We start from the raw sequence: 144,179 nt of genomic DNA, 5'->3' as shown, positions 1-144,179 counted from the left end.
ATTACCGGTTATACTACTTTTGTTCATACTGATCACTCGGCCATTAAATATTTAATGAACAAATCAGTTACAAATGCTCGAGTTACCAGATGGTTATTATTATTACAAGAATTTGATATCACAATTATAGATCGACCAGGTAAAGAAAATGTAGTTGCCGATTTCCTTTCTCGGTTAAAAACTGATGAAAATATTCCAGTAGATGATTCTTTTCCTAACGAATATTTATTTTCTGTATCTGCTCACTCACCTTGGTATGCAGACATCGCCAATTACTTATTTGCAGGGAAACTACCATCACACCTATTGCACAGAGAGAAAATAAAGATCGTTAAGCAAAGTGCTAGGTACAGCTGGATAAGCAGGTGTCTTTTTCACACAGGACTCGATCAAGAAATTCGGAGATGCATCAGAGAAGATGAAGTTTATGATATATTGAAGGATTGTCACGTTGGCCCTTGTGGAGGGCATTTTGTGGATAAAAGAATAGCACACAAAGTTCTTAGAATGGGTTATTATTGGCCCTCACTTTTCAAGGACGCAAAGAAATATGTTAGGGTCTGTGATAGCTGTCAGAGAATGGGCCAGCCTAATCACAGGGATGAAATGCCACTCAACCCCCAGGTAATACTTGAACCTTTTGAAAGATGGGTGCTAGATTTTATAGGTCCCATCAATCCTCCATCCAATCCAAGAGTTTATATACTGGTTTGCACAGATTATATGACTAAATGGGTAGAAGCTAAGGCACTCCTCAAAGCTAATGAAGAATCAATGTTAACCTTTTTATTTGAAGAAATATTTGTTAGGTTTGGTTTGCCTAGAGAGCTAGTCACATATGGAGGACCTCCTTTTAATTCCCATGGCTTCAAAGATACACTCCAGAAATATCACATTAAACATAAAATGACTACACCTTATCACCCGCAGGCAAATGGGTAGGTGGAAAGTACGAATAAAGTCATAAAAGCCATTTTAACAAAAACAATAAAGGAAAATAGAAGGGTCTAGTTTCAAAGGTTGCCTGAAGCATTATGGTCTTACAGAACTACTTGGAGGAACACTATGGGTTTTTCACCTTATGAATTAGTTTATGGTAAAAATGTTGTTTTTCCTGTGGAATTTGAAATCAAAACCTTAAGGACTGCTTTAGCTGTTAACCTTGACTTGACTGATGCACAGACAACTAGGTTGCAGCAGCTTCAGGAATTGGATGAAAAGAGGTTGGATGCCATCCATCAAACAACCATGATACAACAACAAAGAACCAGGTGGCATGACAAAACTATTAAGCATAAGCAGTTCCAAAAAGGTAATTGGGCTCTACTGTATGACTCCCGTTTTGAAAATTTTCAAGGTAAATTAAGAACAAGGTGGCTAGGACCTTATGAAGTAGATACTGTTTTTCCAAATGGAACAGTCAGACTCCTAACGATTGATGATTCTAGAACACCATTATTAGTGAATGGGTATCGACTCTGTTTGTATCAACAGCCTATTTCTAAAGAAGATTTCAAAGCTACTTGCATGACAGACATACACTATGCCTTTTTGGGGGAACCTGCTATCCCTCAATGCACTTAATTTTTTGTTTATGTATTTATTTTTAGATTAGATTTCTTAACTAATAATCCTTGTCAAGGGTTGCCATGTTACAATTAATTATTTTGCAGATCTTAGCTTCGGAGGGTGGCTGAGAAGAAAATTTCCAATATAGGAAGAACTAATTTGCGGCTTGGGAAGCATTGCCATGTCACTTCGGATCATAATTCATTCCCTCTTACATTTTTCTCCACCATTTCCCGTTGCCGAAACACCATTTACCGTTGCTGAAACACCATTTCCTGTTGCTGAAACACCATTTCCCGTTGCTGAAACACCATTTCCCATGGCTGAAACACCATTTCCTGTTGCTGAAACACCAAATCCCAGTGCTTAAACACCAATCTTTTCCATTTTTCCTAAAAATCACCAATTTCCCCATTTTTATTCCCGAGAATGAACTATTACTCCGATAAGAACATATCATTCTTCATTAAAGGAATCAACCATTCATCCTGATAATTATGTTCCTTCACTACTACTCCTTGTGAATAATGAAAACCTTGTGTATAAAAACCCTCATACTTTACAGACCCTTTTTATAATGATCATCGACCTATTAAGGATGAGATAATACTTTTCGGCGCAACAACCAAAGGTAGATATAAAGGTATGCGTGTTTAAGTGTGAATATTAAATTGTAGTTAATGAGGAGATAATTGATACGACTACCGAGAGCGTCGTACCACCAACCATATCATTCAGTCGTAGTTGGTGGGGATTACCGAAATATTGTAATCATTACATGACATGCCAATCACCGCCATCTCTATTTCTCACGGTAGTATCTAAGCCACCTCGTATGTACCTTATCATGTCATAATTTCATTTGTAACGTTCTGCTCTGTTTCGACCTCGGCAACTTGGCTTTGCACTTTGTATTTTGTCTGAACCAATAACTATGGGAGGAGATGCTGTTAGACATGAACCTAGCTCGACGACATTACTGGAACTCTACCAGGAGGCATACCAAATATTTCTACAAGCAAGATGGGTGGATCACTTCAGAAGACTTCCAGATTTTGATTCACAGCAAGTTCTGGAATTTGCATGCAATTTGAGGGAAGGATACTCCACTGTCCAAGGGGTGCGAATTCCAGTAACACAGGAAGACATAGCGCAAGTTTCAGGACTATCAACCAATGGTACTCGCTGGTTCAATAGGAAACACCTCATTCTCAATGCACAACAGGATTTTCTATTACCACGGGATCACGTTGAAACCAAAGGCAGGGGTGTTGCACTGCGATCACTACCAACACCATGGCCAAAGGTTGCAGAATTTGTTAAGCATTATTTCACATGCAAGGTCGTTATCAGGTAGTCTACCAACATGAATTGGTTTTATTAAATCATTTGAGGCATGGCCGTCTAATAAATATGCCATATTATCTGCTTGGTTGTCTAAAAAATATGGCACACTATACCGTGAACGCAAGGCACCAACTCCTCTGCCTCACACACCATTGTTTGGTCTAGCTCTTAATAAATAGAGGCTTTGCCTTGCACAATCCACCTCCCATCAATAACCCCCCTCAGCAAGCTGAGGAAAATCCTCAGCAAGACGAAGAAAATTCCCAACAATCCGAGGAAAACTCCCAGCTAGCTGCCGAAAATCAGAAACCAGCAGCCAAAACACCGCAATTGAGCACTAAAAATTTGCAGCGGACCCCACCCCTTAATAAAACCGAACCATCCACTCCCATAGTCCATATCCCTAGAGATGATTCGGATGACAATACCCTCATTACTTTCCTTAAGAGGAAAAGGCAACAGAAAGCTGCAACCCCACTAAAAAGAAGAACCAGGGCCTCAGTTAAGGAAGCCACCATTTCTGATAATCCCCCTACCCCGAGGAAAAGTGCTCGTAAGAGAAAAAATATTGTTTTTCCTAATTCCCTACAATGGCAACGATCAAGGTCGTCTGTAGCAACTAAGGCCATTATCCCAAATTCCCCACCTATCATTCTAAATTCTCGTATTCCGCCTAGCCCTAAACCTTCACCTTCCTCACCCTCGGGTGCCGAAATGCAGAGCGTTCACGATTTTGTGACATCATTTTTTTCAAAATAGGCAGCTTCTCCACAAGAGCCAGCTGTCGATACATCTAAAGTAGACACCCAAGATGATATAAGGCATGTGGCTGTTATACAAGAACCAGCCACTGACCCAATAGGTGCCACACAAGAACCACCTGTTGGAGAACAAAAAGAAGATGACCTAGATGCGGCTGATACACAAGAACCAGCCACTGACCCAACAGGTGCCACACAAGAACCACCTGTTGGAGAACAGAAAGAAGATGACCTAGATGTGGCTGATACACAAGAACCAGCCACTGACCCAACAGGTAATACACCAGAACCACCTGTTGTGGACGCAAATGATGAAGTTGATGCCGAACAACAATTATCTCCTCCATTGGAACCTGCAGCTACAGAAGCCCCGGTTACTTTAGCCTCCCTGCAGGAAGAAAATGAGTTTTTGAAATCGGAAATTAAGGCTTATCAGCAAAATTTAACAATGGCTAGGGAAACCTATAAAAAGGAACTCAATCTGTACATGTTAGCTCAGATACCATCTGCAGCTGAAAAGAGTGCAGAAAAGGATCAATACAGTCAATACATGTGCAGTGAATGTGGTGATGTCTATACTTGAGTAGGTTATAAGATAGTTGAAGTTTCGTTGTCTAGAGCGAGTCCTGTTATAGTAAAAAAGGAACACCCTGCTGTTACACAAGAACCAGCAGGGTCTTCAAGAATTTTAGAGGAAGAAAAAAAACCACCCCGGCCTACCCAAGTTGTTACAGAACAGAAACTAGTACCAAAGTCTTTTACAACTATGTATACACAGACTGAACCTTCTTGTGTCAGCAATGCTTACGCACAGATTTCCAGTTTTCAAAAACTAAGTGACACATGGAAGACAGAATATGAGCTCTCACAAGGAAAGGAATTTTAGCAACATAAGTCATTATGGCTCAACTATGCATACAAAAATTGGGAAGTGCTTGAACAGTCTCATGCACAACATAAGGAGAATAAGAAATTAAAAGCCAGATTGTTCCTCATCTTTGACTTGGTCCAGCGATTACTCGCTACAGAAACCCTCTTTTAACTATTCTGTATTTTTGAGAGAATGCTTAGCGTTCCTCCAAATAAAAGCAATCAAGGATGGAAGACCCCACCAGGTCTCTACACCGCAGCAATTTATTGAGACTTACGCAAAAGCACCAAATAGTGACCAGAACTTGCTGTGTGAACTCTATCTTCACAATGAGGCTATGCCTGAAGATAGAAAGATTAGTTTACTTCCTCTTGTTGGCAATATCCAAATAAGAGCCTTTATTTCCTTCTTGGCCAATTAGCTTAGTTGGTAGAATGCTTTTATGTCGGTAGCACACAATGAGGAGAATTGCCTTCTCTGGATTCGTTTTGAACCACAGAATGCAGCTATCTTCATTGCAGAACATCAACGAATTCTATGAGAACCAGGGATGACTGATCATATCAAGAAACTACAAGCAACAACCTTGGAAGACTGCCAATATCATGTGAAAACTAAAGGAGCTCTGGCTATAAAATCAAATAATCTATTCTGGGAACACTGTCGTAAACAAAGACGGGAATATCATCCTTATAATCCTCTCAATCTTCAGGCGGCAATCTCACGCATACCTGACTATGTTAAATGCATTAGACAGTGTGCTGAATGATGGATTGGTTACCACTTTCATTTCCCTCTCTTATGGCTCCCTGGATAGCAATATAAGGCTCAATTTAAATTGACCAAATAGGAGGAGTTGGCAGCATGGCAGAAACTTCAGAATGTCCATGGGTTTAGAGACATGGTTGATAACACCTTCTACAGTTACTGCATAAGCAATTTACACTGTTCATCCAATATTCCGACTCAGATTCAGAGTAGACGTTGCATGCGAACATGCAATCTTTTCAATTGGGGGGATGTTAGGACCCCATATTGTCTATTTTTGACCTTATATTTTGTCATAATATTACCCTCTTCAACCCGTAGTTGAAAGCCTTTGCTAGTGTTTTGACTTAATCATTCCAAAGGTATACAATAACTCTCCTCATTGCTATATGTTTAATTATTCAACGCATAATCATGCTATCTTTATAATTGATCCTTGAAGTTGACTAAGTTGCTGAACAATTGTTGAAACTGTATAAAGCTCGCAGGACCATATTTTCCAATTGCTGAAACAACGGAAACAGCACGAACCTCGAAGCTGAAACGGCAAGAACAACATGAACCTCGAAGCTGAAATAGCAAGGACAGCATGCGAACCTCAAGGAGACAGTTGAGATTTGCGTATCAGATCTGCAACAACAAAGGAATCCGATCGATTATTACATTGGTCATAACGATCATGATCCACATTACTGTAACAACATTCTATTAACGGGAATTGATTTCCCTATTTTTGGTACAAAGGGTCGAACTAGAATGTATAATGAAAACATTTTGTAATAGATGTCTCCTTTATAAAGAGGAGACATCTACATTAGAAGGGATATATATGGGGGAGAGGATGAACAAGCTGTAACAGAGGAATTGTAGTGGAGGGACAAGACTGAATCTTTCTTGTAATATGGTATATTGACAGATGAATAAAGTTCTATTTTGAGTATTTCATTTTAGTTTCTGTGTCCTAGGGAATCTTGTGAGAAGGACAGGGCCCACCTTCATCACAAGATTCACCCATCTTCTTTCTGTTGTGTGTTGTGTTTGATTTTTGTTCATACCTTATTCACGAGTATCACTTCTGATGATATTTTACTTTTGCGAAGACTCTGTTTTTCTTTTAATCGATTGATGTTGTATATGAGTGCCTCACCGGTGACTAGGATTTACAGAGTGTATTGGCGAACTGGATAACAAAGGTAGGTGCTGAATGTTCCTACTCTGGGGATAGGGCCCTGATCCTTTGTTACAGGACAACCATCACTTCCTTTTGCAGATTTATTCTCTTTAATTAATTATCTGTCCTTATTTCATTCCTGCAATAGACTATAATTGTTGTAACACAGAGTAAGGGTTTAACAGAGAATGAATTGTTTATACTACAACTTTTAATGCTATTAAAATCGAGTACATACAGTACGTAGTCACCTTTGAAATAATAGAACTTTCCCGGGCTGACAATTTATGTGGCACTCGACTGTTTAATTAATAAACAATTAAAGTGACCAATAGAAATAACTGTGTTTTTGTGGTTGTCGACAAGCTCTTGAAGATGGCCATTATGTTGGCTTGTAAGAAGAATATCACAGCAGAAGCCACTGTTAAACTCTTTTTTGAGCAAGTGTGGGTACACTTTGGGATCCCAATGTCTATCATCTTAGATCAGGACAACATGCTCCTCAGTACATTTTGGTCCAGTCTCTGCTCGACGCTCGACACTGAAATCACTAAGTCCATAGCCTCCCATCCCTAAACTGATGGCCAAGTAGAGATTGTCAACAGGATGATCATACACATTTTGTGCATGTACAACTCAAATAATCCACGGACATGGGATAAGACCCTCCCCTATGTTCAGCAAAGTTATAATCGGGCTCTCCATAGCTCGACTGGCCACAACCTTTTTAGGTGGGTTTGGGATTCTAGCCACTATGTCCCATTGATGTGGCCATGCCATTTGCAGCTACTCAGGCAGATTCGGCTCATGTTTAACCTGAAACAGATAAGGAAAACAACTTAATTGAGCACATCTGACATATCCACGATTAGGTCCACAAAATTATGGAGAAATCAAATGCCAAGTACAAGTAGCGACATGATCAACATCGAGTGCCACACAAATTTCATGTGGGTGACAAATTCTGGTTGCATTTGCAAAAGGAACGCCTTACTGGAACCTATCAGAAACTCAAACCACTTTGATATGGTCCTTACACCATTACCAAGGTTGTGGGAGACAATGCATTTGAGCTCAGCATTCCCCCATTACTTGGCCTACACCCAGTGTTCAATGTGGACCGCCTTCGGCCATAATTTACACCATTACTAGACACATCCGACATTTGCAGAACAACTAACACCAACATAGCTAAATCCAGATTGCATGAAAAAAGGTGTAATTGATTGGGTCATGGACATGCAGATCAAGCACACATTCCAGCAGAAGATCCAACTATATCGAGTTGTCAAAGTAGGCCCACTCTTCGCTAGGGCAAGTGGCTCATGAGGGACCAAGTTCAGCAGAAATTTCCTCATCTCATGAAGGAACTCAATGCAATGGGGAGCATTGCATCCTAAGGGGGGAGGAATGATCCAGGTGCATATTGGTGGACAACTACCAATTCCGCTTAGAGCCCCACCATAGTTTCTTTTAGTTTTTTAGTTTCCTTAATTGTGGCATAGTTTACTATTTTTAGTAGTTTTTTGGGTCTTAAACTTTGAGAGCCGTTTTGAGGCCCTAACAGATGTTTTTTTGGCAATCTACTGCCAATAATTTTTTATTAAAATTTTCCTTTCCATCGTAGTCCTCATAGAGATCGTTCCAACGGGGTGTCATGCACGTCAAATGGAGATAATATGACCAAGTCTTGACCCCGACAAGTTGGCTCTCCAACTAACCCCAACGGGGCCCATAAACTCTTAGTGTTACATCTCCTCGGGTTAGGTTTTTGATCGTTTATGGTTTTCTCTTATTGTTCAATAATAAAAAAAGGCCCTTGAGCCTCATTGTAAGGCAGCTCAGAGGCATGTAGCCGCCACATCTCTTCTTAGGGATAAGTTACCATCGCTCGAGCTAGTTTATTTATGTTTCTGTTACTAGGCATATTCCAGTATTTTACATTAATTAAATGAAGTATTATTTCTATTGCATCTCTATATTTATGTTTATATCTGTAGTTTCTTGCGTTGTTATTTAATTCTAGATCGTTATACCTTTAGGAGAGAGGTGGGGTGATGTAGGGCCTTAGTCCCAGAGTTACAAATATTTCGGAAGGGTCCATAGGAGAGTAGAAACAATTGGATCATACTCATCTCAAGGATCATTAGCCTTGCTATAGGGGAACGATATTATTCAGTGGGAAGAGAATTAGTGTCATTTGATGTAGTTAGATCTTAGGCAATAGTTGTAAGCTAGTAGAATTCAAAGACTCAGGAGACTATTGTACCTCAAATAAATAGATGATTCAGTATTTTCGATGCTTCTTGGTTGCAAATTTTGTAGTAGCAACAACGAAAGTGAGAGGGAATTGTCTTACAGTACATTCCTACAAGAGCATGATTGGGGTTGTGCAGAACCATTTTATTGCTAATAGGGAGTGCTGAAAATTATAGCAAGAAAAGGCTTTATTTGGACTTTCCTTAGTCAAATGGAGAAATTTGATTTTCCACATCAACAGGATGACTTGGATTGAAGTTAGCTAGAGTGGCACGGCCTTGTCTACTAGTGAAGTTAGTAAATTAGATTTTGTAGGATAGAAGTGGGATTGTGCATGAGTTGATTGCTAAGATCTAGTAATCTAGTTGAGTTATTGTTAGTTGAACTTAGTTAACTGAGCTCTACTCATTAGTTGAGTCAGTTTAAGGTTAGTTGATTAGTTATCATTATTGTTAACTCATTGATCTCTCGGTCAAATAGTTAATTACCTAAAAATAGACACGTTCCTGCATGGAATTAGTCATGTTAGTTGAATTTCAGTTGAGTAGTGTTGGGTCCCTATAATAGTAGTGATTACCCCATTACTATTGTAGTTATACCCCTTATTTATATTGTTGTGCCCCTATTACCCCCCATATTGTTATTTCTGTGCCCCATAGAATCCCCCTATTGTTATTTGTGTGGCTTTATATTATTATTGTTAGGTCGGCTGGATTATATTGTGACTCCTTAGACTCCTATATATAGAAAGGAGGTTTTGTCATTTGTATCATCCAAGAATTGTTCATTTATGTAATGTAAAGGAGGTTGCCCCCTCGAAGAGGCTGAATTCTAAGGCGTGGATCTCTCTTTTCTATCTTTTTGTGAGCTGGTTTCATAACATTTGGTATCAGAGCTTTGGATTCTAGGGTTTCGCTGCTCCAAACAGGTCATCGTGGCATTTTCGCTATAATTTTTTTTCTGTGACGTTTTAGAAGTCGCAAAAAAAACCCATTTGAGAAGAATTGGCGCTGAACCTTGGGTCCGAATTTCAGAGCTTTTTGCACGATATTTTCGGAGATATGATCTGAGGAAGTTGGCCTTTTTGCAGACTCCTGAATTACATTCAAAACAGGTGACCTGGGAAAAATCGTCATAACTCTCTCTCTGAGGATCGGATTGAAATTTCGTAAAAAGGTACAGAAAGAGGACGGACTGTAGTTTCTTGTGTGTGTGTTTCAGAATCAAAGGTTGAAACAGTGACTCGTGGCACGTCGTACAAGTTCGCTCTACTGAACTAGTCTAAAATCAAGTCACTGTGGGAGATTTCACATAACTCTTACTTGGAGAATCCAATTTGGCTCAGACTTGTGGCATTGGAAAGAGGACACAAAAGGATACTACAGGTAGTAATTTCAGAACTGGATGATTCAAAATTACAGAGATACATCAGAATCAATATCAGGCTTCTATAAAGTGAAAAAAGGTGTGTAGTTTTTTTAAAATTTTTATGTAAGCTTGGTTTAACGGAATTCAAAGGGCATAGTAAAGCATTATTATCGGTAACTGATGCCCCGAGGAAAGAAAATGCAAACACCTAGTAAGGAACCTGAAAGCTCTAGCATGACTCATGAAGAAGAGGAAGAAATGCTACATGATATATCAAAATTACAAGAACAAGTGCAACAAATGTCACGCTCACAAAAGCTAACAGAAGCTAAGATAAGTGGCGTGGAATCTAAGATAAATGGTGTGGAATCTAAGATAAATGGCGTGGAATCTAAGATAAAGGGCATGGAAGCTAAGGTGGAGGATTCGATGGTAAATTTGAAGATAGATTTGAAGACAGACATGGAAGAATTGAAGAATTTGCTACAAGAAAGGGTCACTAATGGTGAAAAGGTAGTAAAGGAAACTCATGATGAGAACAAAAGAAATGTTAATCATGATTCCATAGACTCTAATGTTGGATCGAAGACTCACCATGTTCCAAAAATCGATATGAGGAAGTTTGATGGCAAGGATCCCGCCACATGGATATTACAGATGGAGCAATTCTTCGATCTCAATAATGTGCAAAACACACAAAAGGTACGTATGGCAACTTTATATTTGGAACCAAATCAGTTTGTATGGTATCAATGGCTTTGTTCTCGTAAACAATTTATCACTTGGGCAATTTTTACGGAAGAATTGATAGCACATTATGAGGATACAAAAAGCAACACTTTTTTTAGCCAATTGATAAGTCTCAAACAAAAGGGTTCAATAATGGAGCACATTGAGGAGTTCCAAAAATTGAACATAAGGGTAAAAGATATTCCAGAGGAGCATAGGATTGATGTGTTCATAGGGTCTTTAAAGGATAATATCCAACATGATGTGCGCCTTTGGGAACCTGATTCATTAGAGAAGGCATTCAGGTTAGCAAGAAAAATGGAAAGCAAAATTATGGCAACTAGGAAGCATACCATTCACAACTATAAAGACGGAAGTGTTGTTGCCCATAGTCTTCCACAACCTACAAGGTTGACACCACAACAATTGGAAGAAAAAAGAGCAAAAGGGCTTTGTTACAATTGTGATAGCAAATACACAAAAGGTCATAAGTGTGCTGAGAAGAAATTATTCTACATAGATTGTGAAGAGGAAGAAGAAAAGGAGCAAGAAAGGTCAAAAGAAGAGGATATATTCCAGGAACAAAGCCTAGATGAAGAACAAATAAATCCGACCATATCTTGTAATGCATTGGCGGGAATTACCACTCCTCAAACCATCAAGATAGAAGGACAAATCAAGAAGAAAAAGGTAATAGTGTTGATTGATTCAGGAAGCACCCACAATTTTATTCATTGTAGGGTAGCAAAAGAATTGAATTGCTTCCTATATCCAGCACCAGAGTGTCAAGTGATGATTGCAAATGGAGGAACAATAAATTGCTCTGGAAAGTGCCATAATATCAAGCTATCCATGGGAGAATATGTATTGACTAGCCCAATGCTTTCCATTCCAATGGGAGGTGCTGATGTTGTACTAGGAGTCCAATGGCTACAATCCTTGGGTACAATAGCTTTTAATTTTCAAGAACTTTTCATCAAATTTTCTTCGGAAGGAAAGGAAGTTGAATTAAGGGGTATTGCAGGGAAACCAGGAAAGATAATCAGCTCTAATGGTATGACAAAGCTTCTAAAAAAGGAGCAAAGAGGTGTAATTGCACAATTATGTTCGCTAGATGTTTCCACATTGGAATCATCTATTTCTCCAGATCTCCAAAAAGTCTTGGACAATCATTCCAAGGTATTTGAGACTCCCAAAGGTCTCCCACCTATGCGTGATCATGATCATGCTATTCATCTGATTCCAGGAAGTGTTCCTCCAAACATCAGGCCGTACAGATATCCCTATGTCCAAAAAAGTGAAATTGAACGTATGGTTGCAGAAATGCTAGAGGCTGGTATAATTCAACCGAGTCAAAGTTCTTTCTCAGCTCCAGTAGTATTGGTGCACAAGAAGGATGGATCATGGCGCATGTGTCCAGATTATAGGGAGCTCAACAAGCTCACTATTAAAGATAAGTTCCCCATTCCTGTTATTGATGAATTACTGGATGAATTGCATGGATCAATTTACTTCACCAAGTTGGATCTTCGTTCGGGATATCATCAAATCAGAATGAAGATTGAAGACATTCCAAAAACAACATTTAGAACTCATGAGGGTCATTATGAATTTTTGGTCATGCCTTTTGGCCTTACCAATGCACCTTCAACATTTCAAGGTTTGATGAATTCAATTTTCAAACCATTCCTTAGAAAATTTGTGTTAGTATTTTTTGATGATATACTAATCTACAGCAAGTCTTGGAAGGATCATGTTGAACATGTTGACAGGGTGCTACAACTATTGGAGGAGAAACAATTATATGCAAAAAGATCCAAATGTTTCTTTGGAGTCCAGGAGGTGGAATATTTGGGTCATATTGTATCTCATGAAGGAGTTAAGGTAGACCCTAGCAAAATTAAAGCCATTAAGGAATGGAAAATCCCCACATCCATAAAGCATCTGCGAGGATTTCTTGGGTTGACAGGGTATTATCGCAAGTTTGTTAAGAATTATGGGAGAATAGCAGCACCTCTAACAACATTATTGAAGAAAGATTCATTTTCATGGACTCCGGAAGCAACAAAGGCCTTTGAACATCTTAAAGAGGCAATGTGCCAAGCACCGGTCTTAGCTACACCGGACTTCACAAAAACCTTTATTGTGGAATGTGATGCTTCAGGAAATGGAATTGGTGCTGTTCTAATGCAAGATGAAAGACCCATTGCTTTTGAAAGTCGTCCAATCAAGGGAAAGTTTTTAAGCAAAGCTATTTATGAGAAGGAAATGTTGGCAATACTCCATGCACTTAAGAAATGGCGACCCTACCTAATGGGAAGACACTTCAAGGTAAAAACGGATCATGATAGCCTTAAATACTTTTTAGAACAAAGATTATCCTCTGAAGAGCAACAAAAGTGGGTCACAAAGATGTTGGGTTATGACTTTGAAATCATCTACAAAAAAGGGAAGCAAAATGTGGTGGCAGATGCACTCTCAAGAAAGGATGAGGATGTGGAAGCATTGTTGTGTGCCATTTCTATTATCCAACCAGATTGGATAAACGAAGCAAGGGAGGAATGGAAGAATGACGAAGAAGTGTGGGCACTTATTCGAAAGCTACAACAAGATTCCAGTACTTCTGATACATTTAGCTGGAAAAATGATTCGTTATGGTACAAAGATCGCTTATACCTCTGTAAGAATTCCCAGCTAAAACAAAAGATTCTTATGGAATTGCACACTTCTCCCTTAGGAGGGCACTCAGGATTTTTAAAAACTTACCACAGGGTTAAGAAGGAATTTTTTTGGGATGGCCTTAAATCAGATATTCAAAAGTTTGTGGCGGAATGTTTGGTTTGCCAACAAAATAAAGTTGAAACAATTAAGACACCGGGTCTATTACAACCTTTATCCATTCCAAGCCAACGTTGGGAGGAGGTTTCAATGGATTTTATCACAGGTTTACCCAAGTCTGAGGGAAAGAGTGTCATCATGGTGGTAGTTGACAGACTTACCAAGTATGCACACTTTTGTGCATTATCACATCCATTTAAAGCCAGTACAGTTTCTACTGCATTTATGGAAACAGTTCAAAAGCTACATGGAAACCCAAAGATTATTGTAAGTGACAGAGATCCCATTTTCACTGGAAATTTTTGGACAGAATTATTTTCTTGTCTTGGTACTCAGTTAGCTCATAGCTCATCTTATCATCCTCAATCTGATGGGCAAACTGAGATAGTAAACAAATGTTTGGAAGGATATCTTCGTTGCTTTGTATCTGATAAACAGACACAATGGGTCAAATGGTTGCCTCTGGCTGAATGGTGGTATAACACTTCCTTCCATACAGCAACAAAAATGACCCCATTTATGGCACTTTATGGGTATCAACCACCATCCATCACATCATATTTAAGAGAAAATTCTAAGGTTCAGGCAGTGGAACATCACATCGAACATCAACAACAAGTCCTCCAACTCTTAAAGGATAACCTCGTGTTGGCACAAAATAGAATGAAACAACAGGCAGATCAACATCGCAGTGAAAGAAGTTTTGATGTAGGTGATTGGGTATTCCTACGGCTACAACCATATAAGCAAATGTCCCTAAAGCAAGCTAAGAAGGATAATAAATTATCACCAAAGTATTATGGTCCGTACAAGGTGTTGCAAAAGATTGGTACTATGGCATACAAATTGGAGCTTCCTGCAGCTTCTCGATTGCACCCAGTTTTCCATGTTTCATGTTTAAAGAAGGTTATAGGTGACAAGCTCCCAATTCAAACAATATTGCCAGAACTTGACGAGGAAGGAAAAATTATATTGGAACCGGAAGCAGTCACAGAAACAAGAACTCGACAGCTACGAAATCGATCAATTTCAGAGTATCTTATCAAGTGGAAGAACTTATCCGCTGAAGATTCCACATGGGAGGATGAGAATTTTATGCAGAAGTATCCAGAACTACTCAAGCGTTGAGGACAACACTTTTTTGAAGGAGAGGGGCATGTTGGGTCCCTATAATACTAGTGATTACCCCATTACTATTGTAGTTATACCCCTTATTTATATTGTTGTGCCCCTATTACCCCCATATTGTTATTTCTGTGCCCCATAGAATCCCCCTATTGTTATTTTTGTGGCTTTATATTATTATTGTTAGGTCGGCTGGATTATATTGTGACTCCTTAGACTCCTATATATAGAAAGGAGGTTTTGTCATTTGTATCATCCAAGAATTGTTCATTTATGTAATTTAAAGGAGGTTGCCCCCTCGAAGAGGCTGAATTCTAAGGCGTGGATCTCTCTTTTCTATCTTTTTGTGAGCTGGTTTCATAACAAGTAGTTATGACTATTGTTAACTCATTGATCTCTTAGTTAGCTAATCAATTTACTAAAAATAGACCCAGTCATGCATGGAATTTGAATTGGCTAGCTGAGTGGAGGGAAAAGGTATAATTGTATTTATTATCGTACACTATTGAGTGTACAAAGTTTGTATGTAGAAGATGAGCTAATTTCCTTAGAATCGCGCAAGGAAATAGGTGTGAATGTAGGAGCGTGAGTACCGTAAGGGTGAGTGTAGGAATGAAATCATAGGAAGTGCGAGTGCAGGCTCAGTATATTCCACAGTAATCTCAGATGGAGGAGATAAATATTGCAGTACAGGTTGAGCATCAAGGATTGAAGTTGTCATTGTAATAGATCAATTGTCTCATCTCATATAATACAAATAGAGGAGGGTATTTTCCTAGTTGGCTTCCTTAGTTAAAATATTTTGTTCACTGTGATTGAATTTTTTCATGTGTCCCTATTGTATGTTTTCCCTTTCGCCGATTGAGTACAAGAAATTTGTCTCTCTTGAGTTCGGTTCAATTTCATTAATAATAGCAAATTTCCTGCAATTTCTATGAATTTTATTTGCTAAATGATGTTTTTTGGTGTAAAACCTCCCTTACATAAGTGTTAGACATCACACCATTTTTATACACTCAATGAAATTTCCAATGGTGCAATAATAACATCAATAACAGATTTTATCGAAAATGCCTTCCTTTAGGAATTTGACCTACCATGTTTAGAAAACATGGTATGAGTGCATTGTGTGCCATTCATGAGGGGCTAGATAAGTGGTGACTATGAATAAAGTACATATGGCTTAACTTTGTAATTATATTTGAGAGTTGAAAGAGTAGTGAAGTTAGTAAATTAGATTTTGTAGGCTAGAAGTGGGATTGTGCATGAGTTGATTGCTAAGATCTAGTAATCTAGTTGAGTTATTGTTAGTTGAACTTAGTTAACTGAGCTCTACTCATTAGCTGAGTCAGTTTAAGGTTAGTTGATTAGTTACCATTACTGTTAACTCACTGATCTCTCAGTCAAATAGTTAATTACCTAAAAATAGACACGTTCATGCATGGAATTAGTCATGTTAGTTGAATTTCAGTTGAGTAGTTATGACTATTGTTAACTCATTGATCTCTTAGTTAGCTAATCAATTTACTAAAAATAGACCCAGTCATGCATGGAATTTGAATTGCCTAGTTGAGTGGAGGGAAAAGGTATAATTGTATTTATTATCGTACACTATTGAGTGTACAAAGTTTGTATGTAGAAGATGAGCTAATTTCCTTAGAATCGCGCAAGGAAATAGGTGTGAATGTAGGAGCGTGAGTACCGGAAGGGTGAGTTGTTGTGGGGAAAAATGCCTATGCAGGACAATCCTATCCACCTAAGGTGTGACAGTGCCTTAGTAACAAACATAGACAATTATTCTAGTATTCTTCCTTTATGAATTAAGAATGAAGAGAGATGGATGGACTAACCGGTGTCTTCCGTTTGTCCCTCGATCCAGTTTACCTACTCTTTGAGAGTTCCCAGCTACTTGCCTTCTCGCTCGCCCAGCTTCAATAGGTCTTTGCAAGATCGCAAGAAGAGAACACTACACAAAGACATAGATTCATATTCATAACTAGTTCAGGATTAGAAATAAACTAAACATACTAATGCAACCATACATCAAAGATACATCAGTATATAGGAGAAACCAAGATAACTTTATTGATGAATAACAAGGTTCAGGAAGAGATACAACCCAGAGGGCTCCAATCCAGCATCTCCTTCCCAGCAAATGGAATTCCGATCTTCACCCCCTTCAAAGCATTAAGCACCCAATGGTTCCAATCTCAAACCAACAGCAATTCTTTGCAATAACAAAATTCCAGCCTCTAGATCTCATGGAGGAGAGATCCATATATAGATGTTTGGAGAGAGGATGAGTCAGCTTGAGATCTGACTAGTGTCCTCTCCCTCTGTCAGTTCTTGATTCCACTTGGAGGTTCTTGCTTCCACTTGGAGATTGGGAACCTCTTACTCATCACTAGTCGAATTCACTGAGGCAAGTGTCATTGAGGAAGATTCTGGAAGCTTCCTGGATGTTGACACCTCTTGGAATGAACTTGCCATTTCTCAATTCCCACTTAGCGCACCCTGGTAGTGCTTCTACCTGCGTTGCAGTGTAGGTAGCCAGTGTTGACTTTGCATTTCAGCGCAGACAGCTAGTGGAGCCACTGAATTGATCCTGAATTGACTTGTTTTTGAGCAGTTTCTGGTGGAGAAATTCTGTGAATTGCTGTGGTTTGTTAGCCTTGTTCCTCTAGGGGTAGGAACAACATGTTTAGGGACTTTGGATCCCTTAGATTATTGACATTTCATGCTTATAGCTGTAAGGCACAAAAATGTCTATAATAGTTGCCCCCTAAAGTATGAGGCCGTTTATCGGGTGAAATGTTTTATCAGGAGGATCCGAAGTTCATCCAATGCTGGGAGGAGACCTGTAATAAGATACAATACAATACATTATTTTTCATACTGCTTTCATGATCTAGCTGAGGCGGGCATTCCCATGCTCAACTTTATAAATTCATTTTCCTGTACATAGAACAGACAATCGTCTGATGGTAGACTGATAATTTTGATGCAATTATCATCCTTTGGATAGGATGATTATCTGCTGCAATGATGTACATGTCAATGTCTTTATCTCTCCTGAATATATATTGCAGCCCGGATGGATGAAACTAGATCCGGGGTCTTCAAACTCGTTTGATCTTCACTCTAAGTACAAGTCGATCCATGTGAGAAATGTTCTGAAGTCGAACATGGAAAGACATCGCTTGATTACCGGTCAATGAGGTAAACCGTTAACAAGCGCGAGAGGAATCATCGATAATGATAATGACCCTCAAGGTACTGCAGTACAATTCACGTGGTGTGAATAAAGGACTTCGCGTCGAACACCACGCAAAATCTTTCGGTCGAAGGTCATTGATGTATACCTATCGTCGGAAGTGAGAAACTTGCCATTGAGGCATGCAAGCTTCAAAGTACTGAAGGGGTTGTTCCTAGATCAACTTCTTGGATAATGAACTGATGTCGACAAGAAGCGATCCGTCAAAGGAGGGCCTTAATGAATCCCACATCAATGACACGGAACGGAGCTAATGATTTTGATGGAGGTGAAAACGATCTGTGACATATGATTCAGGGTGGCGGTCATGAAAGGATGAAGGATAATGTACGGCAGTGGATGGGACAGGGTTGACTTTTCTGAACGACTTCTCTTGAACATATGGTGACACTGATGCGATGGATCGGTAGCATTACCCCAAATGTGACTGGTGAATGAAACAACCCAACCCGATTGTGGTACGGAGGAAAAGTGTCATGTTCAAGAGCGACTTGCTACCATCAAAGTTTTCTTGAGTTTCTCCCAATTTTCCCCAGTAATTACTAACCAGTACCTCTTTATTTTTGTCAAGCTTGAGGAGGATAACATATGCTTGTTCTATAACTTGCCCTTCGGGCAAGCCCATCGCTATGTTTTAACGAGCCTAGCGATAGTGAAACTCGTTCTCGTCTAAAGACAAGTTTGTCGCTATTTAATGATTTTAACGAGTCTAATGACAAAGATAACTCAGTCCTTTTCATTTTTAGAGAGTCAGAAAAGGTACATAAAGTTAACTCCAAAAGTCCTTTTTCATCATCTAATCCCTTAGGTCTGAAAAAGTATAAAACAATACAGAAGGGATGAGTTTTCGATAGTTTTAACGAGCCGAATAAAACAAGCGCTCGATCTTTTTGTGCAATAATCCCTCAGGTCCAAAAAGATTAAAATCTCGAAAAGGGATAACACTTCCTGTCCCTTTAACGAGTTGGAAGGCCAAGGACTCGGCAATCTTTTCATATTTTACGAGTCAGATGAAAAGAGCTTAAAGAAGACTCGTCTTTTGAGGAACGAGTGACAAAACGGGTTAGCAGCTGATTCCAGGTATTGGTTGGAATTTTCCAATCACGGCAGTGTCACAAGGATGGCTAGTGAAATCACTCTTCGCAGTTGTTCCTCAAAATGGGTAAACAAACATATGGAGGTGAACGATCGGCCAATGGAAAAGTGGAGGTGACGGTGCAAACACGACCAAGGCTTTAATGGTTGATAATGTTACATTCACAGTGGTTATTTACTGGGATAGTTCATTTTTTAACGAGCTTAAACGTGGGTGGAAACACTTGCTCGATCTTATGTTTATTTTTTAACGAGCATGAACTATGTGCTAAAACTACTCAGATCTTGCGTTTATTTTTTAACGAGCATGAACTATGTGCTAAAACTGCTCGAATAATCCAGTCATATGATAAGAATGTCTCATGTAAGATTCCATTTTTTATGGAGCTTGCGCCTTACGAAATCTATGCCCCACATCCTTTCGTTATGCAAGTTCGGAAACGACTAATCCTACGAGTTTAAAGGGTTAGACCTACAGGTTTAAAGGGAGGACCTAAAAATTTAAAAAATAAATAGCCGCCCCTTGCTTGCACTCCGAAAGGTTTGCATGCCCCCAGGTATAAAACAGAGTTTCAAGGTTACCCCTACTTTAGTCTGGCAAAACAATTGTTTTACCGAGAGAGGCCTACCTCTTCCAGGTTACCAAAGATTGCTCCATTCGCGGCCACGAATAAAACACTTCTTCGGCGATGTCTACCGAGATAAACAAAGGTGAGCGATGAAGCCCGCCAACTCACATAACTTTGACAAAAGAATCTTATTCTGGAACAACCCCTCTTCCACTCACGGACGGGGTATGGACTAGTCATATTCTCCCGCGGAAACCTACCCTATACCCAAAGTTTCCCTGCCGAAGAAGACCAGGATGCATGCCCCCTGGGTTCCAGTCATATCCTTCCAAATTACTCACGCTCATCAGGAGGATGGACCGTGGGTTGAGAAATTTCTTGTGTGAAGAGACCATTTAGGGATGGTATATGACTATTTGCGATGCGTGATCCGGGAAATGAAAGCTGGTCCACGAGCTTGACCACTCTTCCTTCGTGCGGAAAACACATTACTCTAAAGAGTGAGGAGACGATGGCTCCCATGCAATATATATAGTCTCGTCCAAGGAGTAGGTTATAATCCAAGGGTCCTTGAACGACCATCACGTTCATTTGAACGGTCTTCCCTTTCAATGTTATGGGCACATTGGGGAGGATCCCTAAAGGTCGACTGGTTCCTTTATCAAAGCCTGGTAGATTTCTCATTTCAGGCAAAAGCACTGGCGAACCAAGCGCTTTCGAAGCAATAGAGGAAAGGATACTCACAGATGCCCCCTCATCAATAATGGTGCCAGCCATTACCATTCTGTATATTTGAACGATAATTTTGAATGGTATGCTTGCTGGCAAACGGGGTCTGCCTAGTTGGTTCCAGTCGAACGAGACAACTAAGTTGCTTGGTGGTGGGATCGAATAGACAACCGGGTATGACTCTGATGAAGTTCCTTCCTGCGATAAAGGAATGGGCAAATTGCCCCCTTGTTCATCGGAATCTGTGTTGATGAAGAGAATTTGGATGGTGTCGTCTTTATTCTCCCTTGTGATGGTATCATTCGAAGATAGAGCCTCTGAAGGCAAAACCGGGTCAACTGCCGCCTCAACCTTTTGACTTTCGTCAGGTATGGATTCAGACGGTTCATCCTCGATGATAGGTGCTTCGGCTGACCACCTGAGCGGGCCAGCCGGGTTCTCAACTGGTGAAGGACTTGGCAGGAGTTTTTGATATCCAGGAGGAAGTTGCACTGGTAAAACCGGGTGATCTTCCAAAAATCTTTTAGCCTTGTCTAAGAACGAACAACGGTGGATGGCATGGTCGCCTTCACACAGTTTGCAGGGAAATCTAGCTTTCCCTCTCTGTCCTGTGACTTCGCTTTCACTAGTTGACGGTGTGCTATCAACATGGCTATCAGAGGTTGACGCCACCGAATTGTGCAAATGGGGAGACCAGTCCCTTAGTATTCGAGGGATGCAGGGACAATCTCTGTGGAAGTGGTCTCCCTTGCATATGACACATGGCGATTTAGGCCTAGTCAGTGCTGTGTGTGGATTTTTGTCAGACGACACTTGTTTGACCCCAGTCGCTTTTGGCTCCTTTTCTTCTTCTCTTTCTTCTTCTTTTCCTTCTTCTCCTTAGGAACTTGGTTTTTTGTTTTACCAATTCCGTCAAGCGAAGAGGAAGGAGGAGAGGAAGAATTAGATGAAGTAGAAGGCTGGTGGGTAACTCTGGTCTGGTCTAACTGTTGACTCGACTGTTCAGGAATAGTGGTGTTCTGAACGACATTGGTTGAAAAGAGCCAGACCGGCAAGCCAATTGTCAGTCCTGGAAGCGACAATGTGGCCATATGGGGCGCACCAACATCTCCCCAAGAGGAGAAGGGACTAGGATTTCCACCAAGGGGAATTCCTTGGTTGGTGGGCTCCATTTTTTCAACCTAAAGATCAACACTGGAATAAAGGGTGATTGTTCCGTTTAAAATAAATTTAACAATGCTTTAGACACAACTTGTTTTTTCACTTTTAAAGAGTTGAGAAAAAGCTAAAGATGACTCTAGTCTCCTTCGATGTTTTAACGAGCCCGAAGTGACAAATGCTCGGATGGACTTTTTCCGTTATAGAGTCTGAAAAAGGCCAAAAGGAACTGCTCTGGAGTTCTAGGTAGAGGGTGTGCCAAAATTTTCGCAAAAACGCAAAATACTTTTTAGGGTACGGGCGGTCGATATTCCTGAATGTTGTGTTCAGTGCATTGCGATCAGTAGGGCGGCCGACACGGCTTCCTAAGGATAAAGGGTTTATGGCTATAGGGGTCTCCCAATATATACGCGACGGTACGTGGGAGCACAATCCGTACTGACGCTATCGTCCCTCAGGAGGAATCACCCACCATCAACGAGATCGACAGTCACCAGGCTTTACGACGTCGGAACACGTCTCTAGCCTAGACCTCTATGTTGTGCGTTATGTTGCAAAGCGTTGTTAAGTTCATTCAATTTATTTTAGGTTGATCTTTTTAGAAGTTTGCCTTTTGAGGTTCACCACGAGATGTATGATACAATTCCTAAATGCAGTCTAAACATGATAAGCAAGCTTTATATCTTTTCAACTTATGAAAATCCTAGCTACAAAGGGAAAAGAAAGACACCATCTTTTCTCAAAGAGCAATCAGCACACTCTAATGCACTTTTCCTAAATCAAACATGCAAACTATCAAATGCAAATGCACAATGCAGATGTTTGTTTTCCGCTTTCTTAGTATTGATGCCTACAAAGAAAGCTTTTTGTACAACATTGAATTTGCTTTTAAATGACAAATACAAACAAGTTTACTTTTTCGAAATCAGAGAGGGTAGAAGAGATTACAACACTTAACGATTTCCGAAATGAATACTTATTTCGACACTTAAAAGAGACAAACTCAAACCAAAAGCAAAAGTAAATGTATAATCTACTACAAACAGCTAATGAACTCTCTTCTAAGATCACAATCAACAGATCCGAATCAAGGGCTACAGGATGACTATTTCACTCTTGCAAAGGAAAACTGCAAATGACGCCACAAACACATAAAAACACTCACAGTCTTTTTGTACAAAAGGAGGCGGAATTTAAGCAGAGAAAAGGAGTTATCAAACTGGTACCTATGCTGGTTACAGGCTGCAAAAATCAGAGATCAAAACAAGGCAAAACAGAGCAGAGAACCCCAGTTGCACAAGGCCTAACTGGATCAGCGCACCCTCAACACAGAGGTTTTGACATTCAGCGCAGGTAGCCTTCACGGGACCTGCGTTGAAATGCAGAACCTCTTCACAGGGTCTGCGCTGAAGGAGAAACGAGAGTTTCTCACTGGGTTCTGGGTCACAGTTTGCTATTTAATCTACAGTTTCAGGCCAAATCAAAGCAAAAAGCAAGGTACAATCAAAGGGATGCTTTGAGGAAGGGCTAATATCTATCACAAACGATCATCAAATAATTTGTGAGTCCATTGTTCAGATCATAGACAAATCCAGTGATTGGATCAAAGCAGCAGCTGTCTACTTTGCATTTGAGAATAGCAGATGCAGTTCGATTGTTGCTGTTGAGTCTATGAAACAAACAATGATGGAAACACAAATAAAATGACTAAACAGATCTCCCCAGTGGAGTCGTCAATTTTTCGTGGGGAAAAATGCCTATGCAGGACGATCCTATCCACCTAAGGTGTGACAGTGCCTTAGCAACAAACAGAGACAACTATTCTAGTATTCTTCCTTTATGAATTAAGAATAAAGAGAGATGGATGGACTAACCGGTGTCTTCTGTTTGTCCCTCGATCCAGTTTCCCTTCTCTTTGAGAGTTCCCAGCTACTTGCCTTCTCGCTCGCCCAGCTTCAACAGGTCTCTGCAAGATCACAAGAAGAGAACACTACACAAAGACATAGATTCATATTCATAACTAGTTCAGGATTAGAAATAAACTAAACATACTAATGCAACCATACATCAAAGATACATCAGTATATAGGAGAAACCAAGATAGCTTTATTGATGAATAACAAGGTTCAGGAAGAGATACAACCCAGAGGGCTCCAATCCAACATCTCCTTCCCAGCAAATGGAATTCCTATCTTCACCCCCTTCAAAGCATTAAGCACCCAATGATTCCAATCTCAAACCAACAGCAATTCTTTGCAATAACAAAATTCCAGCCTCTAGCACTACAACAAAACCAGCGATTTGCGCCAGATTTAGCGCCGGATTTTAGTGCATTTTTTTTTGTAATTGTGATGAGCAACCTGGCGCTAAATCTGGCTCTATTGTACAATTTTTAAAGCGTCCTTTTTTGCACCTGATTTTTCATCCTTTTTCACGCTAGATTTTGCATCATTTTTTACACCAAACTATGCATCATTTTTTGCGTCAAATTTTGAACCAAGATTTGCATCTTATTTTATGACAGGTTTTGCTTCTAGTTTTGTGTCATTTTTTGCATCTATTTTTCATTCTCTTTTGCTTCCTATTTTGTGTCATTCTTTGCTTCCATTTTTGCACCATCATTTGCATCAAGTTTACACTGTATTTTGAATCCAATTTAACGTCTTTTTATGCATCCATTTTGTGTCAGTTTTTGCATCTAGTCTTACACCAGGTTTTGTATCTAGTCTTACACTAGTTTTTGCTTCTATTTTTGCACCAGCTTTGGTGCTTATCTTTGCACCATGTGTTGAATTTGATTTAGCACCAAATTTTGCATCCATTTTTGTGCCCATTTTTGCATCTTTTTTTGGACCATTTTTTACATCCACATTTACGTTTGATTTGTCTCCATTTTTCCCATCTCATTTTGCACCATATTTTGCGTCATTTGTTTCATCCAATTTTGCATCATTTTTAACACCATCTCTTGCATCTAATGTTACATCATTTTGAGCATCCAAATTTGCATTTATATTTGCATCTTATGTTGAGTCATGTGTTGTGTCCACCTTTGCATCTTATTTTGTGTCTAATGGTACATTCAATTTAGAGCCATTTTTTACGTCTACTTTTGTATTTGTTTTTGCACCAAGTTTTGCATCCAATTTTAAGCTATTTTATGCCCCTTTTTGCACCATTTTTTTGTGTCTACTTGTGTCCAATGTTGCACCATTATTTACACCAACTTTTTCATCCAATTTTGCATTTTTTTGGTGTCTAGTTTTACATCGTTTTCACCATCCAAATTTGCATCTTTTTTTGCCTCATTTTGTGTCCACATTTGCATATAATTTTGTGTCTGAGTTCGAGCCTAAATTTTCATGTGATTAGGAATCATTTTTTACATCCAATATGGCATCCTTCGTTTCACCTTTTTTCAGCCCCATTTTGCATCTTGTTTTATGTCTTTTCTTACATCTTTTTTTTTTCCTTTTTTGCACCCAAGTTTGCATCCCAAGTTTACACCATTATTTGCATCATCATTTGGCATATTAATTTGTAACGTTTTTTGCTTCTTTTTAACGCTCAACTTTGCATCTTATTTTACATCTAGTTGTCTTTCTTTGCATCTAATTTGGTGCCCATTTATGTGTCCTTGTTTTTGCCCAATTTGATATCCTTTTGTATGCCATGTTTTGTTCCCTTCTTTGTGTCAACTATTGCACAATTTTTCACTTCTAATTTAAAACACTTTGTATGTCAATTGTTTGCATTTTGTATTAATTCCTAGTTTAACATCCAATTTTACTTTCAATTTTGCATCCATGGTTACATCCGCATTTGAATTCTTATATAGAGTATATTTTTCTTTACATATATGACCCCCTTTATAGATTCATAGTGAAATATATGATAGTTTCTAAATATCATTAAAGCAGATATCACAATTCAAAATCATTTGTAAAGAAATTTAAGAGAAATTGACAACATCCATCCAAAAAAATAACAATGTGTCATTAACAATTTTCAAAACATGTATAAAATAGCAACATAATACTAATAAAATCAGTATTATTTTTAATCAAAACAAGTAAAATTCAAATATGATTAACAAATCAAAATATTTCATGAATATCGTTATTCTACGATAAATTAACAACATACATAAATCAAACTCATCGTATGATTACAAAATCAAAATGTCTCATTGATATAGGGTAAATTCACAACACCCATCTAAACATAACAATGTCATTCTACACAATAATTTCTTCATAAAAAACAATGCATGTGCATGCCTAGCTACCACCACCAAGATCATCCTCATGATCATCTTGACCATCCTCATTACTCTGATCCACATCATCACCATCACCGCAACTATCATCATCATCTCCTCCTTCACCACCATCATCCTCATCCTCATCCTCATCATCTCCTGATATATGTTGAACATAATTTGGATCATCGTCTTGGCAATCATTACCTATAGCATTCTGACAAAAAAAATCAATATTACATGTTAGTATTAATTACATAACACAACACATGTTTTTGTTATACAATGTTAACCATAAAATGAGGTAAGATATAATATCTAATAGTACTAAAAAATAAAATGAAAATATGGTTTAAAAGTATATTGGAAATCCAACTAAGATTACATACCATAGAGTCCATCCAAACAACAAATTCAACCCATCTCTTTTGCTGCAGCACCTCCTTTTCCAAATGATTTGGAGGTCTTCCATATTTTAGTTCCTATCAATCAGTAAATAGGGAGAAATTAGATAACAATGACTTTCTTCTAGTACAAAATTTATTAAAAAAATATCACATGTTTAATATACTTACAAAGGTTGTTATCAGTGCTTTTAAACCTTTATGGCCACTACGATGAGTGACTTTTGTCTTGGTTAACCTCGCCTTGGATGCCTTGTCCTTAAACATAAACCAATTCAATTTATTTTCACACAAATACATGTCTAAGATACTTATAAGTATTAATACATTCTAAATAATGTTTAATGAAAAATTCAATACCTGAATTTTTATTTCATATATCTTATTTATAACATTTTAATGATTACAATAATACTCTTGTTACCAGATATTGTCAGAAGAAATCTTACAAGACCGCTACCTAAGAACATTGGACAATTGAATGCATTAGTTAACATGTTTGAAGAATTCTATCTTCAAATCTAGATCCATATCATGTGATTCCCGTATGTGGTATAAATTGTCTTGAAGGTACCTGCATCATTCGACACAAAGCTATTCAGCACAATCGTTAACAAAAAACATCACAACTGCACAATATGAACGGTGCATCAAAATTGGCATTCACACGTCTAAGGTCTTTTTGGCATATCTGGTGTGGGTATAAAAGGTTTCCATTAAATCTCGTAAGCCTTTTTAACTATTATAAATAAACCACTAAAGTGAAACAAACAAATCAGTTATAAGAACTGAAAACAAAGCTTGAAAAAAGATTAACATTTTCTAAAAGGCAAACACTAGAACACACTTCAAAATACTTTTCCTAAAATACTTCTTCAACCTGGCATCAAATTTGAAGGGCATGGTCATATTTCAATATGAAGTAATATTATATTTTCAACCCTTCTATGTTGGCAAGTTAAAACTAATGTTCCACCAAGACTCCGGGATAGGGAGATGCATGTCTGGGGTGATGCACAGGGGGGGCGTGTGAGAGTACCCTCAAATTTTAGGTAAAATTAGGGGGCAGGGGGATATGGGGGTATATAATTTTTTTAATATATATATATATATATATATATATATATATATATATATATATATATGTATATATATATATATATATATATATATATGTATATATATATATATATATATATATATATATATATATTCAATAATGAAAGCATAAATACATTGATCCGTACATGATTGAATTAAATAATGAAATACACTGATCCATACTCATCATTCATACTAATACATACATCATTCATTCATACACCACGAGATTCAATAATGAACTAGATTGATCCATATTCATCATTCATTATTCAACATTCTAGAATCTAAATTGATTTAAAAATTAAATTCATCATTCATCATTCTAGATTCTAAATTGATTTAAAATTTAAATTCGTGATTCCAGAATCTAATTAGTACTAACCAAAATAGACTATAGTAGATACTTAAGCCTGAAGATTGGAATAGTAAATTGATATAACTCAAACTCAAAAAAAGTAAAGAGTGAAAGTCAAAGAATCAGTCTAAGGTCATCCATATCTAAAGTCAAGACTCGAAAGTTAAAAATGACGATTAAAAATGGCCAATGAGCATTTTAGGAGTGCCATGGAGGAGGAGGTGCAACAGTTAACTGGTAAGTCAAATAGTGTTGCGCAGCAAGCTGAGTAGACATAAGCTTGGTAACTCGAATGAGTGAGTTAGAGATTGCAAATTAGTTTAGGTTTTGATATTTGTTATGTGTTGTTCTTTTTAATTTTAATTTTTTTTTATGGTTGTTTTATAATTTTTTTTAATTTCTATATTACAACAGTTACTAGAAAAAAATTAAGCAGAACATGGCCCCCCTCAAAAGGGGTGCTTTTGGGCTTGGTGCTCTTAATTAAATGGTAGTTCCAAACCCTTATATATAATAGAGCCCAATGGAAACATCGCAATTCGCTCATTCCTGAAATCCTAAAAATTGTTATGTCTGATGCATTTTGAGTGGAATCTGAAATTTACTTTCTCCATATGAAATAAAATGAGGTCAGAACCACTCTCAAACATCTTAAGTCAATTAATAGGGCCCTAGGGTTGAATGTTGAGCTTTCCCACTCATAAATTATTGTTTCAAGCGAAATTAAGGGGGAGCACCTAGCCCTTTTTTAGGGGAGCTACCCAAAAGCACCCCTTTTGGGGAAACACATCCCCACAGTAGGGAAACGTTTCCCCTTGCGTCTCCGTGTGTCTCCCTAAAAGGGGGCGTGGGGAAACGTGTCCCTGAGCATCTTCCCATCCTAGGTGTGTGGAAGCTTGGATACGTGCACCCCACCATAGGGGACACATCCTCATGGAACACTGGTTAAAATAAACTATTGTTTTCTCACAAAAGCAAAAAATGGATCAAAATTTTAACTATTTCGTATTTTATGTTTAGCACAATTGCAAGTCGTGTGGTAGTACTAAAATAGGATAGATAAACAACAGTGTTTTTTATAATCACTACATAGTCGAATTCCTATCAATCTTATGTGGAAATGATGTAGCTTGAAGTATCTAAATGCAGTACCAAAGTAGAATTGATACCAATAACCAAACAAGGCAGTGACAGCACAAACAAAATTTGTTGTAGCATCAAACTACAGAATTGTATTATCTAAATTTTTTCCTGGTAGCACTCTCATTTCCGTAAAATGTTTTTAATTCCAATGAACAAAGACTTGCCTGACTCGATAACGAAATTGTGTTCCTTTGACATCAAGGATTTAGAAAAGGATTTAGAAAAGAATTTAAAAAGAACCAATCATAGTAGAAGGATCATTACAGGATCTAAATACTAAAAAATAATCACCATAAAAGAACACTAAACATTAAAAGTTAAAACTAAAGATTGGAGTATCTAAAGAACAGAACCTAATTATTGACAAAAACTAGACATTAAATGTAGGATCGTGGGATCTATGACCCAGTGCCGATAAGAATACAAAATCAACTTCTGCATTCCCCTCATGACCCATCTGTATATGGACTTAAGGAGACCAGAACCAATCTTAATAGATTAATTACAGGATGTAACTGCACAAGCCTAGTACTCCATGAGTCTATCCCCCATCTGCTTATACTAGATATAAACAACACGTTTGTAGAAAGTTAGAAAAATACATTGTACAATCAGGTTGAACTCAATACAGATTCAATTGGACCTACAACACATTCCAGCCACAAAGCTGGAAAGAGCACAATAAAAATAAAAGCAAACATTGAATCTTATCACTGTTTTGGATTTTGTCCTTATAATGACATGAGACATTCCAAATATGATGCCCAATCTGATATGTTGGCTCTTCTAGCATGGATGCAAAGAGAAAGCAATTACAGTACTTGATCTGTTTTTTATAATATAAGACTATATTTTGCTAAGAAAACAAAGGTATACAAAAAAGCCCACATGCATTACATATCGAATATCATTCCTTCGGGAAAGCCCTAAAAGCCAAGTGTATGTGGAGACTAATATCAAAAGAGGACTGTTATAGACATTTTTGTGCCTTGCATCACTGAGCATGAAATGTCAATAATCAAGGGATCCAAAGTCCCTAAACATGTTGTTCCTACCCCTAGAGGAACAAGGCCAAGTAACCACAGCAATTCACAAAAGTTCTCCACCTGAAAACACTCAAAAACAAGGCAATTCTGGATCATGTCAACTGCTCCACTGAGCATCTGTGCTGAATGTCAACTGCTCCACTATCTACCTGCGTTGAATGTCAACTGCAAAGAAGGCTACCTGCGCTGAGTGAATTTGGACAAGTGGCAGAGTCATTCCTCAAGGTGTCAATGCCCAGGAAGCTTCCAAAATGACACTTGGATCAGGGAATTCGACTGGTGATGAGTAAGAGGTTCCAAATCTCCAATTGGAAGCAAGAACCTCCAAGTGGACTCAAGAACTGAAGTGGGAGAGGACACTAGTTAGTTTTATACCAGCCTAAAGCTGACTCATCCTCTCTCCAAAACTCCTATATATAGATCTCTCTCCATGAGGTCAAGGGAGGCTGGAATTTGGTATTTGCAAAGAATTGTTGTTGGTTTGTGGCTAGAAACATTGGGTGTGTTATGCTTTGAAAGGAGCTGAAGAAGGAATTCCATTCTGCTGGGAAGGAGATGCTGGGTTGGAGCCCTATGGGTCGTATCTCTTCCTGAACCCTGTTACTTTCAATAAAGCTATCTTGATTCTTTCCTATATGCTAGTGTATTTTGTATGATTGCATTAGTATATTTGATTTACTTCTAATCCTGAATCATTTATGAATATGTATATTTGCCTTTGTATTGTGTTCTCCTCTTGTTGCAAGTAGCTGTTCTCTTGTCACAGGTAGCTGTTCTCTTGTGATCTCGTGGGACTCAAGTAGTTGTTCTCTTGATCAAGCGAGGAGGCAAGTAGCTGTGGACACACAAAGAGAAGAGGATCTAGTTCGAGGGACAACCAAAAGACAATGGTAAGTCTGCCGATCTCCTCTCTTTCATATTTCATAAAGGAAGAAATCATGATAGCTACATTCGTTTGTTGCTAAGGCGCTGTCACACCTTAGGTGGATAGGATCGTCCTAAATAGGCATTTTTCCCCACAACAAATTGGTGACTCCACTGGGGAGGAACTAGTTTATTCATTTCATTTGTGTTTCCGTCATTTGTTCACTTCATAGACTTGACAGCAACTCTTGAACTGCATCTTTCCCGGATGCAAAGTAAAAGTTGCTGCTTTGATCCAGTATGTTGGACTTGTCTATGATTTAAACTAGATCCACAAATGATTTGATTGATCCTTGTGATAGTCTTTAGTACCCTATCAAAGCATCCCTCTGTTTATACCTTGCTTGTGTTTCTGATTTGGCCTGAAACAGTTGATTTTTGAGCATTTTGTGACCCAGAAACCAAGGGAAACGAGAGTTTCTCTCTTCAGCGCAGGCACTGTGAAGGCAGTCTACATTTCAACACAGGTCCCGAAGGGGCTACCTGCGATGAATGTAAAACTGACAGTGTTGGACCTGCGCTGAACCAGTGTGGCCTTGTGCAGCTGGGGTTCTTTGTCCTTTTTTTCCCTATTTTGATCTCTGTTTTTTGCAGCCTTTAACCAGCATAGGTGCTAGTCTGATAACCCTTTTCTTTGTCTGAATTCCGCCCCAATTTTTGTACAAAAAGATTGTGAATGTTTTTATGTGTTTGTGGCGTCATTTACAGTCTTCCTTTGCATGAGTAAAGTAGTCTTTCTGTAGCCTTTGATTCAGATCTGATTGAAAGTGATCTTAGAAGAGAGTTCATTGGTTGTTTGTTCAGATTGATTATAGTTTTACTTTTGCTTATTGGTTTGAATTTGTTCTTTTCAAAATATCAAAACGAGTCTTTATTTCGAAAATCGCAAAGTGATTGTAATCTCTTCTACCCTTGTTGATTTCGAAGAAAGTGAACTTGTTTATTTTGATCATTGTAAAAGCAAATTCAAAGTTGTGCAAAAAGATTTCTTTGTAGGCATTTATACTAAGAAAGTGAAAACAAACACCTGCATTGTGCATTTTGCATTTGATAAGTTTGCATGTTGGATTTAGGGAAAGTGCATTAGAGTGTGATGATTGCTCTTTGAGAAAAGATAGTCGCTCTCTTTTCCCTTAGTAGCTAGGATTTTCAAAGTTGAAAGATTGTAAAGCTTGCTTATCATCTTAGACTGCATTTAGGAAGTTGTATCATACATCTCGTGGTGAACCTTGAAAGGCAAAATTTAAAAAGATCAACCTAAAATAAACTGAATGAACCTAACAACGCTTTGTAACATAACGCACAACATAGAGGTCTAGGATAGAGACGTGTTCCGGCGTCGTTAAACATAGTGACTGTTGATCTCGAAGAAGGTAGGTGATTCCTCCTGAGAGTCGGTGGCGCTAATACGGATTGTGCTCCCACGTACCGTCGCGTATATATTCGGAGACCCCTATAGGCATATATCTTTTATCCTTAGGAAGCCGTGTCGGCCGCCCTACTGATCGCAATGCAGTGAACACAGCGTTCACGAAGATCGACCACTCGTACCGTAAAAAGTATTCTGTGGTTTTGCGAAAAGTTTGGCACACCCTCTGCCTAGATCTCCAGAGCAGTTTCTTTTGGCCTTTTTCAGACTCTATAATAGAAAAAGTCCATCCGAGCATTTGTCACTTCGGGCTCGTTAAAACATCGAAGGAGACTAGAGTCATCTTTAGCTTTTTCTCGACTCTTTAAAACTGAAAAAGCAAGTTGTGTCTAAAAGCGTCGTTAACAATTTATTTTAAACGGAACAATCACCCTTTAATCCTACGTTGATCTTTAGGTTGAAAAGATGGAGCACACCAACCAAGGAGTTCCCTTGGGTGGAAATCCTAGTCCCTTTTCCTCTTGGGGAGATGTTGGTGCGCCCCACATGGCCACATTGTCGCTTCCAGGATTGACAATTGGCCTACCAGTTTGGCTCTTTTCGACCAATGTCATTCAGAATACCACCACTCCTGAACAGTCGAGTCAACAGTTAAATCAGACAAGAGTTGCCTCCCAGCCTTCCACTTCATCTTCCTCTCCTCCTTCCTCTTCGCTTGACGGAACTGGTCGATCAAAAAATCGGGTTCCTAAGGAGAAGAAGGAGAAGAAGAAGAAAGAAAAGAAGAAGAAGGAGCCTAAGGCGACTGGGGGCAAGCAAATGTCATCTAACAAAAATCCACACACCGCACTTGTAAGACCTAAATCGTCATGCATCATATGCAGGGGAGACCACTTCCATAGAGATTGTCCCTGTATCCCACGAATACTAAGAGACTGGTCCCCCCGTTTGCACAATTCGGGAGCATCGACCTTTGATAGCCATGTCGACTGCTCACCGTCAACTAGTGGGAGTGAAGCTCCAGGACAGAATGGGAAAGTTAAATTTCCCTGCAGACTGTGTGAAGGCGATCACGCCATCCACCGTTGTCCCTTCTTAGACGAGGCAAAAAGAGTTCTGGAAGATCGCCCGATTTTACGAGCGAATCTTCCTCCTGGATATCAAAGACTCCTGCCAAGTCCTTCACTAGTTGAAAATCTGGCTGAGCCACTTAGATGGTCAACCGAAGCACCTGTCATTGAAGAAGAACCATCTGGATCCATGCCTGACGAAAGTCAAAAGGTCGATACGGTAGTTGACCCGGTTTTGCCTTCAGAGGCTCAATCTTCGAATGACACCATCACAGAGGAGAAAACAGACGACACCGTCCAGGTTCTCTTCATCAGCACTGACTCTGATGATCAAGGGGGCAATGCCACCATTCCTTTGTCATAGGAAGGAAGTTCATCAGAGCGCTATCCGGCCGTATATTCGGTCCCACCACCAAGCAACCTGGTTGTGTCCTTTGATTGGAACCAACTAGGCAGACCCCGGTTGCCAGCCAGTGTACCGTTCAGAATTATTTGTCAAATATACATAATGGTAATGGTTGGCACTATCATTGATGAGGGGGCATCTGTGAGTATCCTTTCCTCTATTGCTTGGAAAGCGCTTGGCTCGCCAGCGCTTTTACCTGAGATGAGAAATCTATCAGGTTTTGATAAAGGAACCAGTCGACCTTTAGGGATCCTCCCCAATGTGCCTGTAACATTGAAAGGGAAGACCGTTCAAATGAACGTGATGGTCGTTCAAGGACCCTTGGATTATAACCTACTCCTTGGACGAGACTATATATATTGCATGGGAGCTGTAGTCTCCTCACTCTTTAGAGTAATGTGTTTTCCGCATGAAGGAAGAATGGTCAAGCTCGTGGACCAACTTTCGTTTCCCGGATCACACATCGCAAATAGTCATGTTCCATCCCTAAATGGTCTATTCATGCAAGAAGTGTCTCAACCCATGGTCTGTCCTCCTGATGAGAGCGAGTAATCCGGGAGGATATGACCGGAACCCAGGGGGCATGCATCCTGGCCTGTTTCGGCAGGGAAACTTTGGGTATAGGGTAGGTTTCCGCGGGAGAATATGACTAGTCCGTACCCCGTCCGTGGATGGAAGAGGGGTTGTTCTAGAATAAGATTCTTTTTTCAAAGTTACGTGTTTGACAATGGTCATTCACCCTTGTCTATTTCGGTAGACATTGCCGAGGAAGTGTTTTGTTTGAAAGAGTAACGACACAATCTTTGGGTAGCCTGAAAGAGGTAAACCTCTCCCGGTGAAACGAAAGTTTCGATGGAATTGAAGTAGAGGTAACCTTGAAACTTTGTTTTATACCTGGGGGCATGCAAACCTTTTGGAGTGCAAGCGAAGAGTGGTTATTTATCTGTTTTTTGGGTTAGTCGTTTCCTAACTTGCATAAAGAAAGGAGAGTGAGCATAGCTTTGGTAAGGCGCAAGCTCTATAAAAAATGGGATCTTTCATGAGACGCTCTTATCTTAAGACTGGGTAATCGAGCAGTTTTAGCATAAAGTTCATGCTCGTTAAAAAATAAACGCAAGATCCGAGCAGTTTTAACGCGGTCTTCATGCTCGTTAAAAAATAAATATAAGCAGTGAGCAATGTTTCCTCCAGAGTTTAAGCTCATTTTTAGCTAAAAAATGAACCTATCTCGGTAAATAACCACTGTGATCGTAAATTTATCAGCCATAAAAGCCTTGGTCGTGTTTGCACCTGCCACCTCCACTTTCATTTGGCCGATCGTTCACCTCCATATGATTGTTAACCCATTTTGAGGAACAACTGCGAAGAGTGATTTCACCTAGCCATCCTTGTGACACTGCCGTGATTGGAAAATTCCAACCTGTACCTGGAATCAGTTGCTATCCCTGTTTATCACTCGTTCCTCAAAAGACGAGTCTTCTTTAAGCTCTTTTCAACTGACTCGTAAAATATGAAAAGATTGCCGAGTTTTGGCCTTCCAGCTCGTTAAAGGACAGGAAGAGCTATCCCTCCTCTAGATTTTAATCTTTTTGGACCTGAGGGATAATTGCACAAAAAGGTCGAGCGCTTGTTTTATTCGGCTCGTTAAAGTTATCGAAAACTCATCCCTTCTGTATTGTTTTATACTTTTTCGGACTTAAGGGATTAGATGACGAAAAAGGAATTTTGGAGTTAACTTTATGTACCTTTTCAGACTCTCTAAAAATGAAAAGGACTGAGTTATCCTTGTCGTTAGACTCGTTAAAATTATTAAATAGCGACAAACTTGTCTTTAGACGAGAACGAGTTTCCCTATCGCTAGGCTCGTTAAAACATAGTGATGGGCTTGCCCGAAGGGCAGGTTATAGAACAAGCATATGTTATCCTCCTCAAGATTGACAAAAAATAAAGAGGTACTGGTCAGAAATGACTGGGGAAAAATTGGGAAAAATCAAGAAAGCTTTGATGGTAGCAGGTCGCTCTTGAACATGACACTTTTCCTCCGTATCACATTCGGGTTGGGTTGTTTCATTCACCGGTCACATCACCATGGTCTTGCCATACCATCCATATTTGGGGTAATACTACCGATCCATCACATCAGTGTCGCCATATGTTCAAGAGAAGTCGTTCAGAAAGAGTCAACCGGGTCCCATCCACTGCCATACATTATCCTTCATCCATTCATGACCGCCACCCTGAATCATATCACACAGATTGTTTTCACCTCCATTAAAATCATTAGCTCTGTTCCGCGTCAGTGATGTGGGATTCATTAAGGCCCTCGTTTGACAGATCGCTCCTTGTCGACATCAGCTCATTATCCAAGGAGTTGATCTAGGAACACCCCCTTCAGTACTTTGAAGCTTGCATGCCTCAATGGCAAGTTTCTCACTTCTGGCGACAGGTATACATCAATGACCTTCGACCAGAAGATTTTGCGTGGTGTTCGATGCCAAGTCCTTTATTCACACCACGTGAATTGTACTGCGGTACCTTGAGGGTCATTATCATTATCAGTGATTCCTCTCGCGCTTGTTAACGGTTTACATTATTGACCGGTAATCAAGCGATGTATTTCCATGTTCGACTTCAGCGCAATTCTCACATGGATCGACTTGTACTTAGAGTGAAGATCGAACGAGTTTGAAGACCCCGGATCTAGTTTCATCCATCTGGGCTGCGATATATATTCAGGAAAAATAAAGACATTTGACATGTACATCATTGCAGCAGATGATCATCCTCCTCAAAGCATGATAATTTCACTAAAATTATCAGTCTACCATCAGACGATCGTCTGTTCTATGTAAAAAAATGAATTTATAAAGATGAGTATGGGAATGCCCGCCTCAGCTAGATCATGAAAGCAGTATGAATCATAATGTATTGTATTGTATTTTATTACAGGTCTCCTCCCAGCAGATGGATGAACTTCGGACCCTCCTGGATAAAGCATTTCACCCGATAAATGGCCTCATACTTTAGGGGGCAACTGTTATAGACATTTTTGTGCCTTGCATCACTGAGCATGAAATGTCAATAATCAAGGGATCCAAAGTCCATAAACATGTTGTTCCTACCCCTAGAGGAACAAGGCCAAGTAACCACAACAATTCACAAAAGTTCTCCACCTGAAAACACTCAAAAACAAGGCAATTCTGGATCATGTCAACTACTCCACTGAGCATCTGCGCTGAATGTCAACTGCTCCATTGTCTACCTACGTTGAACGTCAACTGCAAAGAAGGCTACCTGCGCTGAGCGAGTTTGGACAAGTGGCAGAGTCATTCCTCAAGGTGTCAATGCCCAGGAAGCTTCCAAAATGACACTTGGATCAGGGAATTCGACTGGTGATGAGTAAGAGGTTCCAAATCTCCAAGTGGAAGCAAGAACCTCCAAGTGGACTCAAGAACTGAAGTGGGAGAGGACACTAGTCAGTTTTATACCAGCCTAAAGCTGACTCATCCTCTCTCCAAAACTCCTATATATAGATCTCTCTCCATGAGGTCAAGGGAGGTTGGAATTCGGTATTTGCAAAGAATTGTTGTTGGTTTGTGGCTAGAAACATTGGGTGTGTTATGCTTTGAAAGGAGCTGAAGAAGGAATTCCATTCTGCTGGGAAGGAGATGCTGGGTTGGAGCACTATGGGTTGTATCTCTTCCTGAACCCTGTTACTTTCAATAAAGCTATCTTGATTCTTTCCTATATGCTGGTGTATTTTGTATGATTGCATTAGTATATTTGATTTACTTCTAATCCTGAATCATTTATGAATATGTATATTTGCCTTTGTATTGTGTTCTCCTCTTGTTGCAAGTAGTTGTTCTCTTGTCACAGGTAGTTGTTCTCTTGTGATCTCGTGGGATTCAAGTAGTTGTTCTCTTGATCAAGAGAGGAGGCAAGTAGCTGTGGACACACAAAGAGAAGAGGATCTAGTTCGAGGGACAACCGAAAGACAACGGTAAGTCTGCCGATCTCCTCTCTTTCATATTTCATAAAGGAAGAAATCATGATAGCTACATTCGTTTGTTGCTAAGGCGCTGTCACACCTTAGGTGGATAGGATCGTCCTAAATAGGCATTTTTCCCCACAACAAGGACCTCTGGAATCAGATTCACATTCAAAGATATATTGAGCCCAATTCAGCAGAAGACTGGATTGGAAACCCAAACAAATCAATCAACAATGCATCCATATTATTGAAAGTACTGACTATAACATTCCCTTTAATAGGAAGATTGCTGGCATGGAAGGTTTGCAATGAGGCTAAGGCGAAGATCAGTATAGACCCATGGATAAGCAGTGGAGTTGAGTACAAGCTGCCAGAAGCAGTGATAAACTCTCTTCAATCTTGACCAGGCAGCTGGACCAGGAAACTCCTCCATTTGCCAGCAGGATTGGAATAGCGCTGAACAGAGAGACGACTCAAAGGCCAAGAAAATATTCAATCAAAAGGATTTATAAACAAATCAAAAGTGTGCCATGCCTATATAAAAGACTCTGATGATGAACATGTCTGGTCTAAAATCCAGCCTTGGGGATTTACACTCCAAAGTTAGGATAAGAATCGTGTACCCTGGACAGACCAGAATGCACATTCTCATGGTGGAAGCGCATCTGGATAAGAACCTTTCAAAAGTTCATTATTTACATGCAGTTGGCAATCTTAAATAGAGCACCCACATAGGAAGTTCTTAAGAGAAGAAATGGATCAAGTCCAAGCAAATGTATCATGTGTAAAAGAGTTGAAAATAACATAGACCACTTACTGATATTTTGTCCTTAATAAAGGAAATCTGGATGGTTTGACAAGGATAAAGGACTGTGGACAAGGAGGTTATGCTGAAGAGTGCTCTAAAAAGTGGTAGCAAAACTTAGTCCTCAAAGGCCTTCCTCTAATAGTATCATGGGGAATCTAGAAAGATAGAAATGTTGAAATCTTTGAAGACAGGTATATAACTCTTTCAATGTGCCTTCCAAGGTCAGTCAATCTTCTCAAACTTCAAAGCTTTTTCATCAACCCCAACACAGAAAAAGTTGATTCATGCTCCTATGGACAAATTTGGAACATGGGGATTACTTTGATGGAGCTAGTCAAGGTACCCCCCAAAAAAGGGAAGCCATACGTGTTCTCTATCTCAATAACTCTCACTGTATCAGATTTAAAACAGATTTAGGTGAGGATCAAATAACTACACTGAGCTTATTTCCCTAACAATACTCTAAAAGCTAGCAGCCCACAGTGGCATTTAAAAAAATACCAGTGTTTGTTGGCTCATTGTTGTTAGATAGTGTACCCCAGATCATCTTCTACTAGGTTGGAGCACACATGGCAGATCTGGGCACCTTATATCATAGCAGCATTAAATTCCAAACAGCATAATTATCTGTTGGTGAGAATGCAGCAATAAATAGACAGTAGGAGCACATCACAAATTTTACTATTCCAGCAATAAGGGCACACACATGCATGTATGGACCAACCATAAAAAGAATAAGATAATTTTATCATTATACTTCAGGTTAAAGATAAAGTGCTAAAGTTAGATGAGTCAGTTCTGTTTTATTTTTCAGTCTCTCTGAATTCATTTTTTATCAGTTAGATAGAGCACATATCCAGAGATCTAAGTAATATATCTATTTTTATAAACCCTAGGTGTCACTTATAAGAAAGAGTGAGAGTATGGATCTGTAATAGGGTTAGTTTCAGTTCTTACACAAAATCCTTTCTAGCAGATTTTTATTCAGCAGTATTGGAATAGCAGTAACATGTGTTTTTGACATTGATCTGTGTGTTCCAATGTATGTATTCCAATTGTGTTTGTAGATTTTAGTGAGATTCAGATTGCAGTTTTGATTAGCCTTTAAATTTAGACAGTGTTAGTTTCCACTAGAAGAAGAATCTGTTTACAATGAGTTAGACAAAAAATCATAATGGTATCAGAGAAAGGTTTGTTGAAACATTCTAAAAATCCTTGAATAGATAGTAGGACTGCTACCTAGGAAAGGGAGCTGTCAGGAGGCTCTAGGGATCGGATGCTATGATCCATGCTTGAGAAAAGCACAGTGAAGTTTCAAGTTGTCGGGTTCTTTGTTAGGCTGCTGATCTATCTTAACTTTCGTTTAGGTGATATTCCAATGCAGTAGTATGTCTACAGTCAATCTCAAATACATGGACAGATTGGAAGGTCCCTCTTAACTTCATCCCAGGGAAGTCTCAGGTAACCAGCCTGCATCCATCTTAACTACAGATCTTCCAAGCATTTGGCGGGATCAAATTTCTTTTCACTCTAAAAGAGGTTTGCACCTCAATAGATTTGATCCCTCTCGACACTCGATAGATCTGGAGTTAAGATGGATCTAGAGTGAGAAATTATTCTTACATAAGAATACCATTAGCAAAACCATGGGTTGTCAAAACCACCAACAATAAATTGACTATTTTACCTCAAGTTTATTTTAATTATTAATTTTATTTTTTATTTTATTTTATTTTAATTTTATTTCATTTCCATTTTATGCAATTTGACTGAGTCAAAATGTTTACATATCAAGACACGACATTACAACATCTCTTCCATACCAGGCTGGTGAGCGCCTCTAGGCACAAAGATATTGTTGGAGTAGGATTTGTCTAACTTCCTTGAGAAACTGGTTGTAGAGCCTCCCAAACCTGTGTAATTAGTAAATCATAAAAAGAAGATGGCCAAGGTCAAGTGAGTCATACTTGAATCTATGAAGGATCATTAGATCCCTCACATCACCAAAAAGACCACAATAAAGTACATGTTTGATGCTCTAGTCACTCTATCAGAGTGAGAACAACAAACATAAGACATTGCTAAGAAATAAGCTTAATCCCTGCAAATGAGTAAAAGGATATTGTAGTTTCCTACTTAATGAAGATTATTGATCTCCATGATCAGCTTGCAGCAATTGAGAGGAGGTGAAGGGTGAAAAGCTAGTATTCATTGCATTAAATAGGTCCTGTTCTTTTTGGAAACTTTTTGGCTATGACATCTAGGCCAAAAAAAAGTTAAAACTTCCCATTTTGAAGAGGCTATGGAATGACTTCAACTAGAAGGAGCAGAATGTTGTCCCCATTAGTAAGACGAAGAAGGGCAACAAGAAAAGAGGAACTAAGAAGGGTTAAAAAGGGAAGAAAGAGAAGCCAGGTTCTTGTAACCAGGGAAGGAAGGACTTGAGCCACATCAAGTGCTTCAAGTGTCAAATGTTTGGGCACTTCGCTTCCAATGTCATCAAAAGAAGGGGAAGGGAAAGCAACTTGTAAAGAGTACAAAAGCATCAGCTCAAGTGGATGAGCTTTCATCCAATCTCAAGATAGACTTCTCAATGGTCTCATGCTTGTCATCTGACATCATGTCTGATGTGGACTGGTATGTGGACAGTGGAGCCTGCAAACATACAACCTCTAACAAGAGTACCTTTAGTAGAACTTGGTGATGATGCCACATATCCAGTTGCAAGAGTGGGATCCATCAAGTGATATCCTTAAGCTTACTAAGTTAATGATGTTTTGTATGTACCTAGCTTAACTAAAAATCTCTTTCCAATTTCAGTGATGATAGATCCTACATATATGGCTAACTTTGAAGATCAACAAGTCCTCATCCTAAACTGCAAGGGAATCCTATAAGAACTTTAGGGTATGATAGTGACAACATGTGTGAGCTTTGACAAAAGAGACTAGGTCACTTGCACTAGTGAATGTTGCCAATCTTGAAAAACATGGTGTGGGCATTGCCAATCTTCAAGGCTGAGAAGAAAGGAGTGTGCAAAGGTTGTGCACTTGGCCAGCATGTAAAGGATGTTTTCCTGGCAGTAAACATAGGTGAAGAGGGGTTTCTGACCTAATCAACTCAAATGTATGTGGGCCCATCTCTTCAACTTCCTTATCAAGTAACATTTACTATGAATATTTTATTGATGATTCTTCTAGGAAGTCCTAGACTTAATTCACAAAAACCAAAGGAGTTTGATACCTTTTGCATGAAATCAAGAATCAAGAAAATGTTGATAGTTCCCTACAACCCTCAGTAGTTTGGGGCCTTGATTCATGATCTAGTTCTGCTCATGTGTCTCTGTGTATAAACATGTCTCATCATTGTCTATATTTTGAATAGGTATCCTCACAGAATTTTGAAGGATAAGACTGGAGGAATTCAGAAGCCTCAAGTAACACATCTTTGAGTTTTTCAGTTGTCCTATCTACATTCATATTCCAAATGGGAAAAGGACCAAGTTGGAACCTTCTAGTTTGAAGGGCATTTTTGTAGGTTAGAGTGAAACCTCAAAAGCTTATAGAATATACATTCCATCTCAACATAAAGTAGTTGTGAGCAGAGATACCAAGTTTGAAGAAAATGCATGGTCCTCTAAGTCTCAAGAACCTCCAATAGTGACCATGGAGGCAGAAGAGCTTGGTATCCCAAAAACAGATCTGCAGAAATCAAAAAGATCATGAAACGCATACTTAGATCAGCAAGCTTTTGGAAGTGCAAGGGGTGCCTATTTACCTTCAAGTTCAGCTAGAAAGCCTAGATGGCTAATCTAGACATTAAAAGAGGCAACAGAGTAAGTTGGTGCTCCAACTACTTCCCTTCAAATAAGCCACCCTCCTAAAAAGTTCCCTAGTTATGTTGCACTGATATCTTTCATTATTGAAACAAAACCTTCTAGTAATGGCAGTAAGGAAGAAAGTACTGCAAAATGCCATGATGGAGGAATACATCTTCTCCTAAAGAATGATGGGTAGGAGATAGTGCCTAGACTAGTGGAGAAGTCAGTATTTGACTCTAGTTTTTCTTACAACAATCATGCATGGTTAAGCATGCACCAGATAGCAGCATATAAAACTGCAAAGCTCGGTTTGTGGCTGGACGATTCTCCCATTAAAAAGGAGTTGACTATGAGGAGACTTTTGCTCTTGTTACTAAATATACCTCTATCAGATTTACTATGTCTTTCACAACAATATTCCATTGGATTTTATATCAAATTTATGTGAAGACAACATTTCTTAATAGGTTGATTAAGGAGTTATATGAATAAACCAACCAAGAGGCTTTTAGGTGAATAGGCTTGAGACCCATGTTTACAAGTTGAAGTAGGCCCTTTATGAGTTGAAATAGGCACCATTTGCATGGCACTCCAAGATCGATGAATAACTTTCAGATTTGGGTTTCACTAAGACAGATGCAGATTCTAATTTTTACAATTTGGTAGATCATTCTAATCTGCTTGTTTTAGTCCCATATGTAGACAATCTTACACTCACAGGAAGTTAAAAGGAATCCACAAACTGGTGCAGGGTAAAATTGGCGAGAGAATTTGTCATGACTTGAAGCACTACTTGCTGGCTCTAGTGGTGTAGCAAAGTGCAGGTGAAGTGTTCCTTGGACAGAAAAAGTATGTAATTGAAATTCTTAGAAGATTTCAAATGATGGATTGCAAACCCATGGCTACTCCAGTGTATGCAATTGAAATTCTGATGAGATTTCAAATGATGTACTGCAAACCCATGGATACTGCCCTGTGGTAGTAAATCCATTGTACTTTGCTGATTCTAATTCAGATTTGATGAACATTTGTATACAGGGAATTGATAGGTTTCCTCATGTACTTAGTTAACACAAGGCCTAATATTTGTTTTGCAGTCAACACTTTCAGTACATGGTGCAGCCTAGGCAAGTTCATCAGGTTGCCACAAAACACAAGTTCTAATACTTGGAAGGGGGCAGTGCATTTTGCACTGAGATATGTTAGTGATGCAGCTTTTTATTCAATGATAATGGAATAGCATTAACAGGGGTTCTCGACAGTGATCTACATGTTCTGTGCATGTTTTCTAACTGTGTCCGTTTATAGGCTCAAACGACATTCAGATTACAGTTTCGATTAGCCTTTAAATTCAGACTGTGCTACTTTCCTGTAGGAGAAGAATCTGTTAAACAAGTGTTACTAAATTCATCAGTTGTTAGTAATTAATTGGATGAATGGCAGTAGTAGAAGATGAAATCAATTTCTGTCCGTTTTTATTTCAGAGTGCTTTGAACATGTCTACAAAGAATTAAATGGTGAAGCAGACACCTTGAGGAAGGAAGGACTACAGTTGGCTGAGGGTTCAAGGTTATGAAGTGAAATCAAGGATTGTCATATCTTACACGAACATATTTTTGCATCCTCGAATGGGGATTCTTATGACAGTCAGTATTCTGAAGATGATCCAAGTGCCTCAAAAGAAGAATTCTGAATTTTAGAGAAGTTACAGGACCCTTCAATCAATATCAATGCCTTCTTCAGGCTTAGCAAAGAATGTATATTTTCGTTCTGATATTTCTCGAAGCTTAAAGCATTTACAGAATGTATCTCTTTATACTCGGATGAAATAAAAGATTAGAAAAATTGAGGGAAAATATATCAATATCAATCGATATGTAAGCCAATAAATGCGCCAAAAAAAACACAGATTGAAAAAATATGCCTGCTATGAGTCTGTGAAAGCAAATATAAGCAACACCTCTTCTGGAAAATGTGAAGCGGAAATACAAAACAAAAAAGACATCGTGATAAGAGAATATGGGTTGAGAGGGACAAAAGAAATCAAGGCTTAGACACACCTCTATCCGATTGCATTTGAGGATCTGAACCAGCCGCATCGGTTATCCAAAAATGCACCTTTGTCCGTGCACCGATCAAGTCAATCCGCCGCCTGGAAAGAAAAATAGCACAATGCAAATATTTGCAAATGCGTCTAACTGAAAAGGGGGCGCGGCGTAAGAGGCCCTCCTGAAACCCCTCGGAGAAGGATATATCTGCGGACCTGAAACCCTACATCCGATATAACAACCCATTTTAAGATATAAATGTTTTAAAATGTTAAAGAGCATTGTCGCCGACCCTGAAACCCTACATCGTATATAGAACTAGCATTTGCACAAACCGGTGCAACGTCATAGAAGTAGTGGGATATGGAAGTAGGTTTGTGCAACGTCATAGAAGTAGTGGGATATGGAAGTAAGTAAAAGTAATATTTTAGTAAAATGTTAAATATGTGTTGTATGAATTAATACACCTTTGAAAGGAATATTTATTTCCCTACATTTCTATTGAAGAAATACAAACCTGAATATGTTCTAAGGACTATCATGGAGGGAGTCGAGATGACCCATAGGACCCATAGCTGAATACACAAGGGGATTTCAATGCTGGAAATCTAGTTTATAGCATAGTAGCAAGATTTGGTCATATTGCTCTTTATTATATGGAAATTCAGCAACAGTACAAAATTCAGTATGTTTTCACTGCAATGCAGATACAGAACAGTTCACTTACCTTATAATGTCTTTGATACCCATCAACATATAAGCCCCAAAAAAACAGAGCAAAAACCTCAAAAAAATAAAAATAACAGTAAGAAAACACTTAAAAATAAACTACATTGCAAAATTTTCAAAGAATAAATTGCTTTTTCTGGTTTTAGTGTGTTCTGAGGATGAAATTCTTCTAAAATATGGAACAAAACGCTTATTTTCATACTGAGAAATATAGATTTCCATATTGGAACCATGTTGCATTTCTTTATTAGGTATTTTCCATACTGAGTTGTATTTGAATACATATTCGGATTCAAATTTTGCTACTATGGTTTATAGCCATTCCTAGTTACAAGTATGCTGAAATCAGGGAGGTCGAGGTAATCAGATAAATTGTCACAACAATTATGAACAAGAGGCAACCTTCCTTGAAATTCTTGAACCTCCAGTAATCAGAAAAATTGTCACAACAATTATGAAGAAGAGGCAACCTTCCTTAAAATTCTTGAACCCCCTACCCTTACCTGGATTTGCTCACTGCGCCAATCAGTCCTCATGTACATGTACATCAAAATATTTATTATATAATTAACTATAAATTTGTTAACATTAAAAGGACAAATAGATCCTCTGTTCATGTAGAGATGCTCACTGATGACCATGTTGACAATGGCGATGAGAGGGAGAAACTGCCGTGATATCCAATCTTCAATATGCATATTTTAGATAATAAAGACTAACCTACTAAGTTAACCAAGTAGTCGTTATACAAAGTACACATAAATGAAGCTCAAAGCTAAGAGATTTTTTTTCTCACTTTCTTTGCTTCCCACACAAACTATTACTCGATTTCGATTTTTCTTATTAGATTCCAAAACTTAATGAAATTATCTGGCTGGGAGCATTGTTGCAGTGCATGGCTTTTATCCACTATCTCCACTACAAATTTTGAAATGACAACAAAAAATCCATTAAGACCGGAATCTCCCCACAACAGTGAAAGCAGAGTTCATTATTCAAGAACAAAGTAAAGCAAACCAAATACTCTAAGAGCAGGACATGCATGAGTCCTCCAGACCCAGATCCACTAGATTGATTGCATCATTTTTTCAGCTGGATGAAGCATCGATGACCCGGTAGATGCACCAGTCATGAGTAAAAATAACAGACGATCAGTGATTCAGAAGCACCCTTACCAAGCACAGTTGAGATCATCCAAATAATCCACAAGGCCATCTAGGTATGCTATCTTACAAAAGCTATAATTCTCAGCTTATATCTTGTAGACACTAGACAGACACCCATCACCAGGGTTCTCCCTTCCACACGTAACCCGTCAAACTTTGCAGTCCGATGAGCTTCAATAAAGTTTGCCAGGATAGAATCCAGCCTGGTTTATGGCCCTGCATACCTCTCCTTTGACGCTTAGATAAATTAGGACTTATTTATTTTCTAGGCTTCTGCTATTAGTCTCGTCTTCATTGTATCAGGTTTATCTGTTATTATAACCCTTGAAAATCTGATAAGGAAATCCAAGAGATGCTTCTCCATATTTGTGAATGGCATTCTTCGTAAAACTGTTGACATAGACTAGCGCACCTAAATCTGGGGGATTTAAACAGGTTACCTACTAACACGTAACCAGAACCAGCCAGATGCTCATCTTCATTATATCAGGTTTATCTCTTATTATAACCCTTGAAAATCTGATAAGGAAATCCAAGAGATGCTTCTCCATATTTGTGAATGGCATTCTTCGTAAAACTGTTGACATAGACTAGTGCACCTAAATCTGGGGGATTTAAACTGGTTACCTACTAACACGTAACCAGAACCAGCGAGATGCTCAACAACATTGGCTACAAACAATTGAGATAATCACCCCTTTGTTATTTTATCATTCATCATTCTGTTAAATCTGAAATCTTATTGGTAGTCTCTCCTTTTCAGCGAATACCTTTAAGCACTCCAGCATCAATATATAGTTTTAGTCCCATTAACATAATTTCCTTTCATCATTTGTAGACATTTATATAATTTATTTCTTTATTCCGAAATTCTTCTTAAAATTATTATTTCCATTTCTTTATGAACCTTCTGCTGTCGAGCAATTGGTGTTATTTTGAGCAAAATAATTTGTAAACGAAGTTTCTTGGTTAGTGAAAAGCCCACCAAAAGTACCTCTATGCCAAGTAGATCCCTGGAAAGTGTCTATCTCTCAATGTTAGTGAAATCTCAATGCATTCACCCATTCGGGAGCTTTCGTAGGCAGTCAGCGTCGTATGTAGAGCATCTAGCTCGGCGGGCCTCACAGTTTGTGAGGAAGAGTAAGCAGATCGCAGAGTATTTGCTTATTTCACTCCTTTCGGAAAACCTATAAATTTTTTAAAGTAACTGCTACTTACGAATGATAAGTTTTTTAAAATAAATTCTACTTAGTTTCAGATTTTTAGATTTTTAAGGGGTTTTACCGACCCAGAAATAGAGATTCAATAAATGGAAGAGAAGCTTACTGATGGTGACATCGCCGTCGGGGCTCTGGAGCATCTTGTCCATTCCCTTGGGGCCGAGTGAGGTGCGGAGGATTCTCACAACGGACCTGGCGGCCGCAATGTTGGCCTTCTGAGCATCTAAGCCTCTGATTCGGGTCTTCTGCTCCTGCTCCTTTATTATGATAAATGGCCTCCCGTACTCATCAAATGCCAGCGCCATCCCTGCAAACAGTAACAGATTGCAGCACAGAGATTAAAACCTAAACATACAAGAGTGGTTGCTAAAAACACACTGGATTTTGAACCAGAAACCTGAAATGTGTGTACTCCTCTCTATGTGGAAGACTGAATGTGCATGTGGAAATCCATTGAAGTTAAAAATGGAACATACCTTGGCGCTGTCAATGGACTGAAGAACCGATCGTGGGGTTCGAGTGTCTGCTACTGGTGAAACCCTAATTCGCAAATCTCTGCAATCTCGTTTTCGCTCCCGCCCTGCGAAAAGCGAACAGATCCTCCTTCGTTCTAGAACGTAAACGAAGTTTGGGTTGGGAGGGGTTTTGTAAAGAAAAGTAAAGCTTTACCTTTTTTCAAAAATGCTTATTTCATAGTGAAAAATAGTAAATACATTTTTTTATTTTCACATCACTAGTTAAGTAGCTATATAATTTTTTTGGTTCTTGGTTAGGTTGGAAAATATTTATAATAATATAATTTTATGGTTGTTGTTTAAGTTTATTAGGTGTTATTAAAACAATAAATACATTTTTTTTATTTTCACATCACTAAAGAAGTAACTATATAATGTTTTTGGTTATTGGTTAGGTTAGAAAATATTTATAATAATAATAATATAATTTTATGGTTGTTGTTTAAGTTTATTAGGTGTAATTTTTTTTAATTTCAATTTAATAATTTTTAAATGGAAAAATATGATTTTAATTTGGTTGTATTGAAAATATTTATATGTTTTTACATATAAGGTGGGTGCAAACAAAGGAGAATATATAGTAAGTCTATTTAATAGTTAATAACAAGTGTTAATTTCTTAAAATTATATGATAAATTTGAAAGGAGTAGGGTATGTATCTTTTTTCGGGTTAAATATATTAAAATTATTGTGCGAATGGGGTTGTAAGACCCTATATTTTCATCCTGGGAAAATATAGTCCTCTCTTAGCCACTTGCATAGTTTAGATTGTCATAAGCAAAGTAGGTACATTGTCTTAAGATGTAAACATTTCATTTTAAGCAGTGTCATAATGTGGTTTCAACGAAGCATTAAAAGATGGAATGAGCATGCACATTTGGGATGCTAGTGTTATATTCAGCTTGAGGCATGATTGCACGTCTAAGAAGACTCTAACAAGGGTTGCAGAGGAGAGGTTGGGGGATTGTAGTCTCACTTAGAACTGTATACAATCAAGTTAATCCCTATGAGAAGTTGTGAAACAAAATTAAGGGATTTGACAAGTTGCACGAAGGCAACTTAGTAGTGGTACTAAGTGAGAAATCCTTGATTCAACTTGATACTCTCTCCTTGGCACTACCACTTTGTAAGATGGAGAAGAAATGTGAAATAGATGTGCAACCCACTAAAGAAGTTGAAGGTTGTTGTAATGTATATCGGTGGTTATGTCATGATGTGAAAGGAAGTGTTGGAACTTGGAAGGTGATCATTAGAGTAGATTTACCATGGAGTGCAAGGAGGTGCAACGATCTGATAAGGAGGGAACTACACAAATCTAACAAGTAGGCCATATTGGGTTAGGATATTACTATTTTGGGACATCCAAAGTTGAAGGTGCATTTTATGGAGGTGCAGTCAAAGTGCTTGGGTGTGTGCCACAACGTAAGGGTATCTAGGACTTTTAGTGTGTGTTAGTGGTGTTAGTGCATTGTGTTTGATCAACACTAGCTAGAATGTGTTCCATGAAGGAAAAAATCCCACAAATTTGGGATGACTTAACCATTTGGCATTTAAGGTGTGTTATGTCCTAGTTTTGAGGAGACAATTAGAACCATCTTAGAGTGTGATGGGTTGTGCCATGGACTTAGGTCCACTTATATGGGTTGAGGTGTAAAGGTACCGTGTGAGTTCAGGAAAATGATTACAATGCTTACCTATATAAAGTTTTTATGATATAAGATTAATAAGTTTTTGTTGGAGAATGGAAGAGGAGGATAAGAAAAGAGAGGCATTAAGGTTTGTTGTAAATCAATCAAAAGGAACGAACTTGTTAATATTATTAGCAAGATTGTTGAAGTTGTCTCTTCAATAGGAGTGAATTTTGGCTAGGACTAGGGAGTTAAGCATTGATTGGGTACTCTGGAAATCCAAGACCTAACATATCCAAGCTAGTCCATTAAATAGATTCATCTTGGGCAAGGGTTGTTAAGGCTAAGGTGCAAATATCCCCTCTGCTCAAACTATTTAACTTGCAAAGTTGGATCTGATTCTTCAACTTGTCCTGACGATGAACCACATTGGTTGGTTCGAAACGCCTAAACAAATGATATATCTTGTGATTTACGCTAGAAAAAATTCTCGTAAACTACACATTAAGAAAGTTTGTGCACTCCTATATGGATAAACATGCTTATTATCTTTCATGAGTTTCATCAAATATTTAACATATTATTCATCAACTTTATTTAGATATTCATCATCTCCAATTAACAAATATACATTAAGCAAGTTCATGCACTTTTATATCGATAACATGCTTATTATTTTTCATGAGTTTCATTAAAGATTTAACATATTATTCATCAACTTTGGATTTGGCGAGGATGAATTCTAGTATATTACCAAGTGTGTTTTTTTCAATTGTAGTTCTTACTTTCATGATTAATTTGGTTGTAATTTTTACTTCCACGATTAATTTAGTCTAAGTTCTCTAGGTAGTCATTAATGATCTATTCAGTGCTATGTGGGGGTTTTACTTTTCAACAAATATGAAGTATCTATGTTACATTGGGACCTAGTGACCTTGTTGAAAATCCCTAGCAAACATCTTTGAAACCATTTACTAGCACTAGTTGAACTTGAGATATCTCAAAAACTAAAAGGAACAAATAAGGGTTGCTTTGCCAATCCACTCATAACCTAATCCACTTTGGTGTACTTATATTCTCAAAGTGAATCAAATACCAAGAATGATCTATGTCTGCTAAAACCTATAATCACATTGTTTCCCTAATAGCAACTAAAAACTTCTATACCCAGTTGTTGAACTTTTGCAACCAATTATAAACCTTCAACAAGAAGTAGTTTTCTAACGAGAATTATTGCCATATCTTCCTTGGTTTTACGAGGAAAAAGAAATAAAATTTCATTTGTTATCAAAGGTAAACCAAATTCATTATTTGCATACTTCCAAACCTAGGGTTTCTTGTCCAAAGTAGATCCTAACCACATCAATGAAACAAACTTTGTTTTTATGTATCATCCAAACATTATGTACAATTACAGACTCACCTCTAATCCATTGTTTATAAAAATGTTGAATATTTTCATACATGATATACTGAACAGTTGGACAATGAAAATAGTTGTCATCGTTATTCTTCCATTTATATGCTTTTTGCAACTTATTTGAAAGAGCAATTTTGTCCCAAAAATTAGACTTGTAGCATAAAGAACATGGTTAATACATATGATTAGACCAAAAACTAGTTACTACCAAAATTCAACCAAAAAAAATATTACTGCATAAAAATAGAATTAAAAACAAAAAATATAAAAACAAAAATTTCCCAAATTAAAAATAAATAAATGATAAACTTTTTTTTACAAAAATTTAGTGATTTTTTTGGTGCTAATACTAACATCACCATTACAACAAGATATTTTTCTAGTGCTAATACTGCCATTACAACAAGATATAAGAGGGATATAATGCAAAAAGTTTAATAATAATATGTATGTAGAAGATGGTCTTTAGACTGGTCAATTCATGATAATCAATGGCACTACAGTCAAAATAATTGGATGTTATTTACTTTTTTACATAGATTGTCAAAATAATTGCATAAATCGGTTTTTTTTAACCAAAATTTAACAAAAACTTTTCTAGTGCTAACATTAGAACCACCATTACAACAAGATATCTTTTTAGTGTTGACAACACCATTATAGTAAGATACCTCAAGAGAGACAGAAAATCTAAAAAGTATGATAGTAATACATATCCAGAAGATGGTATTGAAACTAGTAATTGTTCACGAATCCATAAGATTGTAAGGTCATTCTCATTATCATAATCATTGTCATCATCATCACATCCTTGTCATTGTTATTGCGATCATTACATTATCATCATAATCACCATTCATGCCATCATCATCATCATTATGGACATTGTTTGCAATTTTTCATAATTGTAGATGTTGTAAGAAATATCATCAACCCAAAAAATGTGATCAGTGCTAGAAAAGGGTTGTTTAGGACACATTGATATACGTAAGAGAAATAACAACTCTATTTTTGAGAGATGATCGATGATGATCATCATCACCACCATTATCATCATCATTGTCATTTTTATCATCCCCATCATCATCATTAATGTAATTTCTATCGACATTGTTGTAATCATCATCATCATTCATGCCATTATAGTTTTTGATGATGACCTAGATGAAAATGATGATGATGACAACAAAGATAATGCTTATGATTATGACAATGACAACATCTAAAATTGGGAAGATTCGCCAACGTCATTAGCATCGTCATCATCATAATCATTGCCATCATCATCATTGTCATTGTAACCATTATCGTCTTTATCATCATAATCACAATTCATGTCATCGCCATCATCTTCATTTTCATCATTGTCAATATTATTGACATTGTCATCAATTGTTCATAATTGTCAATGCCATAAGGAATATCATCAATGCAGAAAATATGACGAGTGTTGGAAAAGGGATGCAAAAGCGAACATAGAAATGGGGGCAACAATAGAAGTAAAATTGGATGAAAAGTGGATACAACATAAGTACATGCACAACAACATGAAAAACCTGACACAAAAGTGGATGCAAAAGTAGATGCAGTTGTCAATGCAAACTTGGATGCAAACATGAAGGCAAAAGTGGAAGCAAACATGGATCCAATGGTAGGTGTAAAACTTGGCACAAATTGTGGTGAAACAAATGTGGATGCAACAACAGACACAAAAGCAGATGCAAAAATGGATGAAACAAAAGTGGATGCCATAGGGGATGCAAACGTGGAAGCAAATGTGGTTGCAATGGTAGGCGCAAGATATGGTGCAACAAAAGTGGATGTAACAATAGACAAAAAATATGCAAAATAAGATGCAAAAATGGATGTAAAAGTGGAAGCAAACATTGATGCAACAGGCAAAACAAAATTGGATGCAAAAAATGGATACAATGTAAGTAGATGCAAAAGTAGATACAAAACGAGATGCAAAACCCAATGCATAAACCTGACACAAAGGTGGATGCAAAAATAGATGCAATATTTGATGCAAAAGAGGATGTGAACATGGATGCAAAATTGGAAGCAAACGTGGATACAACAGTGAGTGCAAAACATGGTGCAAATTGTGGCATAACAAAAGTGGATGTAATGATAGATGCAAAAAAAGAATCAAAGTATGATGCAAAAAGTGAAATTTAAAATGGGTGCAACAGTGGATGCAAAATTGTGTGCAAAAGTGGATGCAATAGAAGTCGATGCAAAAGTGGATGCAAAACGAGACACAAAACCCGATGCAAATCCTGGTCCAAAATTGGATACAAAAAGGGATGCAAAAATAGATGTAGTAGTTGATGAAAACCTAGACGCAAATGAGGATGCAAACATGGATGCAAAATTATAATCAAAAGTGGGTGCAAAAGGAGGTGCCAAACTAGGCGCTAATTGTGGCACACAAATATTAGATGCAATAGTGGGTACAATAATAGATGCAAAAGAGGATGTAAATATGGATGCCAAACAAGATGGAAAAGTGGATGCAACAAAAGTAGATGCAAAATTATATGCAAAACTAGACACAAAACTCGATGTAAAACTTGGCGCAAAAGGGATGCACAAATGGATGAAAAAATGGATGCAAAAAATGATTTAAAAAAGGATGCAAAAAAGGATGCAAAAGTCGATGCAAAAGTTGATGCAAGTGTAGATGCAAAAAGTGGATGCAAATGAGGATGCAAAAGTATGTCAAACAAAATTAGGTGCCAAACTTGATGCAAAACCTGGAACAAAACCTGGTGTAAAGGATGACACAAAACTTGGCATAAAATTTGGTGCAAAACGTGGTGCAAAACCTATTGCAATACCTGGTGCTAAACTTGGTGTAAGATTTGGTGCAAAACTTGATGCAAATTTTGTGTCACGTTTTGCACCATATTTGATAAATGGATGCAAATAGCACCAAAAATGGGCTCTAGATGCAAAAAAAGAAGTAAAAAGGGACGCTAATCGCTGGTTTTGTTGTAGTGTAGATCTCATGGAGGAGAGATCCATATATAGATGTTTGGAGAGAGGATGAATCAGCTTGAGATCTGACTAGTGTCCTCTCCCTCTGTCAGTTCTTGATTCCACTTGGAGGTTCCTGCTTCCACTTGGAGATTGGGAACCTCTTACTCATCACTAGTCGAATTCACTGAGGCAAGTGTCATTGAGGAAGATTCTAGAAGCTTCCTGGGTCTTGACACCTCTTGGAATGAACTTGCCATTTGTCAATTCCCGCTTAGCGCACCTTGGTAGTGCTTCTACCTACGTTGCAGTGCAGGTAGCCAGTGTTGACTTTGCATTTCAGCGCAGACAGCTAGTGGAGCCACTGAATTGATCTTGAATTGACTTGTTTTTGAGCAGTTTCTGGTGGAGAACTTCTGTGAATTGCTGTGGTTTGTTAGCCTTGTTCCTCTAGGGGTAGGAACAACATGTTTAGGGACTTTGGATCCCTTAGATTATGGAGATTTCATGCTTATAGCTGTAAGGCACAAAAATGTCTATAACATGAGTGTAGGAGTGAAATCATAGGAAGTGCGAGTGCAGGCTCAATATATTCCACAGTAATCTCAGATGGAGGAGATAAATATTGCAGTACAGGTTGAGCATCAAGGATTGAAGTTGTCATTGTAATAGATCAATTGTCTCATCTCATATAATACAAATAGAGGAGGGTATTTTCCTAGTTTGCTTCCTTAGTTAAAATATTCTGTTCATTTTGATTGAATGTTTTCATGTGTCCCTATTGTATGTTTTCCCTTCTGCCGATTGAGTACAAGAAATTTATCTCTCTTGAGTTCGGTTCAATTTCATTAATAGTAGCAAATTTCCTGCAATTTCTATGAATTTGATTTGTTAAATGATGTTTTTTGGTGTAAAACCTCCCTTACATAGGTGTTAGACATCACACCATTTTTATACACTCAATGAAATTTCCAATGGTGCAATAATAACATCAATAACAAAGTTTACCGAAAATGCCTTGCTTTAAGAATTTGACCTACCATGTTTAGAAAACATGGTATGAGTGCATTGTGAGCCATTCATGAGGGGCTAGATAAGTGGTGACTATGAATAAAGTACATATGGCTTAACTTTGTAATCATATTTCAGAGTTGAAAGAGTAAAGATTGCCACTAGTTTTCCATTAGTCTATGTGAAGACCACACCACTAGTCGGAGAGGGGGTTGCATTCTATTCACTTGTATCTTCATCCATAGTAGCAAAGAAATTGGGAGTGTGAGTGAGAGAAAATAATATATTTATTTATTGTTATGTATTAGATGAAAAATCCACATGCGTTAGGAAACTCCAAGAGAGTGTCTTCTCCTTTATGCATACATATTTCTATTTTAAATAGGAAATAGAGCAAAGCATTAGCACCTTCTATTTTGGTTTTCTAGCATAAAGGATTCCCATAGAAAATGTTTCTTTTCATTTTCGTGTTGGGAAACATACTGAGAGTAGCGAGGTTGGGGGGAAATAAATATTTTACTTATCTTTAACTTTTATTTTCATATACAAAAAAATTTACATTGTTATTCTTAAAGAAACATGTGTATGTACGTGACCTCAAAGAAAGAAAATAATGTATATGCAATTTACTATTTTTTCATGTGTTCCATCAAATGATTGTCATTAACTATTCCATTAGTAAATAAATAAATTTTTAGGATGCAGTAAATATCTGAAAAATCATAGTATATAAGTAACACACATAAAACACTAATATTTTGTGTGGAAACCCAATGTGGGAGGAAACCATCATTTTCATTATCGTTTTCTTCTTTCTTATTATATAAAGAAAATATTCATCAAACATTTGTACTGATCCATAACTCTTATCAATGTGCAAGAACCCACCTACAAGAGGCTACAACCTCATAATCTTGTTTACCAATACTATCAGAAGGGAGCTCTTACTCCCTCACCTAAGGTTGCAACGTTCAGCTTCTTCTGGACCACTCTTTAGAATGTATTAGATTGGATCGACCTATCAATCATAAAACAACTTGTAGGCTGCCTTTCATCACATTTTCAAATTGGACCCATACCATCATGTTGTAGCACCTACAAACACCCTCCAAATTTTTCCTATTATTTGATTTTGGAGCCTCCCTTCTTAACCATAGTAGGTCATCTCTCACTAATCCCGGTATTAATGCTTCGATTGAGACTTATATTTTCATTTTCTCTTATGGTTATTCACTTAGATGATTATTCTAAGTCACAAGTTGATCTCCCAACTTGGTCTCACAATAGTTCTGGGCTTTCCCCCAAAAACTGCACAATCCTTGAGGGTAGGCAACATTAATGACGGGAATTGCGCAGTCCTGACTGCCAGTGAGCCTTGAGCTTAGAAACTACACAGTCATGGGAGGAATCCTAACACTTAGCCCAAAAATTGTGCAATCCTGACTAAGCTCAAAAAATGCGTAGTGCACTAAGTCGAAACGTTTCCCAGTTCCCTAGAACTATGTAGCCTTTCCCAATAGTGTGCATAGCATGTTTCTTTGGAAAAAGAGAAAAGGTAAAAAAAATCACAAAAAAATAGGGATCTATTTTTATTATCCCGAAGGAGGCACTTTCACTATTTTTAAAAACTTTTGCCAAGTGTTGCTTTTTCCTTGATTTTAGGCATATACATCAAAAACAATAATTTTTCCAAATCTACTTAATCGATGCTTCTACAGATAATTTTCACATTCGATCTTGGAGCTATAGCATTCGTGAGGAGGTCAAGGAACATTCAGTGCGATCATCATTGCTTTTTTGGGTGAGTTTTACTTTTGTCATTTTTTGCTGCTTTTTGTTGTTTGCCTTATGTGAGTGTTGTTTCACTTGTTTCTCTTCATGGTTGTTGGTGTTTTAACTTGTAGAAGTGTTTCTTTAAGTTTTAGATTACCTTTTCCAAGTGTCATATAAGTTTTCTTGTTTTTGCACCAATCGTCGTCGTTGCATTGACTCTCCGCACATACTTTTTTTTCCTTCCATTTCATTAATTGTTTCACTTGTTTCATATGAATTTTCTTTCACCTAGTCATATATGCACCCATCTTCACACTATCTCTCCATCTACTCTTTTTCCACACTTCCCTTGGGAAGATATGCATTCTCCTTTGTCGGTTTTTAATTTTCTGAGCTGGCATTGCAAAATCTTAAGGCTAAAGCAACAATATTCACCTTTGGACTTTCCCAATACGTAATCCAAGTTGGTTACAACTATGCACTACACAGCTCTAGGACCCAGCCTGCCATTCTTGGCTAGTGAGACTACATAATGCACAGTCTCTCCTAGGCCTTTGCCTAGGCTCAACTATGCATTGTGCAGTCTCAACTGTCAAGCTCCCATCTAGATACGGGGACCATGTAGTACAAAAATCCCACAAGCGGCCAGTCCCTCCTATCAAAGAAAACTGAGGAATCCTCCCCATGTAGTGTTCAGTTTTCTTCTTGAACTTTCCTTGTAGTTTTTTTCTCAAGATTGACGTTTGCTTTCCACGAGTATCCTCTTTTCCCCACATGTAAAACGATTGTTGACAACCTCTCCAACAGTCACTGTTACCATGTGATCTGAGAGAGATTGCATCAAAGTAAACAATTTAGAGCAGTGCTAGGGAAGAAGTTGAGAAAACATCAGTTGATTTTCCAATGTATACAGATACTCACCTGTTTATAGAGAAAGGATCATCACTAACATGGTAGTATATTAATTATGATATTGCAAAGGACTTTGAAACAATATTAGAGGACTGACATGCTTATATCAGCATCCGGTAGTCAAGGCTATACAAGGTTGCACAGAGGTATCAAGCCTCCCATGTGCAGATATAATTAGCTAGATTGTCTCACACATGGATGAGAAAACAATGATATTGATCACATCGAGTGGGAAGAAGCTTTCCACCATCCCAGAAGAATAATTTCAGCAAATGTATCACTTTCCCGAGTCTGTGGAGTGCATGGACTCACACTTCTATGCCACCGACAACTATGTGGACACAAGGGACATTTTCATATGTTGGCTTAAAGAGCCATCGAAGTTTTGATATATACCGACCCATGTGTACAAGACAAAGTCCCTAAGGAAGGCTTATCAAATCTTGGTTATGTTTACTTCCAAAATCCATGGTCAAGAGAGCACAGAAACCTTTCCTAAAGGATGGGCATTCTTATCAGACCAGTTGGTGAATTATGGGTTGCCATTCAACTGGTCATATATGTTGGCTAAACAATTGAAGGCCCATGTATCACATGCTTGGAATCCACCTAAGGGTGAGTGAGCAAGTTTTAATATGTATTCATACTAACTGGATGCAATATGTGCAGAACATAAGTTCCCTAGCATGAACTGGACATTGACACCAGAGAGACTTATGTGTACATCCATTGCAAATTTATTTTAGAATGCAGTTATTGAGGAGTAGTGGCACAATTAACTGACCACTTCATTATCGCTCAATACAATCTTATCTTTGAATAAGATCCACCTTGCATTTCACGAGAAGTAATGGAAATTATATTAGACACTGGAGATTGGTATGCCTCACTAGGTGGCACCTTCATTAGGGTATTTGGTGGAAAGAAGCCTTTGCATGTCTTATCATTGTATGCCACTGAAAAATTGATCATGTATGAAGTAACATACCATCTCACTACAGGGCTGTTAGCAGCACTACACATGAAGAAGAAAGCACCATGGCCCACTGTTTCTTTGTAGATTAGATTTTATGAGATAAAGAACTTGAAAGTCACAGATGTCGAGGAAAACGAAATAGTGAAATTCAAATTCGTCACTAAAGTCTTTAATCCGTATGATCCTTGCAACATTTGCAAGGACCACTATACAAGAGTTCACTTTCTGTGGATCAGTAGGGAATTTTATTGGACAGAGGAGGACCCTTGGAGGTACTACTACAATTCCTCAAGACATAATGAGCCGATTAGTTTAGCACGGGCTTGATAGGCTCCTTCACAGATAGCAACAACTCTAAAAGAAGCAACAACAGAAAGAAACAATCCCTTGCAGGACAAGCGAAAGAGGAAGATTGTTGAAAGTCTAGAGCGAGAAAAAATATTCAAAATGAAAGAAAATCCTCTTCTGATGAATGCAATGTTGGCAGCAGAAGCAAAGACAAAGCAAAGGATGTAGAGAGAAAAGCAAATAAAGAGAGAAAATAAAAGATTGCGGGAAGAAGAACTGAAGTGGAAAGAGACAAAGAAGAAGATGAAGGAAGGAAAAGAGTTGAGTTGGAAGGAAGAGGAAAAGAAGCAGAAGCAAGAAGAAAAACATAGGCAAGGTGCAATGACAAAGGAAACAATGTCAATGCAGATTGAAGAACTGGAATGTAACAATCCTGGTTAAAATTCCGTGTAAAATATATATAAGGACACAGATTACGGGACACGTATTCCAAGATGAATTGTGGGGGAAACATCCTAATGGGTGTTGATTAAGTTTATTATGGCTAAAGGAAATTGGCAAAGCCAATGGAAAAGGTTTTGGAAAGGCATGAGGAATTTATTGGCATTTTATTTAGGAAAATAATTGAAATTAGGAGAAAAGGAGGCTTAAAGGTCATAGGTTGCATGTGAGGAGTAAAATGAAGGAAAATAATGGAAAATAAAGAAAATAGAGGCCTTATTAATGAGGCTTATGGGTATTAGTGGGAAGAGTTGATCAGCTCAATTTTGGTGCTCTCTCATTATTCTTTCTCTCTCTCGTACTCTTGGACACTTAGTGTTTTCTTGGGGCACTCTTGGAAGGTGTGGCATACTTGGAGTTTTGGAGAAAGAAGGGAATGAAAGAGTAGGAAAGTGAAAGAGGGCATTGGTATCAACAGTTATAATAGGTTTTTCTTGTAAGTATCAAGTTGCATGTGTTATGATTTCTCACTGGCATGGAGGATTTCCTAGATTGATAGTGGATTTGCCTACGCTTGCCATTTCTTGGTTAGCCATGGTGATTATCAGTTTACTTCCTTGTTTTTTTTTGGTTGGTTCTCATGTTTCCTTAGCTTGGGTTGAGTTATTACTTCCTGGAAGCCTTGGTTGGAAAAATGCTTTCAAAGCCCTATAATGACCTGGGTTGAGTTACTAGTCCTAGAAGACTTGGTTGGAAAAACAATCTCAAAGCCCTATAAAATATTGGGTTGAGTTACTAGTCCTGGAAGCCTTGGTTCGAAAAACCCACTTTGGAATCCCAGGAAACATTGTGGGTTGAGTTACTAATCCTGGAAGCCTTGGTTGGACAAATGATCTGGAATCTCGGAATAAGATCTGGGTTGAGCTACTAGTTCTGGAAGCCTTGGTTGGAATAAACACTTTGGAAGCCCTGAAAGGCTTGGATGGAGACCAATATCATGATGTTTTTGGTGATGTCTGACTACGTGGTAGAATCACTCTTTGATGGGTTGAGATGCATGACCTTTGGAAGCCCTAGATGCATTTTCATGGATGTGCTCTATGAGATCCAACATTCATACTTAGAATATGGCGTGAGGGTGAATGGTTGAAGAGATATTTCGCTCAGCCATTCTACGGTTGGGTGGAATGTGGGAGTCCCATCCCGAGTTTGATTTCTACTTCAACAATAAGAGGTTATTTCCTTCTGAGGATTATGATGGAATATATGTGGTTTATATGTATGTGATTTAAATGATATTTATCTCCCTATGACATTGTTTATGTATACGTTTTATGACCGAAGCTATGTACGGCTCATGATGTTTTTAGTTGTAAATGAATGATCAATGTATCTATGACCTAATGGATGGAATGATAGCTAATGTAGTAATGAGACAATGCTTCACAACGAATCTCATATAAGTATGAGACCACTATGCTTAGATATGTTATTTACACATGTAGGTTGCATATTTACTATGTGTTTGACAAAATATTTGTCATGGCTAGTAGGAGTAAAGTCAAGGTCTTGAACAAGAATTTTCTTCAGCACTGTCATTTCCATGTTACTTTACTAATTTGAAGAGATGGTTCAATTTTGGGTAGTCACCTGGGCTATGGGCCTGAAAAAGTGGCTCGAATCCTAGAGTTGCTAGCATAACACTAACAACTTGGGTCTTTGGTCGTTGGCAGGCCATCTCATGAGAGTGACTATAGGGCTACAGTCGCATGCATGGCTTGTCATGGGAGAAACTTTGGGTTTAATTCATCTAAATTCTAGGTTAACTCAGGGGTTGGGTACCTAGAGTGGTGGATTAGCTCTTGGGGGTCCAGAAGCACCTGAGAGACATCTCTGTGTTGTGTTTCCATAAATTCCATTTCCTTAAGGTTTCCTCAGAGGTTGAATCATATCATAGTAGCCTCTCATCACATGTTTACCTTGGTTGGCCGGTTGCTTGGGTAGATGTGGAAGGAGGGTGTTATAGAGTAGTATCATCATGATGCTATTTGTTATTATGATGCTAATGTGTTGGCTGAGATAGAGCATGAGATGCACATCATCGTAATGAGGCTGCAACATTGAACATTGGGGTAAGAGAAGATCATCATATACGTATTGTATGTTTGGCGTGCAGGAATGTAAGCTAAGGATTGTGATATACATTAGGTTTATGGAGATGTCTTTTGATGTTATGTTTACATTCATGATAGATGTTAGTTGATTAGTGTAGTTATATGCACATCTGTCAGAAAGTCAAGAATGATAGTAATATGTAGTTGTATGCATTGCTATTCTTGTTTTATATTAGATAACCTGATGATTATGTTATGTGTTGTTGATGAGTATGTTATAGGTTAACATGTTTTTGTTATATGACAATTAGCTTGACGATTAGGCTATATGTTGTCGATGAACATGATATATAGCTTATCGTTGTTATATGCTAGTAACTTGATGATTCGGGTTATTTCATTAAGATCTCGATGTCATATGTATCATGCTAAGTTGGATTGGCATATGCATATGGTTAGGGTTATGACCTTCAAGTATGTGTCAACTTATTGAGATGCATTGTTTTTTACTAATCTAGATCAATCATACATATGTGATTTCTATCCACAACTGATAAATTCTTATGAGTTTATGATGTGAATGTGTTAGTTAGTTAGTGTTATAGATATCATGATATTATTTATGTTTGAGTTGACATGTTGTAAAGTTGTATCTTGCTAACTAGATTGACTGTGTAGACAAGATAGCCTCCCATGAGATACATTAAGGTACAAGCTTTCTTATGTAATTTATTTAGTGTTTTAATATTAGATTATGTTGTCTATTTGGTGTTTGAGTGTTTTGTGTCTATTATGTCACCTAGTTGATTTATTTAACATGGTATGTTTTCAAGTTGGTTGAATTTTCGATGAATTGCATAATATGAGTATGTGTTTATAAGGTTTATTTCTAAAACGATCTTGTTCGAAGAGGATTGTTCTAACACATATGTGTTCAGAAATTTGATATGTACTTGCGTATAGTAGGTGAAAGTTGCAGCATTGTGTCTGAGGACTACGAGTTGACTATGAATTATGGCATGATTGTTAGTCTTGGAAAAGGTTGATTTCAAATTCATAGATATGATTATCTTGATATTTGGAAAATATGGTTGATATCTATAAACACTTGTAGGGTAACATGTTAGGTATTAACGTGACAAGGTAAAATTTGATGTGTTTATATAACGAAGAGTTTTGTAATGTGATATTACATAGTAAGCCTCGATTGAAACAAGGTAAAAAGGGTAAAATAAAGTAATTGGATAAGAATTCCTTTGGCTATGTTTGGAAACCATAATTCGAAACAAATGAGTGCTTTGCCTACAGGGATTCTTCTTAAGTTTGATTTTGTGTGACATTATGTGGATATGTACTATAGTAATGAACATGTACATGAGAGGTATATTAGTCAGTCTCTAGTTCCAGGAGGAGTTCTCAAGGGAATTGGAGTCCCTTTAGAGATGGCGTGTATGTGTTCAGTCGCAAAAAATGTTCTTAGCACAACAAGGTAAGGTAACCAATGTACTATCATGTTTATTTATTCACTGACAGTTATTTGTTGATGGTAGTATGATATAGGGGATTGCATGGCAAAGGGATTGCCATGAAATCTTGAAGAAGGCTTAGGTTGAGGATTCCTTGGGAACCATGGGGATTCAGTCATGGTATTTTTTGTCAGTCTTGTGATTTCTTTATTTTGTGATTTACTGTGCTTGATTGACTGTTTTGTTTATGTCTAGTGTATAGCCATACCACTTTGTTTGCGGAGTCATATTGTTATTGATTTTCATGGTTTCCTTCTTCATTGTTTCTTGTCTCGCCTTCTGTGTTTTGAGTGTCTTAGGAACTGGTTGGGGAAGAGGAAAGTTGATGGAGCTCGGGGAGAGATATGTGGCACCAAATAGGTAAGACTACGATATGAAGCTTCATGCATGAGTAAGCATAGTGGAAGGTAAGACTACGATAGTCGGTTGGATTGGTTGGGTCCATTGTGGTAAACAGATGATGGCAGTATGGACATGAGTAAGGTAACCAGAAAAGGTTAACTATATGGTATGGTGGGATATGTATTGGCTATGTTGGGAAATGTTGTTCTCAATGTTTTTCATGTTCTACATGAATAAAGGGAGTTCTCTTAACCTTGACCTTGATATCTAGTATTTATGTTGTGATCATGATTGCTTTATGCTAATGATTATATGAATATATGTATGTATCTATGTTGTTATCTGACAACTTCATCATGGATCTTGATTGTTTTATGCTAATGTTTATGTATAGGTATGTATGTGTTTGTGTATCTATGTTATTGTTTTACAGGGTCATTAGGAATCGTTCTTGTGGAGGAATGATTGCTTGCATAGACAAATGACATGAGCAGGTTCTTGGTGTTACTAGAAATCAACTGGGAAGAGTAGTAAGGAAAAATATATGAGGACAATATCATGTGGATATGAATTGTTATTGTATGCTTGTATTACACCTATGTTTATGTTATGACAGATAATGTTGAGGGATGCATCAAAGAAATTAAAATAGTGTGGCCTCTGACATGTTGGGACAAGCATGGATAAGACACCAGAAGAATGTTTTCTTGGTAGAGAGAGTGTGATTGTGGATGTGAGGTACTATTGTTGTGCTTATGTTGTATATGTTGTAGATGTTGCATTTGTGATGACTTTGCACATGCAGTATTGTGCATATGTAGTGTGTGTATATGTTGTTTATGCAATATTATGTACAATGTGTTAGTACATATAGTATTGTATGAATGTTGTATATTCAATGCTCGGATATACAGTGCAGTGTACATATTTTAATGTGTGCATGATGGATATGCAGTGTTGTATGCATATGGTGCCCTTCATGTGTTGGATATGCAGTGTTGTGTACAAGTGATGATATGTACATGTTGGATATGAATCTCTATGTATATATAGTGTTGCATGCATGTTGTAGATGTAGTGTTATGTACATATGGTGTGGTGTGCATGATTGTACAAGTGGTGTTGTGTGCATGTGGTGCTATGTACATTTTGCACAGGTGGCATTGTGTGTAGGTGTTGTTGTGTACATGTCGTGCATGCGTTGCTATGTACATTTCGTATTGTGTACATATCGTGTATGTGGTACTATGTACATGTGGTATTGTGTACATTTCGTACAAGTGGTGTAGTGTACATGTGGCATTGTGTACACGTTGTGTAGGTGGGACTGTGTACATGTGATGTTTTGCACATGTTGTGTAGGTGGTGTAGTGTACATATGGTACTGTGTACATGTTGTACATATGGTACTTGTGCATTTTTGATATTGTGTCCATGTAATACATGTAGTGTTGATGGCATGTGGTACTAGGTATGTGCATTGTGTAGGTGGATGTATTGTGTGGTTTTGAACATAAGTTATAGATGTATTGTTTTATGTTGTACGCTAGGTGTAGGTGTATGTATTATGCTATGCACTTGATCGAGATATTAGAGGGAGGCGCCCAAGATCTTAAAAATTGAAATGGATCTTAGGGGGAGAACCCCGAGAATTGAAAATTTGAAATGGAAGAATAAAAGTGGAGAACACCCGGTAAAGAAAACCACAAAAAAACGTTTTTTTTATTAAAACAGATAATAGTGTAAAGGCTACATTGTGGCAGACAATCTATCCTTTTACAAAATGTTACTTGTTAGTTATAGCCTTTTCGGTTACAATACCATTGGTAAATTCCATGGGTGAATGAATACCATGGGTGGATGTCATAATACCATGGGAAATACCATGGGTGAATGAATACCATGGGTGGATGACACTTACAATACCATGGGTGGATGCCACTTACAATATAATGGATAAATTCCATGGGTGGATAAATACCATGGGTTGATGCCAGTTTCTATTCGGATCATTCCTCCCTCCTTAAGAAGTAATGGTCCACATTGTGTGAAGTTCCCTCCTGTGAAAGCTTTGTTAAATATGAAGAGCCACTTAAGAGAAGGGTTTTATGTGGCTAACCCATAACCATGATGAATGAAGACCCGAGGATAGAGATACCCTGTAATGCTTGTGACCAACTATGATACTGATAGCGTGTGGCCTAGAAAATGGACTTCGATGAAGTGTGGGTTTGTGGATCACCCACAACCATGATGTTGATTTATGATGAAGTAGTAGGTGCCTACATAGCCTAGGGTGGGAGGGAACATCTCCAAAGGGAACCCACTCTAAATGATGCTCTAGAATTAAAATGGACATAACTCAGTCAATATAACTCAGAATATTTATTATAACATTCTTTTGGAAATAGAATGAGCATTATGCATCTTCCCATGTGCTGGAAATCCTTATCTGGACACTCGAGAATCTTAGATTCACGCTACAATAGTTTTGACGTCATCATAATTATGAAAAAATAGCTGATTTGAAATCAGCGATATCTCCCACATCAGAAATCTGATTCAAAACAATTTTCTTTTAAATTGGATGATTTTTCGAGAGGAGCTTAGATCTACAATAATTGTTCGAAAATTATGCACAAAAACTTCAAAAATGATAAGAGATTCACCGTCCATGAATTGTCCTCTGAATAATTTTGCAATACAACTGATTTTAAATTAGCGATATCTCCCTCATACGGACTTCAGTTCAACCATTTTTGTTTTTAAATTTGGGTATTTTTTCACAAAGAATCCAGATCTAAAATTTATTTTTGTAAATTTTGCACCAAAAGTTTCATATCTAATATGAAAACTCGCCGCTAAAAATAAAATTCCACAAAAAGATAAAAAACAAATTCTTCCCGTTGTGGAGGTCGTAGCACGTGCATGAAGTTTGTTCAAGATTGCTGCAAAAATTTGAAACTGAGACATATGTCAAACCCTCATTCCCATGGAAACGTAACCTGAATCTGATACCACTAATCTATATTTTAGGGGGAGGTCCCCAAGATCTAAAAAAATGAAATGGATCTTAGGGGGAGGCCCCCAAGATCTGAAAAATTTGAAATAGAAGAAGAAAAGTGGAGAACACCTAGTAAACAAAACAACATTTTTTTAATTAAAATAGATAATGTTGTAAAGGCTACATTGTGGTGAATAATCTTTTCTTTTGAAAAATGTGATTTGTTACTTATAGCCTTTTTGGTTACAATACCACATGTAAATTGCATGGGTGAATGAATACCATGGGCAAATGTTATGGGTGAATGAAACCATGGGTGGATGTCATAATACCATGGCGAAATGCCATGGGTGAATGAATACCATGGGTCAATGCCACTTACAATGTATGGATGGATAGATACCATGGGTGGATGCCACTTACAATACCATGGGTAAATTCCATGCGTGGATGAATACCATGGGTTGATGCCATTTTCTATTCATATGAGCACTAGATGTAGGCATATGTATTCTATGGTATACACTTGGTGTAGGTGTATGTGTTGTATTTAAAGTGTAGGTGTATGTATTGTGTTATGCACTAGATGTAGGTGTATGTATTATATTGTATACATTGGGTTTAGGGGTGTGTGTTGTATGTCAGATGTAGGTGCATTATTGCATGGAGTTGTATGTCGTATGTGGTCATATGTGTGTGATACACACTATGTATATGTGCACCTACTAGAGGAGAAGGAATTGGGTGTTTGTCGATTGTGGCAATTGATCTGATGTTCATATGAAATAAGAACAAAGGCAGAAGTAATGATCAATTAAAGGATACATATCGATATATTATTTCAGTTTTATTATGGATGTGATTTATGATTCTGGTATATGATTATTACACGTGAATTATGATTTTTGCTTATGATATTTACATGTGATTTATGTTTTTGATGGTTATGTTTTGAGCTAACCTGATGTGATATTTTTATACATGTTGATTTGGTCAAATATTTTAGTTTGATTTGTTGTGATGGGAAGCGAACATGATTACAACTATACCTTATTGATGAGCTACCAATGAGGTATGATTTGAATTGATTTCAATTTATTTTTAATGTAATGTAAATTATGTCCTTAGTATAGGAATATATGAACATTCTCGGCTAGGTGATTGAAATCGACTGCAAGAATTTGAAACAACAAAAGGAATTGGAAACTGTTGCAGTATGCTAGTAAACCATTCAAGAACAGGGCCATTTTGGGACATTAGTACCCAATAGTGTCCATTGATTTCCATGAGCATGTTATTACTGTTATGATGCTTTTGAGGCAGGGATATGCCTTTCTTTTTGTATCTTCTTATGCGAGGAAGACTTTGCAAGGGATGGACTTCCCGAGATAGGTGTGCTAGCGGAAATTGGAAGGTGATTGCCTGCATGGAAGGAGTTGACTAGATTGCCCAAGGGACTATGTCACAAAAAAGGAAAGATAGGGGATGGATTTGTTTTGGTCATTAGAATTGCTTGATGGAATCAGATGCACATTGGGAGTGCACCCTGGAAGAATGAACTGGTAACTATTCACTGAGAGGACAAGTGGTGTGGGATTATAGCACTAGACATTAGATGCAGCTTTGACTGTGGATGTTGATTCCGAATTTCCTGGGAAGTAAGTGAATCCTGGTATTAATTTGACGGTGGACGTGTGAAGCTCTGGATTCCATTGTTGTGGATGTAGGAACCGTATCCTTTTATTTGCTAGTTGAGAAAAAGTACATATGTGTATATGTGTGTATTATTGTAAATACTGTATCGAGATGGATTTATAAAGCTCCATAGACAGCATGCTTATTTGCTGGTTGAATCAAATGTGTATGTGTATATGTGGTTATTGTAAATATCATAATGACATGTGTTATAAAGCTCCATTAAATTGTATGTTTGTCATGTTTCAACAGTGGTCATTGTAAATACTGCAACAAGTTGTGTTATAAAGTTGTATGGGTGATACATTTGTTTTCAGTGGTGTTTTTGGTTATATGTGTTATTGAACACCGCGGATGGTGTTCCCCTAAGGGGGAGGTTTCTGTAACAAATATAGCTAAAATTCCATATAAGTATATATAAGGCCACAAATGATAGGACACATATTCCAAGATGAATGGTGGGGAAACATCCTAGTGGGTGTTGATTCGGTTTATTATGGATAAAGGAAATTGGCAAAGCTGATGGCAAAGGTTTTGGAAAGGCATGAGGCATTAATTGGAATTTTATTTATGAAAATAATGGAAATTAGGAGAAAAGGAAGGTGAAAGGTCACAGGTTGCATGTGAGGAGGAAAATAAAGAAAAATAAAGAATATATATGCTTCATTAGTAAAAGGGCTTCTAAGGATTAGTGGGAAGACTTGACAGCTCAGTTTTTGAGCTATCTCATTATTCCCCCTCTCTCTCATACTCTTGGATACTTAGATTTTTCTTGGATCACTCTTGGAGGGTGTGTCATACTTGGATTTTTGGAGCAAGAAATAACAAGAAGAGCAGGAAAGCACAAGAGTTCATAAATATCAACAGTTACAATGGGTTTTTCTTGTAGGTATCGAGCTACATGTGTGTTTTCTTCACTATTTTTTCATGCATGGCACATGCATGTGGTTTATTGGTTATGATTTGTCACTGGCATGAAGGATTGCTCAGATTGAGAGTGGATTTTCCAATCCTTACCATTTCCTAGATAACCATGGTTATTGTGGGTTTACCTCCTTGTTTTGTTTTGGTTGGTTCTCATGTTTCCTTACCTTTGGTTGAGTTATTAGTTCCTGGAAGCCTTGGTTGGACAATTGCTCTGGAAGCCTTGTAATAACTTGGATTGAGTTACTAGTCCTGGAATCCCTATAACATCTTCAATTGAGTTACTAGTCCTGGAAGCCTTGGTTGGACAAAACTTCGGGAAGCCTTAGCTGGGTTGAGTTAGTAGCCCTAGGATCCCTAGTTGGGAAAATGCTCTTGAAGACCGAGAAAAGTTGTGGGTTGAGTTAGTAGTCTTAGAAGCCCTGGTAGGATAAATGCTCTGGAAGCCCAAAATAAGTTGTGCGTTGAGTTACTAGTCTGGGAGGCCTTAGTTCGAATAAACGCTCTCAAAGACATGGAAGGCTTGGATGGAGACCAATATAAGGATGGTTTTGGTGATCTCCGATTAGGTGTGGAATTATGGTTTGATGGATTGAGATGGATGGCCTCTAGAAGCCCTGGATGAGTTTTGATTGATGTATTCTATGAAATCCCACATTCATGATTCCAATATGGAATGGGGGTGAATGCATTTAGAGACAGTTGGCTCAGCCATTCTATAGTTAGGTGGAATGTGGGAGTCCCATCCCGGGTTTGGTTTTTAATTCATCAATAAGAGGTTATTACTCCATGTATCCTTATGAGTATTATGATGGATTATATGTGGTGTATATGGTTGTGATTTCCTTGATATTTTTATCCCTATGACGCTGGTTATATACATGTTCTATGACAACAACTATGTATGGCTCTCATGATGTTTTTACTTGTAAATGAATTATCAATGTATCTATGACCTAATGGATGAAATGGAAACTAATGTGATAAGGAGACAATGCTTCATAGAAAATCTCAAATAAGTATGAGACCCCTATGCTTATACCTATTATTTACACCTATAGCTTACATATTTACTAAGTGTTTAACAAAATGCATGTCATGGCTAGTAAGGGTCCAGTCAAGGTCTTCAGCAAGAATTTTCTTTAGTACTTCCATTTCCATGTTATTTTACTGATTTTAATAGATGCTTCAATCATGGGTAGTGACCTGGGCTCTAGGCTTGAAAAAGTGGCTCAACTCCTAAAGTCGCTAACATAGCACTAACAATTTGGGTCTCTGGCAGGAAATACTGTGAGAGCAGCTATAGGGCTATAGTCACATGCATGCCTTATCATGGGAGTGACTTGAGGTATAATTCTTTTAAATGGTAGGTTAACTCAGGGGTTGGGCATCTAGATTGGTGGATTAGTTCTTGGGGGTCCTTAAGTGCTTGAGAGAGGTGTGTGTGTTGTGTTTCCATCGATTCCATTTCATTAAAGTTACCTAGGAGGTTGAATCATATCATAGTAGACTCTCGTCACATGTTTACCCTCACTCACTGGTTTCTTAGGTAGATTTGAGAGGAGGGTGTTACAAGCAACAAGAATAACCAACAGCCGAGGAGGAAGGTGAATTGATGTAGGATCAGGAGCTTTCTCAATAGATTGAGGAATTAATCGAGGTGGGAGGCATGGAGATTGAATAGAAGTTGCAACATGAAGATGTTGACCTGATGCCGAGAGCACCATAGGTCATCCATAAGCCTCCACGATCTCTATCAATAGATCCAGCTTCGAGAAAGAAAGGAGATGTTGTTCTCCTAGGTGATGATCCAGTAAAGGATGTGTAAAATCTATCATTTGATGAGTTCCAAAAGAGGATTGTACAAGCATGGAAAAAGAACTTTCCTGATTATCACCTATCACTTGTGTTACACAGTAATTTATCACTGCCTTCCTGTCAGTCACCCTGCTGTGTCCAGAAGTCACAATCACTAAGTGTTTGATCCCTGAACTGGCTTAAAAACCCATTTTTCCAAAGTTTTGTGCATCAGCGCGTCTGTTCCTAAAATAACCGAGATGACCAGCGCCTCACAGTGTATTTCGTGCGCTGCCATCGCGGAAGAACATCACTTTTCCGCGATGACGCACAGCGCGGCCTTCCCGTGTTCTTCCGCGCTGACATGACTTGTTCAGTTATTGTTATGTGCTGACAGCGCGGCAGTCTCCATATAATCCGCGCTGATCCAGTTTGGGCGAATTTGTTCAAACAACCAGCCTTCCAGATCTCTCCAGGCTTGGTTGTTAGCTTTGTGGATATCGACTCCCTTCTATGGCATGTCTGTTCGACCCTTTGCAACTACTCCCCTTGAAGATAAGCTCATCCTTCCACCTTTTTAGGAGACTCCTTCTCCTATATAAACTTCCACCATTACCATGAGCAGCTAGTTAGAAACTAGCGGGAACTAGCTAGACTTAGCTTGGATTGTACAGAGCTTGTAGTGCTCAGATTGCTGCTATAGGTTTGGTGTGTTAGGAGTGGAAGTGATTCATTGCTTGGGGAAGTTTGTTTGTGACATTTGTGTGAGAGAGAGAGAGTTGTTTGTCTTGGGAGAACCATCCTCAAAGGTGAATGCTTGAGATACATGCTGACTGATCCCTCCTGAGAAGTTTATCGACGTCAGAACATTTGGTTGTACTCTTCTCTATTCTGATTAATAATAGATGACTGCTATTATTGTTCCATTCTCGTTTGTTTATGCAATGGATAAATGTGAATTATGTCTTTTCTGACTGGCATATAGTTACTTTTACTAGATTTCATGCTTGCGTTTGCCTTCTCTTCGTGTGTGCAGGTGTCCGTTCGCGGGGATCGCGGAGGACTGTGACCAGCCGAAGCGAAGGAGTGAAGGATACATCTCTTCGTCCAACGACAGCGCAGGAATCCAAGTAGGTGCTCTTTACTTCTTGTTTAAGTGTAACTAGGAACATGCGTGGCAGCATTGTGTGATTGTTGCTAGACCCCTATTGGGCTAGTAGGGATCGCCTCTATCCGTAGAGGGGATTTACCTCTCCAACAATTTGGCGACTCCGCTGGGGATCAGCCTTTTTGTCTCTTGAGTCCACTTTTGTGTTTGGCTTTGATTGATCTCTTTTCGAGTTTTTGGGATTGTCTTATTGCTTATGAACTTTCTGGGTGTTTCTGGAAAGCGTCTTTATTATTAAAAAGCTCCTGCCTTTGGTTTGGGAAGTTTTTATTTTGGCTTTCCTTGTTTTTTACTCCCAGCGCGTTTTATTTCGGAACAATCACGCTGACATCGCGACTCTGTTCTTTGGTTTTCTCTTCATCGCGCCTATACGTCTAACATCCGCGTTGACCTCGTTTTCAAGGGCAGCGCGCTTTATTCGTGTTCTTCCGCGCTGACATTGCGCCCACTCTTCTTTGTGATTTTGGTCGTCGCGTCTGTGTGCCTTATATCCGCGCTGACCTCGTTTCTTCTAGGGCAGCGCGCCTTTTCCCTGACTTTCCGCGCTGACGTCGCAAAGTTGCTGAAGGCCTCCCCCTGTCAACGCGAAGTTACTGAAGGCTACCCGCGCTGAGTCTGAAAAACTCATTTTTGTCCAAATTGACCTCCTAAACCTCTTGCTGTGACTTTCCCTTCTTCTCCCCACTTGTCTGATGACTTGTTTTTCACTCTCTGAACTTTGAACTGTTTGATTACGGAGCTCAACTCCATAGGGTTTCGTTTTGCTTGGTTTTGAGTTTGCAAACAACTTCCCTTCTAGCTGCTTGGTTCGTGTTTTCATCCTTACTTTTGCGATTGCTGGATTGTGTTTGGGTCTCTAATTGACTGGTTGCGACTCTGGTCCGTCGGATGTTTGCTTTTCTCTATTGATTTCGCACTCTGAACCCTAGGACATCTAGTGGCCGTGTGTGTGTCAAGCCTCCCGTGAGGATCCCTGTTTGCTTGATTGACCAGCTCGTTCTAGACTCATTTTCGCATTTTTTCAGTGATTGTCAGAGTGTATTGGATTGTGCTTCCAAGTGGTCTTTTTCGCTTCCTCCTTGCTTGCGATCCTTGCTTGTTTTGCAGAGCTTAGATCACATAGCTCGTGCATTGCCTTAGTTTTCCTTTTGATTTGGGATTCTTTGTTGAGTGTTTTGGGAACTTTGTGTGCTTTCATTAGGCAATTGCATTTTGCTTGGTGTTCTGGTTCCTCCAAATTATTTTAGATGCTTTGTGTCACTAAAAAGAAAACGAATTAGTAGCTTGCTTTAAAATTCGAAAAGGAAAAGAACATTTCATTGATTTGCATTTTCAAAAGAAAAGTTTCCTTTCCTCGCTTTAGTTGCATTTAGCTGCTTGTTTGTTTGTATTCGTTTTGTTTAAAAAATTCTTTGCTCTCTCGTAGCTAGAATTCATCGAACGAAACGAAATTCTTTTGCATATAGATTGCATCTAAGTAATTGTGAGAGAACATACGATAGAGCTTGAAATCGAAACTTAATCTCAAGATCAACTATAAAATGAACCAAATGAATCTAAAAACGCATTGGAACTAAACGCAAATATCTAGAGGTCTAGGTTAGAGACGTGTTCCGGCGTCTTTAAACATAGTCACTGTTGTTTCACTTTAGGTTGGGTGATTCCTCCTTCTGTGACTCGATAGTGGTCTAACACGGACTGCGCTCCCACGTACCGTCGCGTATATAGGGAGACCCCACTAGGCTTTTATCCTTGATCCATAGGAAGCCGAGTCTGCCGCCTTACGATTCGCAATGCAGTGAACACAGCATTCACGAAGATTGACCACCCGTACCCTAAAAAGTATTCTGTGGTTTTGCGAAAAGTCTGGCACACCTTTTACCTAGAATTCCAGAGCAGTCACTTTTGATCCTTTTCGGACTCCCTAAACGAAAAGGTGCCTGTGAGCGTCTTGTCACTTCGTGCTCATTAAACATTCGAAGGAGACTAGAGTCATCTTTTCGTCCTTTTCTCGACTCTTGAAACATGAAAAGGTCAAGTTTGGTTCCAGTGTCTTAACAATTTATTCGGCCTCGATAACATTTCCTGGTTAGATCTTATGTGCGCTAGCCTGAGTAGGTTTCGTGTTCGTCTGCTATGGCAACTTTTCCGGGATTCACTAACCCAGGTTCCCCCTCTGATGGGAATCCAGGACAATTCCCTCCTCTTGGGAATGTTGGTGCTCCGTACATGGCGACGTTGTCCCTACCAGGGTTAACTGTCGGGTTGCCTGTGTGGTTGTTTTCAACCTCTTTGGTCCCTACCGTATCGGCTGTTAGTCCATCAGTCCCTCCACCTGAACAACATCATGTTGATCCTAAGGTGGATCTCTCCCCTTCGACGCCTACTTCTACGTCATCCTCTTGTACTTAGCCTGGTGAAATTCTCGATGGGAGTAACCAGGTGGCTAAGAAGAAGAAGAGGAAGACCAAGAAGAAGAAGTCCCCTAAGGGAGAGCCTACACACACAGTCCCCCTCTCAAGTCCAGCTATCCACTCCAGTGCACCTGAAGTCGGGTCACCTTCTGCTCCTCCGCGGAAGGTTAAGTTTCCTTGTCGATTATGCAAGGAGGACCATCTGCTTCGTGATTGTCCTGGCATTCCCAGGGTACTAGAAGTATGGTCTCGCGATCCGGCCCACCCTTCATCGTCCACTGATGATCATGGCGATGCTACCTCATCAGTTGGGAATGGTAAGGAGAAAAGGAAGTTTCGAATCCCCTGTCGACTTTGTGAAGGCAAACATCCCCTTCACCTTTGTCCCCTCATGGATAAAGCCTCTGCTGTGTTGGAAAGTCTTGCTGCTCCTCCGAATCCATTTCCCGCCGGTTATCAACGTCTTTCTACAACTGTAGATCGCGCCCCTGTTGACAAAGAGATCGCTTCAGATTCCTCTCTTATCCAGGCTCCTCTTCCCGAACCTGGCTGTTCCTAGTCTGTTCCAGACCCGCCGTTGGTCGGAAAGAGTGTTGATTCGAGTTCACCTCCTCTCAAGCACTCTGTTTCGGAAGAGCAAAATTCTCATGTTCTTCTCGTCTCCTCAGATTCTCCTGAGCTTGATAAAGGTTCTCCTGAAACCTCTCCGGAGAATTTAGATTCGGTTCTTTCCGAGCAGGGGGGCAACCATATGGTTCCCCCACCAAGTAGTTCGGTCATTTCCTTTGATTGGAGTCGTTTGACTACCCCTCCCCTTCCATCCCACGTGCCTTTCTGGGTCACCACCTATGCTTGCAATAAGGCGCTGCCTGGCACTGTGTTAGACGAAGGAGCATCGGTTAGTCTTATGCCCGTTACTACTTGGCGAGCTTTGGGTTCCCCATCGCTTGTACCTGTCGCACCGCATCTCACCGCGTTTGACGGAGGAACGAGTCAGCCATTAGGGATCCTTCCAAAGTTTCCTATTACTTTGGGGGGCAAGACTGTCTATATAGACATCTCAGTTACCCAAGGTTCTTTAGACTTCAGTCTTCTCCTTGGTCGTGATTATGTGTATGCCATGGGAGCCCTTGTTTCTTCACTTTTCCGTGTGGTTTGTTTTCCACACGATGGAAGAATCGTGACATTCGATCAATTATCGTTCGTTCGTCCACAAGCCCCTCCGGCGCACTCGTCCTTCCCTCCCGGCTTTCATCCACAAGTTGCATCTGCCTCGCCGCAAATCAACTACGTGGCCACCTACCCCGTGCCCGTACCCAGTGATGACACCATCGTGCATAGTGTCCTGGGGGCATTGGGTCCTGACTTCCGAGATATTGACCTCCCACCGGGAGCGCCACTCTTGGAAGCCCCGACTTCCTGTTCATTAAGATGAAGTTCGGGCCGAGCACAGTTCCTTGTCTTGTGTCAAGCTCGCTAAAAAATGAAACACAGCGTTCCGAGGATAGTTTTGATCTTGTGGCGACCTCGTTAAAAAACGAAACAAGGTGGTCGGAGCATAGTTCTTTTCCGGTGTCAAGCTCCTTAAAAAATGAAACTAGGCTTAGTCCGAGGATAGTTCTGATCTTGTGTCGACCTCGTTAAAAAACGAAACAAGGAGCCGAGGATAGTTTTGATCTTGTGGCGACCTCGTTAAAAAACGAAACAAGGTGGTCGGAGCATAGTTCCTGATCTTGTGTCAAGCTCGTTAAAAAATGAAACAAGGGTTATGAGGATAGTTCTTTTACTGTGTCAACCTCATTAAAAAATGAACCAACTCCCTTTCCAAATCGAGTCTTTTGATTAAGATCTCGTAAAATACAAGTCGAGTCTTTCATCGATCTCGAGAGTGAACCTTCATTCCATCCACTTTGTTGAATGCAATGAAGCTTGGGGGGCATGTACCTCGATGTGCGTCATTATGCTGGGGGCATGTGCGTCATTATGCTGGGGGCATGCGAGCTTATAACAAGCATAGTTTTTCATTTCAAGCTTGTGTAAACATGAAACCGAATCCAAGCAAAGTTCTCCATGGTTCAAGCTTGTGTAAAAATGAACCCATACCCATTTTACATCTTGTGATTGCTATCTTTATCTGCTAAATTCTGCTAGATGAGCCTTGGTTGTTTCATTCCATTGCTACCATCTCTTTGGCCGATCATATGCTCTCACTTGGTTGTTTATCCTTTCCTGAGGAACCGCAGCGATGAGTGGTTTTATTAGCTTGCCTCTTGACCATTACATGTTTTGAGTAGTTCCACCATTGCCGGAACCAGTTGCTACCTTTTATACCACTCGTTCCTCTAGGACGAGTCGCCTTTAAGCTCTTTTCTGACTCGTAAAATATGAAAAGATTGCCGAGTATTTTTCCCTTTTTGACTCGTTAAAGAGAATAAAAATGGAGGTCTGCTTTCAGCTCTTTTCTGACCGTTTAAAGACGAAAAGATTGCCGAGTCCCCCTCTCAGCTCGTTAAAAGGAACGAGAGGCGGTCGCCTTTAAAGCTCTTTTTTCGACCGTTTAAACTCAAAAAGATTGCCGGGTTTTTGTCGTTTCGAACTCGTTATTGGCTCCAAAACGACGTACTTCCGACCGCTTTTTTACTTTTTCGGGTCGAAGGCACTATTTACGAAAAGTACTCCTCGATCGTAATGGTCGGGCGGTTCTTTCGAGCATAGTTTTATACTTTTTCGGGCTCGAGAGACACAAATGTACGAAAAAGGACCCCCCTAGAGCCTTCTTTTTGCTGTCTTTTCAGGCTCTCTAAACAAGAAAAGACGCCGAGTTTTTCCTTTGTCAGGCTCGTTAAACATTTGATGACATCGGGTATTGTCGAAATGACGCTCCTCAAGCATATGCTATCCCCGTTAAGCTTGCCATCCAAAAATAATCGGGGTACCTTCCAGAAATGGCGGGGAAAATGGAACAGTAATCATAGTCGTGTCGGCAGTATGTCGCTCTTGAACATGGCACTCTTCTGCTTCGTGTCTGGGTGGGACCATCTCATCTTATCTTTCACTGGCCTCCGTGGGTTTGGGTTATCCTATTTGACCTCTCATCTGCTTATTGCCCTGTCACCATGACCCTTACTCATTTGATGTCAAATACTGCCAAGCCCGCCACAGTGCCGCCGATATGTTCAAGAGAAGTTGACTTCTGTAATAATACAACCTCATCTGCTATCTCACACAAATCATTTTTCCTCTGTCTCATGTCGATGATGTGGGAATCATCATGGCCCACCTTCGATCAAGGCCACTTCTCGTCGACTTCAACTCATTATCCGAGAAAGTGACTTAGAGACTCCTTCCAGGTGCCTTGGAGCCTACATGCCTCAATGGCAGGTTCCTCGTGTTCGACGCAAGGTTTACATCATTAACCTACGATCGAATGATTCCGTGGGTGTTCGACACCAGCTCATTGATTCACACGCCACGGATTGTACCTATAGTACCTTGAGGGCCATTGTCATTATTGGTGGTACCTCTCGCGTCTGTTAACGGTTCTCATCATTGGCCGGTAATCAGACGATGTTCATGCATGTTCGACTCCAACCCCTGTATTCACATGTTTGGACTTGTACTCTGTTCGGGTCGAGATGGAGCGCAAGACCCTGGATCCTTGCTCACTGTGGTCCAGGTTGCGATTTTGTGGGTAATCATTACATGACTCATTGATGGATGGCTGCGCCCATACCTGAGTCTTCATGGATGGCTGCGACCATACCTTGTCATTATTATGGTCTCTTTAGCTGGGTGGCTGCGTCCATACCATAGACCAGTCTCGCATGTCTTTTGGATGGCTGCGCCCATGCCTAGACTGCATGTATATGATCGTCGGAGATTTTTCGGTACTTCCTGGTGGTGTTCCAGTTCGGCGTGTGTTGTAAAGCATTTCACCCCTCCCACTCTCTCGGTCTTCATGCTTTAGGGGGCATCTGTTACACAGTAATTTATCACTGCCTTCCTGTCAGTCACCCTGCTGTGTCCAGAAGTCACAATCACTAAGTGTTTGATCCCTGAACTGGCTTAAAAACCCATTTTTCCAAAGTTTTGTGCATCAGCGCGTCTGTTCCTAAAATAACCGCGATGACCAGCGCCTCACAGTGTATTTCGTGCGCTGCCATCGCGGAAGAACATCACTTTTCCGCGATGACGCACAGCGCGGCCTTCCCGTGTTCTTCTGCGCTGACATGACTTGTTCAGTTATTGTTATGTGCTGACAGCGCAGCAGTCTCCATATAATCCGCGCTGATCCAGTTTGGGCGAATTTGTTCAAACAACCAGCCTTCCAGATCTCTCCAGGCTTGGTTGTTAGCTTTGTGAATATCGACTCCCTTCTATGGCATGTCTGTTCGACCCTTTGCAACTACTCCCCTTGAAGATAAGCTCATCCTTCCACCTTTTTAGGAGACTCCTTCTCCTATATAAACTTCCACCATTACCATGAGCAGCTAGTTAGAAACTAGCGGGAACTAGCTAGACTTAGCTTGGATTGTACAGAGCTTGTAGTGCTCAGATTGCTGCTATAGGTTTGGTGTGTTAGGAGTGGAAGTGATTCATTGCTTGGGGAAGTTTGTTTGTGACATTTGTGTGAGAGAGAGAGAGTTGTTTGTCTTGGGAGAACCATCCTCAAAGGTGAATGCTTGAGATACATGCTGACTGATCCCTCCTGAGAAGTTTATCGACGTCAGAACATTTGGTTGTACTCTTCTCTATTCTGATTAATAATACATGACTGCTATTATTGTTCCATTCTCGTTTGTTTATGCAATGGATAAATGTGAATTATGTCTTTTCTGACTGGCATATAGTTACTTTTACTAGATTTCACGCTTGCGTTTGCCTTCTCTTCGTGTGTGCAGGTGTCCGTTTGCGGGGATCGCGGAGGACTGTGACCAGCCGAAGCGAAGGAGCGAAGGAGACATCTCTTCGCCCAACGACAGCGCAGGAATCCAAGTAGGTGCTCTTTACTTCTTGTTTAAGTGTAACTAGGAACATGCGTGGCAGCATTGTGTGATTGTTGCTAGACCCCTATTGGGCTAGTAGGGATCGCCTCTATCCGTAGAGGGGATTTACCTCTCCAACAACTTGCATTCATTAGAGAAATGTTGATAGTTTTAGACACTAGGAAGTATCCAAATGGAATTACGAAAGCCAACTTGGCCTATGCAAGAGCAGTAAGATCACATGTTTAGTATTTGATGACCAAGAATGAGAAACTAGAACAAAAATTGTAGGTTTCCAAGCAATATGTAGAATAAATCTAAGAAGTAACACAGAATGCAGTTTCCGTATTGGAGGAGATGAGAGCAGCGATACTTGTTGAAGTATCTACACTTGGATAAAGCACGTGGAAGCTTTCTAATAGGTTTGTCACTGTACATAAAGCAGTTGTTCGTTTTCATGGCTTATAATAGGAAATAATTTTTTTTTTTAAACTCCCAAAAACATACAAGCTACAATTTCCTATGTGCAAGAGTGGACAATGCATTACAAAGGGGACTCATTGGACTTAGTGAAGAAAAAGAAGCCATAGGTAAAGCTTGAGAAAGAAGGTTCAAATGTTAATTCAGAACAATAAACAATTAGCCTCATTCATTGGTAGAATTCAAGCCTCATTTGTATGGTTTTATAGTAGTTTGGATGTCTTGGTGACAACACACTAGATATCATCTGTCAATTCCCTTACCAAAACTAATCCTAAGAACCAAGTCCGCCAAGAGGTAGAAGAGTATTTGGAGAACCTGAGACATAATGGCACCATGGAAGACTTGGAGTTGAATAAACAGAACATATAGAATTTCATTGGTGGTCCTGTTAAAGTCATAAACATGTGTCTCATGCTTCAAAACGAGTTGGACATAGGTTCCAAGACATTGTACCCCGATTCCATGAAGGCTAGAGTCCACTTCCAACAAGAAACTGTTAAGAAGTTTAGAGACGCCATCACATAATAGCAAGCTTGGCCCCAATATGTGACTGAGAAGAATAAAGTGGAGGTTGGTGAGCTAGACTTCTTAGATTTTAGAAGCATCATCACATCAGAAAATGCTTGGACTCTTGTTTCCTTTGTGCCAATCTGATTGGCTTCCTTCTGCTTCACAAAAACACTCATGTTGAGAATTAAAATATCCTTCATCTCTGGAAAATAAATTCAGAGGGAAAACAGTTATCTTGACCTCCTTGTGCCCCCGTAAATGTTTCTAGCTTTTCTATACAGGGGAGGCAACACAAAGATTGCGATCGTCAGATCCAGTTAATTTCTTCCAAGCAGAGTGCAGAGGCACTTGTGTTGCCTTGATGTTGAACGATCTTCACTTTGGTGGTTTTGGCATGAGAAAGGATTATCTTTTCACCATGGGTGGTTCTCTCTTGAGCTAATATCTATCACAAATATTGACACATTTTGCCACTGATATTGGAATTTGGTCCATGTTGCTTCAATGGTTGTTGGTATCATGCATTAAGTTGGGTCTTCAAAAAGCCTCATCGCTCAATAATGGAGTGTATAATGAGTATTTTCTGGATGAATCCGAGGAAGATGGAGATGATTTAAAAAAATAACATTCTTCCCAAGTGTGTAGAGATTCAAAATGCCATTTCCCTTGGTATGAAATTCTATTGAATTGGAATTCTTATCTTTTGCTTCCTCGAAACACAGAGCTTCATTCATTTCATTAGGATTCTTAAGAATCAGAATTCCATTACTAGAGAGCATAATATTGATTACATTTGAGTCCTTTTATTATCCTTGATGTTACTTTACCTTGGACTTCTTGACTTATTAGTCTGCATATTTTATCTTTATGCTTGGATCTTCAACAAACATGTCTAATGATATAGCGTGATATGTACGGTTGCTTATTTTGGTCTCCTTTGGATCAGGTTCAGTTTGAATGGTTTTATTTTGATTTATTGGTTGGTTTAAAACCTTGAGATTTGTTTAAATTTGCTAAATTTAAAAAATAAAAATAAAATAATGTTAGAGCTATGTTGCGGTGACCTATTTTTTACAAGTATTCTTGTTTTAACTATTGACATTAAAACATGGCGACTTGTATGTTTAATTTTACGACTTCAAATACAAATCACTTTGTCTCCCTTTAAGGATGATTTCCCCAATTGTGTTTATTTAATCTCTAAAGTCAATTTTGCATTGAATTGAATCTAACTTGAGGATGGATCAATGGCCCCTCTGCTTAGAACATCATGGTTCCCCAACATCTGGGCCTTAAGATGTGGATAATTAGTTTGGAGTTGTTCTTCAATCAATTTTTTTATTTTATTTTAATAGGAAGTTATTGTTCATAATGAGGATGCACTTGTTTTATTTTTTGTGAGGTCTGAGGCATTTATGAAAAAAAGGAGATAGATTTATGTTTCTTGTTTGAAAGGGGAAAAGTCATGTATAATCTTATCCTTCTGTTAGGAGGCCTTGAAGTATCAGTATAAAATTATAAATACCTCTTCAGGTTGTCCAACATCTTTCTTACTTAAACAATTGGCTAGAAATCTTGAAATGTTGGGAGTTTCGGTCTCGACAAATCACGGTTTTTGTTTTATATATTAGGACCAGGGCATTGAAGTCCCTTATTTCCCTCCAAAAGATTGTGAATTAGCATCTTTGTATGAATGCAATGAGTGGGGAAATATATGTCTTGTTAACGACTGAGTAGACTGTGGTGTGAAACAGGTTCGGAAGTGGTTTGAATGGCATCACTTGCAACTGACAGATTTAAAGATTTATGCGGCATGAAATTGAAAATACTATTTAAAAAAATAGAGAATTAGACGTTGACCAATAAAATTGCCAACCTGATATTTGTTAGAGTGACCTACGCATGGATAGGAAAACGTTGCAACTTGTAAAAGCCACAAAAAATTAGCCTACCCTATATACGTTGAGTTGACTTATCTAGACAGTGGAATTCGATGAGGAGTTGATGTGAATATGGTTCCTGTCTCATTGCGATTCAGATCAATTTGTTTTAGTTATAGTTGGTTTCCAAAACTAGTGATAAACGTATATGCTAATACTAGTTTTCAGCAGAAGAAAGCCAATAAAGAGAGGAAACTGGTTAATAATTATGTGAAAAATTTCGCAAGGACATGGAAGATGGTTGGTTTTATTTTCTAATTAATATAGACACTTAGTTAAGCAGTGAAACCAGAGTAACAGATAAACGAACTAAGACAATGGATAGTTATTAACATGCATAATCATTTTCAAGCAGCAACCTGAGATCATATAGAGGTAAAAGCAAATTTCATATAAGAATATTATTGTAGCGGCTACAACCACCCTCCAAAATTTTGCCTCAGCCTATTCTAGAGCCTCCCTACCAACCTTACACAACACCTTGCCTTGCGTAAAGGAAGCCTACCAGTCATAGTTTGATCCTTTCTCTTCAAAGGCTATGTTAGTGTTAGTATCTTCACACTTCCATTAGTGATCAAATTGCTCTTTTGCACACATATTAGGTGTCTCATTCGATCATTAGTATTCCATTAGGTCATAGATCAACTGATGGCAGTGATTTCATGTCAATTTACCTCATGACATTCACCTGTTCACCTGTTTCCACAATTTTTAGGTCATTACTGTCATCCTGTTTTATTTCATTTATAAAGATAAATTTTAGGGCTTAGTCTCACTAGGTCTTAGGGTTTTTCATCGTGGTCATCTTAATTGAATAAAAAGGTCAGTAAGCACATTAGGAGGATTAATAAGTTCATCAAATCATAAATTTACTTTTTATATGTCCAATAAAGCTTTTTTAGCTTGAAACTATGTTTTGAGGTGAAAGTAGAGTTTTTCCATTTTATGTATAAATTTCATGTAATTTAAGTGTTTCTATATGTAATAAGTTTAGCAGCTATTCTTGATCACCTTGCGAACTTCTGCTATTGCAAAAACAAAAGAACTAATGCATCAGTCCATCAAATGGTCAAGAAAAAGACAAACTTCAAATGAAAAAAAGAGTTTTTAAGAAAAAGTGACTAAGACTTTATAAAAGTGGGTTTGCAATGAGGAAAAATTAAAGTGCATCATATATAAAGTGAATTCATGCTAGCTATTCATTTCATTGTGCAAAACATCAAGTGGAGAGCCAAAATCACGATTTGAAGGTAAAGTGAGCAAAGGAGAAAGAAAACCTTATTTTTGCAGCAAGTTTGCCTGGCGTTGTGCATCAGAGGGTTGGCATTGCGCATCAGACAGTTTCTGCTAGTGTTAAAATACACATGCATTGCGCATCAAGCAAGCACTATGCATTAGGCCCAGTGTGCTACGCATTGGCCAGGGAAGTTCCAAAATCACTCAAATTCATCCTAAACTCTCCCAAACGCTGCATTTTACTCCTACAAGTAAGTATTCATTGATCTTGAGCTGAAATTAGTCTTCTTCATGTTTTCTTAATGAGTTTTTCTTTTTAAAATCAAAACCCTAGCTTGCCTTTATACGTTTTCACCTCATTGCAAAACTTTCACTGCATTGCAAAACCAACATATTTTTTCCCTTTTCCCAAACTTCATTTCCCTTAATCTACCCATTAATTCAATTATCCCTTTCCCTATTCCCCTAAGAAACTATTTCCCTTCATTAAACCCTAAGTCCCTCATAATTCAAAACCCTAGTTTCCTAAATCTTTCCCTTCATTCCCCTACTCCACTTCATTGCTATTGTTCCCTACAAAATCTCTTCATACTCATCTTATTTCTCCCCACCCATTATCTTTGTCCACCATATCATCATCACATTGCATCATTAAGACAAGCATCATGGAAAGAACCATTGAATCAAGTTTTGAAGAAGATACACTTAGTGATAGCTCAAGGGAAGGAAATGTGCAATCCATGAAACCTCACAAGGGTGGAAAAATCATTAGGGAGGAACCTATTAACACGAGTGAACTCCTTGCTTGCCCTCTAGCCACCACATGTTTCAGATGTCAGTCCTTTTTTTAGTTTTGTGAAATGGTTGAGAGGGTTAAATATCACCATGAGTTAGCAACGCAATTTTTGATAAACATGGAAAATAATGTGGTGCATCTTGCTGAGGTCAATTTCACTCTTTCACCAACAATCATTGCAGAAGCTACAAGAATTCCAGATGTAGGGGAAAAGTGGAACAAAAGGTAAAATATCAGTAAATAGCATTATGAACCTTATACCAAGGCCAAATACCATGGTAAACTTAGCAGGGTGTTTCGTTTCAAATTCTTGGAGGACTGGTATGTTCCACTCATGAAGCTTATGATCAAATACTTTACATGTGAGGGTGGGTTCTCCAGACTTTATGCCTACCACGTCAGATTACTCATGCACTTCACCAGGTTCAAAATGATGAGCGTGCCTTATTTCATATGTAAAAACATAAAGAGGATGATAGTGATTGGAAAAATAAAACCATATCCACATCAGCCCAATATTATTTATCATTTTTCTGTCATCAAGATTGTTGTTTTGCATCAGTTCAGTCAGTTGGGAGTGTCATGGGAAACTTTCATTGCCCATGAATGCATCAAGGGGGCCTCAAATATTTTCAGATCCTCAAGAGGAAGTTGAACCTTGCAGGCAATGAAAGGAGCCTGAAAGTAAAATAGAAGAGGCTTATGTTCTTGTGTTTTTTACTTATGAAAGAGGCACTAGGATGATTTTTGCCGCTGCCAAATGAGCACTATCTCCATCAGGGGTGGAAGGGCTCTCGTTTTCTTCATTGGACCACAGGCAAATGCTGTATTTAATGGGGGTGAAAGGGGCTTTTCCTTCTTCTCCAACTAAACAGGTACAATGCATAGAAAAAGGAAAGCAACAGATGCATGAAGAGGGCCCTACTGAAGGGCAAGATAAGGATTTTGTTTTGATTGAGGAGGATGTCACTGATTTGGGATCTCAAAGCTCAAAACTCAAGGATATGATTATCAAAGAGAAGAAGGCAGAAATCCAATCCTTATCACTTGAATTTGAGAGGGCCAAATGGATCATCAACTTTCTTGAGTAGGAAAACAAGCAAATGGAAGATAAGAAAACTATTATGGACCTACAAATGATTAAAGAAAATAGGCAAGTGGCAAATAGAAGAAAAATAAAGATGACATCCCTTGAGCAAGAAATTGAGGCTGACCGAGAATCATGGTTGGAAAGGGTGAACATTCACCTTGAGAAGATGCCTGAGAAAGCTAACAAAGAAAATAAAATGGTGCACCATATGGCTTATCATTACTTAGCTCAGAATAAGATTTGCAAGACAAGGGTAAACATGCTAAAAGCTAAGTTAAAGAGAGCCTTGATGGCCACAAAAGAATAAGATAAACTTAAAATCTTGTCTGAAGCTTCATTAGCTCAGAAAAGTAGTTAATAAGCTTGCCTCTTGCCAAATTTGAAGGAATTTTGGGAAATTTTTGTCATTTTACAATTTCGTAATTAAAAACACAGGAATTTTCAGTTGATGCGGTGCTGCACATTGAGTTGGCTCATTATTTTTCAAAATAGGTCGTAGTTTTTGATTCCTCATGGAAAAACAATGAAACCCAGAAAGTTTCATAAAATTTGGAGGAGATCTGGATCACCTAAAGGGAAAAAACATCTACACAATGCTTGGCTCTCTACCACTTTTTGGACCCACGGGAACCAGTCTTGGAAGAATTGATTTTTGAAGGGGAAAATCAACTCCAAATCAGAAAATTCAAAGTGTTCCAAAAACTAGACATGCAGAGCTTTCCAAGAAGTTATCTTGGGTCTAATTTGGTGAAGTGGAAGGCCTCCAAAAGTAGCCTTGAGGTAGTGATGTGCATCAGGTTCAGGGCTATGTGCATCAGGGAAATTTTTGCCAATTTTTCCTAAAAACTTAGAATTTCGCCCAGTTTGACTATCAGTTGACTTTTTCTCTTCTCCTTATTAAATTTGTGATGGTAAATGATGTAATATGATGTGAATTTGATGAAAAATTACTTGAGGGGGTAGATAGATCAGTCAGAGGTGGTTTGAGGTTGAACAAATCAGTTTCCATAGCTTTAGAGGCAAGCTGTTCCATTGCCTGTTTACTAGTTCCTAGTTTAGATGTTGTTGAAACAACTCCTTGACTCATGGATTGGACCCCTGTTGGCTATCATAGGTGATTTGATGGCTATATTATGTACTTTTTTAGTCATTTGTAAAGGTTGGACTTTTGTGGATGCTTTGAGCTTCATTGTAAATCACTTTTGCAGTTTGGCAAGGTAATGAACCAGGGTTTTGCAGCATTTTGTGGGATTCTTGTGGTAATATATCTTGGCATTGCTTCTTCCTTTGTTATTTAGTTTCTCTTATGTGTATATGTGCCAGCATCCATTTCTTTCTTCATAGCTAAATGAATCCAGATAAATATGTGGAATCCATTGATATTCAATGCTTTGTGTTGAGGATACATTTAGTTTTTAATAATTTTTGTTGTTTGAAGAGGACTCATGAACTTTGCATGCCCTCTCCAACTTCTCACTGGTCTTAGACTTACCATCACACCCAATTCAGAGTGCCAAAACACCTACCTACCTCGCCCCACAGAATCTCCTACAAATTTGAGTTGATTTCCTTGACCCAAAGCTTCCATCTTCATTTGATCTAGCAACCAACCATTAAAATCAAACAAAATCCTATGACCTAATATACCTAGCCTAAAATCAGCATTTATTTTCAGTCATCTCAAGCCTAGTTTTCATATCCTAATTGAGATTGACAACAAAGATCCCTCTCCTGACCTGGTAGGGCTAGCTCCCAGGTTAAGCATGGTTTGATGTTACCCTAGACTTGCCTTCCTTCAGCCTGAGGTAGATTTAGGCACTAACATAGTGGCGACTCCACTGGGGAAGAGGTGACAAATCTTCTCCAAGAAAGGTCATTCAAGTTGTAGATCTGATTGCTGAAGGTGGACAGTAGCCAGACACATATGAAGGCTGAAATCATCTACCTGATGACTCCAATGTTCAAGATCTTGAGCTTCGACTTCACTACCAAAGAATCAAGTTTTCAGAACATTGATGGTAATCACCGATGACAGGTATGTGGCAAATCCGTTATCTAGTGAAATGTTATTGATTTTAAGGGATGAGATAGCAAAATTTCAGATTGATCAGAGTTTTTTAACATCATTGTTTCTTAGCTTGAAATCCAACCGACTCACACGTGAGAATGAATATTGTTTTCTTGTCTTAGTGGTTGAAAGATTGGAAAATGAAATTGAATTATTGGATGTTCAAATTAAATCACATGAATTCCAAGACCCTAAATTGTTCTTGGAAGCTCTCCTTCCTCCAAAAGAAGAAAAGATGAGGCTACTCTTGGATGGTTGGATTGAAGGATGTTATGACTTACAACAAGGATGTGACAATCTTCGTCGAGGAGCATATGTTAATGAGCTGGGGCAGCAGATAGAATCTTGTTTCTATGATCCCATAGCAGCATATATGGAATATATTTTTAAGTTGACAGAAAAATTGAGTTGCCTTTTACAGAGCTAGAGGTACTATGGGTATATACTGCTGGTAGGATTTCCAACTATCTTCTGGTTCAAACACCATCAAAAAGCAGCATCTTTGTCACGGTTACTTGAATGTTTGATATGGCATTACAACATCACTTGATCCATTGATTTTGCAACAAAGTAGGGTAGGTTTGTGTAAATAAATAAGCTTCCAAAGGCAACATTTTAGTTTCTGGTCTATGTTATGTACTGGTTGCAGTATGTCTATGTTTGGATTCATATGATTTGTTTTGGTGTTCTGAAGTTATTGAATCCATATTGCCCAATGGATGAAGGTACTTATTTGATTTTCCAGAGATCTATGGTTCTTGGCACCTCCCAGGAGCTACCATCCCCATTGGAGCCACTGTTAGTGTCAGTATCTTCACACTTCCATCAGTGGTCAAATTTCTCTTTTGCACACATATTAGGTGTCTCATCTGATCAACTACATTACATTTCGTCGTGGATCAACTAATGGTAGTGGTTTCATGTCAATTTCCCTCATGACATTCCCCTGTTGACCTGTATTTACAATTTTTAGGTCATTTACTGTCATCCTGTTTTATTTCATTTATAGAAATCAGTTTTAGGGTTTAGTCTCAGTAGGTGTTAGGGTTTGTCATCGTGGTCATCTTAATTGAATAAAAGGGTCAACAGGACCATGAGGAGAATTAATAAGTTCATCAAATCATAAATTTACTTTTGATATGTCCAACAAATATTTTTTACCTCAAAACAGAGTTTTCCATTTTATGTATAAATTCCATGTAATTTAAGTGTTTCTATATGTAATAAGTTCAACAGTTGTTCCTGGACACCTTGCACACTTCTACTACTACAAAAACGAAAGAATTAACGCATTAGTCCATCAAATGGTCAAGAAAAAGTCAAAATTCAAATGAAAAACAGATTTCTTGAGAAAAAGTGACTAAGACTTTATAAAAGTGGGTTTGCAACGAGGAAAAATTAAAGTGCATCATCTATAAAGTGAATTCATGTTGGCTATTCATTTGATTGTGAGAAACATCAAGTGGAGAGCCAAAATCACGATTTGAAGGGAAATTGAGCAAAGGAGGAAGAAAACCATGTTTTTGCAGCAAGTTTGCCTGGTGCTATGCATTAGAGTGTTGGTGCTGTGCATCAGACCAGTGCTGTGCATCAGACAGTTTCCGCCAGTGTAAAAATGCACAGGTGTTGTGCATTGGACCCAGTGCACTGTCCATTGGCCAGGGAGGTCCCAAAATCACTCAAATTCATCCTAAAATCTCCCAAATGCTGCATTTCACTCCTACAAGTAAGTTCTCATCGATCTTGAGCTGAAATTATTCTTCTTCATGTTTTCTTCATGAGTTTTGCTTCTTAAAATCAAAACCCTAGATTGCCTTTATACATTTTCATCTCATTGCAAAACTTTCACTGCATTGCAAAACCAACATCTTTTTTCCATTTTCCCAAACTTCATTGCCCTTAATCTACCCATTAATTCCATTTTCCCTTTCCCTATTCCCCTAGGAAACTAATTCCCTTCATTAAACCCTAAGTCCCCTATAAGTGAAAACCCTAGTTTCCTAAATCTTTCCCTTCATTCCCCTACTCCACGTCAATGCTATTGTTCCCTACAAAATCTCTTCATACACATCTTCTTTGTCCCCACCCATTATCATTGTCCACCATATCATCATCACATTGAATCATTAGGACAAGCATCATGGAAAGATGTAGTGAATTAAGTTTTGAAGAAGATACACTTAGTGATATCTCAAGGGAAAGAAATGTGCAGTCTAGGAAACCTCATAAGGGTGGAAAAATCATTAGGGAGGAACCTATTAGTATGAGTGAACTCCTTGCTTACCCTCTAGCCACCACATGTTTTAGATATAAGTCCTGTTTTGAGTTTTGTGAAATGGTTGAGAGGGTTAAATATCACCATGAGTTAGCAAGGAAGTTTGTGATAAACATGGAAAATAATGTGGTGCATCTCGCTGGGGTCAATTTCACTCTCTCACCAGCTATCATTGCAGAAGCTACAAGAATCTTAGATGTAGGGGAAAAGTTGAAAAAAAGGTAAAATACTAGTAAATAGCATTATGAACCTTATATCAAGGCCAAATACCATGGTAAACTTAGCAGGGTGTTTCCTTTAAAATTCTTGGAGGATCGGTATGTTCCACTCATCCAGCTTATCATCAAATACTTTACATGTGAGGGTAGGTTCTCTAGACTTTATGCCTACCACATCAAATTGCTTATGCACTTCACTAGGGTCAGAATGATGAGCATTCCTTATTTCATATGTAAAAACATAGAGAGGATGACAGTGATTTCAAAAAGAAAAGCATATCCACAGTAGCTCAATAGTATTTATCATTTTTCTGTCATCAAAATTGTTGTTTTGCATCAGTTCACTCAGTTGGGAGTTTCATGGGAAACTTTCATTGCCCATGAATGCTTCAAGGGGCCTCAAATATTTTTAGATCCTCAAGAGGAAGGTGAACCTTCTGGGAAACAAAAAGAGCTTGAAATTAAAATAGAAGAGGCTCATGTTACTATGTTTGTTACTTATGAAAGAGGCACTAGGATGCTTTTTGCAGCTGCCAAACGAGTACTATCTCCACCAGGGGTGGAAGGTGTCTCGTTTTCTTCACTGGACCATAGGAAAATGGTATCTTCACAGGGGTTGAAAGGGGCTTTGCCTTCTTCTCCAGCTAAATAGGTACAGGGCAGAGACAAAGGAAAACAACATATGCATGAAGAGGGCCCTACTGAAGGGCAAGGCATGGATTTTGTTTTGATTGAGGAGGATGTCACTGATCTAGGCTCTTAAAGCTCAAAACTCAAAGATGTGATTATCAAAGAGAAGGAGGCTGAAATCGAAGCCTGATCACTTGACCTTGAGAGGGCCAAATGTCAGCATTATGATATAGGTATGATATAGGTGTTGTCCTCGATGGCAACTCACTTAGATGACAGATCATAGTGCAACAGGTCAAGAGAAAAGAATTAATGATCAAAAAGAGGTATACACAAGTTAACCTTGATGAAAGTGTGTATGCACGCAGGTTATATGAACAAAAGGTGCGTATACATGCACATGCAGGTTCAAAAAAATAATGGTGCATACATATTGGAAAACTAAGTTTTGGTCTGTGGCATTTAGTCAATGGTATTTTGGTATTGGTCCATGGTATTTGGTCCGAAATGTTGACCCTAGGTATTGGTTCTATGTGGTTTTGGACCATGGTATTGAGAGAAGCGTAAACCTATATAAGGAGAAGATCATTAGGCCAAGAAGGGCAGGTATGCAAATGATGAATATCTAATGAAGTGTGAGATCTAGTATGTTGGTTCTAGGTTTGTGATGCTTTGCTTGATCTGAACTAAGGAGGCACCTATGCGGTAGATAGAGGTTGATGGATTGGGATAATGAAGACCAAAATGCATTATCATTATATGGTATGAACATGAATATATCTAAATACTGACGCATGTCTTATATCTTCTAGGTATATCTGAAGTTGAAAATTGCAGCGAAGCTATAAGTAATTATTTTTGGATCTGTACGCAGGGGCTCTCTGGTGAAAGGGCATATACACGCTGGTTTGACACAAGTGAAGAAGTGTATACATTATGAGATTTGATATTTCAGGTTGCTATTGGTTCTAGCGATTCTTGCAGAGTTCTGGGCTCTAGTCTGTGTTCTGGTGACTGTGTTTTGATGACAGAGTTTCAGTGATTCAATTTTTGAGTGATTTAGAGTTAATGATTATATTGTAGTGGTGATTGTTTTGTATTTATGGATCCAGTGTCAAAATTTATGAAACGTGGTTCCTGGAGGAAGAAAGAGAAGGTTGTAGCCTTTTGTAGGTCAGCACCCACATACTAGTACATTAGCTAGTACAAAAGCTAAGGGGGTTGTAGCTCCTTTCTAGGAGAAATTGGAGAATGACAGAAGGTTGTAGCCTTCTATAGGTCGGGACCTATGTACTAGTACATCAGCTAGTACAAGAGCTAAGGGGGTTGTAGATCCCTTCCAGGAGAAGCTGGAGAATGAGAGAAGGTTGTAGCCTTCTGTAGGTAGAAGCCCGCGTACTAGTATAAGACTGCACCAGTATAGAAATATTGTAAAAACAGGTTTCTTATTAAAAGAAGATAGAGATGAATTGCAGCAGGTGGTTTTCACCCACATTGTGTTTCAACCTTATATCATGGTGTTCATGTGTGCTTCTTATGTCTGATGATCTGTTCTATTTTACTACACCTGTTCATTGTTCATATGGTTAATATTGTTTTGATGCACTCATTGAAGATCAACTAACTGAATTATAAGTTTACTGGATATATGCTAGTTGCATTAAACATAGTTGTGTATACACGTGGGTTGCCTTAACTGAAGTAGCATATATGAATCTGATAATGGAAATGAAAAGATTATTGATTTGCTAATATTGATTCACACCCCCCCTCTCAGTATTATTTCCAACACCAAATGGATCATCAACTTTCTTGAGCAGGAAAACAAGGAACTGGAAGATAAGAAAGCTATTATGGAGCTGCAAATGATTAGAGAAAATAGGCAAGTGGCAAAGAGAAGAAAAATCAAGATGACATCCCTTGAGAAAGAAATTCATGCTGAACGAGAATCATGTTTGGAAACGGTGAACATTCACCTTGAGAAGATGCTTGAGAAATCTAAAAAGGAAAAGAAAATGTTGCATTATATGGCTTATCATTACTTAGCTCAGAATAACATTTGGAAGACTAAGGTAAACAGGCTCAAAACTAAGTTAAAGAGAGCCTTGAGGGCCAAGAAAAAACAATATAAACTTAAAATCTTGGATGAAGCTTCATTAGCTCAGCAAAGCAGTTAATAAGCTTGGCTCTTGCCAAATTTTGGGAAATTTTGGGAAATTTTTGTCATTTTACAATTTTGTAATTAATAACATAGGAATTTTGACTTGGATCTGTATTTTGCCAAATGGCTTGCAGTTTTGGATTCCTCATGGAAAAATAATGAAACCCAGAAAGTTTCATAAAATTTGGAGGAGATCTTGGTCATCTAAAGGGAAAAGAAAACCTAAACAATGCCCTCTTTGCCACTTTTTGGACCCACATGAACTAGTCTTAGGAGAAATGATTTTTGAAGTGGAAAATCAACTCCAAATCAGAAAATTCAAAGTGTTCCAGAAACCAGACAGGTAGATCTTTCCAACAAGCTATCTTGTGCCTGATTTGGTGAAGTGGAAGGCCTCCAAAAGCGGCCTTGAAGCGGAGCTATGCATCAGGCTTAGGGTGTTGTGCATTAGGCAAATTTTTGCCAATTTTGCCTAAAAACTTAGAAATTCTCCTAGTTTCACTATCATTTGACATTTTATTTTCTCCTTAGTTGGCTAGCTACCACGTTAATCATGGTTTGATGTTACCCTAGACCTGCCTTCCTTCAACACAAGGTAGATTTATGCACTAACAGGCTGCTCACCTGGACGTGGTCTAGCTATAGGCTGAGTAACTTCCCCTTGAAAATTGCACATTTCTAGAGGGCAACCGGTCTTCCCTCTAGAAATTATGCAATCTTGTCTGATAGTCTATTGGGCTCCAGGATTGTGAAATCCTATCAATTAACACTCCTAGTAGGATTTGCGCAAATTTCCCCAGCCGGGCTGCTCACCCTAGAGTTTGTGCAAATATGGGTAGCACTCAAACGCTCTACCTAGAAATTGCACAAATTTTGTAGGCAGTTAGCCCAACTCCTAGCCAAAATTGAGCATTTCCTTCAAGTAGTCGAAGAGCCTCTTTCATGTGCAACTGAGTTGACCAGTTCCCTCTGGGACCAAGCAAAACAAACTTGCATGCTTAGCCTACTTCTCCTAAGGTAGCATGCAAAGGTATCCCTTGTCTTAGGGATCTATGTTTAGTAGTTGGAAGTTATATGGAAGGAGAAATCAGAAACCTCCCACCAAGTGTCACTTTCCCTATATTTGTGGCATACGTGTCACAAACTCTATGTTATCAAAACTCATCAACCGGACATTGAAGAGCTCATTCCTCACATCAACCTTGCAGCTCTAACATTCCACATCACATCTAGTAGCAGTCGACACATTCAACTCAACTGTTTTGGGGTAAGCCCACTTCCCATACATTGTGTTGCATTTCTATTGCTTTTTGGGTTTTTGCTTGTATGAGTATTGTTTTCTTGATTTATTTGAACGCGTGTTCTTGTTTACATGTATACTAGCTTGTTCTAGCTTTGTTTCAGTTTTCGTTTCTATCTCACTGCTGTCACATGCATGAAACTATTTTGCACAGATGTTCGCCCAATCATTGAATTGCCTCACCCACAGGCATGTTTCTTTATTTGCTGAATATTCCATTCATGTTTTGCATGCACTGTTAATCACTTCTACTATCACTTAGTGTCACCATGCATTCATTGACTTACCTTCTTTCAGTTTCCTGTCGGCAAGTCAGGCCAACCTTGGCCCGGGCTCTGCCTTCACCAAGGCTGCATTGGGCAATCTGGGAAAGGAAGGCTCACCTTCCTCTCTAGATTTTCACTTTTGTGCCCAATACTGGCCTCCAAGACTATTTTGCACATTTCTAGAGGACAATGGCTACTTGGCCCAAGAAATTACACAAATCTTTCCTCGGGCTAGCAGTCCTTCCAAACTAGAATTGCACATTGCGCAATCCCATCAGTCAACAACTTGATTGGACTGTGCATTACACAGTTCCAGTAGTGAGTTAGTCTCTCAGCTATCGTGACTATGCCTTGTGCGCTCTTGGCAGTCGGTCTCCTGATCAACTGGCTGAAATTGCACAACCTTCATGATCATTCACCCAGGTATCTTACAAGTCAATTGTCATGTTCATTTTGGTTTTCAACTGACAGATTGCTTACCATGAGTGTTACCATGTATCTAGGTATCGCAGGTGTTCATCTGCCTCTCACCAGTACATGTACAATGGTTTCTAGGAGGGCAGAGACAAAGACACTGTTCAGAGCACACCGGGGGATGCAATCGATGAAGTGTCCATGGACTTGCCTACCCATGAAGACATCAAGTTTTTCATAGACAAGAACATCAAGGTATGACAGCAGCAACATCACAGCAAGAAGTATCATGAACAATAGTTGAAGAAAGCATACCAAATGGAATGAATGCAAGAGGAGAGTTGTGGACAAAACAGAGGCAGAACAAGGTTTTAAGCTCAAGCAGATACATTGATGATCAAAGCAACTTTAGAGACTCAGGTTATGAGGTGGCGATGCGACATGAAGATCAAGTGAAGACAAAGAATGGAACAAAGAAGGAGTTGCATATGCTGAAGCAACAACTTAAGAAGGACATGAAGCTGCACCGACTGACGAATGAGTTGTAGAAAGAACAAGAATAACAATGGGAACAACATGCAATCACTAATGAAACTGTGACCATACAAGTTAAAGATCCATCTGAGTAGCTAACATGAAGCAGACATGGTGAGCAGTGTTGTTGTTCACATGCGAGTGATTCAGCAACATTCTTGTCGTTGAGCGCATGCATGCAATATAACCCATTCAACACACTCACCAAGGTGAACACAAGAAGCACGTCCAATTGGAGTTGAACATGTACTTTAACAAGTTGATGCCCATGAACAAAGGCACACACTTGAAGATGAACTCGAAAACTATGCATCTGTGTGTTTCTAGTTCAAATGCACCTAAGAAGACCATGCACATGTTAGTAGATGCGTTGGATGATGAGGCCGAACCAGTGCACCAGTTGCAATGGAGGCAAGAGTTCGCTTCAGCAAGATGCCGCCGTGAGGTGCATGGACATGATCATGATAGACCAAGCTTGGCATCAACTCAGCACCTTCACCATCAAAAGCATGTCAAAGAGTTTCTCTCATCACAGCAGACCAAGTGTGAGTGATATCTTGCATGGCCTGCTCAAGTCATGTTGCCTCACATGAGTACATGTGAATTGTAATGTTGAGTCATGTCGAGTGTAATTCAAGTGTCAATAGTTGGATGTAACAGTCATAGAGTAGGTGAAGAGTCATGAGGATAGTTGAACTGTCACAAAGGGGAGTCTCAAGGGTCACCCCACCCTTTGCTATAAATAGTCCCTCATAACTCATTTTATAGGATTTTGGTTAGCCAAGCTTCTAAAAAGACTATCATGGAAAGAGCTTGGACAATATTGTAATGCACCTTGGCTTTTCCACTACATGGAACTAGTTCATCTCTCTGGAGGAGTAGGTGGATGTGGCTGTAATGTTTCATTTTTCAGGCTAGAAGGTTTACATGGATGTACTATATGATTGTGACTTACACTTCTTTATATAATAAGAGCTAGCACATTTTCATGGCTATGTTGTTATTTTAGCTGGATTGCTCCGGTTACCTTAATAATATATGTTGTTTAACTTACGTTCTTGTGTATGAACTGATATTTATGCAATTATATGAATCTTGTTGTTAATGTGTTGTATATGTTGTTAATGCTATCACCGTCCGTGTCGACTGCTCTTCCAGGAATCAGACAGACCTTTCACATGAACCTTGTTGTAGCTACCATCACACTCATCTCGGACTAATCCGTGAGTGTTGTACATGTTATCTTACTTTATATGATGTGACTGTCACCTCCGAGTGGACTGCTCCACCAAAGCTGTGTATGTCCTCTTGTGTTGTGTGTTCCTCGCTGAGTTCGGACTGATCCCTTTCAACCTCGAACTCACCTTCACCTTCATCTCCTTTCTAAGTGTTAGAACCTCTTATACACCTTCCTTGACTCACTGTATCAGTCACACCCTTGCTACTGATAGAGTTATCTTACTTGCCTCTATGAGACATTACAGTCAAGACACTACTTTATGACCCATAGCCGGGACTCCTACACCAAACGGTCTGAGGTCTAATTGGGACTTCCTACTGGGGATATCCCCTTGACATGTTGGCAGGTCCGACATCGTCAACATTTATGGTGCTAGAAGGAGGTCCAGATGACAAGCTGAGTCCTCACATCTCTTTTGAATCTCTAGACACCTATCATGGTTCACTACCACACTTCTCTTCCAGAATGTATGGCTTATGGAAATGATTTCAGCATCTCAGAATAGCTCTAAAATAGCTTTTCTCATAAAACTTTTGATGGTGGAGGTTACATAGCCTTGGTAAGGCACACGGTCAACATTGTAGGCTCATGCAAAAGACATGGATTCTTTGAAGAAAACATGATCTGCACATTGTTCGTCTACACATTTCGAGGGCACCCAATGCACTGGTGTGCCACGCTGCTCGAAAAATATATTCATTCTCTTGCTAATCTGGTAACAGAGATAGACCATGATTTCAATATCTTTAACCATAAAGCACTTGATCAAGAAATTATGAAATTATGAAAGCCACCTGATGAATCCGTTGATCAGCTTTACACATGCTTTTGTAATCTTGCATACTAATTTCCCAAAGATGAGATTGATTGGGAATATCTTTATGAGATATTTGAATATCTTCTTCACATATTCAAACCCTGCTTAGCACACTTTGGTGATGGAGCTGCACAATCACAGGTAGGTACAGTTGTTGTCATAAGTGACTACCCGCCTTCACCTCATGAAACAGCTCCACCGCTGTGAAGTGATGTGGGAGAACATGCACACACATTTGTTGAACTATCACATCCTCCCACCCCTCTCGCTCTTGAGATCTGTGTAGATTTGGCTTGCAAGCCTGTTGGTTGTCATGTCGATTCATTCCCTCAACCTCCATCCCTGCATTCTATTGATCCTTCAGATTGTACTGTCTTGTGTTCTTCCATTCTAGACTCGTCACCTGCTATGAACGAGAATCAAGTTGTTGATGGAGTTGGTGTTATGACCCGCACCATCATTCATGAGTGTGTGCGGGAATCTAATGAAGAACCCACAGTGGATGATGACTCCCTTCCACCCGTGCCCCGTCCGCTTTATCCCAACATTATTTATGGTTCTTCCACTCCTGATTTCCCCTCTGAAAACTCATTTCTAGATTTTTCTACTTCCAATCATTCACAGGACACGTCGAATATCAGTCTGTCATTACAATGCAGAGAGGAAAAATCCTCTGGAAATCCATCCAATCTATCATCTGCCATTTTTGAAAAAACAAAGGGTGAACATCTTTGCTTCTCATCTACCCCTTTGCCCGATTCATCAAATCATGAGGATGCTAACAAACATCCTGAATATTCTAATTTTAGTTGTCGTGATCTCTCTACTTCTTCATATAATCATGATGTTTATTCAATCATTGTTAATCTGTCTAAGACATTGGCATACGATGTTTTATCTATCAATGAAGTCGAAACCCCGGAAACTGTCAAGGCACTTCAGCCAGACTTGATGGTTATGTCAAGCCCTCGCTATCCTGATGTTGGTTTCACTTCCGTCAAGAAATCATTGAAACACTCAAGGCACCTCATCACTCTCTACTTTGCATTGAATATCAACCAAACACCCAGATTTCACTTCCCCCACTCGAACTACATGATCCTATCACTCATGCATTGGAGGAATCTTACACAGCAAGCACACATGCACAACGTAAGTGGTCTACCTTTGTCACGTTTTCTTGCATGTCACTATTAAGAGAATGCATACACTCGACATCTGCATGGAGTGTAGCACAACACCATGGCAGTTCCACACAGTGCATGTCATGCACTTTCACTCATCCTTGTTTTGTGGTCACTTCTAAGCTCGAAGTGTGTCCATCTTCATCATTATATCTTTCATGCTTTCTGGTTTAGGAAACCGTGATGTTCACAAATTGTGCCTTAACCAATATGGGTCAACCAATGAGTGGCTGCATTGGAAGTATCACTTCACGTGAGATGACCCATGCACTATTAGCTCAGGTGTAGGAGTAGTGTTCTCTTTTGAGTTGTTTTCTTGCATGCATGTTTGCTTCTTTCTTTGTGTTTTTGTTTGTTTTCTTACTCACTTTGCTTCCGCATTTGATTATGCTTCTTTCTTTGCTTTTTGGTTTGTTTGCTTTTTATTTTCCATACGTTAGTTTCGCATGGACCCTGCGCGACTCTTGAAACAACTTGGGTAAATTACAAGAGGACTTGTACAACTATTAACATTTTGTTATCTGTTGTCTGCTCTCTTATGTAAGAACTTGTTGTCTTTAGTCCATGATACATCAATGGAAAATACGTGTTGTTCGAAGTGAACATTTGTGAAAACACAACGTTTGCGCACTAACTAGTATCGCCTACTCTAGTTGGTTGTTTTTGGGTTATTCCTTGTCAGATTAGTTAAGTAGAGTAAGGTGAGGGGTAAAAGCATAAGAATCACGTCAAAGGTATACATAAACTACTTCTCTGAAGGAACAACCTCTCCTTCTCTCAATAATTTGGGATCGCTCTTCTACCTATGAAATGAATAAGTTCCATGCACAGTTGTGAAGATGAAAAATGAAAAAAATGAAAAAGTGAAAAAGGTTTGAAAAAATGAAAAATGAATAAGGAAAAAGAAGAGAAAGGCTTTCTACAGAGAGAGGTGATGTAAGTACCTCCACCAGGTACTGACCAGATTCACTGGCATTGGAGCCATGCTTGTGTTCCTGCATGAATCCACCAAGGTACTGCCCAGGGCCACTGGCACCGAAGCAACACCAGAGATGAAACTAAGACTCTGATGACTATACTGCTTTTTCATCATATACTCCTCAACCACAATCAAAACATCTTACAATCAGGCAGTCTAGAAACCAAGATGAAAAGAGAATTGAACCATACTTCCAGTGGTGTTAAACTTGCTTTTAATGAACAAGGTCCATTAAGAAAGCTGGAGTTCTACCAGTGCCTTGCCAAGTGTTTTTGTAGATACAACCACCCTCCAAAATTTTTCCTTAACTTCATTTTAGAGACTCCCTACCAACCTTACAAAGCAACATGTCTTGTCTTGTCAAGTACACAAGATTCATTGATTTTCTTGCAGAATGACAGCTTATCCATCAAATCTCATTGCATCCCGCTCACAGGCCATTTCACCGGACTTGGTTCAACTACAGGCTAAGCAGCTCCCTCATGAAATTGCACAATTATGGAGGGAAACCAACCTTACCTCCAGAAATTATGAAATTCTATATCGTAGCTTGTTCAACTCTAGAATTGCACAAATCTACCTACCACTGTTCACTGGAAAAATTGCACAATTCCTCCCAGCAGGACTGCTCATCACAGAAATTCCGCAATCCTCTGCAGTAGTCAGTTTCTCTTACCATAAATTGTGTAATCCCTCTCGACAACCGACCCAGTTCCCTTATAGAAATGCACATTTTCTCCTCTTAGCTGAGAAAATTGTTGCATGTGTAGTTTAGTTTTTTGGTCCCGTCCGGGACAGAGAAAAATTCATTTACATGCATGGGATGCTCCTCACAAGGCAGCATGCAAAGGAATCCCTTGATTTAGGGATCTATTTTTAGCAGTTGGAGGTTACATGCAAGGATCATTTTAGAGACTTCCCACCAAGTGTCACTCTTCCTAGTGTCACACGGAATCAGTCAAGAGTGCGGACACAACCGACCTTCCTAGAAGTCTAAGACATTCTAATGACAAACAAAACAAACTGGAGCTATCCTTCTCTAAACATGCATTATGATATGAGAAATCAAGTGTTTCGTTCTTACCTTTGTCCAAACGCTTTTGTAGAAGTCCAAGCTTTGTTGATCTGGATGAGCTCCTCCTTTTCTCCAAAACCTGCAATCACCAACAGTCAAACAATTAAATAGCACCTGATTATAACATAAAACAAAGCATATTCAACATATAGACCAAGGAGTACATGAAATAACCCATAAACAACAAGTTATTAAGAAGAATGGACCAATTTGCATTAAAGGTAATCAAAAGGAACCATTACAACCTGAGCCTTGGTGTTGTGCAAGCTCCTTCCAGGGTCCACAAGAGTCTTCCTCTACTTTGACAAAGCTCACCCACTTCCAAATAGAACAAGCAAAGATGGCAATCTCTCCTCACAAGCTTCTAAATGGGAGTCCTAATTCCTGCAGCATTTACCCTTAGAAATGTATAGCTTTCAACCTCTCTCCTTCTGGCCCAATGCCTGTATTTATAGTGCTCAAGAGGAAGTTAATCAGGTCCACCATCAATGGGATAGTCCCCTCTTTGGATGGGATCACTCCCTTATTGATGGGATAAGTTCCTCTTTGGTAGGGGTGCATGAACCATCTGGAGGCGCTCAATACACGTCGAACAACCTTCTAGAATGCTCTAGAAATGACCACAAGTAAGTTTTTGAAGATAAAACTTGCGCATTTTAACCTTTTCAGAGGGACTCACCTGCCCCTTTAGATACAGAGTGTCCTTGGACGCAGACCTCATGAACAATAGGTGCGTACCCGCAGGCAAGGTTTGAGAGAACCTGCGTACCCAGAGATAAACACATTTATAAAGACTTTCTCTCTTTCTTGGAGTTTGACATGGATAGCAGAGGCATAAGACTTGCTTAAGAGGGTAGTATGACTGTTGATAGATCCATACCAACTGTAAATAGCCATGGTGACATTTTTTAGTGTAACAGATTGTCCCCTAAAGTGCGAAGCCTGGAATAGATTAGGGTTTTGTATTATCTAGGAAGGGTGAAGCGCTTTATCATTTCAAGGATTATCTCGTGGAGAGCCCGGTCAGAACCTGCAATTTTCAACACAAAATACATGTATAAGATTATATCATCACTGAGGTAGGCATTCCCATACTCAGATTAAAACTTTAACTAACAGACTAACTACTCTGATACAGGAATGATTTTGCAGTACATCATAATCATAGACTTTTGTAGACACAGTATGGACGCAACCATCTGTTTATGATTAGTCTACTTAGATAATGAATACAAAACTCCTCGCAGCCTGGATGGTAAAGATTTGATCCAGGGTCTTCATTCCTACTTCTCGAATTGGTACGATTCTAGCCATGCGAATAAATGAGTCGATGTCGAACATGGTAGAAACCACTTGATTACCAGTCGATGACGTGAACTGTTAACAAGTGTGAGAGAGACCACCAGTAATGTCAATGGTTCTCAAAGTACCCAGTACAATCCATGAGATGTGAATGAATGAGTTGATGTCGAACATTTCACGGAATCCTTCGATCGAAAGTCAATGATGTAAACTGACGTCAAAGGCGAGAAATCTGCCATTGATGCATGCAGACTTCAAGGCACTGACGATTTCTAAGTGACCCGTGACTTCTAGATAATGTGCTGATGTCGATAGAAAGTGACCCGTTGCAGGCAAGCCCACAACACGAAATCATAAGTTGAAGAAATGTTGCTGTAAGGACTGACTCAGGGATGGTCAAATGGATGACAAGTATTTTGCAGATGAAAGTTTTGTTTGCAGACCTCTCGAACACATAACGACACGACAGATGGTTTGGTGCTAAATAACTCAAAGTTAATCCCTAGAACCCGGTTGAAGACTTTCAAAGTGGTTTGATCAACTGTGAGGTAAAGAATTTCCCAACCCAGGTGAATGAAAAGTGTCGTGTTCAAGAGTGGTAATAAAGCTTCTTCTGAGACAAAAGGTAACAAATAGGCTCATTCTTCTCTCTTTTGCCCCACCATTTCTGGCAAGTACCTCTTTATTTTTAACAAGCTTGAGGAGGATAACATGTGCTTGATTATAAGCTCATCCTTCGGATGAGTCCAACCTAGTTTTGATTCGAACCCTAGGAAGGAGTGGTTCGTTCCTGTTTGTAATTGAACAGGTCCTTTACTGTGAAATGTTTAACGAGCCCAGTATAGGAGAAACTCGGCGTTTTTCAATTTTAGAGAGTCTGAAAAACTTAAGAAGACTCCAAGTTGAACTTTTTCGTAGATTTGTGTCCCTCAAGCCCGAAAAAGTATAAAATAATACCTGGGGGAACCGCTTGATCTTGCGACCAAGGAGTACTTTCATAATTAGTGCCACTGACCTGAAAAGTAAAAAGCGATCAAGGGCACGTCGTTTTATTTCCGTATCGAGTTTGAAATGACAAAAACCCGGAAATCTTTTCCTAATTTTACGGTCAAAAAAGAGCTATAAGGGGACCGTCTTTTAATTCCGTTTTAACGAGTGTAAAAGAAACGCTCGGCAATCTTTTCATGTTTTAGGAGTCAGAAAAGGGCTTAAAAGATGACTCTGATATTTTGTTCGTGAAAAAATGACAATTTTCCTTCTAAGTCCCTTTGTCTTGCACAAAAGTGACACATTACTCATACCTGTTGAAGATAGGCAAAAATACATCGAAAAACATCTTTCCATGGTGAAAAATGAACAAATTCATCCAAAAAACCTATAAAAAGACTTTTTACCATGTCATTTTTACCGTTTGACTGTTGAGGTTGAAAAAGGAGCTTTTGACAAGAAACTTCCCGTGGTCGCTGCGGAAAATCCGACCGTTAGAATCGACCGCCGTCTCTTCCAGGTATTTCACAACATCCTCCTTGTCAATTTCATCCATTTAGAAATTTATTTTAGGTTTCATTTTTTATTTTTGGGGGGTTTTGGGTTTTGAAAACCGCTCCGCGGGGGACGCAGGTTCCCTAAAGGCTGGCTTGCGTCCCTCGACTTTTTCCTACACAGGGAAAAGGTCAGGGGATGCAGGCTACCTTCAGGCCACATGTGTCCCGGCGCACTGTGTGCCAAACGCGGGGTGCGTCCTCCACAAAACGCGGATTTTGAAACCCCAAGCTCCCAAATGAACCATTGAATTTACCCAAAATTGATTTTAATGCCTGTTTTTTCATGTGTAGGGCACTTATCATGCTGGATTGGAGAGAAAGAGAGCATGAGGAGGTTGATGAAGCTGCAATCAATCATCAACCTTCCCTCGATGCCCTAAGAGGATGTGGATTATACAAATACTGGGCCATACCTGGCATGAGGGCTCAGGTAAGATTCTTGGAGTGGCTGGTCGAGAGATGGAACGTTCAAGAGCAATTCTTTTATATCGGGGGGCAGCAACTCGAGATAGAGCCCTCTGATATCTACTTTCTTACTGGCTTGCCGAATAAAGGCGAGCAACTCAATCTAGCCGGGACTAGGCCGGGTGGCCAATCCCTTGATAGTCTCCGAGCAGATTGGTGGCTACCTGATCGACACCATGCGAAAGGCATAGAGATCAAATACATCTCTCGGCGTGAACTCATGGTCTTAGCTTTCACTGTGACCAGGATTTGTGGCTCAGCCACTTTACATATTGCCACTGGGTCCCAAATGCGGATGGCAATTGACTGTCTCCAAGGCACCATCTTCAACTGGTGTGATGCGGTGTCGGCTAACTTAAAAGCTCAACTGACCAGGGCAAAGACCGGGAGACTAAAGACCTTTGGATATGGGCCTATAGTCGTGAGCTTTGCCCTAGAGAGAATTCCGATGCTGATCCCTCAGCATGTCACTGTTGATATTTTGGGTCCTCAGGAGCCAAAGCTGGTACGATGGGTTGCGGTGATTGCCTGGCATCCGGACGAGGGTGCGGCAGTTGTTCAATTCACTGACAGTTATTTTCACTGGTTGGAGGACCAGGTGTTTGCGATTCAGGACTTTCCGTATGCCGGAGTAGATTTTCGAGGTGATCCGGACATGGTTCTTCCACAGGGAGAACAATGGGATGACAGAGGTACTTTATTTTTCACGAGTTTTCAAATTATGTATTTTTTTTTGTTTTTTATATATATCGTCTCAAAACTGACAGTAAAATTTTCAAAATGCAGATGTTGGTCCACAGCGTCCAGCCAACCTCCGGCCTTTTGAGAGGAGACATCCAGCTGCACCGGTACCGGCCCCACAGGACACGGCGGCTGCAGAGGTACTAGCTGAGTTGGAGCATGATCTACAGCGTCTGACGGCGGATATACCTGAGACTACTATGGATGATATTCCTATCAGACTTCAGCGCTATGTGGTCGCGGTCCCTGGACCGTTTAGGAGATTTTTGCGCAAGGTAGCCCGTACAGTGGTGTCGTACAGGGAGCACCACCTGTGATTGACTAGTCACTTTGTAGACACTTTTGACATTTTTGACTTTTTGTACTCTATCATTTTTGCCGATCATAAGGTGTTTTTCAACCTATGATCGAAGACGATGTATATTTTTTGACACACTCCTATCTATATATATATCACTATTACCGGCTCATCTTGTTTAACATGTATGATGAAATGTTTTTAAATTTACTTGCATGATTATCGTAAATGTCTGTCCAACACTCGAGAGGCAATTGCATCTGCTAATGTATTTAAGGACCTTGGAATATGCTGATATTCAATGTAATCAAATTCACGTTCCAAGAGACGCACTCTCAAAAACAACCTTAATAACACAGGATTCCTAATGGCATAAACTCTATTAAGCTGTAATACAACAAGTTCAGAATCTAACCTCACTATCAAACGTCGAATTCCAAATGAAATAGATTCAGATAATAATTCAACCACTGCACTGTATTCTGCAATGTTGTTCGTTGTTTGACCGAGGCTTACCCCATGCATAGAAACTAACTCGTCAGAGGGTGAATAGATAACCCAAGCTGCAGAAGAGATATTCCGTGTACTACGACAAGCACCATCAGCAAATCCAATGTATGTTTGGAGAGGCGTCGACATCTGTAATATCAAGAGTAAAACCAAGATAAGCCAGAATAACGACGAAAAACACACTCACTAAGCTAAGCACACTAACTAACTAACAATCATACTGGCTAGAAAGAAAACCTAACCTAACTAAAAATTCTCCATACCCACCATTTAAGCATAATACCTCTTTAGGTAAAGTCCATTTCTGGGTTTACCCAAAGAGTCCCCATCAAAATCTACCAGCTCATAAGCCCCTTTTGCTAGCTTTCGCTTTACAATATAGGGTCCATGCCACATGGGAACGAATTTTCCAGCACCTAGCTTATCGTTAGCTTGATCATATAAAAGCACTAGGTCTCCCTCCGAAAAACTTCGAGGGGTCACATTTCTATCATACTGAGCTTTCATTCGCTTCGCGTGAGTCTCGATTGCCAATGCAGCGTCACGTCGAGTCTCATCTAATTTAGCTAAGTACAATAAACGTTTCTCCTCTTCGGAAGTAGCTGGGAGTAATTCGACAGCCATTTGAAGTGATGGGATTTCACATTCAATGGGTAACACCGCTTCCAAGCCATAAACTAGCTGGAAAGGAGTGAACCCTGTTGAGGTTTTCACTGAGGTTCGGTATGCCCATAGCGCCGAAAATAACATGTTGTGCCAATTCGACCGATGAATACCAATGGTTCGTCGGATCATGATAACCAGAACTTTGTTGATAGACTCAACCAAGCCGTTGGCTTGCGGATAATAAAGAGTAGAGCTGTCATGGCGCAAACCAAGCTGGCTTGTAAGTTCAGTCATCATGGTGTTTCGAAAATGGCTCCCATGGTCAGTAATGATTGCTTGTGGGACACCAAACCTAGTTATAATATGATTGAATATGAAAACTGCAGTTGTTTTGCCGCTTGCATCGAATGTAGGCATCGCCTCGGCCCATTTAGTGAAATAATCAACCGCGAGGATGAAATACGCATGCCCCCCGGCCGATTGAGGGTTACAAGTAATAAAGTCGATACCCCATTTGACGAATGGACCAACGGCAATTATAGGGTGGAGAGGAGCAGGCGGTGCACGCATCTTTCGATCAAACACTTGGCAGTTGTGGCACTTCCGGACTGCAATGATACAATCTTTAAACATAGATGGCCAGAAGTAACCAGCGCGCAACACCTTCTGAGCTGTGGCATACCCAGACATATGACCGCCACATGCTCCAGAGTGACAATCATTTAAAACTCTCTCAGCCTCTTCGTGAGTTAGACAACGTCGAAAAACTAAGTCTGCCCCCTGGCGATAAAGTGTATCTCCAATAATTTTGTATTGCTGGGATTGAAACCGAATTTTTCGACGTTCCGCCTTTGAAGCTTCAGGCCGAAAGGTTTGGGTTTGGAGATAGATGATTATATCCCCGTACCACGGATCTAAAGTACTGATAAGAAACAAAGATTCGTCTGCAATAGACTCCTCTGCCACAGTCTCTGTGTCAGGACGCGGGAAATCACACATCAATTCCGCAAAAACTAACGATTTCTTAGACTTGGACTTCTCGAACTCCAAGTCGAACTCTTGCAAGATAACGATCCATTTAGAGTACTTGCCCCCTAGCAGTTGTTTTGTCAAAATGTAAATCATAGGGTTGCAATCCGAAATAACTGTAGTTTTACGGAGAAGAATGTAGTGACGAAAACGCTGGACAGCTTGAACGGCTGCCAGGGCCAATTTCTCCACATGCGAATATTTTAGCTCAGTGGGATTTAAGGTCCTACTGAGATAATATATCACATTTTCCGTTCCGAATTCATCTTCTTGAACTAACACCATTCCAATGGTGGAATGCGAAGCTGCGAGGTATAAGAAGTAGTCTTGGTTGTAGTTGGGAGGATGCAACAATGGTGCATGGGTCAACGCATGTTTAAGTGCATCAAAAGATTGTTGGGCAATCTCATCCCAAAAGAATTGAGCGTTCTGTTTCAACAACCGTGTAAAACCTTTAGTGACCTCGGCGTAGTTTGGGATGAATCGGCGTAAAAAGTTCGCTTTCCCTTGCAAACTTTGGAGTTGGCGCAAACTCGAAGGAGGAGGCAATTTGATGATAGCCTTGACTTTCGAGGGATCGACGCGAATGCCGGCTTTTGAAACAACAAATCCCAGCAATCGACCTGTTTCTATACAGAAAACACACTTGTGGGGATTCAAACGAATTCGATAATGCCTACACCTCATAAAGATTTCTCGTAGGTGGACAAAGTGATCAGCTCGACGTAAAGAATGAGCAGGCAAATCATCGAGATACGGTTGCACAATGTGCTTGATGTCGTGAAATGCGTAAGACATTGCCCGTTGAAAAGTGGCCCCGGAATTCTTAAGCCCAAAAGGTAATTTGCAATAAGCAAATGTCCCCCATGGACAAATGAATGCCGTTTTTGGTTGATCGGCAGGTAGAATATTGATTTGATTATAGCCCGAAAAACCATCCATGAAGGAAAACATTTCACTTCCGGCACAATCATCAATAATTTGATCGATATAAGGCGTAGGATAGTTGTCTTTTGGACAAGCTCGATTAATATCCCTATAGTCGATACAGATTCTTATTGTTCCTTGTTTCTTATTGACTGGAACAATATTCGATACCCAATCCGTTAACGGGATCGGATAAATGAAACCTGCTTTCAACAGCTTTTCGACTTCTGCTTTAATCGCAGCCGCTTTTCGAGGGTGAATTTGACGCAACTGTTGCCGGACGGGTTTAGCATCCGGGTAGGTCTTTATTTCATGAACAACAATGGCAGGATCAATTCCCGGCATTTCCTCGTAAGACCAGGCAAACACATCACGAAATTCTTGGAATAGGGCCTTGTAAGTTTGGATTTCTTCTTCTGTACATGTGGCACCTATATGAATGTTCTCCTCAATTCTGGGCTTCACTGAAATATCAATGGGAATAGTACGAGAAATATTCCCTAAATTCAACTCTGAATCAGAATGTTTCGTTGGATCCTGAGCGTCTTTGACATATTCAGCGGTAAAGATAGATGAAAAATCATTTTCAAATGCATCATCCTTAGGTAAAAACGAAGATCTGTGATGGAGATCCTCCCATGGTAGATCGTCTACACTTAGGATTTCGCGAAGTTGTTCGTCAGATGACACGACTTCGGGAAACGCTATCCGTTCTAAGGGTGAGGTGAAAAGTGACTCTTCACTGACCACATTCATTTGGTCGACCTCGGTCGAATGAAAGTCGGTAAAAGACATGAGAGCTTCATAAGCAATTTCATATGGACTCAAGGGCATAGTATTACCGATTGAGTCTATCTCAGAGTCAGATGGGACAAACCAAGGATCATCATAAATAATGTTTTCTGATGTAATCATATGAATTGTTGCAAATGAAGGTTCTACGCTGAGTGGAGGGAGAGGAAAAGTTCCCAGTAAACCGGAATCCTTAACTAAACCTACACCAACGTCCCTGTAAGGGATTGTCGTTCTACCGACATGCTGGATACTCTCTGAAGAGGCTGGGTCGGATGAAAAGTATGTCAGCTGATCAATAGTCACGATCTTACCGTTATGTGGAAACTTAATTACTCTGAAGACCGATGAAACGACCACTGTCATAGCATATGACCAACTTCGACCCAAAAGAAGGTTGTAGTCTAGAGGGGCATCAACCACTTCCACATCCAGACTAACGGTTTTACCTTCTACCCCTATAGGCAATTCCTGTAGAATACCAAACAGACGGAACCCACGGCCATCAAAGGCCTTAAGGATAGTGGGGGATTGGTCCAACGAAGGAGAACCAAGGGATCTCCAACATTGAATTGACATAATACACGTAGAAGCTCCCTCATCAATCACAGTCCTATGAATAGGCCTGTTTTTGACTATCACTGGAATTTGGAAAGCCATTTGATGGGGGAGACGCGACGTACTATTTTCTAGATCGAAGATCATTAGATTCGGATCCTGAACATCAACAGCTCCTATAGCCGACAAAAGAAATTTTCGTTGTGCTGGGCATGATTGCAGCACTTCTAACGCCGACATTGCTGAGGGTGAAACAGCTAAGTCTTCAACAATGTTGTAATTCTGGGCCGCTCTCGCATGTGGATTGAAAGCAGACCTTCGAAGTACACCCTTGGTGGGCGGTTTAATTACTAAGTCTGGGTTAGGTTTCTCGATCTGTAGTGGATCGGAACCAGGAGCTGAGGTTGATGGGTTAGAGTGAGAAGATTTTGCTTCCTTACCATCAACAGGATTCTTACTACCATAAACTTGCGATCGAGTCGCAATCCTCATATGAGACATCATCAAAATGGGTTCTTCACTGGCATTCGAGGAAGAACCTATCATCTTATTCTCCTGCTCCGGAAATGGATTTTTTAACACAGCAGGAGTGGGAGAACCTTTGACTATTTTGACTACCTCGGCCCGATGAGGGAAATCTCTCGTAAAATGATCCTCTTCACAAATAAGACAAGGAGATTGAGGTTTGCGTTTTTCGTCATTGGTTTCCGACTTTTCAGTTTTCTCCTTCGGAGCCTTGTCTGCTTTAGCCTTCTTCTTTCCTTTCTTCTTTCCGCCATTTTTTGATTTGGCCGTAGATGACTCTACAGCGTGAATATCGGCGGTAAGTTCAGGAGAAGACTCTCCTGTCGGGGAATCGGGCAAAGTGATAATAGGAGTAGTTGAAGCCTTGGAAGACTTCTTCTTGCTCTTTGTATTCACGATACCAATCATACCATCAGCGGCATGAGATCCCGAAGGAGCAGCAGCGATTTGATTCGACTTTGGAAGATCCAGAATCTTCTCGTGTAATGTACCTGACTGGGTGTAAACTAAGTCAAGGTATTGTGCCTGAGCAATGACTTGCTCCTCAGTAACTACTCCAGCCTTAGCTACATCTTTAGTAATCCTTGGTAATAATGATTTAACAAACCATTCAGCTAAGATTTGGTCCGGGATAAAAACTTTCACTAGCCTTCTTCGACGTCTCCACTCATGAATGTGATCGGAAATATACGTGGAGGTTGATTGTTTTAGTGAAGTTAATAACTCCGTACCGTTATCGTATCTGACCGGTAACTGAAAGTGAGATAAGAACGAGGTAGCTAACTGGCTAAAATTGTAAAAAGAGGCCCGTGGTAACTCAATGTACCACTTGGCCGCGAGACCAATGAGTGTACGCTGGAAAAGACGTAAGCGGATCGAATCATCCGAGATAGAATTTGAAGCACACCAGAGGTGGTAAGTCATCACGTGATTGGACGGATCCTCTCCAGACTTACCTTCGAACTTGGGTATATCGTTGGGCAACTTATTTGGCATTGGCGTCCAGAACGGAAGATATTGAATTGGATCATTCGTTAGGCGCGTCAAGTCTGGTAAATCCAAAGTTGCGATAAACGGTAACTGCCGGTTAGGATCTCTAAAACTCTGGGTCACAATACCGGCCCTAGGAGGAGGATATCCAGGATAACTAGGAACAGGAGTTGCATTTGGGATATTATATCCTCCTGGAAAACCAGGATTAACCGGACCGTACTGGGGTTGCTGAGGTTGTTGATAAGTGTACCCAGGATACGGTTGATACTGGTAAACCGGTTGTTGGACAGCTTGCCCAGGTTGGTACTGTCCCTGGTACGGAGGTTGAACTTATCCCATCAATAAGGGAGTGATCCCATCCAAAGAGGGGACTATCCCATTGATGGTGGACCTGATTAACTTCCTCTTGAGCACTATAAATACAGGCATTGGGCCAGAAGGAGAGAGGTTGAAAGCTATACATTTCTAAGGGTAAATGCTGCAGGAATTAGGACTCCCATTTAGAAGCTTGTGAGGAGAGATTGCCATCTTTGCTTGTTCTATTTGGAAGTGGGTGAGCTTTGTCAAAGTAGAGGAAGACTCTTGTGGACCCTGGAAGGAGCTTGCACAACACCAAGGCTCAGGTTGTAATGGTTCCTTTTGATTACCTTTAATGCAAATTGGTCCATTCTTCTCAATAACTTGTTGTTTATGGGTTATTTCATGTACTCCTTGGTCTATATGTTGAATATGCTTTGTTTTATATTATAATCAAGTGCTATTTAATTGTTTGACTGCTGGTGATTGCAGGTTTTGGAGAAAAGGAGGAGCTCATCCAGATCAACAAAGCTTGGACTTCTACAACATCGTTTGGACAAAGGTAAGAACGAAACACTTGATTTCTCATATCATAATGCATGTTTAGAGAAGGATAGCTCCAGTTTGTTTTGTTTGTCATTAGAATGTCTTAGACTTCTAGGAAGGTCGGTTGTGTCCGCACTCTTGACTGATTCCGTGTGAAAAATTGGCCTATAGGCATCTGGACCGTGGTTTGAATCGTAGATCCGGACAACGGTACAGATGTCTGAGGAGTGGTTACAGAGACAGTAGAAACCGGAGCCGTCGATACTCCAGAAGTAAGTATGGTAGATGTGGCGGTAGTTGCAGAAGCCGTTTGAGATGGAGTACTAGGTGAAATTGGCGGCTGAGTAACTACCGAAGTTACAGAGGTTTGAACACTTGACTGGACAGGTTGCGGTTGCTGGGGTGGACCAGAAACTACAGGTTGGCCAGCTTGAGGTACCGACTGCATACTTGGCTGCAACATCTGTTGACCCTGTGAAGGATCCCACACTAACATTCCAGGGTATTGACCCATAACAGGTTGAGGATACTGAGATCCATAGCCGGATTGAGGATAGGATTGATAATTGTTAGGTGCAGTTCCCATACCTTGATCGTATGATTGACCTTGAGGTGGTGGATAACCTTGACTTGAGTATTGACCTTGAGCTTGATAACCCTGAGGTAAATACGGATACTGGGGTTGACCTTGACCTTGAGGTTGGTATCCTTGAGGTTGATACCCTTGGGGTTGATACCCTTGGGGTTGCCATCCTTGAGGTTGCCATCCTTGAGGTTGATATTGATACTGAGTTTGACCTTGGGGTACATATTGAGGCTGGGGTTGACCTTGAGGTATGTATTGCCCTATAGGAGCATACTGAACTTGAGGTTGCCCCCCAGACACGAATGAAGTACCTTGAGGTTGCCCCCCAGGCATTAACGGAGGCTGCCCCCCAGGCGGTAATTGGCCACCTTGAGGTTGGGAAACGGGAACTGAACCTGACATCATGTAAATGTCTCCTACACCCAATGGTACATTACCACTGTTTCCAACTAATAACCCATGATCAATGGGTTGAGGAGATGCTCCCGCAAAGGTACCAGAAAGAGATTGATACCCAGTAGGAATAGAAGGACCGCCATGTAAAAAAGATTCAGGACTTTGTGTAAACACGGACGACTGACCAGACATATTTACAGGAGTATGGATACCTCCAGGTGGAAAAGGAGTACGAGGGGTAGAAAAACCTAGCCCAAAGTTGTCTAAATAATTGGTTAACGAAAGGTACCAAGTAGTACTTCTAGGAGGACTGTAAAAGATAGATTCACGCTCCCTTAGATCAAGGGTAATTTGATCTTCAGGATCAGAGACGCCTATTTCTTCCTCTGGAACTAGCTCTTCAATAGCAATCAAACCAACAGGAATATTTTCGGTGATAATTCTTTCTATTCTCGGTGAATCAGGAACACTAGAAGTCGGAGTAACAGGTTCGGATATTTCTGGTTCTTCGCCTGTATCACTAGTAGACGAAAAACTACCAACAAGCTCAGAAACTGTAACAGCTTCGGGATTATAACCTGTCTCTAAACTTTGGTAATCTGGATGGACCACCAAGGAAGATTCTCCTTCTTCAGGTGAACCTACTCTACTGCCACTAGGAGGAGTTACAAGGACCTTTAAACCTTCTAGATGACTGGACTCGTCTTGAGGAGGTTCACCCCTAAGTCTACGGGATCTTCTCAACAATTCGGCCACAGAAACAACTTCAGGAGACTGGCCCCGAAGTCTACGGGACTGTCTCGGTAATTCCGCCACAGCTAAAACTTTTAACTACTACACACGAAAACAAAGTAAAAATTTCAAATCAAACCACCTAAAGTCTCTAAAGAACCAAACAAATTTGAATCACACGCCTAAAGAATCTAGGGCGTCAAACCAAACACAAACAGTAGTCTTCCGGACCAAAAGCGCTAGTTGGTGATGAAGCCCAACCTCGCTGGATTCAGTACAGAAATGGCGGGTGGAACAGTTACCCCGACAACCTGCTTAATGAATAGACTGGACCAATTTCCTCCACTTTAACCGTCTCGAGTGAAGTGAACCCCCCAGAAAATCCAAGTGAGTATAGCCGACGTCTGCTCCAGGTACAGTGGGACCTTCCCTCCACCGTCACCTCGATAGAATCCTAAAGATAATGGCCACTAAGGTTACCAACCGCAACAAATGCACCTGGGGGAACAGTCTAAACTCCGACAGCACGCAATGGCAGAGTAGCAAGCTCAATCCCCTTGCCGGCTCCTTGACAATAATCCAAGGTTTACCGATAAGTGACCCCTGGCTCCTCGACAATGGTTAATCCGAGGTTTACCATTTGTAATACGTGCGTGTCTGGCGTCGTTCCCAACGAGGGGGGAATGATCCCCTCACTGGTTCGGACACGAGCTCGTGCTTCTCCTTTAAGAGGAGCTTTCCCAGAGTACAAGTGAGACAATTGGATTTATTCTATCACAAGATAAGCTACTTGTTTGGTTTTGTTGTCTTGGAGAGTTAATTACTCACCTACTCCAAGACACTAGCCTGATCTAAATTGGTGCTTCAGAGCCCTAGTAAATAAAAGTTACTATTTCGATTTTACTTTAAGCGTTACTTTTATGGTTGTTCTTTAAAGTCACAAGGTAGTGGAAGTGAAACCAATGGTGTGTAGACTCGACTCCAACCACTACAAAGATGCACCTAAGATGATTTACACTACTTTGCTTTTTCAATGAAATTCTTAACTAAGAGAGTTGAGAGAATGCAAATTTTAGAGAAAACAACTTCCTTAGAAAAGACAATCAAAGAAACAATTCTCTTTTTCTTTTTAAGAACACAAACATGACTACTCTTTACTTGCACGAAAACCTCTTTTTCTTTCAAAACTTTCAAAGCTACTTGAAACAAAACTTTTCAAAGGAGATGTTTTTGTATTTTCTCTTTTTAATAAAGCATATAAACCTATCTTAACACAAAACAATCTCAAAAGCTACAAAAACTATGAAAACTTGACTCACAAGCAAATCAAAAGAGAAATTACTCTAAACAAACCTAACAAGGCAAAAGCTCACAAAGATGACTCTAGGTTGTTTTACTTGATCAAAATCAAATCAAGGACCAGCTAATGCAGAATCAAAAGACTAGTCAAAACAAAACTCAAATCTTTTTGTTCTTTTTGTAAAATGGAATTCAAGACTTAAACAACAAGCACTTCGAAATTGGCCCAAGAGACAACTCAATGGTAAGTTGCTCTCATAGGTAGAATTTATGACAGGTCTGACTTCTTAGAATGTTGACAAAACCAGAGAGATCTAAGGCTTGACAACTCCTACCACCAAAGTCACTACAAGACCTACTCAAAATCAAACCCTAGGGCTTATACTTTGATGAAATCCATTAAAACACTCAATGCTATCGAAACAAGTTCAGGTGAAGATTCTTGGCAAGGGACTAATGAATCTGGGCAGAAAAAACTAAGAAAAAACAAAATCTAAGAGCAAAAAGTGTAAAAAATGGAATTTTCTCAAATTTTGGCAGGGGACGCAGGCAACCCGTTAGCACAGGTGCGGGCCCGCTCTGTGCACACAAAAAAAGTGCGTCCAGGGACGCACTGTGCAGCACTCAGAGGGTGCGTCCTACTGAAAAACTCAAGAAAAACCAAAATAAAACTAATCCTAAGCTAACCCACCCAGAGACAGAATGACAGAGCCAAAACCAGAAAAATAATCCAATTTTCTCAAAGCAAAGTTCACACAAAGGAAAAGACTTTTCTCATCAATGGAATCCCCAGCGGAGTCGCCAATTTGTCACACGGAATCAGTCAAGAGTGCGGACACAACCGACCTTCCTAGAAGTCTAAGACATTCTAATGACAAACAAAACAAACTGGAGCTATCCTTCTCTAAACATGCATTATGATATGAGAAATCAAGTGTTTCGTTCTTACCTTTGTCCAAACGTTGTTGTAGAAGTCCAAGCTTTGTTGATCTGGATGAGCTCCTCCTTTTCTCCAAAACCTGCAATCACTAACAGTCAAACAATTAAATAGCACCTAATTATAACATAAAACAAAGCATATTCAACATATAGACCAAGGAGTACATGAAATAACCCATAAACAACAAGTTATTGAGAAGAATGGACCAATTTGCATTAAAGGTAATCAAAAGGAACCATTACAACCTGAGCCTTGGTGTTGTGCAAGCTCCTTCCAGGGTCCACAAGAGTCTTCCTCTACTTTGACAAAGCTCACCCACTTCCAAATAGAACAAGCAAAGATGGCAATCTCTCCTCACAAGCTTCTAAATGGGAGTCCTAATTCCTGCAGCATTTACCCTTAGAAATGTATAGCTTTCAACCTCTCTCCTTCTGGCCCAATGCCTGTATTTATAGTGCTCAAGAGGAAGTTAATCAGGTCCACCATCAATGGGATAGTCCCCTTTTTGGATGGGATCACTCCCTTATTGATGGGATAAGTTCCTCTTTGGTAGGGGTGCATGAACCATCTAGAGGCGCTCAATACACGTCGAACAACCTTCTAGAATGCTCTAGAAATGACCACAAGTAAGTTTTTGAAGATAAAACTTGCGCATTTTAACCTTTTCAGAGGGACGCACCTGCCCCTTTAGATACAGAGCGTCCTTGGATGCAGACCTCATGAACAATAGGTGCGTACCCGCAGGCAAGGTTTGGGAGAACCTGCGTACCCAGAGATAAACACATTTATAAAGACTTTCTCTCTTTCTTGGAGTTTGACATGGATAGCAGAGGCATAAGACTTGCTTAAGAGGGTAGTATGACTGTTGATAGAGCCATACCAACTGTAAATAGCCATGGTGACATTTTTTAGTGTAACACCTAGATTTGTGGCATTCACATTACAACCTTGATCCTATCGAAACTCATCAACTAGAGACTATAGAGCTCATCCCTCACATTGACCTTGCGGATCTGACATCCTACATTGCATCTAGGAGTTGTTGGCACATTCAACTCAACTGTCTTGGGGTAAGCCCATTGCTCATGACTTGCGCTGCATTTTTGGCACTTTTTTTGTTTTTCTTCGTATGAATGATTTCTTCTTGATGTTAGTGAATGTTTGTTGTCATTTTCATGCATACTAGCTTGTACTAGCACCGTTTTAGTTTTCGTTTGCATCTCATGGGTTTTGCATGCATGACCTTGTTTTGCATGGAGGGTTGCCATTGCAGAAATTTGCTGGACACACATGCATGATTTCCTATTTTCTGAATCCTACACTTTCTTCTTGCATGAATGATCATTCACTCTTGTTTGCACTCATATCACCATGCATTCAGACTTCTCATGTTTTCAGTCACCTGTTGACCAGATAGGGCTGCCTTGGCCCGGACCATGCCTTGCCTAGCTATCATTGTGCATTTCCAGAAGTGAATACTTTGCATTCCCTCCATAAATTATGCAAGTACAACCAGACATTTACATCTAGACTTGCATTGTGCAATTCTTGGAGGCAATGTCCTGTTGGCCCCAGAAACTGTGCAATGCAGTTTTCTAGTTGCATGTCATTGCTGACTGAAATTGTGCATTGCACAGTTTTAGTCCTCAGCAGCCCCAACTGGACTCTGAATTGCACAGTTCTAGTAGCCAATTAGCCTCCTAAAAGTCTAGAATGTTCCTTGTGACGTTTTGGTAGTCAGTCTCCCGACCTCCTAGCTGAAATTGCGCGACCTTCATGATCAGTCACATAGGTATGTTGCAAGTCAATTCTCAATTTCATTTTGGTTTTTGACTGACATATTTATTTCCACAAGTGTTTCCATGTCTCCAGGTATTGTAGGTGTTCATCTGCCTCACAGTAGCCCAAGTATAATGGTTTACAAGAGAGCTGAGCAGAAGACACCGTTTAAAGAACACTTCAGGATGCAGTCGATCAAGTGTCTGCGAACTTTCGTACCCACAAAGATATCAAGTTGTTCATAGACAAGGTCATCAAGATATGACGACCTCATCATCATAACAAGTAGCACCATGAACAACAGCTGAAGGCAACACACCAGATGCAACGAACGCAAGAGGAAGGTTGTTGACAACACAGAGGTAGAACAAAGTTGCAAGCTGAAGTTGATCCACTGCTGATGAAAGCAACTTTGGACACTCAGGCTATGAGGTGACGACGCACATGAATGTCGCATGAAGACAAGGAAGGGAATAGAGAACAAGTTTCATGTGCAGAAGAAGCAAATCAAGGAAGAATAGGAGCTGCATAGGCGAGAGAATGAGTTGCAACAAGAATAGGTACAGCAACGGGCTCAACATGCACTCACGGATGAAACTGCACCCGTACAATTTATAGATCCATCCCAGTAGCTGGCATGGAGCAAACATACTGAGAAGTTTTGTTAATCACATGCAAGGGAATTGGGAAGCATGCATGTTATTGTGTGCACACATGTGATCTAACCCATTTGGCACACTCACTGAGGAAAAGACAAGAAGCAAGTCCAACTAGAGTTGAACATGCAGTTGATAGTTGATGCGCATGACCACCAACACACACTAGAAGATCAACATGGACGCTATGCATCAATGTGTTGCCGATTCAGACACACCCAATAAGACCATGCGCATGTTAATGGAAGAGTTGAATGAAGGAGCCACACCAATGCACCGGGATGCAATGGAGGCAAGAGTTCACTTCAGCAAGATGTCACCATGGAGCACCCTTTAGATACTGGGATGGATCTATAAATTGGGTTGTCAATAAATGAATCATTTTAATAAGAAAATGATCTAAATACACCTTCATGAAGGAAACAAAAACCTTATCAGAAAATTATGCATAGTTAAACAAGCATAGGTTGGAATCCATGGGATTCTGATTGAATAAAGCACGAGTCATAAAGTACATGATAATCTAACCTAAACCAAGAATGATATTGTCACGTGGGGGTGAAAATATTATACAACCTATTGTCAACATCATATATTAGTAATGACAGTATGATAAGAAGTACACTAAATTGACATCAAAACTACACCTAGTATACATACATAATGGAAATCTAGAAGAAAGTCTTATGCTTCTTCAGAAAATGCCTCTGAGTTAGTAAGCAAAAAATGGGTAAAGAAAAAAATATTTTTCATAATTACCACTTATAATGATCTAAAACTCTAATGTTAACATAAATCATTCATCAAATAAGATAAGCGAGGATAACCAATCTCTTGGTCTTAAGGATGTGAAGTGGTGAATAGTTATCTTTCACTTATAACTCCTATTTGGGAAATCTATGTAGGTGCATACTGTTTAGCCAATGACGTTTAGACCTACATGAAACTTATCATAACCAAAAAAGGTGTTGGAAGAAGGAAAGCATATGACATGATTGTTTGAAGTGTGGGATATTAGTTAGGTACCAAACAAATCTATTCTTGGTTAAAGAAAGGCCAAGAAGTATAATAAAATTTAAATATCTATGAGAGAATGAGTATCATAATGAATAATGTATTTAATGGTATATTCCGTTGTTGTTAAAACCTTGCATAGGCGATGGATTTAATCCCAAAACTAAAATTTATGGGTATGATTGAGAGATAGTGGGCATGATGACTATTATGATACTATTAGATTGATATTGTTGCAACCACATGACATAGGAAAATGATTGCTAAATAATGGCACTTGAACATTATGACATAAAAAAACTTTCATTGGTTTCAGAAATGAAACATGTTCATGAAAATTCCCTATCAATTGAGGACAATTGTTCTACTTACCATAAATACATGAAGGAATGTTTGGCATACTAATAACATGATTAAAATCATGTAGATAAGTCTATGTCATGAAGGTGATGCTATGGACATTGGTAGGATATGAAGTAGTACAGATTGTACTATGTACAAGTATTACATATGGTACTAGTATGGATAGATGTATGGCATGATAAACATGATATGTATACCTCTGTTTTTATTGCACCTTGTGTGCAGGTATGCATGAAGAAACTAGGTGGGTGTCTAGCAGGGAAGTCGACCTAGAGGTTACACAGAAGAAGGAAACTAAAAAGAGACTCAAGGATAAGTAACTGTGGTTTATTTTAAGTTGTGTACGTATTATTATGATGGTTGTATATGAGCTAACCTGTTATGATATGTTATGCATATTGATTTGGAAAATATTCGAGTTTGTTGCAAGCAGAGCAGTTGCAGAAAGCAAGTGCTCAGCAAGGAAATGAAGGCTTGGAAGGATGCAGGAAGAGAACATACATTCTTGAAATAAAATGAATAATGAGAAATGTAAGCCAGAGCTACTTTAGCAGCATTGTTTATGAAGTTATTGATTATGGTAAACATAGTTGAATTTATGCATCTGAAATTTCTTACAAATTATTTGAAACTAATGTTATAGGTAGCTAGGGAAGGAGAGGTGTTGGGAGCACTCCTTGTAACTGATATATATATATATATATATATATATATATATATATATATATATATATATATATATATATATATATATATATTTGCATTAGATGGCAAGGCCATAGAAGTTGTGGGTTCAGAGATAGCTACTTGTGAACAAGGATGCAGTAATACACCGAGGATGCTGTAGAATTTAAGGGGGTGAGTATGCAACACCCCTCCCTTGTGTGTTAGACTATTGTAAACCTAAGCTGAGAAAATCTAGGTGTGATGTGTAATAGGGAAAGAAAGTATATATTATTAAAAAAATTAATAAATAAATCACTTGGAAAATCAAGACACCGAGAGATGAGATTCTTGCCAAATCCCATTAAGGAATGGGATAGGAATAAATATTTCATGATAAGCTTCTACATGTGATTCTAGATAAGCTAGATGTATTGGAGATAAATTTCCATTGGATGGATTGGATATTGATATCCATCGAGGAAGAAACATAAAATACTTGTGGGAGATAAAGGCAAGCTTTTATGAGGAAAAACCTCACGAGGGATAAAGGCAAGCTTTTCTGAGAAAGGCCTAGGAAAATAGAAAAAATCCATAAAAGAGGGATGCCGCTAATGGAAACTATATCATGAAAGAGAGTATTAAATACCCATTGCATAGATCAGTTCGAGGCAGTTGATCCATCGAAAGAACCTCAGCTCAGGGGGAATCAGAGGTGATTCATGGTTGGGTGGTGGTGCTTCGCTCTCCAAGTGATGTTTTAGTGGGATTCATTTGTGTAAAATGTTTTGTATAATGTTTTCTTCCCTCTTTGTTTCAAATTCATTTAGCTTATGAAAGAAATTGCATGATTTTTCTAGCTATGAGAATGATTGAAGGAATTACATGTGACTATTATACATGAGTAGATTTCTTTGTGTTCATGGCATTTATGAGATAATGTTATATGGATGCATGTGACAATTTTGGCATAGCAATGAAATTATAATTCAGGTTATTAACGGATCAATGTGTAGATCTTATGTAGTATTGGTATATCCAATCCCTTGTTAAGGTACATAGTCATGCGTGAACTTCTATGTAAAATGGTTAACAGTAGTTAAGGCTCGACGGTATAAACTAAGGTGCAAATTATCTAGGCTATGCAATTGCAATGAGGTTATAACAATGTAAACTTTGAAACAAGAACTGATACTGTTACCCGTTTCGTAGAGATAGCAAAAAAATGACCCAATTTTCAAAAGTGGTGATGCAGAATACACATGTTTTTCTTAGAACATGATTTTTGGAACTTTAATTTTTTTCATGTGCATTAAGTTTTAGAGTGGTAGTGATTTTCATGCTGATTTTAAAAAGTGAGTATTCTACATCGCACCCTTTTTTTAAAAGACCTATTTTTTGATTTTAAATTTTCTAGTGTGTAAAATGTAAAAAATTATTTTCTAAATTTGATAGTTTTTGAAGTGGTCATTTTATTCATATTTTCTTGTTCTCTATCTTAATTTTTTTTTTTAGTGGGGTTTTTATTGTTTTGCTTTTTTAAATTAGAAAGTCGATAGTTTGAATTTTAGATAATCTACATATTTATACATCCTTAATTAATTTTTCAATCCACATGAAATAATTGTTTCTAAAAAACAACATTTTTTAACAATGGACATAAAAATAACCATTTTTAACATAAATATAACAAAAAAACTAAACGTTTTGATAATTTTTTGCTAGAATTAACATGTCAAAATCACAATTTTTATACAAAAATATTAACTAAAAATGGTCAAATAATAGTTTTTTTTATGAATTTCATGTCAAAAAAATAATAATAACAACTTTTTTTTCAAAAAATAATAATTAACTTAAAAATCAATGCGAAAATCACAAATTACAAATATTGAACACATAACAACTTTAATTCATTGATTATTCTTTTCATGAAATGTCAGAGTCAAAACATTGCAAAGCTTGATTTCCAGGTATAACTTAAATTTAATCAAAAATGTCACGTAATCCAAACTCTTCATCCTCTAGAGTTTTATCATTGTCATCTTCCACAATATTTTCTGCTTCCTTTTGCGCAATTTCCTCTCCCAATATATGTCTTTCCAAACATTCCATGTAATGGTGGTTGGGGTTCCTTTGCCTTTTTTGCCACACGTGATTCACTAAAGTCCCCTTTCTTCAATCCAATTTCTTGCATTGCATCTGGAAGAAATTGAAGAGCATTAATTCTTTGCTGAATGAAATTGCATTGTAATGGATCTTTCTCAATTGCAATGCAATTTATTCCTTTTTGAAGGCAGCATGCTAGTGTTGTACCTAATTATCAAGCGCAAAAATAATGAAGTAAATTAGTACAATGATATATTAATTAAAAAAAAGAACATATTGAAATTCAATTCCATGTGGCAAAACCTACCTGAGCCAGAAAATAAATCCAGAACCCAATCTCCTTCATTTGAACATATGTCTATAAGATAGTTAATCAATAATTGTGGTTTCTGATAAATGTTAACTATCTCTCATTTCGTTTCTTTGTCTTCATATGTTAGTTTTCTCACAACAGCATCATAAGTCAGTATTTGGCTATGACTCTTTCTGTCCACCTGATTAAAAATCATAGACATATGGCTATCATCTTTTGCCCAACTATCAATATGAATGAACTCACAGTGATTTATAAATTGTTGATCTTCATTGTTAAGAAGATTTGACTTTTGCCTGTAACATAAAATAGTAAAAGTTCAATTAACTTGTACATAAATGAATTTTTCAACATTAATCAAATATACCTTTAAACATCTTACCATGTAAGCTGCATCCTTGAATTTGTTTTCCCCTTGAAGCTTGACAATACCATTGCCAATTGTGTGTCTGAATGAAATGTCACAAATCTCCATAATGGTGATGACGTCACTTCCATAAATCCTGCCACCACTTTATTAAAAGCTTGATAAGTATAAGGGTCACTATCATAGTAAATGTTTGGAATATTGAAACCATGGGGAATATCTACAATAACCAGGGCATAATCCCTTTTTGGTACGAGTTTAGCAATGTCTTCACAGTCACCTTATACTACTTGATATTGAATAGTGTCTAGCCCATTCCAAATGAAATGATTAAGAGTTGGATCAAGTTCAACATTCTTAATACGTTTCTTTCTCTGTCTTTCAATCTTTATTTTTTCAATAAAAGTCTTGAAACTGTCTGGTGCTCCATTATCTTCTTTCCTCATCTTTTACCAAACAAACAAATGTATGTGTAAGTTTTAAATTAAAAATAGTACAGAGATGATTAAAACTGAATGTATAAATCAAGTTACCTTTTTAAATGCAAGATAAAAAGCTTTTAATGTTGATGTAGAACTTGAATATGGATAGTTGCGTACAACATCATCCCAACTATCTTCATTCAACAATTTAACCATTTGTTCCTGAATTTTCATGTAAACTTTGTGACTGCATAGATAAAGTAAGAAAAAGTTAATATAGTGATATGTATAACAAATACTACCAATAACAACATGTTTTATTTAAAAGATAACTATAATCCTGGAAATAAGTAAAAATAATTCAGCAAACTTACTTTTGAAATTCTTCAGACATTTCTTCCAATGATAATTCCCCTAACCTCACACGAGATAATATTGTTTTGACAATTTTTTCATCTTTCACTCCTTGCATCGCCCTCCAAGGCGTGATGGTCATATCGTCTGGAAGTTGCTTCAGTTCAGGAGCTGATTTATTGTTGCTACATATCAATGGCTTAGACTTTTTGACCCTCTGGTTTTTAATGCCAATGTCTTCCCACATGCTAAAAATGTCATCAATCAAATTCCAAATATCTCCAGTTCTAAATGCCAATTGGAAAATGTTATCAACACCTCTGAATAAATCGATATATTTGTTGTCTTTTCCACCTTTTGAATTGGTTTTCTCTTCAATTTGATAGCCTATTTCCATACAACATTCTTTTTGGAAATCTGCAGTAATATTCATCTTATCCCCACCACATTTTTCTAGGAATTCACTATGAATAAATCTAACCTTTTGGATCAAATTCATAGACATCCTATATTCATTATCTTAATTATGATCCCATGCCACTAACTTTGCTTATGTTTCATTTAAACCAGTATAAATGATACATTTCATTGTTTCAAAACCTGGGTTATTAGGATATTCCTCCATCAATTGTCTTTGAGCTTCAACAGAATGGTTCCCCCCAAGCACATAATAATTGTATTCAAAACATTTTGACTTATCAAATGCTTCTTTGTTGGGAACTTGAAGTGGATCAACAAGAAGCACATAGCTAACCACATGAGCATATGGATTGTACCTCATCAATGTCTTCAAGTTGTGAACATGCAGATGATGTGGCTTTCTGACTTGATATTGGCATTATCCTTCACTTGCCTTATAGGATTCTATGACATTTAACTGAAATGTACGACCACCATCAATTAAGTTTCTCTTTGTCAAATTCTGTCGAATGGCATTTTGTTTTGTTTTGATAATGCCATCATCTAAATCATCTCCTGGTGTAATGATTTCTCTGCTTTCTTTTGAAGTTTCACTAGGTTCTTGACTGCTGGTAATGACTACTTCAAGATCATCAACTCTACTTTTTTTCGTCATAACATTCTCAAGAGATCTATTCTTGGGCATTGTTACTTTTGGTCTTTTACGACCTTCCTCAGTTCCAATGTCATCTTCAGTAATGGAAACATATGCTTCATTGTCAATTTCAACTTCATCGTCCTCAAAAGTAACTTGTTTACCCTTGCTAGATTTATCCACCAGAGGCCTTTTTTTCTGATTCTTTGGATGTAGTTTTTTAGCATCATCAATTACTAAATTTTCCATGTTTTCCATATCTTCTTCTAACACTGAGTAAAAATGGCTGACAACTTTCATGATATCATGCTCTATGAAATGAATGCCTCCCAACCTAATTGAACAACTTTCAACAAAATTTTGCCAAACAAAATATCATATGTTAATATAAACAAAGTTAAAAAAATATAGCGAGACACTTTCAAAACGCAAAATAAAAATACAAATAACAATACTTACGATGTTTTGTGTCATCTCATTTACGATTTGTTTACACAACTTTGTAGATACCTCTCTCGTGTCATATAATGAATATGATAGTCGGTATTTAATCCTTTCATGTGACTTGGGAGCATTTGTAAGTACGTAAACAACTTCAGTGTTTGGTACCAAACACATATCTATGACTCTTCCCATCACCTCCAAATTTTCATTATTATGGGGTATATCAATGTATAGATATATATTCACAGTTGTGCTCTCTCTTTCTTTCACATACCAGACTCTTGATGGAAATTTCACCTCTTTTGAACTTTTCCAATCTGAGATTAGCTTCTTATCACTTAAAGAACTTGAAATATTTGTAGGCATGAGCTCAGGTGGAGTTCGTTCACCAATGTTTTTTGAAGATACACCTTTAAGACTCTTTGGTCCAGAAAGATTCACAGAAATTTTCCTTGATGCCATTTTCCTAAAAAAAAACACATAAATTAGTAATTAAAAAAACATATTAACTTAAATTAATAACAAAAATATACCATAATTTTTTTATTTGTATAATCAGAATTGCGCAGCCACCTCTAACGGGTAGGTGGGTCGATGGGCGAGCGGGAGGTCAGGTGAGGGATAATGAGGCTAAGTGGACATTTAGGCAAGTATGGGCGAGCCCCTACCCACGCGCCCCCCACAACCCCCTAAGCTTCCCCCCCTCCCCGGCCCCCCCTCCCCTTCCCTCACCCTACCCCCTACCGTCCCCACACACTCCCGTGCCCCATCCCCCCTCGCCCCCTCGCCCCCCGCCACCAAAACCCCCTCGTCTCCCGTGCCCTAACCCCCCACCCCCCCAACCCCTGCCCCCCCCATCCCCCCAAACCCCCTACACCCCCCAACCCCTCCCCGCGGTCGCCCCTCCCCACTGCGCCACCTCGCTCCTCCCCCGCCCCCCACCCCCCGTCCACCCCTACCCTTCCCCACCGTCCACCCACCCCTACCCCCATGCCCTACCCCATCCCCCACCCATCCCCGCGCCCTACCCCTTCCCCTACCCCCCCCCCCCCTTCTGCCCCTACCCTACCCCCACCCCCACAATCCCCCTACCCTACCCGTGCCCTACCCCCCCCCCTAACCCCCGCCCCCCCCATCCCCCCAAACCCCCTAACCCCTCCACGCGGCCGCCCCTCCCCACTGCGCCCACTGCTCCCCACACCGCATGCCCCCCCCTCGCCCACCCCTACCCTTTCCCACCCCCCACCCACCCTTACCCCCGTGCCCTACCCCATCCCCCCCACCCCCCCCCATCCCCGCCCCCTACCCCTTCCCCTACCGCCCCCCAACCCCCCCCCCCCTTCTGCCCCTACCCCTACCCCACCCCCCCCCAATCCCCCTACCCTACCCGTGCCCTAACCCCCTACCCCCCCCTACACTTACCCACCCCATCCCCCCACCCCCGCCTTACACCCTACTCGCGCCCTACCCCCCTCATCCCCCCCCCCGCCCTACACCCTACCCACGCCCTTACCCCCCCCAACCCTTACCCCCCCCCATCCCCCCCCCCCCCCCCCCCCCCTACACCCTACCCGCGCCCTACCCCCTTACCCCCCACCACCCTTACCCACCCCATCCCCCACCCCCGCCTTACACCCTACCCCCACCCTACCCTTACCCCCCCCATCCCCCCCCCCCCCCCCCCGCCTTACACCCTACCCGCACCCTACCCCCCCCACCCTTAACCCCCCCATCCCCCCCCCCCCCCTACACCCTACCCGCACCCTACCCCTTACACCCCCGCCACCCACCCCCTACACCATACCCGTGCCCTACCCCCTACCCTTACCCCCCCCCCCCCCCATCCCCTACCCTTACCCATCCACACCCCTATACCCTACCCCCACCCCCCACCCTTACCACCCCCCCCCACTACCCCCCCCCACCACCCCCTAACATTACCCCCCCGCATCCCCCTACCCCCCCTACCCGCCCCCTACCCCCCCATCCCCTCTACCCCCTAACCCTACCCCCCCCATTCCCCCCCCTACCCCTACCCCCCCCCATTCCCCCCCCCCCCACCCCCGCCCCCTCCCCACCCCGCACACCCTCCGCCCCCTCCTTCGCCCCCTACCCCTCCCTGGCCCACCCCTCCCCCTCCCCGGCCCCTCTGCCCACCCCGCCCACCCCTCCCCCTCCCCACACCCCGCCCACCCCTCCCCCTCCCCCGCCCCCTCCCCGGCCCCTCCGCCCACCCCGCCCCCTCACCGCCCACCCCTCCCCCTCCCCGCCCACCCCGCCCCCTCCCCGGCCCACTCCGCCCACCCCACCCTCCCCCCGGCCCCCTCCGCCCGCACCGGGCCGCCCCACCCCGCCCTACCGGCGGCGGGGCGGGGCGGCCCGGGGTGGCGTTGCACGCGACAGCGCCCCGCCCCGCCCGACCGGCAGCGGGTCGATTCCCGGATTCGACCCGCCGCTGGTAGGGCGGGGCGGGGTGGCCCGGGGGTTGCCCGGTGCGGGTGGAGGGGGCCTGGGGGAGGGCAGGGTGGGTGGACGGGCCCGGGGAGGGGGCGGGGTGGGCGAAGGGGGCCGGGGGGAAGGCGGGGTGGGCAGAGGGGGAGGGGTGGGCGGGAAGGGGGCGGGGTGGGCGGAGGGGCCGGGGAGGGGGCGGGGGAGGTGGAGGGGTGGGCGGGGTGGGCGGAGGGGCCGTGGAGGGGGCTGGGTAGGGGGAGGGGTGGGCGGGGTCGGGAGGGGGCGGGAGGGAATGGGAGGGTAGGTGTAGGGGGTAGGGGGGATGTCGGGTGGGGGGGGGTGGTAAGGGTAGGGCGCGGGTAGGGGGTAGGGGGGTGGATGGGTAAGGGTGGGGGGGTAGGGGGTTAGGGCGGGGGTAGGGTGTAGGGGTGGGGATGGGTAAGGGTAGGGGATGGGGGGGGGTAAGGGTAGGCGGGGGTAGGGCACGGGTAGGATGTAAGGGTGGGGATGGGTAAGGGTAGGGGGTGGGGGGGGCGGTAAGGGTAGCGGGGTAGGGCGCGGTTAGGGTGTAGGGGGGGGGGATGGGGGGGGGTAGAGGTAGGGGCAGAAGGGGGTGGGTAGGGGGATTGGGGGGGCGGGGGGGGTAGGGGCAGGGGCAGAAGGGGGGGGGGCGTTGGGGGCGGACGCGGGTAGGGAGGATGGGGCGTGGGGGGAAGGGGGGGTGGGGTTGGGTGTATGGGGGATGGGGTGCGGGGAGCGAGAGGGGGTATAGGGGGCAGCCGGAAAGGGGTGGATGGGGGATAGTGTGGGGTGTGGCGGCCAGGGGCGTCAGTGTTAGGGTGTGAGGGTGCGGGTGGCGAGGGAAGGGGGTGGAGGGAGAGGGGGCACGGGGAAGGAAACAGAGGGGGAAGGAGTTAGGGGGCTGGCGTTAAGGAAGGCGGGGATGAGTTGAGATTGTAGGGGAATGGGAGTTAGGGGGTGGGCTTATGGGGAGGAGAGTTGTGGGGTAGGGAAGGAAGAGTTGGGGAAAGGGTGCATGGGTGGGTGAGTTGGGGGTGGCAAGGGCTGGCGCATGGGTAGGGTAGAAGGGGGAAGAGGGCATGGGTGAATGGCAAAGATTGGTAATGGGTTGGGGGAAGGGGGTACGACGACGGCCTACCCACGGTTATTGGGTGATTGAGTTTGATTGGGCCCACCATGCTCACTATTGACATAATTGTTATTTTGGCTTGGAAAAATTATTAATTTAAAAAAAAAAATCTTCTTCATTAAATTAATTTAATATGAAAATTTTGAAAAAAAAATGAACTTACCTTTCAATTGCGATAATTCTTCGTTGAATATGTTGTTGATAGAAATATAGCTGCTCCACAAATTCACAAGTCTTTCAAAGAACTTCAGAAAACCTGGATGTGAGGTAAGTAATAGTGATAACGAAATTTAATATATAAGTGAAATTACGAAGATGTTTTTCTGTACGATTAATGTGGGATAATTTGTTTTAAATTATTATAGAGCGAATATTGTAGAGTTATTTTACAATGGAATGAATGTGGGATTAATTTGTTTTAGAATATATTATAAAAATTAAAAAAAAAATAAAAATTAGTTGTTTAGTAAATATTATATACTTTAACTATCAGAATAATTAATATAGAAGTTGTAGTTTACAATTTGAATTTCAGTGATTGATTTCATAAAAAAAATTAGTTTACGTTTTTCAATCAATTGTAGAATAAAATAATAAAGGTAAATAAATCTAACAAACTTTTGGAGGGAAATATTTTCGTGAAAATTTTTGTAGGGAAATATTTTCGCGAAATTTTTTGAAGGGAATAATTTTGGAGGGAATATTTCATTCTTTAAGCTATATAATATTCTTAGGAGACTCCATTTGTATCATTCAACATCCTCTATTTGAAAGGGATGGATTGTTCTGATGGTGAAGTTTCGCTTTATACACCATCAACATCTTCATCGCGTAACAACTCTATTCATATTGATGAATATAGCGGGAATTATTCCACTATGAATAGAAAGTCAATTCTTCCACTTAGTCTCGATTCTAAAGACTACGAGAGCAGCACTGATGAAAGAGGGGATGGAGAATTTCAAATTAATAAAGAGTCATAGATTCCACTTAGTCCAAATTCTAAGGACTATGAAAGCAGCGGTGATGAAGAGCATGATGATGAAGTTCAAAAGAATGGAGTGTCACGATGTCCACTTAGTCCTAATTCTGAGGACTATGAGAGTAGCAGTTTTGAAGAGTGTGATGGTGAAGTTCAAAAGAATGGAGGGTCACGGTGTCCACTTAGTCCTAATTCTGAAGACTATGAGAGCAGCAGTTTTGACGTGCATGATGGCGAATTTCAAAATAATGGAGTGTCACGGTGTCCAATTAGTCATAATTCTAAGGACTATGAGAGAAGTAGTGATGAAAAGTGTGATAATGAGTTTCAAAAAAATGGAGTGTCAAAGTGTCCACTTAGTCCTAATTCTAAGGACTATGAGAGCAACAGTGATGATGAGTTTGATAATGAATTTCAAAAGAATGGAGTGTCAAAGTGTTCACTTAGTCCTAATTCTAAGGACTATGAGAGCAGCAATGATAAAGGGCATGATGATGAATTTCAAAAGTATGGAGTGTCACAGTGTCCAGTTAGTCCTAATTCTAAGGACTATGAGAGCAGCGGTGATGAAGCGCGGGATGATGATTTTCAAAAGATTGGAGTATCACAATGTCCTCTTAGTCCTGATTCTAAGGACTATGAGAGCAGCAGTGATGAAGTGCGGGATGATGATTTTCAAAAGATTGGAGTATCACAATGTCCTCTTAGTCCTGATTCTAAGGACTATGAGAGCAACAGTGATGAAGAACAGGATGATGCAGTTAGTCCTAATTCTAATCAGTATAAAGGTAGTAGTGACAAAGGATAGGATGTAGCATCTTCAATAAGTAAACAACCACATTTTCAACGTAGTCCTAATTCTATGGACTATGAGAGTAGCACTGACAATGTACATGAGGAAGAATATCCATTAAACATCGAGTCAGATTTTCCATTTAGTCTGAATTCTAAGGACTATGACAGTAGCACTGAAGAAGGGGAAGATGAAGGGTATCCTCTCAGTCAAAATTTGAAAATCAGAGCTGATCATAGTGTGGGTAACATTCCTCTTAATGATGATGAAAATCGTTATAAAAATGATGATCCAATGATGGAGATGTTGCCAAGAAATATTGTATCGAGGAGTAGGAGCAGACCTTTTCGTATCAATGCAAACTATTCTAGTTATACAAGGGGTAGAGCAGAATATCTGACGAGAAGAAGTTCTATCAGCGCTCTCATTTGAAGTGAATGTTGCCAAAAAAATTGCTTGAAACGTATGGATTTCACATTTGCATTAGAAAGCAGGAAGAGATATTTGTCAATGAATAAAAGCATGCAAAACTCATATTTAGTTGGCTGCATGCAATGTACATTGTCATGTTAGGATTATCATCTTAGGAATTTATTATTGTGTAGAAAAGCTTTCAAAATGTTTCATTCAATTGGGAATTTTTGTCTCTCGAGAATTCAAGAAAATTTGGAAAAGGATCCCACATTTTATTCAGAAGTACATTATAAAAGACAGTTTGGGCCATTATCAAATATTGCAATGTCATGGATGAAAGATTTCTTTTCAAAGCATGGAGAGTGTATGCCAAATAGAGAGACAATACATATTCCAGATAATTTTTCAAGACGAGAAATCTACAACTTATACAAAAAATATGCCGAAAGTGCTGAGGGACAGGGCCAATTTATTACATATCAATATTTTGTGAAGATATGGAAGAAAGAATTCAATAATGTTCGTATTCCTAAGAAGACAAGGATGGGGATTTGCAGTACATGTGCTTCTCTTAAATAAAAAAGGGACAAATGTGAAGGCTCAGAAAGAGGTAAGTGTTCATAACTTTTACTTTTAAAATTGTATAGTCATCAACTATGAAAACATATTTCTTAATGAATTTTATTTATGTTGTGTAGATTTAATTGTCAAAGAACTTCAGGAGCATCGCGAACAATAAACAAATGAAAGGAAGAAGTTGTACAAGCATCGAAAGAAGTTTTATGATAATCCAAATAAATATTTGGGTTTGATAAATGATGGTATGGACCAGAAGAAAACAATTTTACCACATTTTGTTCGCACACCCAAAAATCTACAAGAGGAAAATTTTATTCAGTTTCACTTGGTCGATTGTATGGTCTTCAATGGGAAAATGTTGCCAAGGGTGTACTTCACAGCTCCAAATATTCATAATGATGCAAATCTGACCATAACCATAATTCATGATGTGATTTCTCATTGGTCTGGTAATCTTCCTGAAGTTTTGTATCTACAATTGGACAACACTTGCCGTGAAAGCAAAATTCGGGTTGTTTTTGGGTATCTGAACATGCTTGTTGAATTGAGAATTTTTCAAAAGGTAAATGTTGGTTTCCTTCTTGTTGGGCACACTCATGACCATATTGATCAGATGTTCAGTCATTTTTCAGTCACATTGAGGTGGAAGGAAGTTGGGAGCTTGCCATCACTAATTGAATGTATTAAGAAAACATACATGCCAGAGCCTGCTTTTGAAGTGTTGGAAGAAACTGTTGACATGCGAAGGTTTATTCTAGGATCATATGGTGAGGGGAAATGCATTGAACAACTTAATGATATTAGCTTCCAACATCAATTTCGTATAAAAAAATTTGATGGGAAAACACTAATATGGGGCAAGAAGTTTTCAACTACTACAAAATGGGCACCGTCATCAGGTTTGCAATTTTTGAAGTTCATTCCAGATCATCCAACATTTTCATCAAAAATATTGTTATTACAATCAGTTGGTGAAGTTCAGAATGCACGCAGACAGAATAGACATACAAATTATTCTGATTGCCTAGAAGAAATTAAAAAATGTATTAGATATACATATGAGTACTTTGACATTGCTGATTCAGTTTGGTGGGAGTCATTTTTCAATAATCAAAGTGATATCATTTCAACAACAACCAATGAAGATATACCTTTGAAAAATCCATTTATTTGGCCACAAAATGTGTCGAATGAACAAGAGGAAGTAAACATTGTTGAACAGCAACAAACTCAAGCTATTATTAATTCCTCACAGGCAATGGAAAGAGAGATGTATATTGGTTCCAGAAGATCTCGTGCACAACGTTAAGCCATGGAAGACCTTTATAGGGGTTCAGTAGATGATATTAAGTAGGGTTGCATGATTGCAGTGTTAGCAGATGGAGATCCCAAAGGCTATCCATTTTGGGTTGCTAAAGTTATAAAGGTCTTTACAGAAAATAAGGATGTTACAGGTGTTGAAGTACATTGGTATGCCACAAATACACACCCATTCAATGGTGTGTATAAGCCAGAGATGGTAGTTGACAAAAAAAATGGTGGAAAAGAAAAAGAAAGGGTACAAATATAAATCGCCGCCACACAGACATATTACAATTGGAGGATGTTGACATACTTGTTTATGACTTCAATTTAACACAGAGAGGAACTCTTCGCTTCAAGACGACAATGATTCTGAAAAGGTTGTTACCAGAAGGAACAGTGTTGACATGGGAGTCTGCTGAAACCAGTCGTAGATCTAGAAGAATTTTGAAACCTGGAATGTTGGGCATGCATGTGGACTCAGATGGGGCACTAGTTGATGAAAGAGAAGAATATGGAACATCTTTGTCAGCATCTAGTCACTCATCTGAAGATGTGAATTGTGATGGTGTGAAAGAAAATATGAGTGATTTTGAATAATTGTTTAAGACAGATTATATAACTGATGTATGCATTGTATCTTCAAATAAAATTAATGTTTTCCATATGTTGTTAAATGAGAAGTTATGAAGCATTTTTATGTTGTTGGATTATGTCTTAAGTATGATAAATTTTATTGTTTAAATATCTACAATGCAATATCAAATTAGAGATATAATGTATGTTTTATTCAGTATACAAATAAAGACTTTTGAATTCATTCAGTGATATAATTTGTTCATAATGTCATGGTTTTTTAATTTTATAGTTGAAAAAATTTCAATTTCTTTTCTATCTAGCATGTTGTGGTTGAAAACATGTTAAATTTATACTCAGGAAAGAAAAATGATATTCTACCAAAAACATTAATGTGTTTTTTCCTTAAAAATTAACTTTGTTTGAGACATAAAAAATTGGTTTTATTAGCATTTTTTAAAAAGTTTGAAAATTGACCCTAAAAAAAAAAATCATTATTCCAGTATCATCACTTTCGTTTTGAAGCTATATTTTGCACGAAAATTTCATAGTAAATTTCGTAGTCACTGCAATTTTTAAAACACGTTCAAAATTGACACCTAAAAAAAAAACATCGTTCCAGTATACACACTTTTCGTTTTTAGCACTGTTTTTGATGTTTTTTGGGGGTTTTTTGGCCAGAGTTCCCATTTTGAGTTTATAGTTCCCGTTTCAAAGTTTACATTGTTGTATCTACTAAAGCTTTTTGTGCATAATATATATTGCAACATCCATTTGATTTGGAGAAAGATAATTATAGGATGTTTATGTTAATGATTTCATTAATGCTTCTATGGAATTAACTTTATGAGATGCTCATATATAGATTAATGTGTGAGATAACTAATGTTAATGATTTCATTAATGTTTCTATGAAATTAACTTTATGAGATGGTCATATATGGATTAATGTGTGAGATAACTAATGGCATGAGATGTTGATTCATGCAAACAAGTTAGGGGATAATTCTCCTAAATGATATAATCAATGATTCAATATTTTCTAAACCATGCATGTCAAAAGAATTGTATCATATGAGGCTACTCTAACTTCTTTTGCATGTTTCATAAATGTTATATCACTAAACATTTTAACTATGCATGTAGGATTATGATCATGATTCCTAGCCATGCTGCCATGCTGTTACCTTAAGCTCGAAGAATTTTTTTGTTAATGCTTATCTGGGGTTTCAAACGCTTGAGTGAGGTTGTCAAAGAGTGTTTCTGACTACATGCTATAATTAAATTCTCTCTCCCAATTGTGAAGTATGAAAAAAGAATGACTCTCATACAAGTCGTATAGATGGACTTGAGAGTCCACATCATGGATCGACCTTTGTTGTTGTTAAATGGATAATACTATGGGTTATCTTACATGAATAATAAATATTATATAATGACAGACTAAATATACTCTCAATAGGGGCCAAATCTTAAATATAGTTGAAGAAAATTTTCCAGAATAGGGAGCTTGGTAGCTAATTCTTAGGGTAGGCTCAGGAGGTACATTAACTTTTCTTCATATTAAATTCCAATATATCTCTCAATATGCATTTATATAAAAGAAACATACTTTCTTGAGTTATATAAAATAGTTAAGCATGATATATATTGGAATTGGCCTTGAGGAATTTATATTTTCAACAAAATGAATGGTTCAGATTGCAAGCCAAGTAAATATTCTTCGCCTAATACAAGATCTAATGGACAATATGAAAAGTTTACCAATTTTCATTTTCTTTAGGCTTCTCCTCTCCTTTTCGAAATGTCTCTATGCTTGGAATGTGTGTTCCTTTAGCATATTGACGTATCGATATGTCTATTACATTGCTTGACACGTTGGCCATCCATTTGGGCATTTCGAATTTAATGCAATCATTTTCCCGAAGTCCTAAATTCTCCCATTGGTGGCTTCTGTAATTTACGATTGACAATTCACCACCTATTCGATTCTGAGTATTTATGATCCAGCTACTTCGAAGCCCAATCAATTAACTAAGAATAAGTGTATCTCGATAACACATTGATTTAACATTTGAGGCTAGGAATTCTTCTTCTTGTGATGTTTCTTTCGAAAAAGATTTTCCTTATGAGAAAAGACATATACTATTTACATGACCCATTTTCCTCCATTGACACTGTGATTGGTTAGATTCATCAATCATGCAGTATATTAAAGAATGTTGAGAATTAAAAAGACATAGTAATCATGGGAGATAGCTGGATTGATTTTAATATCATTCAAGACAAGAAAGAGGAATGCTATGATGTTCATAACACAAAGGATAATATTCGACAACAAGCCAACATGCGATAAAATTGTAGCCAGGATGTGTTGTTGGTATTACGAGAGGAAGATTATCATTGAAACATGCATGAGATAAGCGGTATTATGTCAGTCAATCATTGGACTATGATTATGGAAACCATAATGAATATATATGTGTGTACATCCTAACATATAACTATATTTGGCATAATATTTTGTTCTTGATATTTCCATCGACATTTTTCAAGCTTCAATATGGAAATGTTTGTTGTTGACATAAAATAAAAGCTATGATCATTTCTAAGTTATTAAGTTAAGACTCAAAACTACATTTTCTGCACTCATGAAATATGCAAATGTTAGCTACTAACATCAAATAAAAGCTATGATCATTTCTAGGTCACTAAGTTAAAAATCAAAACTATGTTTTCTGCAGTCATGAAATATGAAATATCAATATTTGAGGATAATGAATGCCATCAATCATGTACTAGAGACTTTATTTTTGATCTATCTACTATCTTCATTTGTACCATAGTTACCAAATTCAACTGTGTTGATAAAAAAAAAATTGAAAATATGGGAGTACCTTCGATTTGATCGAACTTGTAATCAAATACTATTCACCATTCGAGTAATGTGATGGTTTTTGATATTTACATGACTAGTTTAAGCCCTTAGTTATATAAGCGAGTGTATTTGTATGAGCTTCGTAGCCATCCATGCCAAAGCTATGAGAGAAGGTGAGGTATGAATAAAAATATTAACATTGTTACTTATTCATCAATTAATTATGTCATGGTATTATATCAATAAATTTATTTTTTCATACTTATTCTTGAGAAAGAACTTATTTTAAGTATGTATTTGTTTTTTTTAACAAAAATGAGGTATCATTATTTTCAGTAAAACTATAAAATTATAAAAATTTTAGTTTTGTGTGATTTTATTGAAAATGAAAATACATAAATTTGATCTTTAATATAATGATGCGACTCTCTTATAAACATAAATTTGATTTTTCATTATTCATATAGAATAAGAATGTTTAAAACACAATGACTAGGTTGGAGCTCTCTTACTAATATAAATTTGATTTTTCATTATTCATATAAGATATAAATAATTAAAAAAAATTACTAGTTTGATACTTTTTAGGAAAGGTCTCTATTTTTATGATTTTTATTTTTTATTTGTTAAAAACCAAGTAAAATATATGTACCAAAAAGATACATAAAGGAAAAACTTATAAGATTAAAAAAACACAAATTTTAATAAAAATAATTAAAAGAGAATACTAGTGGCTGATTTTTTACCACTTGAAATTTTTCATTCAAACTGTATCGAATCCAATTCCAATCCGAATTAATTTGGTAACTATGGTTTATATACAAATATTCTTGTCAACAAAAGATCTTTTATGGTTCTTGAAATCAAAACTAATATATTCAATATTTACCCCACAACAATACTATTAGAAATTAAAATAGTAACAATATAATTAGTTAATAATAAACATTAAGTTTAATATTAATATTCTATTGAAAAATAATGTTAATATGAGAAAATTGTTAATGTTATGAATGAAGTTAATAGTTTTAATATAAATAAAACTAATTTTAGTATTAATCATAATATTAAAAAATATATTAAAAAAAATTCCAATGGAAAAATATGGGTAGATCAACCTCGAAGAGAATCTTTTAAAGCCGGCCAGCTTAGTTGATCAACCCCAAAGGGAATCTTTTAAAGCTATTAGTTAATAATAAACATTAAGTTTAATATTAATATTCTATTGAAAATTAATGTTAATATGAGAAAATTGTTAATATGAGGAATGAAGTTAATAGTTTTAATACAAATAAAAATAATTGTAGTATTAATCATAATATTAAAAAATATATTATTTTTTTTTCCTGTGGAAAAATATGCGTAGATCAACCCCGAAGGGAATTTTTTAAAGGTGGTCAGCCCCAACTTTTAAAGGTGGTCAGCGCCAAAGGGAATCTGGGCAGATCAATCCCAAAGGGAATCTGGCAGATCAACCCCGAAGGGAATCTTTTAAAGGTGGTCAGCGCCGAAGGGAATCTTTTAAAGATCAACCCCAAAGGGAATCTGGGCAGATCAACCTCGAAGGGAGCTGAAATCTTTTAAAGATCAGAACCAAAGGGAATCTGGGAAGATCAACCCTGAAGGGAGCCAGACTAGTAGGGCATAACCCCAACAAGGGTGTTGAGGAGGGTCAGATCAACCTCGAAGGGAATATTTTAAAGTTGGTCAGCCCTGAAGGGAATCTTTTAAAGATCAACCCCAAAGGGAATCTGGGTAGATCAACCTCGAAGGGAGACGAAATATTTTAAAGATCAACCCCAAAGGGAATCTTGGTAGATCAACCCCGAAGGGAGCCAGACTAGCAGGGCATAACCCCAACAAGGGTGTTGAGGAGAATTGACCATGTGACACGATTAGCGAAATACTTAACAATGGGGACTCGACAAATTAAACTAACCCTTAAAACTATATTAAATTTTATTTATTAATTTTATTTATAAAAAATTATTTATATATAAAATTTAATCTCTACTTTTAAAATGACAAGGTTTTAGTGACTCAATTCAAAATCATTTATTCATCGTGTAAAAAGTTTAGTTGATACAACACTATGTAAGATAAATTGCAGAGTTATATATAGCATGTTATCTTATCTTAAGATAAAGATGATGCGAATAAAAAAGAGACTTGACTTCCCCTGATGTTGTAGATAGTTAGTTCTTACTCTAATCTTATGTATGTATAAGTGAAGTACTTTTATATTATATTTGGTGATGCTTTTAGTTGGAACCACAAATCGCAGGATATGGATTTTATAGCAGCTGTGGTAAGTGTTTCAATACGTAATTTTCTTAATTCTATATGTTATTGTACCAAATCCTCATTGCAAAAGTTCAAGCACTCCATAGGGAGCCGGTTGCGGAAATCGTTTTTCCGGAAAGCTTTTGGAACATTTCGGGAAATAAAGATAATAAACTCAACGCGAGTATTTCTGTGTCAGGGAGATAAAAACGTGAATGTGAAACAGAAATTTAGTTTACTTTAGAAATCGTAGGGCCACGTATCCACGGATTTCAAGATAACGCGAGGATTTGGAGTTGGTATATGAGTAATTTGAAAGGCTTACGGTATTTATCTTTGTTCAGAAACCAATGTTATTTACATTGGTTTCGAAACTAATCATAGGGGTGGTATTACACCTATTTCACTCACTAAACATTTTACATATTATTTGTATTACTGCCATATTAAACAGTTTTTACATATTATTTGTATTACTGCCATATTAAACAGTTTTTTTTTAATTCAATATATATCGCAAAATAAATTTTAAAATCACATTATTTAACTTTCTATGAAAACAAACCCAATACACTTTCTCAACTTAAAAAATTCTTGTTTTTACTACATATTGTAAGTATCTATTTTTTCATTAACAATTTTTATATTTTTAAAAATTTTCATTAACTTTTAGTTCCATTTTTTTGTATCTTCCAATATAAAATTTTTTTACTCCCTATTATATACTCAATATATTATGTTTTTTCTTCTCATAAAGTGAAACCCTCCATATGAAATGCACATCCTATGGTATTTCTCCCCAAGTGAAGCCCCCATGTGATAACAAGGATTTATATTATTACTAAATTTGACAGTATTTTTACCCAAATGAATCTCAATGTGGCAATAAGGATTTACATTATTACTAAATTTGACAATTAACTTGGTTTTATAATTTTATAATAAATAGTCTTATTTAGAAAAAAGCAAAAATTAAATTCATCTTTCTTATAAATTTGAAAGACTACTTTTGAAGCTATGCTAGAAAATCAAGCATTCATTGTGATAGCTCTCTCCATGGGCGTAAACACGTCTTAACATATGCTACTTAATGCACATGGAAAGAGGTCAAAAGTGTTTACAATGTGTGGTACCCTTTCCCGTAGGCAGTACTTGGCTGCAAAAAGTACTTGTTGGGTGTAGAGCCTGATTATCTTCTATATTCAAAGGTATCGCTACATAGGACCCCAGTTCAAAATGGGGGCGCAATGCCGCCTGTATAATATTCGTTGCAAGGGGAGTCCCGGGGGGGCCTTGTAAAAGTATAGTAATTTCTAGTGAATCTGGGCCGTTCATTAGGTGGATGATCTGACGGTAGAACTTATGTTTAGTTTAGGGTTTTTTGCCCTAGAAGGCAACCGCTCTCTTTGTATGAGGGTATTGTATTTGAGGCTGTGTGATAGATGTGTATTGGGTGAGCGGGAAATAGAGAGGTGAGACTGTGAGAGAAAACAGAGGATATTACAGCGGATCTGTTGTAGGTTGTGTCTCTTCATTTTGCTGGATAATAGAAAGGAAGGACTGGCTGTTCGGGGTGGACGTAGCCCAAACTGGGTGAACCACGTATATCTGTGTCTCTCTTGTTTTATGCGCTTTCTGTGTTTATATTTCTGCAATATTTTATGTGTTCCATTGCTCCATAATATATAATTTTCTAACACTATGTCAGGAAACCAACTCAACGAGCCTTTAGGTTCAAGCTGGCCCTTGAACCACAGGGAGCTTCCTCAATGTTTAAGAGGCTTTGTTTAATGTTGTTCATTTGTCACTAAACAACAACCTATGAAGCACAATGGCCAAATTTATGGTTTTAATTAGGGGTGGTTGGCGATTAATGACAATCCCTAATCATGGTTAAATGCCTTTCTCACAATGTCTATTTCTGAAACTGTCAACTTCCATCCTAACAGAATGACTTAGATTTTTCAAGAATTATGGTAGAAGAATGTAAAGAGATTCCTAATAATTAAGCAGTCAAACAAACTTCTTAACAACTAGAGAAATTTGGATGCGTGTAGAAGATTTTTACTTGCCAACAAAAAACAATGCAGAGTATTCAAGAAGGCCAAACTGAAACCAGTTATAAGAGGATCTATTTCAGACAGATAGTGCAATATTTTGATGGCTATAGTAAGGCATAAAGTAAAAACCAGTCAAAGAAGAGTTATCTTGGACAAACAGTCCAATAAGCTAATCTCTTTCTAAAAGTTATGATTTTGCAGGGGATTTAAGAATAAATTGATACTCAATATGCACTTATCCAGACCTTCCTATAAGTGCTTGAACATGTGTAAAAAAAAGATATGGAAATACTAAAAAACCATACAAGAAACACAAAATTTTGTCAAACCAGAACCATAAGGCTTTCATTAGAAATCAAATAAGAGAATCTATTACAAGGTGTAGAGTGTTGGCATCAAAAACCCATCATCATTTATTACAAATAAAACAATATATAGACTAAATATCCCCTAAACTGTTACAATAATCCTGGAATGAAATTTTGAGTTGTATATTAAAAATAAATAATATTTCCTTATTAGTTGCAGGAAATCGGGAGTTGGTTGAACGACTCCTGAAAATATGCAAAATGATCCTCAATCTGTTGTTATTTTATTATTCTAAATGCTGATATCTCTATGCCTTTAATGTTCTGAATGCTGATATGTCCATGCCTTTAAAATCTAGAACTGTTGTTTCCGCCATTTTCCATTCAATTGATATTTTTGTGCCTTAAATCTGGGGTTAGTGAAGATGTTGTTGAAGATCTGTTTGGAATGCTTTTATGTCACTTTTTGACAATGCTTTCCTTATTTAAAAATCATAAATGTTTTCTAATACTTCGTGAATAAATTTTTTATTTTCATGAATTTAGTAAATAAATTCAGAAATTATTTCCTCACAAAAAAAATTCATGGATAAATTCACCAATTTATTTGAAATTTTGTCGTGTTTTTATTTGTCATGTATTTACAAAACTATGTGTGGTTTTGTAAATCCATGCCCTATTTCTCCTTGCTTGTAGAAATTCATTTACTTTCACACTGTAAATTTCCTTACTGTGAAATTCATTTACATATTAAAAAACCATATGTGATTTTGTAAATCCATGTTTTGTTTTCTGTAGTTGGTAGAGTATTTTAATCTTCTCTTTTTACAGATTAAAAAACCATATGTGATTTTGTAAATCCATGTTTTGTTTTGTGTAGTTGGTAGAGTATTTTAATCTTCTCTTTTACTTTCACGCTGTAAATTTCATTTCCGTGAAATTCATGGTTTTTTAAATCCATGTATTGTTTTACGTAGGTTGTAGAGTATTTTACTTTGCGCTTTTACTTTCACCTCAACCTGATTACACACTCTTAACTTGATTTCACCATCCCTGTAATTTTTTTTACTTCTCTAACTTCAATTTCACATGTAGTGATGTAACTTGATTTCACCATGCCTCTAATTTTTTTTACTTTTGTAACTCTAACTTCAATTTCACATGTAGTGATGTAAATATATTTTTGTCCTCCTGTACAGTAATTTTATCAATATATGATTTCAAAGCCTATCTTTATTCATTTTCATGCACAGAGAGTTTATTTTACCTGTAGTTATCACACAATAACTTGTAATTCCATTTTACCCACTTTGCCCTCCATCGTGAAATAATTTTATTTCATAATTGTATTCTCGCCATAAAATTCTAATTAATACAAGGTATGCTTTTGGAGACCCCTCCTTAGTGGTAAATGGTTTTGGACCTGGGGGTTCGAAATAATGAGATGGTGACAAATAGGTAAATTCTAATTAATAGGGGGTATGGTTCTCAGGACCCCTCCTTAGTGGTAAATGGATTGGACGAGGATGCTACATCATGAGATGGTGACACATAGGTTTGGGAATCTACCATTAAAACAGATTTTCGGATCCCTCCCCCAAGGTTAATGAGAAATGGCCAAGGGGGGTCTGAAATCACTTTTTAAACATTGGATTAAATTACCCATTTCTAGAGGCATGAAAGATAAGGGGAGTTTAATTAGTTAAATGAGGGGTGGGCCATAGGCTTTGACCTTTAGTTTTGAGTGCACTTATGATTTTAGCTTATGATTAGGATTAAATTTTATTTTTTATAATATAATTTTAATTTTAATAAATATTTTCATAAAAATATATAATTATATTTTTATAAAAATTAAAATAAGTTTTAAAATTAAAATTATTATATATAAAAAATAGATAAATCATTCAAAAGAATAAAATTTATATGCGCCCTTAGTATTTAAGTCGTAAGGAAATGGCAATTTCACATTGAAAATTTTTCATTTTTAGTGTGGCAAATTATGTTACAACATTGGCTCCAATGGGGATTGCTTCCCCCTGTGTGATGTAGAGAACTAATGAACCAATTGGCTTTAGTGTTGGGCATGAAGTCACACAATAAAACCATCAACCGTTGATGTGCCATATTATGTAGAAATATAACTAATCCCCATGGATTAGTGCTATCATTTGAATATCCTGCACACTGCGACCTGCAACTATGAAATGCAACCATATGCTTGCACTTGTTCGGATACTCTTTCATACTGAAATCTAAAATCTTCTAGACTCAAAATATAAGTTGTACTATTATTTACTCTTCAAATCACACCATTCATTGAACAATGAACACGTTGATCAATTGCATACTAGAACTCTGAATATCTATTCAATTCCCACACCTCTGTCTAACTGAACTACAAACTTTACACTATTAGGTGTAATCTGCTTTCTAATGTAACCAAGTGCGGAGTGGATTTATTGACAAATAACATTGCCAACAATTGAAAATATGAAGAATATATACAATATGAACATAAAATCCCATGGAAAACTTATACCCATAGGTGTACTGTAAAAGTTGCTTCCTTTGTAGACATGTTAGATTTCTGATCATGGCTAAGAGGAGAAAACATATATTGTTGATTTCAAGCATCAATGAACCTGACATAACTGTAAAGGCAACTGAAATTTAAAAATAGTGGGATCGGTTTCTCATTGGAATCGCCATATGAGAAAGTGGAGTTGCCAGGTGAAAATAATGCAACCAATAGTAGTGCCTATTCCTTGTTCACTGCCAAGAAATAGATATAAAATTTATTGTACTTGAACAAAAAATACTTTCGTAATTTCATTCCTTGGCAATGACACCAAATGTTGTACTCGTTTCCTGTAGGCAATCCTTGGCTGCAAAAACTACGACAAAAACCAACTCAACCACCCTTTAGGCTCTAGTTGGCCCTTGAACTAGATGGGGCTCCCTCAATGTTTAAGAGGCTTTGTTTAATGTTGTTCACCTGTAATTGAACATCAGTCTATGAAGCATAATGGCCAAATTTATCGTTTTAATTGGGGGTGGTTGGTGATCAATGAAAATCCCTAATCATGATTAAACACCTCTCTCACAGGGCCCCTTCTGAAAGTGTCAGCTTCCATCCTGACAGAATGA

The 144,179-nt window shown here is 38.9% G+C and overlaps 2 protein-coding genes across 2 annotated transcripts; both read right to left on the bottom strand.

Moving 5' to 3' along the window:
- Window positions 1–25,729: 25,729 nt before the first annotated feature.
- LOC149196855 (uncharacterized) lies at window positions 25,730–27,043 on the bottom strand. Its single transcript, XM_089403800.1, has 4 exons — window positions 26,746–27,043; window positions 26,468–26,554; window positions 26,282–26,374; window positions 25,730–26,109 (listed from the first exon to the last, which is right to left on the bottom strand). The coding sequence occupies exons 1-4, from the start codon at window positions 26,791–26,793 to the stop codon at window positions 25,912–25,914; spliced, it is 426 nt and encodes a 141-aa protein (XP_089259926.1). The 5' UTR covers window positions 26,794–27,043; the 3' UTR covers window positions 25,730–25,911.
- Window positions 27,044–47,584: 20,541 nt separating this feature from the next.
- Window positions 47,585–135,398, bottom strand: LOC149196854 (uncharacterized). The gene is made up of 3 exons (XM_089408461.1): window positions 135,265–135,398; window positions 47,975–48,161; window positions 47,585–47,805 (listed from the first exon to the last, which is right to left on the bottom strand). Exons 1-3 carry the CDS (start codon window positions 135,396–135,398, stop codon window positions 47,761–47,763), a joined length of 366 nt encoding a protein of 121 aa, XP_089264587.1. The 3' UTR covers window positions 47,585–47,760.
- Between the last annotated feature and the right edge of the window lie 8,781 nt (window positions 135,399–144,179).

The sequence above is a fragment of the Pinus tabuliformis genome, chromosome 2_2, assembly GCF_031772625.1.
Source record: "Pinus tabuliformis cultivar Carrire ecotype Pingquan chromosome 2_2, CPIR1, whole genome shotgun sequence".
Taxonomy (NCBI): domain Eukaryota; kingdom Viridiplantae; phylum Streptophyta; class Pinopsida; order Pinales; family Pinaceae; genus Pinus; species Pinus tabuliformis.
This window is presented reverse-complemented; position numbering and strand designations above follow the sequence as displayed.

Bases quoted from the DNA above. Each gene is read 5' to 3' on its own strand.
- LOC149196855 (XM_089403800.1), bottom strand. From the start codon at position 26,793: ATGTTAACTAATGCATTCAATTGTCCAATGTTCTTAGGTAGCGGTCTT. The intron at 26,555-26,745 runs GTAAGATTTCTT...TTTATGTTTAAG, and splicing joins TGTTCTTAGGTAGCGGTCTT to GACAAGGCATCCAAGGCGAG. The intron at 26,110-26,281 runs GTATGTAATCTT...TTTTTTTGTCAG, and splicing joins TTGTTTGGATGGACTCTATG to AATGCTATAGGTAATGATTG.
- LOC149196854 (XM_089408461.1), bottom strand. From the start codon at position 135,398: ATGCCCAAATGGATGGCCAACGTGTCAAGCAATGTAATAGACATATCG. The intron at 48,162-135,264 runs GTAAACTTTTCA...AAAAAGGTAAAG, and splicing joins CCTAAAGAAAATGAAAATTG to CTTTACTTTTCTTTACAAAA. The intron at 47,806-47,974 runs GTATGTTCCATT...TACTGTTTGCAG, and splicing joins AGTCCATTGACAGCGCCAAG to GGATGGCGCTGGCATTTGAT.